This window comes from Sphaerodactylus townsendi, linkage group LG05 (genome assembly GCF_021028975.2).
Source record: "Sphaerodactylus townsendi isolate TG3544 linkage group LG05, MPM_Stown_v2.3, whole genome shotgun sequence".
Taxonomy (NCBI): domain Eukaryota; kingdom Metazoa; phylum Chordata; class Lepidosauria; order Squamata; family Sphaerodactylidae; genus Sphaerodactylus; species Sphaerodactylus townsendi.
Window position 1 is genome coordinate 87,502,652 of NC_059429.1, and position 144,179 is coordinate 87,646,830.

Sequence of the window (144,179 nt, forward strand, 5' to 3'; positions counted from 1 at the left end):
TTCCCTCTCCTGCTGTTTTCTGACCTGTGCTCAGACAAATCGTAATAAGCTAACAGTGCTCTGAATATACTTAAGAATATTTTCTCTTTACTATTAAGGACCTTTTCCATAATCAGAGTTTTGGCATGAAATTCAGTTCAGATCAGATTCACATTACGCATACCGGTAGACTTTTAGTCAATGTCACTTTCTTCCTCATAATCTGCTGAACAATACACAGTGCCCATGAGTGACAGCAACCAATGTGCAAGTTTGCAAAGGTCATTCATTATAAGTCAACAAAACTAGGTTGTTCTTAAACTCAGTAAAAAGGTCAAGAGTGGCCCAGTATCTCATGGTCCCAATGTATGAAGGAGAGTGAATCCATTGGAAAGATGAGTTTTGAGCACCACAGGCCTCCGGGAGAGACTGATCTGAGTGTCTAGTTTGAGATTCTCATAGGAAGTGAAGGGATCCATACCTGGATTTATGTCTTTATTGTAAAGAAAATGTTGGCAGGGTTGGCTACAGCAGTGCCATCATGATGGACGTATGGCTGACTGCAAATCCTGAGGGCGGGGGAGGGAGAGAGAGAACCCAGACGGATTCAAGAACAGCAGCCCTTTCAGGTTTTACGATTTCCCCCACGCGGGAAGCATTTCCTTGCAGGAAAATACCTGCAAGCAGGTGGATTGTCACGTGTGATGATGACTGCAAATGCAGCCCTTTGCAGCTGGGCGCGCTCGACCACCACAGGGCAAAAGACGCGTGTAGGAGAATGTTGTGACCGCGCTTGGCTTTGGGCGTTGCTCCCGGCAGAGGGACCCCCCGGCCGCAGCAGCCCCTTGCGGGGGAGTCCCTGAGCAGCCGGTCCCGCAGCAGGTGGGAGAGCTCCGGGGGACGGCCTGGGGTCCGCTCGCCCGGGAGGGAAGCGGGGCTCGCGGGCCTCCTCCTCGCATGGGACGCGGGCGCGGCTGCGACCCGGCCCGCCCGGAGGGAGCGCCCGCCGGCCTGGCTCCTCCTCGGCTGCCGCTGGTGCGCGGCCGAAGGCGGGGGGGCGGGAGGGGCGGAGCCAGCCCCAGCCCCGCGCCGCCGCCCGCGACTCCCATCCTGCTGCAAGCCGGCGAGCGGGGCGGCAGCGCAACCTGGCCGGGGAGGGCTCGCTGGCCGTCGGGGAGGCGCGGGCAGACGCTGGCGAGGGGGGCGTCGGGGCAGGGCGGAGGCGGGGCAGGAGGGGCCGCAGGTGGAGTCGGGGCGTCGGGAGCAGCCCGAGGCGCGGCGGGTGCTGTGGGCAGGCTCCGGCTGTCCTGCGAGCCGAGGGGGCGCCCCCGGGGGCTCCTGGGGTTGGGCGCGGGCGGCTGGCCGTGGCCGTAGCCGGGGAGCTGCGCCCGGGCCGAGGATGTGGTGGTGGGATGCGCGGGTGACGACGCTCTTCCAGAGGAACCTGCAGCCCACGCTGACCTACTGGAGCGTCTTCTTCAGCTTCGGCCTGTGCATCGCCTTCCTGGGGCCCACCCTGCTGGACCTGCGCTGCCAGACGCAGACCTCCCTCGCGCAGATCACCTGGGTCTTCTTCTCGCAGCAGTTCTGCCTGCTGGTCGGCAGCTGCTTGGGAGGCGTCTTCAAGAGAACGTAAGCCCCCCCTCCTCCTCTCCTCTCCTCCCCACCCCACCCCCGGGCTGGGGGCCGTTTGGGCATCCTGCCTTTTGCAGCCAGGATGCTGCTGCCGCGGGGGCAGCCCGCGCCTTTGCCCACCTTCTCAGAGTGTCAAAGGCTGGCATTCATGCTGGCGGCTCTGCCCACATCTGGCCAGGGAGATCCGTGTCAGGCTCTGATTTCCAGTCCCCTGCTCTGTACCTGCAAGATTGCCACCCCTCAAGTCGGGCGTCCATGGGTTTGCTGCAGTTTCTAACCTTCTTACTTGAGGCTGTTCTGAGCAAGGGTGATCTAAGCACGTTGTAACCAGTTGCCCAGCTCCATGTAGGACAAATTCCCAACCCGTTCTCCAGGGGCTTTGGGGGTGAGGTCCATGAACCAAGTACATTCTTTTTCCGTTTTGGTTTTTTTTTCTTTTGCCAAATTGTGTTAAGGTATTGTTTCACTCCAGGCAAGTGTAGGGTGGCATGGGATGCTATTGTAGATGCTCAGGAAACGTACAGTGTTCACTGTCTCCGTGCTATATTTTTTTTCCTGGAAGGAGAGACCATAGCTTTCATCAGATTCTCAAAGGGATGAATGATCCCTAAAAGTTTAAGAACCACTGATATAGGATCACTTGCTCCAAATTCTGCAGCCAGGAACGGTAATAAAACATGGATCGGACTTTTGAATATTACAGGTTGCAGTCCTATGCACACTTGGGGCCAAATTCTATTGAACTCAAGGTGATTTTGAGTATCCCAAGGAGCAGGCTGTGAAACTGACAAGCTGAACCAGCCCCTGCAAATATATGAAAATTGCATAACAGTTGTGGAAGCCAAGAGAAAACAGGGTTTACAGTGTTGCATAGGAAACACTCAGGTCTGAACAGCTGTTGGGGTGCTGCCCCTTTGAGTGCTGTTCAGAGGTAGTATGCAGATGGTACAAATCGAGTGGGCTCCCTTGGTCGACCAGAGAGGGCTGTGGTAGAATACAAGAGTTGAGGAGGACCCAGAGCTATTTTGCTGAAGTGCAAAGACACCTGCACAGGGAAATATTAATTCATCACCACCGCTTCTTTAGCCCCTTTTTCTTGTCACCTTTCTTACTGCTCCTGCTCCTGTGCAGCTTGAGACTCTCAAAACCTGGCCTCTGAATCAGATCTTGACAAGTGGGAACCCACAAGGACTTGTGGGAGGTATCTCATTTCCCCCTCCCCTCAGATTTGTCCAACTTGCCTATCAGTAGATTGATCATTGCCACCATCACTTTATTTGTTGAAATTGTGTTCTGTTAAGAACACAGCATAAAATCACAGGAGAGGTTTAAAGTTCGATATTCTGAAGCAACCACATACACTGCCCCCCCCCCCAAATTCTTTCATACATCTACAGATATGAATGCAAAGGAGCCTACCCCTTCCACTCAATTTCTCCTGTCTGCTGGCTAGTCGTTTTTTGTTGATGGGCCGGATGGTTGTTTGTCACAAATAACCTTGCCAGCTATTTGATTCTTAATTCTTCATATACTGGGCAATGGAACTAAGCAACACAATAGGTTATTAACAATTCCTTCCTCACAAATATAGAATTGCAGAGCTTTGCTAAATACTTACATATAGAGAGAGTTGTGGGAATCCCTGACTGGGATTAGACCCATGGTGTGAGGGCAAAGAGAGTTAATTCTTTCAGTGTGTAGAGAGAGAAAGAAACAGCTGCTGCCCCTACTACTTACCTACCGAACTAGAGAAAATAAACAGGCACTGGCTTAAAAGCAGCCCTGCACCATGAACCAGTCTGAATCGGGTAAGGCCAAGGGTGCTGATTCATTTTGAAAGGCAGAGGGGGATTTGTTGGGGGATCTCCCATTGTAACATCTAATTAAACCCTCAAATCCTAAGGCTTTTTTCCTGTATCTATTATCCACAGCTAAAGGAAGCATCTGCTGACATTTCATGAGGGTTAAAATTCTTCAGAATGCATATTTAGTAAGAACTAATGGCTTTTTAAATCTGAAACTGTAGTCAATCCTGTGGTAATTCTGACACCTCCAGCTGAATAAATGAAACTGTTTTGTTTTTAAAACTAAGCTTTCTCTACCTATAAATCAACATCTCAAACATATGAATGGGAGAAATGGTAACTGAACAAAAATAAGGTAACCGAAACATCTCTTTTGGGAGAGTATGAGAAGATACAAGGTAGTTGTGGTGATAGGAGGTATGTGCCATATATAGGCCTTGATTTGTCCCACTTCACCTCAAGCAGAAGGCAAGTTCTATGGGCAGAGTCAGATAATTTTGCCCCGCTGGTGTCTAGTAGAATCCCTTCAACAATTCTCCACAGCACTGAATCGGTTTTGCCATCCTAAGCAACTGTACCCAGGATCCTCAGATCCATTCCATAGGGCTGCTTTAAGGAAAGTGTTCTTACGGTTTCACTGAGAAAGTCCAAGACAAATATAGCGAGGGTGTTGTGGGGAATGCCAGGAGGATCCCATTGAATATGTTGCCCCTTTGTAGCAAATCGCATGCCCTCTCCTCTCGTTCCAGGGTTTTGTTAAGCATGGCTGTCAAAGTAGTTGTCATCTGTGGCCAGTAGACTGATGTCCATATCCACGTCAATAGGACCTAAAGATCTGTAGTACATCAAGAAGCTAACAGTAGACTTAACAATTGTTTGTAGGTGTCTTTTTTTAGTTGTTCTGCTCCTGTTTTAACTTTAGAACAATGTTGAGGTTAACATTGTTTTAGTCTGTTTTGTTGTTACAGTCTCCCCAGACTCACCATTATTGCTTTACACCCTTTCCCTGGTTTATCCCTATTTCACATTTGGCTTAATGCTCTCTCCCACCTGCTGCTACTCCTTTATCTTTGCTTTTCCTTTTCCAATTGGACTAAGCCTTATCAGCTGTGACTTGCATCTGGAGAATCTCTCTCCCACCATTCCGGTTGCCTTATCCCTTTCTAATTGTGCCTGCATTTATTCTTCCTCTTGAATTATTGAAGGATGCATCTTCAAAAGCATTCAGAGGGCTCATCTGAATAAGATCAAAGGCCTTCGGTGCTACTTGATTGACCCAAAAATGTTTTGGACAATTTTTTGACACAGAAGTGCTGCAACCCTTATATAACTAACAGAGCTCTTAGTCACTTGAATGACTATTGAAATCAGTGGGGTTGCCTGGGAGGGTAAGGGCTGATTTTTTGCTTTGTGTGATCCTGGCTCTGTTTTAGAACCCATGCAGCCAGATTCTCGGATCTGTTCACTGTGAACTTGGTACCATCTTGGTTATCTAAAGCCGCTTTTTACACGCTGTTAGTTTCAGAAACTGGGCCGTGTAGCAGGATCCTGGAAAGACTTACAGTGGGGCTGCTGCAAATAGAACACAAACTGCATCATCGCCAAGCTCTTGGGCTTCAGGCATCGTGCTGTGGCTTTTTCCAAGTGTTTTTAGAACCCCAGGGTTCTCTTGTAAAGGATCTGTTTTAACAACCTCAGTGTCAGAGCTCAAGCTGTCTTCTTGCACTCCAGAAGGTTGGCAAGCTACATGCACTGCCGCACAATAAGCGCTTTGAAGCTAATGTGGGGTGAAACAGGCACAGCAAATATGCCATTTTCACACTGTGTTCATGGAAGGACAGTGATATCCTTTACAAATCAGCTGTGCTTTCTGACCCCATTGATGAAAACTCATAGTTGGACTCTTACATGATAGAGATCACTTAAAAACAAACACGTTTTATGTGGTGACTTCTCTCCCCCCCCCCTTTCCCCTGAGGTCTTTGGCTGCTGTTGAGAATTCATTTGTATCCTGTTTGTGTTAGGTGCTCTAATTTGGGGGCCTATTGTATAATTATGCGTAAACTGATGTACAAACAGATTGCTTTCAACCGGGCGTGTGTGCAGTGCATGTTCATGGCTGGAGGTATAATTGATTTGGGTTAGCTAACTGCTACTGGTTTTCTGCTTGTTTAGTTTCTTGTATTAAACGTTAGTTATCTAATTTCACAGGTCATTTAGACAATATTTGATCAACTGTCTCTTTGTGCTTTGTAAAATAATTATGTGAAAGCATATTGCTTGGCTCAGGACAAGCTCATAGAATAGTCTCAGCACTGTTAAGTGTAAAGTGTCCTTTCATAGGACATCCTCGCGATTAAAAAGAATGACACTAATTAATGCTTTCAATACAATAGTTACAGGCTACACTGCTGTGGAAATGCTAGCCCTTTTAATTGTTTTCTGTTCACGCAGCAGGCAAAATGGGTAGTACAACCTCCCTGCAAGTCCTGCCTGTCTCTGTTCTGCTATTACTCCTGCGTAATAACATATTAGTTGCTCAGTGGTTTGACCTGGCCATATTTAATAGGGTAATTTGGCCAAAGTGTTTTTTAAATGCCAGGATGCTTCTAGGAAAGATTTTAGATTAGTTGTTCTATAAAGATGCCATTCCATTCTCTGCTGAAGATTATCATCTATAGAGAGATTCTGTGCCAGGACTGTTGCAGTGATGACTGTTTTAGGTGGCATGTACAGTATGGGCCTTGCTGTATCACACTTCACCTCAAGAAAAAGGCGCAGTCTGGTAACTTTGCCCTAGGATAATCCTTTCAGCAATTCTCCACAGCACTGAATCAGTTTTGCTATCCTGAGCAACTATGCTCAGGACCCTACTCAAATCCGCTCCATGGGGCTACTTCAAGCAAAATATTCTTAGGATTTCACTGAGAAAGTCCAATACACATGTGGTGACAGTATTATGGGGAATGCCAGGAGGATCCCATTGGACATGTTGCCTCCTTGTAGCAAATTGCATGCCCTCTCCTCTGGTTCTAGGGCTTTCCTGAGCATGACTGTTACAGTAGTTGATTGGTCATGTGTTTCTTCTAGTTGGGCAGTAGATATAAAAGAGTTTTCCAACACTGACAAACTTACTGTCAGGTCCAGGAGGCCATTAGTAGCTAGATGGTGTTGCTCAGAAGGTGATACGCATACAGTCCACTCCAATACAAATTAATATAATAGTGCTGTAGAGAGACTTAAGGAATTCTATGAGACCTTCTCCATAGATTATAATGACAACAGCTTCAGTTTAGAACTAACATAGCATGCAAGTTTGAGGGTGGTGAGGCCCTCAGTTTACTATTTCCATGCACTGTTTTTTAAAATAAATGAAACTTAACATTCTGGCAAACTTGATAGTTCTTCTAAAGCTTTGTATGCAGAGCAGCTTCTAAAGAGGGCTGTAGTAGCTACCTGATATTTTGAAACTTTGACACAGATCAAAAAGTTAATTCTTTAGGTGCAATCAACTGACCATGGTCACTATTTCCTTTTCTGTAATGTGCTTCCATAATATCGCTAAATGTTTCTGGTCTAATTTCAGAGTGGAGCAGGTTCGCACAGGTATTCTTATGATGCCACTGACTACTTTATGTTCCATTACTTACTTAGATCAGTTCCTAGATGTGTACAGTACTTGAAGAGATGGAATGCCATTTCACTTTTCAGGAGAACAAAATAACCTTTCATTTGTTAGCTGTGTGTAATCCGTCCAGGGATGGAGCAGGCCAGGCACACCAGTGATGGGAAGAATCTGTAAGAAAATGTTTTGCATTCAAATAATCTGTCTGTACGAGGCTAGCAGGAAATTGGATATGTTGAGTTGGTTATTGGAAGAAGATGAAGCTCTTTTGGGGAAAGACGGGGAAGGTCTGGGTTCTATTCCATCTTGGTTTGTCAAGGCCAGAAATGCTCAAGGGGTCTGGATTTCAGCAAGACAAGTGTTGCCGAGAGAGAGGATGCTCGGAGATGAGGGAGAGCTTCCCTCTCTTCCAAACAACAGAAGCTCCCAAAAGCTGTCTCTTCCAACTCCACAGGTGTCTCTAGCTTGGGCAAATGAGAAGACGGAAATAGTCAACGCTGCTTGGTAATAATTGTTGACCAACTGGGGGGATCTCAGAGTTTGAATGCCTGATTCAGAGTTGTTTGCACATAATGGTGAATAGACCCCAAGTTAAATTTGGTCTAATTTTAAACTAAATCATTTCACTTCCTTTTTCTTCTACTTAAAGCACCGTATGCATAGAAGACTGACTGATTTTATTTATGTGCTGACTTGCTGACTTCATTTATAGCCTACCCTTCTCACTGAGACTCAAAACAGATCACACAATTACATAATGCAACAAAAACCCATGTAACAAATAAAAACTGGATTATAAAACTCAAGAACCACCTGTGTAATAAACCCAACAGACAACAAAATAAAAAACGAGTTTTGAGAACATTGTAGTAAGTATAATACAACAATAATACAACAAGCAATGTAATTAAAATTGTCTAAAATTTGTGAAGCCATTAATTTGTGAAGCCAGTAATTAGAACCAGTGATGGGATTCAAATAATTTGACAACAGGTTCCAGTGGTGGGATTCAAATAATTTAACGACTGGTTGTTTACAAGCACCATTTTAACAACCGGTTCTGCTGAAGTGGTGCGAACCAGCTGAATCCCACCACTGGTTTGAACCCACACATTTTACACGGGAATTATTTGGGAGACTTCTTGACCTATTCAGGCAGGGCATTCCACCAGATGGGGCCAACAACAGAGACAACTGCTGACATCTTCAGAAGACAGAAGACAATTATCTGCCCTCTTAGAAGATATAGTTGACTGACTGGGGAGCAGTAGCAGTGCATAGGGCAGTTAAAGCTTATTTATTAACTAGCAGCCAAGCCCAATTTATGGCTTAATAAAATGAACTCTAGCGGGGGCGGGGGGGGAGGAGGCACACTGCCTTTCCTACTTGCCTGCCCTCTCCGCCCTGCTATCGCCTCTGCAGCTGCTTCTCTGCACACACACACACACACACACACACACACACACCCCACATCTTGGTTTGCTGCCACTGATAAGTTACTCAAGGATTAGGGCCTTGCCTTGCCAGGGGTGGGTTTTTTGGAATGGGGGAGGGTGATTTATGGAGTAGGGGGCCGGCAAGGCAGTGTGTGGCCAGCCATTGCCTGGCTGGGTAGGTTTGTTCGGGGACGGGGGAGGGAAGCTGAGTTCAGCGCCCAGGATCAGGGCTGGTAAGTGATGAAATGTGGGGAGGCGAACTTGCAGCCAGTGAGTGGGCAGGACACACTTCATGAGTCCAGCCCACCCGTTGGCTGTGGGTTTGTCGTTGAACGTTCTATTGCTTAGCAGATCATTGTTTAAGATTGATGTGCCACTTTCCTGGCACTACATTAAATGGCTAATAGGGATGCCCAAATACATAAATTATCAAACACTTAACATCAATAAGAGAACTTGCTTAAACTAGTAACAGCTATTAACAGTAATGCATAATCCATTAAAATAATGCAGGAAGTTCCAAAGACTCATTTCAGACATAGTCCCAAACCTTTGTTTGGCACTCCATGAATAAGCCTTGGGCTCACACCAGCTACCTTCTCTTGTGTCCTGCAGTTTCCTCCACCCCTTCCTGTTTTGCAACTCAAGATGGATGATTGGTACATCCAAACTGGGTACACTGTGGCTAGTGTATGCTGTAATTTGCTTGGAACCCAGAATAGGAAACCACGGTATAATCATAGTTTCATTCAGGTTTCTAGACAAATTCTGATTTGCATTCAGCAGAGCACTTCCACCTGAGGAGCATGATTTTCTAATCTTCACCCTCCTGCTACAGTCCCAAACACTCCCTAAAATGCTGGCCGGGGAACTTCTGTTCCCCAGGAGCAGCATTTGGGGGCATTTTGCGCTGCAGTGATTGGGGGAGGCGAGACAGTCTTGCTCCGCAGGCTGAAGTCCTTCCATCCTTGAAAATGTTCTGCTGGATTCATGTCTGTGCAAACAATAATATGCCTAGTTGGAATAAAATGGTGAAGTGTGGACTTTCTGTAGCCTGGAGAAGGAAGGAGGAAATCTTAGTACATTACAGTTAGGAGACGAATGTGCAAGGTGAAGGTTTAATCATGTAGGAAAGAATCACGATTTGGCATTGTGTCTTATTTGAGTTACACTGTTTTCAACCTGTGGCAGCGGTAACATAGCTAACCGCCATTACTATTGTCACTGCCACCAACTACTTCAATAGTATCATTAAGCATTGATGAGGCTTGACATGCTTCCTGGTCCCCACAGCTTGTCACATGAATTTGCTCCTGGGACCAGAAACACAATGGCAAGTACCCTGGGCAGCCACGTATCAAGAACAATTATACCCTGTCTTGCTGCCCCCTCCTTCAAAAAACTTCCCCGTTGAAATGAACAGCAGCAAACACAAGTACCCACAAATTCCCCACCCTGCCCTCTCAAGATCACAGTTTGTGATTTAGGTGCTGTTTGGATAATAATAAAGATTCCTTTTTTTTTTACTGTATCTTTTTTGGTTCATTATGGGTTAAGCAGACAAACTTTTCTTTGAAGACAGAGTCAGATACGTTTCAAAAGGTGGAAAAGTCTCCTCTGTATCTTATGACTTGGAGTGGTGGAAGGATGTGTTAGTGAAGCTAAATACATAGAACATTATCATCAGGCTTGGCAGTATTCTCTTTGTCTGTCTCTGTCTTTCTCTCCAGGCCTCTCTCCTTGGCCCACTCCACAGTATGCTGCTAAAATCATTGCATCACATCTCAAAGTAGAAGGAATTGTCTGTAGCTAATGGTTCAAGCCCACCCCAGTCACTAGACTGAACCACCACATTTGAAGACTGCGAGGCCGTCATGGATTTGTTTTGCCTCATAATGCTGGCCTATTTTTCATATTCAAATTTATGTATAATATGTTTTCTTCCCAGATGTTTGTGCGTGCTGAGGATATTTCCTGCTTTGTTGTCAGTTCTTAATGCTCTGATGGGATTATCTGTATAGGGAGGAGAGTATGCAACAGTGAGATTTTGCTTTTTGTAATCCTTCAGAAAAAAAGATGGCTTATCTGTCTCTTCTTCCCAGGGCTGCTTCTTGTAAATGACCCTGTGCTTTACTGAGGGTTGGACAGACGTTAAAAATGTTAGATTTGCTGCGTTTCCTGGACAAGGTTTCCAAATAGCTCAGCATGCTGGGTGGAGAGTCTTCAGATGTCTCCTGACTGGGCTGTTGTAAATGAAGCTGTCTGTCTCTGCATGGCAGCTCTGCATCACATCTGCAGCTCCGTTCCTTTGGCTTCGCAAGCACAAAGAAGCCTACCATTGCTTTTGGTGCTTTTCCAGGGCTTTTTAAAAAGCACACTTGCACAATATGTTGTTTCTCTGCTGCTCCCTCTTTGCCTTCCACCCTATCTGTTTTTTCTTTGCTTACCTTGGACTTCTCTCAGTTCATACATGAGAACATGCAAAAAGAAGATGTATCAGACCTTATCAAAGTCAATATTGTCTGCTCCAAATGACAGGGTTCTCTAGGGTCTCAGAGCCTCTTATGGATCACCTTCCACTCCATCCTTTTGTTTTCATCTGGAGAAGTTGGGGCTTGAACCTGAGACTTTCTACATGAAAAGCAGATGGTCTACCATTGACCCATCTCCCCTATCCTTTGGATCTGTTGCCTTTCACTGAGTCCAACCATTGATCTTTCAAGGTCAACATTACTTAATCTGACAGGTAGCTGCTCTCCTTGGCTGCAAAATTGGCTATTCTACCACTTAGAGTGGTATGTCTACCATTGGCTGGAGGCCAACTCTATAGAATTGGCTCTCTGAAAAGGTGAAGGCAGGACATCTTTGGAGATCTTCAGGGGGCTTTGCAAAGGCCTGCCTACCTGCCAAGGATTTTTTTTTTGGCCATTCAAATCCCCTGAAAAGGCTGGGGGGGGGGGATTTGGGTGTTGCTATTTATTTTTGGTTTTAACTGAAAATGTTTATAACTTATTGTAAGCCCCATTGAAACATAAAGGTGGGATAAAAATGTTCTAATAATTAAAATAGAGGTCTTTCCTATCACCTGATCCTTTTTAATTGGACTTTGAACCTGGGACTTTTGGCATGCAAAGCTCTCTACCACTGGACCTCTCTTCAAATTAGACTTCCATGAAGAACGTATTCTGACATCAGTGCACAGATAAGGTCCTGTTGGTGTTACCAAGAAGAAGGGTATCTGTGTTGAATATGGAAAAGCTTTGCTCACAATTTGTTAGGATTTGTGCAGTTGTTTGGTTTAATTCTTTCTGGATTCCAAAGCTTGTTTTGTGAAGTTTTTCTAAACATGCAATGTTTGGTTCTTTTCTGTAATATGGGAAATACTAAACAGCTGTCTACAAGGGTTTATCCAGAATGTATGGACCTCACTAAAAAGTAGGACTGTAGGGAGAACCTCATTGGATTGGACAAAAGATCCCTGTAGTGCTGAGTTCAGTTTTCAAGAGGAGCCAGTTGGATGTTTTTGGGAAGTGCACAAAGAGGGCAGGGATGCAACTGTTTTTTGACCCCAGCAATCTGGTGCCAAGGCGACACTGCCCCTGAACATGGTAGTTTCCATTAGCCATCTTGACTGTTGGTATGAAGCCTTCATTTGGGAATCTTTTCCTGCTTTGTATACTGTTAGAGGGAATCTTGTGCTAACTATGGACTTAAGAGGTTTTTGCCCATGATACTATCATGCTTCTGGAGCTAGCTGTATGCAAGTTGAAGCAGAAAGAGAGCTGTTTTTGAAATAAGCCAATGGACATTGTAGGTAATGTAGGAGTAATATGTGCACCACAGATACAGACAATACAAAAAGCACATAGGGCTTTGTCTGAAATAGCTTAGAGACCTGTCCTTCCTAACGGTAACAAATATATGAGGGGGAAACAGTGACGCCCCGTGTTCTGCAGTGGCAACATATGCAGTAAGGCAAACTATAGCTCTTATCCACCACTGCTACACACCTGCTAAGACCTCCTGAACCCAAGGACTAAAGGAGATGTGGTGGCGCCACCATTTTAAAGTAATTCACAAATGTCACAAGTGCCCAATCCTGGTCAGACCCACAGCATGGTGAGCTAAGCTGCTGTTGTTTCCATCTCCCTGCTTCTTCTCAAGTACCAAAATGTCTGCATGGCCTATGGCTATGCTGGCAATGGAAAAGTCAAGGAGAACAAGAGCGCTGCAGGTCTGATCAGGATTGGGCCTGCACGTCATTTTTAAATGGCCTTAACATGGTGGCAGCGTAATTGTGGCAGCCACAAGGATGCTGTCACATCTAGTTTGGCCCTCAGGGAGCTTCCTTTGTTGTGATACTGCTTGGTAGCATGGTACAGCTTGCCCCGGTCCTGAATGGTGCAACCCATCCTTATCCTTCAGCACCACTGACTTTTATTCTTTGCTGTGTGCAGATGCTGCAGGACAAACGTGTGTGGCACTCTCGACTGAGCTAGTTAATGTTCCTGATGCCCTTAGCTAGCACTGGTCTGTTGTAAGCATGGGGTCCAAGGAGTCTACTCAGATGGCACTATCAAGCTGTGCTCTTGGGACACAAGGACAATTGAATTCTAGATACAATCATAGGAAGCAAGCAATCCCCCCCATCCTGCTCATGGCCAGATCCTGGGAATTAATGCAGTTGTACATCCAGCAGGTCATTGTGTTGGCTGCTGGCATTCCATAACAAAGCATTTTCATAATCTCTGATGTAGATTAGAGAAGGGATTTCACTTTTCTGCATGCAACCCCAGTCGTGCTCCTTTTAGTGGCATTGATCTTTATGTTGTTCTGAAGAACTCACAAATCATGATTAATGTTTAATTCCTCAGTGTGTTCTCATACCAAACATGGCTAGAAGGGATGTTAATGCTGCAGCATGTACATAGAGCCCCAGTCTTGGCACAGTTCCCATCTCCTCTGTATCTGTTGCTAGCATCTGCAGCTTTATCCCCTGATGTCTTGTTTCCCCAGAGATGGCAGTTTATTGCTGGCACATGATGAACCTTATCGGATGTTTTTCACTCAGGGCTTCTTTCTTTCTTTCTTTCTTTCTTTCTTTCTTTCTTTCTTTCTTTCTTTCTTTCTTTCTTTCTTTCTTTCTTTCTTTCTTTCTTTCTTTCTTTCTTTCTTTCTTTCTTTCTTTCTTTCTTTCTTTCTTTCTTTCTTTCTTTCTTTCTTTCTTTCTTTCTTTCTTTCTTTGTATTTGTCAGCTTGAAACACCAGTATAAGGCCATGTCAAACCTGACAAAATCCTTTCTCCTGCATAAGCAATACCATGTGACCTTTGTAAATTGCCACATGTGGTAATCATAGACACTCCTGCAAAACTATAAGTACCAGAAGCCCTTTCTGTAAAGGAATTCTTATGTCTGACCTGGTCTTAGTAGGCATTTTGAAAGGCAGACGGAGTCTCCCCCTTCTATTAGATTCCTGATTACATTACTGGTACAGGATCGCTTCCAGCAGACTAGTGACTGGAAGGATTCAGTCTAAACAACCACTTTAGGTTCCATTGATTTCTGTGGGAGGGAGTTAAATGTGTTCCCTGCCAATACCATGATAACAGCACTTGGGAAAGGGTTGTTGAAGTCAGTTCTCTCTGTCTATGAACAGACCAGTTTGCATTGTTTCTGGTCTGATCACTGGCATGCTCATGGCCAAAATAGAAAAAAGTAGCAAATTTGAAGTGGATTCAGTGATTTGCAGAGGAGAACCTACATTTGGATAAATAAATGGGAGTGAAATTCCATAGTAAGCAGATGCTTATGAAATGTTTGCATACCTTTCTGCTTGGGGAGCTTGCTGGATGACAAACCAGTCACACACTTTCAGCCTAGCCCTCTTTACGGGGCAGAGGTGAAGCGAGGGGAAAGTGCGAACGGGGCGCACGGGTACCCTGCACCCCTGCTGCGGGGCCCCACCCCGGAACACCCCCACCACACCTCCCCCGCAGCTCAGCCTGGGCATTGCACACACACCCCGGCCCCATGGGCGCTACACCACTGTCATGGGGTTGTTGTGAGGATAAAGGAGGAGGAGAGGAGAATGATGTAAGTTGCTATGAGTCCCCACTGGGGAGAAAGATGAGATATAAATGAAATAAATAAATCAAAATAAGTTTGTGCCCAGTTGCAGTCTTTCTTACGCAAGTCATTTTGGGTTCAAAGTGAACAATTACGAGGGTGTAAAAATGCTGAAGTCGCTGTTGAGCCAAAATTTAGAATTCTTACCTTTGAATTTTCATGCAAAATTTCAATTTGTAGTTCTCATTGCTTCAAGATTAAGCTTGGGAGTGAGTAAGCAATGCCTGCATGAAACCAGCAGGGAGCCTGTGTGCAGTTCCTGAACTCAGTGCTTCAGCACCCTGCCCAGCTCTCTGGTGGTCCCCTTGGGTAGCAGATGCAAAAGAATTTGCCTGATTGCTCTTAATATCACAGGGGTTAATCTGAAGCTGGTCTTCTTGGAAGTAAGTCCCATTTTAATCACTGGGGTTTACTCCCAGGAAAGTTTTTCTCAAAGGTTGCACCAAATGGTGAGAATGAATTCTTCCCTCTTGTTTGCTAAAGGAGCATTTGTGTGCTGCTTGTTCCCTTCTCTGAGTCTACAGCTGACTGAGAAATAGCTTCTACCAGTCTTTTCCATGCTTTACTGTCTGGTCTGCCTGCCTGCCTGCCTGCCTGCCTGCCTGCCTGCCTGCCTGCCTGCCTGCCTGCCTGCCTGCCTGCCTGCCTGCCTGCCTGCCTGCCTTCCTTCCTTCCTTCCTTCCTTCCTTCCTTCCTTCCTTCCTTCCTTCCTTCCTTCCTTCCTTCCTTCCTTCCTTCCTTCCTTCCTTCCTGAGCAGCTTCCATGCTTAGCTGTGCCAGTTTGAGCTCTACTGTGGGCTGACTCACTCCTTGACCATAATGAAAGCTATTTGGCTCATGGTAGCCCTGGCAGTAAGCAGGATCAGCTAGCACCAGCAGGGTTCACCTCCCTTAGTTTTGTGCTGTCCTGACTTGTAGGCTCATATATCAGGCTGCGTAACAGGGCCTTCCTGGTCCCATCAGCCAGTTGTGTAGAAATGCCAAAAGGCGCGAACTGCTGTGTCAGCTTTTTCAAAAAGTTGTAATAATTGCATGTGAATTGTGGGTGCTGTTTTTCTGCCAGTTATGGAAACAAGAGGCCTTGGCACCTGGGCATGTGCCCTGTGGTAAACTTCCTGGGCCTTGAGGCATCTGAGAGCAGGTGTGAGCTGATGGAACTATTGTTACTGGGGGGAAAGTATCATTTGGGTCTTCCATCTCAGAAATCAAAACATCTTTGGTTGGTCTTCCCAAAGGCTATGGAAAGTGGCTCAACTGTATGGCAAAATCTAGGTCTTCAGTCTATCCAACAGGACTCTCAGGTGGATCATGAGCCCCTATAGAGAGGACTGATTTGTGTCTGGTTTGGTTTTGCTGCATTCTGCAGCAGCTGAGTTTCTAGAGTCTTTGTCAAAGGCAGTGCCATATATAAGTATAGGTAACAATCCGATCAAGATTAGAGCTGAGATGGCTATGTCCAAGAAGCAGGGCAGTTTTTGACCTAGATGTAACTGGGAAAAGGCACTCTGCAAGTCCAGGTCCAGGAGCATGCACAGTCTCTTAACCTATTAATTCTCCATTCAGAAGGGGAAATAAAATCTTCAAAGCACCAGTCTTCCTGATCAACATTTTCCTCTGTCTCGGCTGGTTTCAGCTTCAACTTATTCAGCTATCAGCCACTTGATCAGGAATATAAGGGTCTCACATAGGCATTGAATTACTTGGGGCAAGCAACATATTCCTGAGGTACCACAATGTCTCTTATTCCTATCTACATGCAAGATGATGCACCAAGACATTATGACTGACTGTATCAAATACTGCTGACAGATTCACTACAACCAATAGAGAGGTGTTTCTTCTATCCAATGGAGACCATTCACTAGAGCAACCAATGCTGTCTGAATCCCATATTTGTTTATATTATATTACAATGATTTCATTTTTACCTTACCGTTCTCTCTAATGGGGACTCAAAGCAGTTTACATCATTATCCCCCATTTTATCCTGACAACAACCCAATGAGGCAGGTTAGGTTGAGAGAGTAGCTGACCCAACAAATATCCATGGCAGAGTGGAGATTTGAACTTGGGTCTCCCAGCCCAACACTCTGCCATTATAACTGGCTGGCTTTTATAACCACAAAAGCTAAAACTCCTTAACCCAGTCTGAAGCCAGATTGAAATGTATCATCCAGGAACACAAGAAGTTGCTTTGGCACAGTACATTCAAACACCTTGCCAAGAAATGTAAGATTCTGTACAGGCCTCACTGGATCATCCACAGACAGTGAGGATCATTTTTTCCCAGTAAAGGCTGGTTAACATCCTCCTTTAAAAGCTTTGTGAAAACGTTTGCTTTCAAAGAGCTAATCGTAACCTGTATCAAAGTGGGTTTAATTTTCCCAAGGCAAGATTTAACGATCATGAAGGAGAGGGATGACCAGTGGTAGGATTCAGCAGGTTCGCACCATTTCGGCAGAACCAGTTGTTAAAATGGTGCTTGTAAACAACCAGTTGTTAAGAACATAAGAATATAAGAACAAGCCAGCTGGATCAGACCAGAGTCCATCTAGTCCAGCTCTCTGCTACTCGCAGTGGCCCACCAGGTGCCTTTGGGAGTTCACATGTAGGATGTGAAAGCAATGGCCTTCTGCGGCTGTTGCTCCCGAGCACCTGGACTGTTAAGGCATTTGCAATCTCAGATCAAAGAGGATCAAGATTGGTAGCCATAAATTGACTTCTCCTCCATAAATCTGTCCAAGCCCCCTTTAAAGCTATCCAGGTTAGTGGCCATCACCACCTCCTGTGGCAGCATATTCCAAACACCAATCACACGTTGCGTGAAGAAGTGTTTCCTTTTATTAGTTCTAATTCTTCCCCAGCATTTTCAATGGAATGCCCCTGGTTCTAGTATTGTGAGAGAGAAAAAATTTCTCTCTGTCAACATTTTCTACCCCATGCATAATTTTATAGACTTCAATCATATCCCCCCTCAGACGTCTCCTCTCCAAACTAAAGAGTCCCAAACGCTGCAGCCTTTTCTCATAAGGAAGGTGCTCCAGTCCCTCAATCATCCTCGTTGCCCTTCTCTGCACTTTTTCTATCTCTTCAATATCCTTTTTTTGAGATGTGGTGACCAGAACTGAACACGAATTACTTACTCCAAGTGTGGTCGCCCTGCATTTATATAAAGAACATGACTGTCTTTGGGTTTATTATCAATTCCCTTTCCTGTTTATCCCCAGCATAGTGTTTGCCTTTTTTCACAGGCCTGCCATACATTGAGTTGACATTCCATGGAACTATCAATTAAGACGCTTAAATCCCTTTCCCTGGTCTGTGACCCCATTAGCACTGACCCTGTAAGTGTATGTGAAGTTTGGATTTTTTTGCCCTATGTACATCACTTTTGTTTGCTTTATTCAGGGCTGCATTTGCCATTTTTGTAGCCCACTCCACCCTAATTTATCAAGGTCCGCTTGGGCTCCTCGCAATCCTTTGTGGTTCTCACCACCCTACACTTAATTTGGTATCATCTGCAAACTTGGCCACCACGCTTACCCACCCCTACTTCCAGGTCATTTATGAATAGGTTAAAGAGCACTGAGATCTTTGTCTACGGATCCTTGGGGACACCACTCCCACATCTCTCCATTGTGAGAATTTCCCATTTACACCCACTCTTTGCTTCTGTTTCTCCTTCAGTTTTTTAATCCATAGGAGGACTTCCCCTCTTATTCCCTTCATTGCTGAGTTTTCTCAATAGTCTCTGGTGAGGAACTTTGTCAAAAGCCTTTTAGGAAATCCAAGTGAATGGTGTCTCCACTGGTTCCCCTTATCCACATGCCTATTTACATCCTCAAAGAACTCTAGTAAGTTTGTAAGACAGGTTGCCTCTGCAAAAGCCATGCTGACTCTTTCTCAGCAGGTTTTGCTTTTGTACATGTTTTATAATTTTATCTTTAATGACAGATTCTACTAAATTACACCAGGAACAGATGTCAAACTGACTGGCCTGTAATTTCCAGATTCCCCCTAGATCCTTTCTAAAAAGATTGGTGTGACATTGGCCATCTTCCAGTCTTCAGGGATGGAGCCTGATTTCAAGGATAAGTTGCATATTAGAAGTGAGAACATCAGCAATTTCATGCTTGAGCTCTTTAAGAACTCTTGGGTGAATGCAATCTGGGCCAGGGGATTTGGTAGCATTTAGTTTATCAATGGCTGCCAGAACTTCTTCCTTGTCTACCACTATCTTCGTTAGTTCCTCGGATTCGCCTCCTAAGAAGCTTGGTTCAGGTGCAGGAATTTTCCTCACCTCCTCTTGGGTGAAGACAGATGCAAAGAATTCATTCAGCTTTTCTGCAATCTCCCTGTCATCTTTTAGCACACCCTTTGTTCCTTTGTCATCTAACGGGCCTACCGCTTCCCTTGCTGGCTTCCTGCTTTTGATGTACTTGAAGAACTGTTTGTTGCTGGTTTTGATGTTCACAGCCATGCGTTCCTCATAATCCTTTTTTGCCTCCCTTACAGCTAACTTGCTTCTCTTTTGCCACCATTTGTGTTCTCTCTGGTATTCTTTATCAGTTAAGTTGGACTTCCATTTTCTAAAAGACATCTTTTTTCCCCTAATAATTTCCTCAACGTCCCTTGTTAAATTATTTGAATCCTGCTAATGTAACTTAAATTGGCCTTTACAACTCCAATAGAGTTGTCAGCATCTATTGGGTAAACCAGTCCAAAACTACCAATGCAAGCTTAACGATCCAGCACTACAAGTGAATCTACTATAATCTGTCTCAGAAAAAGAGGTAAATATGGTCAGTTGAGCTGCAGTCGAGAAAATTGTATGCTTCCGCATTAGAATACAGTCCCAAATGAATATGAGAATAATCATACATTTTTACATGCTGCTTTTGTCAAAACCAGTATTTTGTGCATTATTGAACCTGGTCCTTTGATACAAGAACATTTATAGTTCATTGAATGACTATGACTGACTTTCAGGAGGGGTGGGGGATCAGGGCTAGGCAGACAGTGGGGGGGGGAGGGGCTCAGCAAGGAGTGCTGTCTGAGACTGCTGCCTCCTGCCTGCTTTTCGGCGATGTTCAGGCACCTAATGTTCTCTCCCTGTTTGTTCCCCAGGCATCTTTTAAATGCTGCATGATGAGCCATGCACGTCCTGTAGGACTTCTTGAATTATTCCTTCCTTACCCTGGTGTGTTTAAAGATGTAGGGGGTGAGGAGAGAAAGAACATTAGCCGCTTGTGAATGGAGGCAAGGGTGCAAATAAAATTTCTGCACCTGCACACTCAAGGCAAAAATATATGGCCACTATTCGAATATTATTATTCTCCGTGTAGGTTTAATGGGCCACATTTCAGATGCTCAGGCAAATTACCTGGCCTTTTTGTTGAATACAATTTTCAGGCTGTGTAATGGTAGAATGCTGTTTATCAAATGTGTCTAGCTGTTCCTTGGCTGCTGAGTAAAACCTCGGTTCCATCAGTGATATGTGTGTTCCCACTGTAATACTCATGCACCAGCTAGCAATCATAGGAAAGTCCTTTCCTTCAGCCTTGAATTCCAGTCTATCAAATATGAGCAATAAAAATATACCGCACATGATTACTTGTAAGGATTACAAAAAGTTACACACCAGTCTGTGAATGCTGCATTTCTACCATGTACATGTAGAAGTTGTCTGGCTGGGGGAAAACTTTTCTTAAGTGCCTCAATACAACCTAGACTGAAAGTGTCTCCCGTTTTAATGTTTCCGGCAGGTTGCCTTTTAATTTTTATTTCATCTCTTCTGATGTTTGTTCTGCATTTTACTGTTTTAAGCTATTTTTTGCTTATTTGCTTATTTATGCTCTGAAAACTGTTTTAGTATGTTAAGGGGAAGCAGCTTTGTGACAGATGCAAAACGCAGCCAGTCTGAATAGGTGGAATGGGTTACTTCATGACTGGTCAGCTTTCAAGTTCACCTGCTGTGCAAATCCAATTTCTACTCTAATCTTCCTTGCCCCCCACCCCCCACCCCCCAATCCTCCCAAGAAGACTGTACATGTATCAGATATGCATTTAGTGTGTTTCCCACAGTGGACTCCTAAAGCTGAAGTTATGTATGTATAAATCCAAAGGGTACAAAAATGGGCTTGAGTATGGGGAAAATGCCTACTAAAACTCTTGCTGCTGAAGAGAGGGCTGAATATTACTCTCACTGGAAAGAAGGAAGCCTGTCAGTTCCTGGTCTGCCTTTTTGATCTGATTAGCCAAAGCAGGAAAAAACCCAAATGAAATTAATTGGCACCTGTGCTTGAAATTGGATTCAGCTTGGATTCAGCTATGTGCAATCGGAAATGTAAACAGACTTGGCATAGTTCTGCTTGTGCAAGATTTTGCACCACACCTAATGCTTCCCTTCCTATATCTTATAGTGCTCAAAAATGTCAGACACAGTATCTTGGGGAAATGGTGCAGGATGTGATATGAGGGAGATGATGATGCGGTGTTTTTTCACACTTTGCTAGCACAAGGACTGTCATGGTCCTTGGTGAATCCACAGCAGCATCTGGGCCATCTCAGTGCAGACTTTAGATGGCTGGTTGTGTTTGTATTGCAGAGAATGTGCGGCTCTTACCATTTAGTGATCCCAAAGTGTTAAGTGGTTTCAAGGGCAGTTAAATTATTATAAGAGTGATGACTGGGCTTGGCCCAGTGAGAGAAACTGGAACCTAAATGAGTCTGATGGCCACAATCCAACAGAATTAAGCATACTTAAACCCCTATCCTGGATGTAATTGCCTGCAACATGTTCTTGTGTTTATATGTAAAAGCTTTTCATGGGCTGTAGCCATTAGCACACATGCAGGTTAACACTGACAAGAGAAGTGAAGAACAAGAGGCAGTTCTAATGGTTAGAGACCCAGCTAGGACTGGAGGACCAAAGTTCAAATCCCTACTTTGCTTCAAAACTCACTGAGTGACCTTAGCACAGTTACGTGATCTCAATTTAACCTGTTCCCCCTCCAGTGGTGTTGGAAGCATCCTTTTTGGAGCCCTGAGTCCCTTGAAAGAGAGGCTAGTTTTAAAATGAAGTGGACAGTAGCAGTGACCTCTGCCTCTTTTGTTTGGTCCAGGTTGGCTCAGTCCTTGCTCGCCCTTTTTGCATCATCACTTGCGATCTCTGTGGTTTTTGCCATCATCCCCTTCTGCCATAATGTGGTGGTTCTCGCAGTGGTCATGGCCATGGCTGGGCTGGCAATGGGATGCATTGACACTCTCTCCAATATGCAACTGGTGAAGATCTATCAGAAGGACTCTGCTGTCTTCCTGCAGGTGAGACAAAAAAGAACTAGCTAAGACTCTTTTCTTATGTTATTTTTGAGTTCTCTTGACCCCAGCCCCCCAATGTTGTATACCTTTGTGCTTGTTCCAGGTCTAAATTCTCCATTCTCTCTGCAGTTTGAAGTTATTATTTTCACTATATTGTTAAGAGTCATTGTCCTGATTACAGCCAAGGACTTTGCATCCGAGAGAGGTCTGGAGTATTCAGGAACTATTCCTAATCCCACTTTAAAGGTTGCTAAACTGCAAGGGCAGGCTCTGTTGCCCAAGGAAGAAGGGACATTGTAGCACTAGAGAAACGTACACCACATTGTTCTTCAGTTATTTGTTTAGGGAATAATATGTTGACCCCCCCTTCAGCCCCCTCTTCCACGCCAGCCAGCCAGCCAGCCAGCAAGAGAACCCATGCACTTAATGTGAGAGGGCTGAGACCAGATGCAACATGTAAGCCCATCCACTCCCTATGTATAAAAAGTCCCATTCAATTTTTACCATAATGCACCCTAGAATTTCCTTAGTGAGATGCAACCTTACTAGGTCTTCAGTGGATGCATCATCAGAATAGAATGATCGTAGGCTGAAATCAGAAGATCGTTTCTTTCAGTCCCTGTCATGACTCCCCTCCAACCAGTTCCAGTGACTCCAGACTTGGGGGGGTCTTACAGGGGAAGAGTCCCTGAGGGAACTTCGAACCTTACTCAACTGGGAAAGAGGTCCATGGGGACCCTGGGCTTAACATGACAGAGGTACCCACAGATGATGTGCCAGAGGTCACCCAATTGGAACCTGCTTCTAACTCCCGAGATAGCTACCATGCCTCCACTGCACAGGTCTCAAACCTAAGCCATAACACCCAGGACCCCTCCACATACTGCAGGAACAGCAGCAACAGAAGACCCAGGTGAATCAAAGGAGGTGAAGTGCCAGGCTGGCTATGTTCAAACTCATCTCAGAGTCATGCAGTGAGAGTGATACTTCATTGCAGGATTGTGACCAAAGCACAGCACCGTTGCAGGAGCTTGGCACCTGGCAGCATTGAGGCGCAACCTGAGCCCACTTGGGCCCTAAGCCCAGTGGTGTATGCCGAACTTGGAGCCCTCTTCTGTGGAGCACACTTACACAGAGGTTAGATCATGTGGGGGGCAGAAAAGTCCCCTCCCCACACATCTAGAGCTGGCCTGGGCAGCTGGGAGCCAAAACATGTAGGTAACCCTGTTAGAGTGCTGGTATTTAAACCCCACTGAGATTTTCATGGTTGAAGAACTAAAAAAGTGCACGATCTTTTTACTGCAGGGAGTAAAGCCTTTCAGTTGCTGGCAATGGGGCTTGCTTCTGAGTAAACCCTCCTAGGGTCATGATTCACCCGTTGGAAGAGTTGCATAGTTTCTTCAAAGCATAGCCACCGACTACCACCAAGCTTACTCACAAGTGTAATGCATACGGAATCAACCGCTTTTTTTCTAAACTCAAACCTCAGTATTCAGGTTAAATTGCTGTGTATTATTTGGCACTGCAAGCATGATAAATAAGTGGAGAAAACTTGGGTTGCAGCGTTTGAGCGACTCCTGTCTCTCTCAAAAAGGTTCGCCATCACTGCCCTAGCCTATTTTAGGCTCCGGTTGCTGAGCAGGGAAGGCTGCCTGCTGGAATCATCCTGGTCCACTATTAGTGCAAGCCCAGCCGTGGATCTCCAGCTCCGGTCCCGCTGCCCTCCAGTTCCTGCTCCTGGCTGCCCGCTCTTATTGATACTCTTAAGTTTTGTTATCTATACCTGAGGGCACTACTCCAGAGGAGACCTGACTGGGCGTGCCTGCAGAGCACAGGACAGAATTGCCAGCTCATGACTACGGGCCAGATCCAGGCCAACGTTTCTGCCCCAAAGGGGAAATTCACAATGTCCCACAGAGTGTTGGCCCTTTCTCTCCTCCCCCTCTCACTGCAGTCCAAATTGTCTCCACATTCTGTTCGTTGCACCTCCAGGAAAAGGTGCTAGGTGCCATTTCAGGCTGTTGAGATGAGGGAGGCAAAGAAATCATACTCTGTGGGCAGAATTCCTTTCTCCTGCAGAACCATCTAGGCTGGATCCAAGCCCATGTACAGAGTGAAGCTATTCACAAATGCCAACACCTTACGCCGCTTCAGGAAGGTAATGATGCAAGCCTAAAAGTTTAATTGCACTGTCTGTCTGAAGTTATTTGCATTAGGAAGTAATTATGCTCTGAATAAATGAGCTCAGGTAGCTACTTTGTTCTCTTTGACATGTTCGTTATAACAATAAATACCAGGCTTATCACTCAAATAAATCGTAATGGATTAATTGATCCATAGAAATGTGCATATAAATAAAGCAGTGCTTTGCTTTGCTTTCCTTACTTGAAGGTGAGGCATATCTTTTCACAGTAGGCAACATCTTAGATGCTTCTTTACATGGGTGGAGAGGGAAGGAGAAAAGCAAATGCCTCTTATACAGTGCTGCATGGTGCTTGAAATAAAAATAATCTTCTGACTGGTAGCGGTCACTCACTCATTTGTCCAGGATTCTTAACAAAATATGCCAGCAAGCTACGCATGCCAGAGCTCTGGGGGATTCCTCCCCCTTGCAAGAGTTCAGTCACCCGTTTTGGTTCAATAATTTGAGAGTTGGAGAAGGCATGGCTTTTTTTATGCTGGGGGTGTGTGTGTGGAGAGCACTAAGAGGTGAGGAAAATAATCTCCTCTGGCTTATGGGCTCTGGCAAAATAGGGGGAAACAGCTTCTATTCCAGCTGCCTCAGATAGCAAAATATTTTGCTGCTGGGGAGGGAAGAAACTGTGTTTGCTTTTATAACAGAAAACAGTATTTTCTTGACATTTGGATTTAGTTTAACTGGTTAGTTACATATGATTACTAGGGCTGCAACATTTTAACATCTTTCACCAGGTACCTGCATCTTTGTGCACCATAAGGCATCTCTACTCAGCAACCACCCCATTGGATGGTGCTGCATCCATCAGATAGAGAACTCTGGAAAAGACATTCCTTCCCCTACCCTCAGGGCACTACTTGCAGAGAAGGCATGCACCAAATCACAGTTGCCCATCAGTTGAAGTGGGTTATTATAAGACATCAGATGAAACATGAACATCATGCACTAGTTGCTTGAATCTAAGGGGCAAAAACTTTCCTTAACAAAAAGTCCTCCCCAAGATCATACGTAAAAACCTGTTGCAGCATTAACTAAATACTAATTTCTGACCCATATGGGACTCCTATGCCAGCGATAGTTTTGTGTAGAGAAGATCTGTTTCTCCTGTTATTAGGTTGTAATGATAGGAAAAGACTTAATTCTGGAAGGTTATTTGAACAGAACCCAGATACTAGCAAGACTCCTAACTGTTTGTCCTAATTAAACCTAATCTGGCCAGCCTTTGTCAGCAGAGATGCCAGATGCTGGCTGGTGCAAGGAGTAATAATCTGTTTGCTTCTTCTTTTGTACAGGCCCTCCATTTCTTTGTGGGCTTTGGTGCCCTGCTAAGCCCTCTGATAGCTGACCCTTTTCTGTCGGACACCAACTGCATCTTGACAAACATCACAACCAACGGTAGCAGCAACCTCCCTCACATCCGGAAGTCACTGGTTCCACATCATCCTGGAAATTTGTCAAACTTTGACCTGCCAACAAAAGGACTGGTGGTGACACGAGTCTCTTATGCCTTCTGGATAATGGCCTTGATCAATGTAAGTAATGTGATGAGTGACTAATATATAATTCCAGATGAATGTCCTTGAAGGCAAGACTTGGAGGTTTTCATGCTCAGAGATACGTAGGTTCCAGAAAGATATTGTTCCAGGAATAACACCTTAAACCCAATCTGTTGTTTTAAAACCCTTTTTTTTAAGTGTGGCACCAAATTACTCTTGCCTTACTGCGATTGGGCATGAGGAGGAACACCTGTCTCTTCTGACAGGATTATTGAGGAGGAGAACAACGAGATTTTGGAATTGTTGGGCATGGAGAGAACTGCAAGTTGCCTTCCTTGTGAAACTTTCCTGGCACCAGAAGAGCATAAAATCCTCCTCCTCCTCCCACCCCCTCTATCTTCCCTCTTGTTCTCAGCTACAGTTTTTGGGATATATGTCTGCCTTGCAATTAAGCCGTAACCGGCTACAGATGAGCCATTCCGGGCGTTTTCATTCTGTGTTAATACCTATATAAATATTAACTGACAAGGTTTCTCTCTGTCCTTTAAACATCAATGGTGACGCTGGCATAAGCATTTTCCAGCAGTGTATTATACTTGAAATGAAGGATAGTCTTAAAAGGTCTGTAGGCTCTCCTAAAGAAATAGGAATCTTTGCTGAACAACCGTGATGCTCTGATCTGAGTCGTATTTTTTGGCTGGGACATTCATGTGGTATTTGACTTATCACCACCTTCTAAAGCTCTTTCTCATCTCTCTCTCTCAGTTAACTTCTATGTTGCAAGGAAAAAAAGAAAAAGCAGGGTCTGTAATAGAACTCTGGTATTAAATGGGGATATGTGTGTGTGTGTTCCAGATGGCTCAGAATGTGACAGGTCAGCTTGCACAGTCAGCAGAAACATTGAGTAAAGGTTTTCCTGGACTGTACCATTTCAGGTCTGAAAATGTGCCTGGATGTATGACTTCCCATGTGTGCATATTTGTGGTAAGTCATTTTCTGCCAGGAGGGGCCCATGACACTTACAATAAAGAAAAGTTCCAAACAACAAAACACATAAGCCAAAAAAATGCAAACAAATCTGAGCTGGTTTGGAGCTGCCAAGGAGCTGGTCCCAGTGGCAAGCTACAGTCCAAAAGCCCTTTGGTTGGCACCCCAGGTTTGTACCTCTGGTTCCACCCAGGCTAAATTCCTGCAGGTAGAAGAAAGAAAAAGCCTAGCTGGATTTGAACTACACCTACCATGTTGGTAGCAGCCAGCAAGATCTTCCTCGTTTCCTGAGGATCACCAGGCTGTCAGGCTAGGATCTGAGAGACTGCGGGCCCAGTCCCCATTCTGCCACGAAACTTGCCAGAAGACCTTAGGCCAGTCACTGTCTCTCAGTCTAACCTACTTCACAAGTGTAGAATCATAGAGTTGGAAAAGACCACATGGGCTATCAAGTCCAACCCCCTGCCATGCAGGAACACACAATCAAAGCACCCCTGACGTATGATCATCCAGCCTCTGTTTAGAAACCTCCAAAGAAGGAGACTCCACCACTCTCCAAGGCAGTGAATTCCACTGTTGAACCACCCTGACAGTCAGAAAGTTCTTCCTAATGTTTAGGTGGAATCTCTTTTCCTGCACCTTGAATCCATTACCCCATGTCCTAGTTTCTGAGGCAGCAGAAAACAAGGTTGCTCCCTCTTTGACATGACATCCCTTCAAATAATTTAAACATTGCTATCATGTCCCCCCTTAACCTTCGCTTCTCCAGACTGAACACCCCCAGCTCTCTAAGTCTTCATAGGGAATGGATTCCAGACCTTTTACCATTTTGGTTGCCCTCCTCTGGACACATTCCAGCTTGTCAATATCCTTCTTAAATTGTGGTGCCCAGAACTGAACACAATGCAGAATAGAGAGGTGCTATTATGTCCCTTGATCACTATACTCCTATTAATGCATCTCAGAATTGCATTGGCTTTCTTGGCTGCCACATCACACTGCTGACTCATGTTCAGCTTGTGATCTACTAAGACTCCCAGATCCCTTTCACATGTAGTGTTGTCAATCCAGGTGTCCCCATCCTATATCTGTGCATTTCATTTTTTCTGCCTAAGTGTAGTATCTTACATTTATCTCTGTTGAACTTCATTTTGTTAGATTTGGCCCAGCTCTCTAATCTGTCCAGGTCATTTTGAATCCTGCCCATGTCCTCCAGGGTATTAGCTTTGGTATCCTTCCTAATTTGGTATCATCTGCAAATTTGATTGACATGTCTTCTATTTCATCATCCAAGACATTGATAAATGTATTGAATAGCACTGGGCTCAGGACAGAACCCTGTGGCACTCCACTACTCACTTCTCTCCAGGATGAAAAGGAGTCACTGATGAGCCAGTCAACCAATTACAAATCTATCTATCAGTAGCATTGTCTAGTCCACATCTTTCCAGCTTACTTGCAAGAATATCATGGGGCACCTTGTCAAAGGCCTAACTAAAATCAAGGTATACTACGTCCATAGTTTGGCTAGAACTTTGGGTTTATGGTTTGGCTAGAACTTTGAATAACCTAGAGGCTAAAAAACAGAAGATTTGTTCTGGAAAACTAAATGTAATTATACAAGCATGCTAAAGGAAAACATAACATGACTTTTTGACTAATGCTCAGAGGCTATTATGTGCCATAGGAAAGAATGCCACAGCTACAAAGAATCTACAAATGATTTAGCTCATCCTTGGAGAATAAAGTCAAGCCTGTCTTTCAGTGGGCAGATAATGACAACAGCATGTGTTCATTAAAATTGGCGTGTTAAACCAATTACTTGGACATGATGATGTTCGGTAAAAGTTCCTCTCTTATCCATGAAAGGGTCCCTTTGAAGCAGAATAGAAAGAGCTGTTTCCAGACTCTTTTAAAGTTCTAATTGTACCATGAACATATCCAGTTTTCCTGAAAATAAGACCTACCCCGAAAGAAGTCCTAGTATGATTTTTCGGGATGTTTGGAGGCTGCTTGAAATATAAGCCCTACTCCAAAATAAGCCCTAGTTACAGATTCCCCAGCGCAGCTGATCTGGTCATGTGGCCGGGGGGGGGGGGCGCAAAATCAGGTATAACTTAACCACGCCAGGGAGGGAGGTTGAAATGAAAACAACTGTTTAAGAATCTTATTACTTTACTACAGATGTTATCTTGAGTATGTACCATAAAACACAAATTTTTTATCTCCAAGGAATGGTAGAGAATAGGTGAGAAAAATTCCAGTGTCCATTCAGGTACAAGGACAACATGGGCAGACAAATTGTAAGCCTGCTGTGACCCTGAAGAGTGCTTTAATGGAGCCAGCTTGGGAATCATATGAGACTATTAGTGGGAATAATTATAAATAATATTACAGTGGATGACATCTGTTTCTCTTTTTTATAAAGTGGGCCCATCTCAGATAAGTCTTGTAAGTATTTGGATGCCACTGAATTGCAGTTAACAACAGTTGTGAGTGTGCCATAGCTTCTCCAGGGAGAAAGGGCAAAGTTTAATTTCGAGGAGGATTCCTTTGGGTGCTCTCTTCTGACCTCATTAACATTCTCCTTTAGAGCTCTCTACTGCACAATTTTTGCTGCACAATTTTTAGCACTCTCTAGCCTCTGCAAGGCCTTTGAATACTTCTGTGCGTGCTGGAGCGTCTATTTTCAATTGGGCTTTGGAAGTATTAAAGCAGCCTACTTAACAACTCTGCTGTAGTCAAGCAAAACATATGGAGTTGGTGGGAACAGGAGAAATGCTTGTACTTTGCTTAAAGAAGAGGAACACCTCTTTAATAACGAATGAATCTGGTGATGTAGAATAACGATGCAAGCCGCAGTTCTCTAAAGCAGAGTGAAAACAGATGTACCTCCTGGAGCGAGCCGCAGCTTTTGTTGTTGTCGCTGTGGGGCAAACTGCTTCTCCCTGTTCTCGTTCCTTTATTGCTTCATGAACCTCTTTCTGATTCCAGAATGGGTTTTTATCCCTCTCCCTGTGCATCAAGCAGAGCTTAGGCATATGTCATACATATAAATGAGAATATTGATTTAGCACTTTTAAATTCCAAGACTGCAGTGTTTCAGAGGGTAGCCATGATGATCTGTAGTAGGAAATCTAGATTAGAGTCCAGTTTAAGCTCTCTCAGTCTGATACCAAAGGTGTTCCTTAGGTATCTGATGGAGGAAACTCTGACTCTTGAAAGCTTGTACTCTGAAGGTGTTGTTGGTCTACAGGACTAGAATGTAGTTGTAAGAATGCAGTGGAGTCATAAATTAAACTTGAAACATTATTGTAGCCTGCGAGCGTAATGGCAAAGGCCATCCAGTCAGTACCTGGCACAACTAGATGAGACACTGGAGAATTTGGTGATGCCGATTATCACAGAGGCCAGACAATCAATCTTCTGCAAGGCTGATGATGGCTCCTTATTGTGCTGGATTTTGGCCAGAATTGTATACACTTATCCAAACAGAGAATGTGCAGATTTACAGTAAGTTCTCTGTCTGTAAGTCTCTCTAATTTTCATACGGCCCATCCTCCAAGGATCTCAGAGCAGCAGTAGCCATTCTTTTCTCCTCCACTTTGTCTTCACCTGTAGTGGTAGAGCTGGGATGTGGAGATCAAGATCCCCCTTTAGGCCTCAACTTGATCCAAAAAAAGGATCAAAAGAAAATACATTGACAGTGATCATGCTTTCTTTTGTGTATGGAATTAATTAAGCATGTTTTCCAAATGGTAAATGAAAAGTCAAATAGCAGCTTAGTGAGCAAAGTGGATCAGACAGGCTGGAACTGTTGCAGCTTCTAAAAGGGTGCTGGCATAGGGCCAAGCATGATAAAGCACATTCAGCAACTCACTACTGCCGGTGGGGAAGGAGAACGTAAGTGATGTGGACAGCAGGTTCTTGGTGCAACTGCAGGAGCAGTGTATCTGAGCTGCTGGAAATTCAATTGTCACACTCTATACCTCACTAAAGTGAATGTATAACTGAACCAGCTTAAGGAACTGCAGTGATATCCCCTATTTTCTCCTCTGTGCTTTATCTCAGAGATTATCACTCTGGAGACTTTTCAAAATTCAACTATAAGACAGTAGAATTTTATTAAACTCCTCATGGAAACAGAATAAGGGCAGGGAGAAATTTGGGTGAGAAGGAAAGAAGCTGACTTACAAAATATTAAGATGTTCTTTATACTACAGCTCAGAATTTGGCTGTTCAGTAAGATTTCAGTTTGTTACAGATTTCTAAATTATTTTAAATAAAATAGACTTTTTGTTTGTTATACAGCTTTGGCTCAGACTTGCATGCACAGGGTCTTGTGTAAACTCCGGTGCCCAAAATCAAGAAGGAGAGGAGTATTTATCCAAATTTTTCTCTTAAGACTTCCATGAACTATAGCAGTGGTTCTCAACCTGTGTGTCAGGACCCCTTTGGGGGTTGAATGACCCTTTCACAGGGATCGCCTAAGACTCTCTGCATCAGTGTTCTCCATCTGTAAAATGGATAAATGTTAGGGTTGGAGGTCACCACAACATGAGGAACTGTATTAAAGGGTCACAGCATTAGGAAGGTTGAGAACCACTGACCTATTGGATCACTACAGAGCTTTTGAAGTACAGGGATCGCCTAAGACTCTCTGCATCAGTGTTCTCCATCTGTAAAATGGATAAATGTTAGGGTTGGGGGTCACCACAACATGAGGAACTGTATTAAAGGGTCACAGCATTAGGAAGGTTGAGAACCACTGACCTATTGGATCACTACAGAGCTTTTGAAGTACATTCACCTTAGAACTAGGGATGGGAACTCTTCCCTCACACAAAGTTTAACTCCCCGCCCCCCTAGAGATTGGTCCCTCTCTGACACCATCTGCCTCACTCAGCCAGCTCCCTCTGTTCTACACACACAGTTCAGGAGATGAACTAGCTCTGTTTTTAGAGCCTGGGCTAGGAATTCTTCTTTCCCTAGAAGTTTGTTCCTCTCTTTGGCTAGAGTAGGGTCCTTTCCCCAGAAAACTCTTTCCCTGACAATTCCACAGGTCTATAGACAGAGTAAACACATCTGTTTGTGAGACTTCCAACCAACAATCCTTTCAGCATCTGTGACCGAGTTCTAAACTCCACCCACTTTCATCATGTCACTCACATACATAGGCTCTGTGAGGAATTAACCCTTCACTGCAGTGCTGGATTTGGATGAAGAGAGGTCCTAAACTATTCCACTTGTGAGGCCTCCCAGGACAGAATCAATACAGAAATCAGTCAAGTTATCATCTTAAGACAGTATTATTCTGAAAATGAGTGCAAGGAAACTTGCTGAAGAGTTTCTTAGAGACTACAGTGCATTATGACACCATGCGTAAGAAAGACCTATGACAATGTCAAACATATTATTCTCTTGGCTGGAGACCCCTTAGATTTTGAGGCCCTAGGTCCGTGGTGGCGAACCTTTGGCACTCCAGATGTTATGGACTACAATTCCCATCAGCCCCTGCCAGCATTGTCAATCACATGCTGGCAGGGCCGATGGGAATCCGTAGGTAAATCCGATAACAGTCTGGAGCTGCCTCTGACATGAAATAGCATTATACACAGTGAAGTTTTATACACCATTTCCTTAGGTCTGTCACACCCTTCTTTTAGTTTAACTTTGGAGAGATGACTGTAATTTGTATTAATTTACATGTCGATATTTAGGGAGTCAAATGTAACAGTTTTAAACCTTGGTGCCTGTTCCATAAATTCTGATAATGACCAGGCCAGGACCTGTGGCAGCTGGGTCACTTCCTTCAGCAAACTGCTGTAATGCTATCTCTAGCTGAGGGGGCACAATCCAAATAATGCAGTTCCTGAAGCTGAAGAGCTTCAACAGTGTCTGTTGAATAGTTATGAGAATAGTTATGTTGAAGCTGAAGAGCTTCAACAGTGTCTTCTTTGCAATTTTGTTTATCCCTCATCATCTGAAGAGTGTTTTTCAGAACTGGGAAGGAGACTGGGTGCCTTCACCATTATATGGATGATAAATGCTGTTGTTAGCTTTGATATGACTGAGAATTGGGTAAGTGATGGTAGAGACTACATGCTTGGAAGTCAAGGGATGCCTTTGAGAGCACATTTAGAAGGGAGGCTAAAAACAGGCTTTGATCTCAAATGCGCTTGTTTGAAGTTTGAGTGATGTAATGTAGAAGGCAATGAGAGCAACGGCCATTCTGAAAATGTGAATGGCCTCTTCACTTCTAAACAATCTGTTATTTATGAAATGAAAACAACCCAGTGGGCCGTTCTCCTAAGATCAAAGTACATGTAATGCTGGTAGATTATTGATTATATGTATGTATTTTGCATCTTCTTTTACGGAACTTGACAGGATGTATGAAGGTTTCCTGTGTAGTTTCTCATTTAGTAACTTACCATACCCAAGTCTGCTTTACAAAGTAGGGCTTAACGTGCTTATAGGACCATACACTGAGAGATCGTTATGAATTTGTCTTGCTCTGATGTTCAAGTTTATTTGCTGGAAGAGTTACTCAAGTCCCAAGCAGCACCCCAGGGGAAGAGGTAACATTTTAAATGTGATGTATGATTTGGGAAAACCCAGTTCAGAGGCATTACAGCACCAATTTGCTATCACCTTGCCTTTTATGGAAGATTCTACTTTTGTCTCTGGTGCCAAGAGCCAAATTGCCCCAACACCAAATGGATGAGTGGGCTGCCCCCAAGTCTTTGTGGTGAGGAGCTTGAGAATAAGCCCCCACCCCAGTTATCTTTTGTACATTTAAGGAAAGAGTCCTAATTTGTTCAGATTACTGGACTGTGTAGTTTTATGTCCTTTACCTTAGTTTTTGTCAGTCTAGTTGAGTCCAGGAACCTCAAGGGAATAAACCTCTCAATCAGCTTATTCAGAGGTAAGCAATGGCTGACCTATCCCTCTCACAAGAAGGATATATACATTGCCTCTAGTTTTTTTTCTGCAGTGAACTGTGCTATAGTTCCTGAGAATAGTTATGTTAATCTGTGTTAGAACAGCTAGATTCAAGTTCAGTAACACCTTAGAGACCAACAAAATTTGGGGAGTATAAGCTTTTGAGAATCCCTTCTGACAAAATAAGCTTTAACTCTTGGAAGCATATACTCTGAAAATCTTATTGGTCTCTAAGGTGTTACTGGATTCAAATCTAGCTGCTATAGTTTCCTTTTCTGTAAATTGCTTCCTTAAAATCTATGCTTCCTGCCTAATTACTTGTTTATTATAATAACGTTGTTTTAGAAACCAAAATGCCTCCTTAGGGTAAAGGATTCCATGATGAGATGACTCTAGCATATTTGCCTCCCTAGGTTGCTCATACCACACAAGACCCATGACAGTCCTTGGAGCACGACTCCATCTCTTGTTGAGAGGGAAACCTGCAAGGTTGGGGGGCGGGGGGAGGACCGAACAGTAAGCAACCAGGTAGGGTGAATGAGACATTCTGTCTTGTGGGCCAAGGTGGGCCAGGAACCATCTCTTCCAGTTTTATACTGGGGAAACATCAATAGTTGGAACATCTGTGGTAGCAGTCACAACCTAGCTTCAATCCAGTTTGGATGGAAATGTCAAGACCTGGATCTGAGACCAAACAAGACTCTGAAATCATCAGTTCAAAATACTTTATTGGAAAGCATCAGTGGCAGGCAGATGAAAAGCCAGTTCTAAATTGTCTTTTCCCAAACCCTGATATATTAATCCCCAAGGGCTCATCCCGCCCTCCCATCTTCCTGCGCTACCCAACTACAAAGGAAAGCTGTGAAATGGTGAGGCAGAACTCCAAGGCCAAAGGATGGAATAAGCAGCCACCTGGCCTGGGCACCCCTACTTCTTTCAGCTGGGCAGAAAAGAAAGTAACTTTCCATCCGGACTCCTTGCTCCCCCTCCCAATTGCCGACAGGCTCCCCCGATGCCAGACTCCCACCTGACAGGAAGGAGCCTCAACTGGTCTTCCCCACAAATCCTGTCTCCTTAAGGACTTTGCAAAGCTTGGCAGTGGCATGCAAAAAGAAATGAATTGAGTGTGAGGAATGATGAGGGCTGTCACACAGGCAAGAAAAAAGCAGAAACCTTGTCCTCCTCTTCAAGGGAAGGGCAAGGGGTGGGGTTTTTTTGTATTTTTCTTGCCTGTGGGCAAGAACTGAAAGCCCCTTGGGCAGCGTGGAATTTGGATTGCAATCATAGCTTTCAATGGTAGTTGCTAGTTGAAGTCACACACAGAGAGAGAAATTTTGGGAACTTCATAACCGATTAACCTCTATGAGGACTATTGTATGAGTGAGGAAACCATGTGAAGGAATTCATGGTCTGGCTTACATATCTATATCAGGCCACACAATATAAGAGAAAACAACATCTGGGTATGATTAAAATGTATTATTTTCTCTGTACGTGTGTGTGTTAGAAAATAGTCTACCTTTGACCACTGAGGAAGACTCTTGAGGCTGAAATGCATATGGTAGTAGTTTGATATTGACATCAACTACGATTGTTGCATTGTTACAGCATTTTTAAAGCTAGCAGTTGGTATTTCACATTTGAGATGTTTTTCATTTTGCTGTTTGCAAGTATGTGGCAAAATGTTCACATGGTACTTTGTGAGAGTGTGAAAAACACCAACATCTGCATTGTAAGATAGTGAAAGATCACACAGGTATGAGACATATAAAATTGAGTTGGATGTGTAAGCAACTTGTATGAGCACAGGCTCTGTACCTGTGTTGCGACATACACCACACACAGCGTGGGGGAAGAAATGAAGGGGTCCTCTCAAACTCCATTCCAAACTCGATGCACCAGTGTCTTTCTGTGTTCAAAGATGAAAAAAGAGTGACAGATCACAGCACATATGCAGTACCATTATTTTCTGCTGATGATCAGAAGCAGATGACTTGGGGAAAAATTGTAGCCAGTGTTCACCCTTAAATTAGGAGTGCATTTAGAATCCTGCATCCATTGCTTCATGACGGCCTGTAAGCTTGGTCAGACATAACTGGTGTTTCAAAATTTCATTCAGTTCACAGAATGGGGATTTGTTACCTATCCATATGTCAGGGCGAACAAGACACAGCACAAACTTCAATATGGCCAAAAAGGAAAAGTCAGTAATCTCTTCCAGGTGTATGCAACCCACAATATGTGTGATTGCTATTTCATCAGAAGAGGGCCCTGTGCTTATTCAGTATCTGCTACACTGAAGCAACAAATATGTGGTTTCATCCTGTTCAGATGAAATGGTGAACATGCATATGGGGAGGATGACAGGTAGAACACACTCTCAGTACATGCAGTTGGATACCCCCCAATCTATTGTCTGAAGAAGGCTTACTTTCTTAGGTAAAAGGTTGCTTGGAGAACCCACCCATTGACCACAGAGCACCAATAGTCCAAGTCAGAAAATGTTGTAATGTGGGAGAAACCAAGGCCTGCCTACCTAGTGCACTGTTAGCTTTTTAACAAGTGCTACGTCAATGCAAACACTAGACTTCACTTACAATTGTGGGCAGGGCATGTAGCCATGAAACTATTTTAATTTTGCTGTTTGTTTAGGCTTGCTGATGCTGACGAGCCCTATGCCAAGGCCTCTCGTTAAACAGAATACCAGTAGGTTCAGTATGTCATCCTAAAGCAAAGCATGCCAAGTAGTAAGATCCTGTAATAAAACCCCTTGGCCCTGCCTCTGTGTATCTTGGCAGATGAATCAAGGAGCACAAGTCAAATAGGTTCATCAGCACTGTCCAGCTTTTTTCTTCTTCTATTTGTCTGGAAAGGTAAAACAGGAGGGAAAAGACACAGGAAGATGAGGTCTATGCAGTTGGGTCCATCAAAGAACATTTTGAGGCAGGAGGAACACAGAAGGGCCTCATTCAGCATTTGCTCAACTTTTGCAAAGTGCCATTCACCTTTCCACTCCTCTGAGTGGAAGCTTCATTTCCTCATCTGAGGTGTGCATTTGTGGAGAGAAAGAAAAGAAAGCATTCTTTATGTACTCAGTTACACATGTTGCTTTCTTAGGATTTCTGAGAGCCAGGCACTTAGACCTGAGTTTTGATAGCCAGAACAGATTGTGAGGATGCACTTGAGTAAAACCTGGGGCAGTTTTCTTTAGCATATTGGACCAACAGATCTTGCACTAAGCACTATCAAAAACATGCCTTTGCAAAGCAGAGTCGTCCATCTGTGTTTGTTCTGTCCTGTTGCTTTATGAGTGGTTTCTTCCGAATTGCACCAGGCCCTCTGCTGGACAGAACAGCAGCTGCCTCTGCCTCAGCACCTCTGCTCAGGGATAGTCTGTGTTCTGTGACTTTTGCCTACAGCAAGCCAGCATGGTGTATTGGTTAGACTGTGGGACTAGGATCTGGGAAACCCCACTTCAAATCCATGCTTTGCCATGGAAGCTTGCTGGGTGACCTTGGGCCAACCAAACACTCTCAGCCTACCTAATTTAATATGGTTGTTGTGTGAGGACAAAAGGGAGTGTAGAACAATGCACACCGCTGTAAGAAAGGACAACAAAAAATGTGCTACGTGAATAAGTAAATCCTGTGCTCTTTCTTCCTTCTGAGCTGACTGGCCCAAGGTTACCCAGCAATCTTCCATGGCACAGTGGCCCACTTCTAGGCTTGGACATCCAGTGTATATCCTTACTTAAGTTAGCATATTTGGAGCATTGTTTGTACTTATAAAATGTGGTGACTGAGATCCAATCTGGTATAGTGGTTGGGTTAGGATCTGGGAGACCCTGCTGGTGCCATTAAAGATCGCTGGGTGACCTTGGGCCAGTCACAAACTTTCACCCTAATCTACCTCACAGGGTTCTTGTGGAATGGAGGAGAGGAGCCACTTTGGATCCTGGTTAGGGAGAAAGTATAAATGAAGTAAAATAAACTGACTTGTTTTGGAAACTTCAATGCCAAAATGGATCAGGAGGATGGTCTAAGTTGGACTTCCTGTTGATGAACCTTGGCTGGTACTAGAACCTTTACAGCAGGGGTGTCAACTCTTGCCTTCCAGATGTTCATGGGCTATGATTCCCATCAGCCCTTGCTAGCATGCTGACAGGTACTAATGGGAATCCTAGTCCATGAACATCTAGAAGGCCAGAGTTGGACACCCCTACTTTATAGGTAATGTGCCAAATATTAATTCTTACAAGCCTCTTTCTGTTTATCATAGAGTTAGGGCTCAGAAGGTGAACTGAACAGGCTAACAGTATTCAAACTGCCATCACTAAGTTGCAGGCTCTGCACACAGTAGTTCTGAAGGTTATATTTGGGTCACTTTTGGAGAGCAGTTTCAGAGCCCACAGTGCACACGGGCAGCCAGATGCTCAATTGCCTAATGACCCCAAGTATATTGATGCTCTGAGGTTGTGCAGAAAAGATTGGCAAGCTTTAGGACATCTTTCCTGCACAAATTTTCCATTCAGACATTACAGCAGCAGCACAACTGGGAGTTTTTTAAAAAGCCTTTGGATATGCAGGTGTCTGCAGGTGCTATAACATCTGAGGACAGAGTTCAGGCTTACTTTTGGGTTATTTTTAGCAGAAATCGTTAAACAAAAACCTCAGTAAAGATTCTCTCTATCCTGCTTCATTGCTGCTTCTAGCTTTTGAACAGGGCTAACATTTTGACCCAGTTCAACCAAATGCTGGAGTCATTTTAGGATAAATTGGCAGGCTTTGCAAATGAAAGTAATGGTTATGGGGCAGCTGACACACTAGTCTCTTTGTTCCATTAATCCATCCTTGCTTATGCCCCATCCATTCTTGCTTATGCCCCCAAAACAGACTTTTAATAATTATGGGTTTTTGGAGGATGAGAGCTTAAAGAGAGCAATAAATTTGGGTTTTCATACATGAAGCTGCTTTATACTGAGTCAGTAGTTTGTCAAGGTCTGAATTATTCGCTCTGACTGGCCGTGGCTCTCTGGGCTGTCTAGCAGAAATATTTCACATGACCCACTACCTGATTCTTTTAACTGGAGATGCCAGGGATTGAACCTTGGACCATCTGAGTGCCAAGCAGATGCTCTCTCACTGAGCCATCAACCCTTCCCAGATAACTGAATTCTGATTCAATGAAGAATCTTGTGGGTAATTCAGTTATCTTCCTGATTTGTGTCTCAGATGATTTACAATATTCTGTGTGACACTTCAGTGATTTTATCTTGCTTTACCTTCCATAGCTTTTTAGCCTCAGAACAATCTGCAAGGTGGATCACTGTCCCCATTGTATGAAAGGGGAAATGGGGCTGAGACAGTAACTGGCCCGAGGAAAGTGTAGGAGGATGCCATTTTAGGCTATACTGTTAATACTGACTGGGAAAATGTAAATGTGTTATGCTGTTCTCCTTTTTTGTGGCAAACCTGTTGTTCAAGCAAAACCTCCGGAAAGAGCAAAAATATTTTTCATCCATGGGTCCAAGTTGGCTGTTCTTGAGTCTATTGTTCTGGGAACAATGGAGTCCTCTTAAACGAATTCTGCACAGGGTGGGGGTGACAGAGAGGGAGAGAAGGCTCCATAGGTTGAAAAAATACTTTGAGCCAACAGAAGCCAGGAAATGTGGAGTTACGACTCCTGCTAACTCAGGGACAGGAGGGAAAACAAACATGAAGCCACCAGCCGTTAATTATGAATACCTTGGCTTTTGGAACCTATGAGGGATGGGGGAAGGGAGGAGGAAGACAGCTCCAATTAACGTTGCTGAATTCTTTTCATTTACCTCTTCCACTACAAAAAGAGTCATCCCAGTGGACTTTTAAAAGGCAGCCTTACATTTAAAACATGAGATTGAAATGACTGAATTGATTGGGACCATGACAGAACACTAGAGGGTGCTGTTCTCTGTAACTGTGAGCAGCCTTTTAGGGTTGCCAACTCTGTGTTTGGAAATTCTTGGAGATTTGGAGAGAAGCGTGGGGTTTAGGATAGAGAAGAGTATAAACCCGTAGAGTCCACTCTTCAAAACTGTCCTTTTGTTCAGCAGAACTGATCCCTCTAGTCTTGAGATCAGTTGTAATTCTGGGAGATCTCCAGGACCCATTTGGAGGCTAGCTACCCTGCCAATGGGCTGAGGTATTCAATTTCTGATTTCAGCCAGTGCCTGTCCATATGGGAGCCTGTGACCCAACTGCTGTCTTGAAATCTGTGCCCCTTTAGCATGCTGCCTGCAAGCTAATTTTAATCCAGTGTTGCTTACAGTGGTGGTGCTAGACTGCCATCCGCTGGAAAGTAGCTGAATTATGGCAACCCTGTAGGGTTTTCAAGCCAAGAGCCGTTCAGAGGTCATTTGCTGTGGTGTGCCTCTGCGTAGCAACTCTGGTATTTGTTGGCGGTCTCCCATCCAAATACTGACCAAGACTGACCTTGCTTAACTTCCAAGATCCAATGAGATCTGGCTAATCCATGCTATTCAGGTCACGGTGGAAAGCAATTCTACCTACCAATGTATGCAGACCCCAATTTTTACCAACTGAAACCACAGACAGGCGAGGGAAGTAAATAAGTCACACTTGGGTGGTAGGAACTCTGCAGAAGACATCACACAGATTATATTCTAGATCTGAGTTTTTCAGCACAACTTGAGAGCCCAGCATTCTAGAAACATGAGGAAGCAAAGTAGTAGTCCTGTATTAATGCAGCATCTCCTGTCAGTTGCATGTCACAGACCTTTAATGCATAAGTGCTTAATGTATCCATTAAGGGCAGCTGGCCTGCAGAGAGGCCAAGCGGTCAGGGCTATGCAATGGGCGGCCTGGATGGGCACCACAGTGGCAGGCCGGCCCCTGAAGGGTGGGAGCTGGCCTGCCGCCACGGCGCCTGTCTGAGCCGCCCGCCATCAAGCCCCATCCCCCCGCCTGCCATAAGGGGTGCAGGGGGAGCACGGGGAGCCAGGTTGGGGGGGTGGGGTTGAAGGGAGCCGGTCATGCCCAGGCGCCATTTAGGCCCAGTATGCCTCCGGCAGCAGTGAGACGTAGTGATTAGAATATCAAACTGGGATGCTTCTGTTTGAATCCCTACTTTTTTGTGGAAGCTTGCTGAGTGACCTTGGACCAATCCTTCTCACCCAACCTAATATACCTCACTGGGTGGTGGTTCTCAAGTTAAACAGAGCAGGGACAACGATGTTGTAAGCCACATTTGGGTCTCTTTGGGGAGAAAAATGGGTGTAAATATCTGTGCAAACTGCAGTGTTGTTGTCTTTGCTGGTGAAGAATGGCGTTAGCACAGAGAGGTCTTTCTGGATTCAAAAACACAATATGTCTGAGGTAAAGTGATCTATTTCTCCAGTGATTACGCAAAAAAAACAAACTTGACCGGTGCAGTTGGTTTTGCATCCTTGCAGACAAACAGCACCTTCCAGACTTCTCTCTTCTGAATGGAGCATCACAATTGACGATTGTCCTGTTTGCCCAGCTTGCAATCCTTCTTCCTGCTCTGTGCTGGCAGGAATTGACACAAGACAGACGGGCTGTCAGAAACTGCCAAACAGGCAACTGTTTCCGTGGAGGTTTTCCTGGCCTCACAGCACAGCTCCACCTGATGGGTGACTGACCTGCCTTTCCTTGTTGTCTTCTAGCTGCCTGTCCCCTTTGCAGTGTTCCTTTTGCTCTACAAGGAAAGGCTGGTGCCCTGCTGTCAGAGCAGTAGTCCCCCACTGCTGTCAGCTGACGAATTGGCAATGGAAACTCGGGCAGCCGACAAGGATGATTCTTCCACTTCCTCACCTAGAATTCAACCAGAAATAGGTGAGAACTGCCATGCCTACCTAAGCATCTACACGGGAATAAAAATGGAAAGGGTGTTGTTTGAATAATGAACTGCAACTTGATTCACAGACTTTTAAAAAAATAAAGGAGTTGTTCCAGGGTTGTGTGAATTGAGCCTTAAATGCTGGAATGTTCCTTAATCTAGATATGGATAAGCAAGTGCTCAAGGCCATGCAGGAAAGCAGTGACAGAACAAGGAACTAACCACAGGCTTCCTGGGTGCCAGGTGACTACTTCAGGGTCCCCAGTGTGGGCCCACACCTTTTCTGGTGGCTGCCATGTGTTCTAGAAAGTGGACAGGGCTGCAAGGGGGGGTTGTCCAGCAGGTCTTCTGATTGTCCATTAGAGACCTGATTAGCTGCACAGATTTTTTTTAATTGGTTTGGCACCACCACCACAGTGCAGTGCAGTGCAGATATTTGACCTTAAGTCATGCAGTGAAGGTGTGTGTCTGCAAGAAAATATTTTAAATGGTGTGTTCATCTTAAAAGGCATCCTGTTAAATTAAGCTTCTGTCTAAAATGGTGAACAGTTACCGTTTGAATTGTGCATGACCTCACTCCGACATTCTCTGATTGACTATGCCTATTGTGGCAGCCATTTTGTAATTTAAATGTCAGAATTGTGAAGATTCACAATTGAACTCTTGCTGCCTGTCCAGAGCTAAAACAGGGGATTGCTGGGTAAAGAAGGAAGACTGCCTACTGGGAAATGTCTTAAAGAGACAGAGGCTAACTAAAATACCCTCCCTTAGAAGACTTAACAATGAACTAAAACCATGCTAACTATGGGGAAACTGAAGTTTAAAGGGGAAATAACAAAGGCCTCTGTGGGCGCATGACAGTTCCAGACCGATTTCAAGAGAAGTCACTGTTGCATATGTGAAGGGATCCTGGTTCATCAAGAAGGTTCAGCAAGGCTTACTTGCATACTTTTGTTTTCTTTATTCAGGGCATGGTGACCTCTTTGGATGCTGCCAAAGCAAGAACTTCAGAGGAGTTCCTTGTTCTTACTTTGCTGTTCATGTGACTGGAGCCCTTCTCCTCTTCATGACTGATGGGATCATGGTAAGGACAAATGGCCAAGCACTTGTATCAGATTGACAGATGCAGTGCTCTGAGTTTCCAAGAATGGGCTGGTCATGCTTGAGCTGTGCAAAATGGGCTGTGATACACATGAGCCAAGAAATAAACAATCAGAGATTTCAGCAACAGACCTGTTGAATGCTTTTTCTTGCAAGTAATAGGTTGACAGATGTCTTATTTATTTATTTATTTATTTATTTATTTCCGTTTTTAGACCGCCCTCCCCGAGAGGGTTCAGGGCGGTGTCCATCAATGTCAAATATAAATATAACAATAAAACAATCTAATACAATTTAAAATTCACAGAATTTAAACAATTTAAAATTCACAGATGGCGACTTATCCCAACCCCATTCCCGCCAACGGGAGACCTAGGTGGTATGAGGGTCTGATGGTCATCCTGGCTGGCCAAAAGCCTGGCGGAATAGGTCCGTTTTGCAGGCCCTGCAGAAACTCTGTAGGTCCCACAGGGCCCTGGTCTCCTTAGGGAGCCTGTTCCACCAGGTAGGGGCCAGGGCAGTAAAAGCCCTGGCCCTTGTTGAGGCCAGCGGGATCTTTTTTGGGCCAGGGATTTCCAGGAGGCACTCCTCCATAGAACGGAAGGCCCTAGCAGGTAACATTCCTTGGACTCAGTCTCATGAAATTCATGCTAAGATGGAACAGACTGTTCATTGCTTCCTAGTTGTGTTCTTCCCTGTGCACATCAACTCCTTCTGGCCTAAAAGCATGTAGCATTTGCTCTTGTTTAATGGGTTGATAATCTAAGATTACACTTGCTCTCTTTATTTTCAGTGTATCTTTAGATTATATGTCCAAGACCCTTGAGCGATGGATCACCATAGCTCCTTTTAATGCTTTATCCAGTAAGCCTTCCACGGACTTTGCTGAGGGTGTGATATCTTACAGGAGGAATGGGTCTCTCCTATAACATAGCAAAGGCACTGGTCTAGACAATGCAAATCTAACGTTGAGTCTTTGTCTCTCTTGCAGGGCGAGTATTCCGGTTTTGTGTACAGCTATGCTGTGGAGGAACCGCTCTCAGTGGGTCATAAAATGGCGGGATATCTGCCTAGCCTCTTCTGGGGGTTCATCACAATGGGCAGGCTCATCTCCATCCCTGTGTCATACAGAATGAAGCCAGCAACAATGGTTTTCATCAATGTGGTATGGCCAAATCTTTCTCCCATATTTACAAGGCAGCTGAGATAAGGGATTTTTCAAAGCATGCGGATTGCCAGAGCATCTAATATACCCCCTTGGATTTCATGTCTGTAAATCAATGAGCATTGCAGTATGCTGCAGTTCTCAAACAGTAGCAGTTCAAATTAACTTCTGCTCACACAGATGGTTTTCTTGCTCATACACAAAGCTTACTGTGAGGCAGTTTGGGTACTTTGAAGTAATTACTTTGTTCAGCTGCAGTGGGCACTGAGATGCTGAGAGATGCTCCAGCACACAGAAATCATTTATCCAGAAGCAAGGCTCGCCTGGGCCAATTTCTGGATCTGCTTATTGTTTTTTAAAAATTGCTGTTCGTCTTCCCAAACTTTGTGGCTCCATGTTGCTCTCCACCACCCCTTTCCCCTGTTTATGTCACTGCAGGTTGGAGTACTTGTCACCTTCTTCCTGCTCCTGATCTTTTCCTCCAGTGTGGTCTTCTTGTTTGTTGGGACTGCATCCCTGGGCTTGTTCCTCAGCAGCACTTTCCCCAGTGTTCTGGCCTACACTGAAGACATTCTCCAGTACAAAGGTAAACCAGCTTTCTAAGCCTGCTTCCTTCCATCAGGAATAGCACCCAGAATCACAATTAAGGTTGAGAAAGTACTTACAGTTGCCTGCCAAGAGGAGTTGACTCGTTTTGTTTTTGTGTTTCTTATACAGACCCAAATAAGACTAATTTTAGGCAGACCACTGGCCCTATTCATTGAGCTCTGGCCAGCCAACAGCATTCCTTGTTGGTTTTTGGCAGGTGGGGTTCTTTCTATGCTTTAGAAGCAGGACCCTGCAGGTAACACACATTAAGTGTTTAAAGTGTACACAAAACATGATGCATGTGAATACAGTAGACAGGTACATTTGCCAGGAAGCAGGAATTGTCTGTGGCTTCTTGTTAATAGTAAACATTGTGTTTTCTATTATACACCAATTAGCTACCAGATAAACTTTGTGTTACATCAAGATTGGTTACCCAGATAATGTGTGAAATAACTGTAAAGATGAACAAACATCCTATCTATAGTTATGTGGTGAAATTTGAATCTTCCAGTTCACAATGCAACGATCGGCCATTTCATTCTTCCCAAGCTAAAGCAAACTGCCTTGTCCATAAGAAGTCACAATTTGTCTACCTTCACAGTAGGAAATCTGTGCCATTGACTAAAGCACTCCTTGTTAAATGCCTTCTTCTGTTGTTGTCATCATATCTTGTGCAACAGCCTGGACAAAGGAGACTTTGTCTAATGGGAAGGAATCCATATATGTTTTTATTAAAGATTCACTTGTCTCAGAAACAGAACACACAGGCACCTTATAGTAGTTACCTAGTCTTCATTTTATCAGCTTGTTAAAAGTTGAAAGCAGTTATGTGACCGTTTTCATTTTAGGCTGTGCCACCACTGTGTTGGTGACTGGAGCAGGCCTTGGAGAGATGGTTCTACAGTTGCTGGTAGGATCGGTAAGTCCTCTCAAGTGGACGTGTTCCTGATCTATATACCTTCTGCTGCCACTTGGAACTGATTCTCACAACCACCTCAGAATAGAGATCCTGGATGTGTTCTTTAATATAGTTAGTTAGGGCAACAAGGATGATTGAGGGACTGGAGCACCTTCCCTATGAGGAGAGGCTGCAGCGTTTGGGACTCTTTAGTTTGGAGAGGAGACGGCTGAGGGGGGATATGATTGAAGTCTATAAAATTATGCATGGGGTAGAAAATGTTGACAGAGAAAAAATTTTATCTCTTTCTCACAACACTAGAACCAGGGGGCATTCATTGAAAATGCTGGGGGGAAGAATTAGGACTAATAAAAGGAAACACTTCTTCACGCAACGTGTGGTTGGTGTTTGGAATATGCTGCCACAGGAGGTGGTGATGGCTGCTAGCTTTAAAAGGGGCTTGGACAGATTTATGGAGGAGAAGTCGATTTATGGCTACCAATCTTGATCCTCCTTGATCTGAGATTGCAAATGCCTTTACAGACCAGGTGATCGGGAGCAACAGCCGCAGAAGGCCATTGCTTTCACATCCTGCATGTGAGCTCCCAAAGGCATCTGGTGGGCCACTGCGAGTAGCAGAGAGCTGGACTAGATGGACTCTGGTCTGATCCAGCTGGCTTGTTCTTATGTTCTATGTTCTTATCACTTTTAAAATAATGTGAACACTTTTCCCACCAAAAGGAATGTTTTATTTGTAGAAATATTGTTCATTGTTTACAGAGGCTCTAGAAAGCTAGCTTTATTTTTAAAAACAGGTTGTGATGAATGGCTACCAATAATTGGATTTGCAGTGGGAAAAGATTTCATAATCTACTATCTGCAAAGGATTGAATTTGGGAATCTGCTTGCGTAATAGAGTCAATCCGGGGCATTTGGTGGCACTGTAAGCTTTCCCCCTGTCTTGGAGAATAAAGCTGCCTAGTTTTTCCTGACTTGCTTCTTTTCCATAGAAGAACTAAAGAGAATATTTAATCACAACTGATTATAAGAGGATTTAGACATACATTTGAACAGTACACTTGTTGAACTAGCAACCACGAATGCACACCCTCCGCTGGAAGTCAAACCGGAGGAAAAATATGTTTGATGCTTTCCCTGGAGGTCAAACACTGTGGCTCAAACCATTTGCCAGAAGCAAAAGTTGCCCCAGTCAAGCATTGTTTTTCCTCTGGCTTTGAACCTACAAAGGCCAATAGGGTTCTTTAGTGCTAGCAGGGCTTTTCTCTAAACTAGTGTTTTCCTTTGTGACAGATCATTCATGATCAGGGCAATTACAGTTTCCTGGTCTGCGGAACCATCTTTGGAGCATTTGCCTTCACTTTCTACGTCTTCCTTTTATTTTTCCACAGGATGCACCCTCAGCCCCAATCAGGTAAGAATGGCCACCATGTACCCCTGCACTCCAAAAAGAAAGGAAGAGTGGGGCATATGTTAGCTCAGAGCAAGCGGGTAGAGCTTCCCATACAAATGCAAGGAAGTGTTTATTTTACATCTGCTTCCTGTCCTGTCTTCCTGCTTAGACTGGCCCCCAACCCTCTTGCAGGAACACATGGATTTACTTTCTTTTCTATGGCTTTCTCCTCCAACTGTAATGAAACACATTGTAGAAGCGGGAAGTAGGTGTGGAAAAGAACACTTTCAGACAGCTAAATAAATAATCATTTGTTGGCTTTCTTTACTAAAGTTCTGAGAGAGCTCAAATGACCAGGATATTATTTGTCCAAATTTTCAATTAGAAAGAAGGCAAAACCACAGAATAGTTTTGCTCATATACCAGCATTAACACTTTTTAATGTCAACAGTGGGTTTATTCTTAAAAGCGATAAGTATCACTCGTTTGTTCTGAATGCAATATCACATTTTTCCAAAGGTTTTTGCTGGGATTTTCCCCTTGAATAAATCAATCTACAGCACTTGCTTTGTGTTGCCTTGACAAAATTGTCACATGGTTTCTTGTCGCTGCGAGTTTCATGTGTCTGGTTCTACTATGTACATTTCAGGGTTTATTACAATAAATACACAAATAGGGGAGAGATGCATTGCAAGCAGCTTGGATAGGAGGCAGAATGCAATGAACTATAGTTCCCTAGTATTCCCTATGTGAAGGGGTTGGCGATGCAGCTGTACCTACAGTGTGAGGCTTTTTAGCACTAGAGTACTTTGCGAGGTAGATGGCATCTAGCTTTCTAATGTGCTTCTCCATATTCAACGAAGGGAAGGGTTATCATAAATTTTATGAGAAGTTTTCTTTTACAGATATGGATCTGTCACCTGACAAGCCACCACCTGTGGGGGAACCTGAACTTTATCAGAGCTAAAGGAAGCATCACGTCTGTAACTGGACCAAGCACAGTGTCACTATGAATGAAATATTTTCGCTCACCACCTGGTTAAACTACCTGAAATTTTTTACAATGGACTTTTTGGTTCCCACTTGTTCCTAGCAAAGAAGCACACATGGCTACCAGGGAAGGCTCACTGCAGCATAAACCAAGGGACTGAAACTGCAGAATCCAAGAAGGGCTGAATTTTTTGATATGGAAATGTAATTTCTCTGGTAAAGAAGTTTGCAGAGGCAGGTGGTGAACTAGTGTACTGCTGTCACTTTTTACATGCTGTGGGGCACCCTCCTTATATTCACTCTCACTAGGAGGCCTCTCTCTATAAAGCCCTCCTAATTTGGTAACTTGCAAGCTATTTGCTGCAGAGCAATTTTTAAAAATTTCTGAAGCTCTACTGTTGTATCACAATTGTGATATTCAAATTTTGTATACACCCCCCACCACCACCACCCATATGGGATTTTGTTATCTTAGCACAGCTGAAGGGCCCCAAGGTGGTAGAGGTGGTTTAAGTACAGATAGTGAGGGATTAAGCACAGTTGGACCAAAATAGGTTGAGTGCTTAAAATAGGTTGAGTGCTTAAAATTAGCATAATAGCTGTAGCCTACTTTGGTTGAAGGAACTTCTGGGTGGGACTGGGTGAAAGTCCTGATGTGCATGAAGCCAAACATCAAGTCTCTTCCATTTTGTGCAATATAACAAGAGGTGCCTTCCAGGAGCAGAACTTGAAAGGTACTGAACAGCTTAGAGTAAAGGTAGCTGGACAATACTAACGATGTAAATGACTGCTATGAAGAGAAGGTGGTGGGATAGCTTGAAGATGGAACTTGAGCAGAACAAAGCTGATTTTGTTGCAAATGCTGCCCCCTAATATACATATGTATATACAGGGAATGTTAATAAATGTAATTGCTCTTGTTGCATGAACTTGTGGAGTGACTAAGATGGGACCCAGCAACTTCACTGAAGCAGAAAATGTGCCCGACAAGCTGGTCACCCTGCTCATCTCAAAACTGTACATGATACCAAACTTTTGTTGCCATTTGACTTACAGAATGCTATGTTGCATGGGTATGCACCCTCATCTTTGGTTTCTGTGTTACCCATACCTTAAAATACAACCTCCTTGAATACCGAGCGTGTGTGTTCCTGTCTCATAAATGCACTCACACAAAATTATTTCAGAGGGAGGGCAGAGATCTCCTACCTAGGCAAGTAGCTGCCTTAATTACCCACAAATCTGCTGTTTTTGAGGTTCTTTCACAAACACAGGAATAGGAGGAACCTTGCTGAAAACAAGGAATCGGTTGCTAAGTAAAGATGCACACTTACACATCTTAATCAAGAGTTCTTAATTGATTGTGTGATATGTGAACTCTCCACAGGCAGCACATTTTTATACAAAATGTGGCTATCGAACTCAATTCAGTGCGCTTGCAAAAAAGCTATTCTGAAAAAGACATAAAACATGGTTATGTTTTCTTTCCTTTTTATGGTTATGTTCTCTTTCACTTAAAACATGGGCACAACAGAGTGTAATCAACTGATGCACTTAGTGATGTCTTTAGAAAAGACATCTCACAATACAACTGATGCTTTATTATGCAAGCTGTAATTGTGCACCATGAAGGTGCCATGAGAAGACAAGCAATGTAATAGCTGTGGAGTGTTGGGAGAGGGAGGAGATGTTGAGAGTTCTGACTGGAACCTCCCAGAGTTTTTAAGTAGTGATATAAGCTGGTTCAGTTATTTCCCACCCAAGCCATTTTTGCTAAGGTTGAACTAACACACATAAAACTGCCTTTTTTTCCAACTAAAAACAATAAAGTTCCAACGAGCAACCCTATGTGGTTCCTAACTCATTGCTGCTAAATGCTGGACAGATCCAATCATACATCCTCTAGCGTTTCTTCAATATGACACTAGGAGTTGCAGTTACCTACAACAATGTGCTATATGCGTGCACACCTAGATATTGATACTGTCAGTTCGGGTAGCATTGATTCATAGTGAGAGAGGACTGTTGGATTCAACACTCACAGCACGATCAAAAGCTGGCTGAGATAGTCTTTTGTTCACCACACTGCATATGGTCCCACTCAACAAGGGAAACTGTCCACAGTACTGTATGAAGCAACCGTGCAGCTCATCCCTACTAGATCACTGCACATGAGTCTTTCACATTCGTTTCGGCTGTCAGATCATTGAAAGGTAAAAAGGAAACCCATAAAAAGGTACAGGGTTCTGCTCTTTCTAAAGCAAGTTTCTGAAACTGTATCAGGAGGCCACTAAAATATTTTTAGCTTGCAGGACTCTCAGATGATACTTGCATAAAGCAAGAATAGTGCTGGACTATAAACATGCATCACTTTTCCAGTCTTCAAGTACAGTCCCGTCACTGACTATAGGCAGAAGGTGACACTGAACACCTGTTAATTTATTTTGAGAAGATTTTAACTATACAAAGTACTATGTTGTATGGCAACTACTTCTACTGCAGAAGAGAAGCCTAGTTAAGATAAAGAGTTTTGATAAAAATATTTATTTAAAAAAATACAATTGTTTTGCAAGTTTGGTTGCACATCCTTATTGACATAATTTGCTACAAGGTTTAAAGTCAATTGCATTATTATGCAAAGCAAATCCCGCTGTTCTTACCATGTTTAACATTCCCTCCCCCCACTTAAAAAACCTCTTAAAAAAGAAAGATTGATATAACTTTTTTTTGCACAGAAAAACTAAGCAATAGAAAAAGTCACCTGATTTCTCAGGAAAGACCTTCATTATGTTTAGATGTTAAAACAAACACCCAATACATCCCCCTCTGACAGCAAGCCACTCCAGCAAATGTCATTACCATGCAACCCATGTATACTTTAAGACTAACTCTGGACAATTCTTGGTCAAATCTGACACACGCTGGTAAATGAAACTTTCTAAAGAAGCACATTTCTCTGTCTAAACAGCATCACAACATTATGAAGGTCTCCCTAATATGTTACCCAGAGGTGATTACAGTCCAACAGAATTAACAACATTGGCAATACTTAAAACTTTGGCTACTTATACAATTGCATTACATACTAGCCCTGTTCACAAATTACAATGAGCATATATCCAATCTGTGAACAGCATAAACCTGGTATTCCTTATGCATCTGTTGATTAATTTTCCTGTTACAGTCGATATTGGTGTAACTAAACATGTGATTTAAATCCCACATTTATCCAGGTCCTGGTCCCTGGTTTCGTTCGTGAAGCAAATGCACACTGGCTTTCCTTACAAACAGATGAACATGTGTTCACTGTAACATGTGAACAGTGCTACTGGCATTATTTTCACACAATGGCATTAGCATACTGGATATATAAAAGATACAGAATTTAATGGGGGTTTTTTAAGGGAATGAAATTCCAAGAAGCTACTTTTCTCCACCTAACCTCACAACTGTTGTAGCAGTAGGCTAAATACTGTCATACATTAAGAAATCCCAATTAGGCCGACTGCCAAATCCTCAGAAAGTGCACATACCATTTTTGCAAGTATACAAGGAAGCACATGAATTGCATGCATTTTCCCATGATGTTCCAAATTCTCCCCTTGGATATGGCAGACTGCACAAATGCTACAAACCCAAAGCAGCCAAGTACTTGCCCCCAGGTGTAAGATGTAGGATGGAATAAGCTTGACCCTGTTTCCTTTGCAAAGGTGAGTGAAATAGCCCTGAGAAGAGGGGTAGAGAATTACAGCTGCAGGGAGGGGAGGGGGCTGGGGGCCTTCTCTTTCCCTTTTGCCAGTCTGATGGATGAGTGGCTCTTTGCAGTAGAATCAGTCAAAGGGCCCAGCAAAGGCCAGTTCCATTGCTCTTTCCTGCACCAACCAGTTAGTCCATCTCCAGTTACATAGAAGGTGAACAGTCAACTCAAATCAACACTAGGAAAAAGCAGGCACTTCTCCTAGGAAACTTTCCAAGAAAAGGGAGGACCAATGATAAGGATATTAGATTAATATCAAGATGACAATGTATTGTCGAAGGCTTTCATGGCCAGTATCACTGGGGTGTTGTGTGTTATCTGGGCTGTATGGCTGTGTTCTAGCAGAATCCATGCTTTACTACCATCAGATATTCTGAAGATACCAGTCACAGATGCAGGCGAAACGTTAGGAGAAAATGCTACTAGAACACGGCCATACAGCCCGGAAAACACACAACACCCCATCAAGATGACAGTTGCAAACTCACGACTTGCCCCAGCTGTACCAGTCCAATGCCAGAACAGGCAACTGACTGAGTAGAGGGATTTAGGAGGACATATCATTTCTGAACAACAATGATCAAAGAGCTCCATCCACTGAAATCCTGTTAAGTCATATATGTATATTGTGTACAACCTGCTCATTGCTCCCCACCTTCCAAGGGACTTCAACTAAATGGTGCCTGTGTCAGCTAACAGAAGAGTCAGTTGGTCAACGTTCTGGCAGAATCCATTACTAGTATTTTAGGGTAATAACAGGCAATTCACTTGCCCCTTACTTACAGTTTGTTGGTTGCTACCATTCTATGAGAATTTTCCTGCATTGCAATATTTAGATCAAACAATGTTGGTTGTGGTTCTCCCCCTCCCCTACAACCCCCAGAATTCCCTTGCTTAAAAGATGCACGGAATGCTAAACATGAATACAAATATAGCTAACAAAAGCATCAAGTATGCTACTGTATCCATCACAAGCACTGTGGCGTACATAAGGCCATTTGGTAACACTGCAGCAAAAATACAAATGATATTTCAAAATTTCTTTAAAAACGAGACATTCCATATAAGGTTTACAAAGCATTTATATTTTTCTCATCTTCTACCTAATAGATAAAAATCTGTGCAACTGAACAGCAAGACTGAAAGTCAACAACTTTAAAGCACAGTTTCCAAACAGACAAGCAAAAGAAAACCCTCCTGGCTCCGCAGACCTGGTAGCAAACTTGTATATTCGGACCCCACCCCAAGTAACTACACAAACCAAGCAAATTCTGAAACCTCCCATGGGTGAGGACAGCCTGAAGGGAAATGCTTCCAGTTATTAATATGGTGCTCTTTTAGAGTACTGCTCAATAATCACCTGTGAAAAGTCCTAGAAGAACAAATTCCTATTAGTATTTGCTTCTTTGTCAGCATCTCTGAACTTAAACATCTTGGTTACACAGCACTTTGGAATTCACCCATTACAAAGAAATTCAGTCTGACTTGATCTGTCTTACTGACATGTAAAAATTAAATGTTTGCCCAAATTACTATTCATGGGACTTGGAAAAGTAAACAACCTTACTTTGACAGCTAGGTTACCCTTGTCAGAAAGAGGCAGACTAGTTATGTGTTAAACAATAAGCCCAAGTCCATGAACAGAAGAACTTATCAGCAAACAGTTTTAAAATGATGTCTAATGAAGTACAGACAGCATAATGAGACATGGCAGATATATACAAAACATCCTCAAAATGCAAGAACTTTCAAAAGCTGCAAAAAAACAATGAATTCAATTCAGATGCCCAACTATGTTATATGTATCTGTAGAGCATTGCCTTGATAGTTTGTTTTCTTTAGACCACTGATTAGTTTCAGCTTAGATTTAGTGGAACTGAAAGGGGGGGGGGGGGGAGGGAGCATGCACTAGCAAACAACAGCCAAAGACTCATGTTCCATGTGCCAGAATTCAATCCTGATACCGTTATGGAAAGCAGCTTTTGAAACTAGAGGAGAGTTTCAAAAGCAGTCTGAGATGGGTGGATGATCTATTTAAAACAAAAAATAAGCACCATCCTCTCCCCCGGCTACAGATAAGATCGCTGTCTAAGCCTAAGCATCTTTAGATCCATCTGCATGATTCCACTAAAGACAGAGGGCCATTTACACACTCTAGCCACAAGACCCCATCTCAGGCATTCTGGGGAAATGCGATTTGATGAAAAACAAGCTTTACGGAATCTCATTTAAGTGCCATTAAATGGGATGGGATGAAGAGAACCTCACCAAAGAATCACTTGGGCTATAAAGTGCAAACGTTTACACAGCATATCTTCCTGCCACAGTATGTGAAGGTTACTTGGCCAGACTTCTCCAGCAAAGGCACCTCCACAAGCACAAGAACAGTCCATCTTCAGAAATGTGTAACAGCAGTGCCTACCTCTTCAAACTCCTAGAACCTCTTTGGGAAGGGAGTGTTGGAAAAGTAGAAAGGAATTGGCCCACAGAAACCAATACCACTAATGGAAGCTCCAATGAGATCAGAACTGACAGAGAAATGACAAGCACAGTTGGTGGAAAGAATTCTTGTTCTTTTAGAAGAAGCACCAAAGATCAGTTAAAAAGTCCATTGCAGGTTGGATTCGGTAATTGCCTGTGCTTCTCCTTCACACTACTTAAAAGTTAATCATGTGCCAAGCAACCAAAATTTCCGCCTGGACAATTAGGGACTCTTGCTTTGTGGCCATCAGCAGCCAAAAAAAGAATATCCATGCAGTTTAAATGAGGAACCAAAGATAACAACCAAGGGAATGCACCTTGCACACTCAAGTTACTTCACTCCAAGAGACGATGATTTAAGGAAAGAGCCTCTGAAACAGTCAGACATATATACTTAGTCCTGAATGAGTCCAATAGAGGAAAATGACGGCCAAAAGAAAAAGGGAAGAATCAAGAATACAAACATCTTGGTCACAAGACAGTAGGAATCTACATTCTCCCTTTTGAATGACCATGAGAGAACGAGAGAGAGATCTGTGACATCTGTGGCAAGATCAATACCCTTTTTAAAAGGATCAGCATTTTTTTGCCCTTCAGCAGCTGCCATATTACATAAGCTTATTTGGAAATACACCACACTGAAAACAGTTACAACTTCTGAGTATTCACAGAACAGAACTGCAAATCTCTCCTCTCTCTGGTTCCCAGGCCAAAACCTCAAAGAAGCACCAACCTGGAGCAAACCTGCTAGATTTTCCTTGTTTACATGATTTGCCCTAAACACAGAATTTCATTATTTTAATAGTATTTGCCCTGACTCAAACCTAGCAAGGGTAGTACTAATACAATGGTGTCAACAATGACAATTTACTGTCAAGTCTACATTAAAATTCTCTCCCCATTCAGGGACTCTGCTGACACCAACCAAGATATCATATTTTGATACAACAGGTGAACAATATTAACATACAAAAATGAAATAAAATAATAAAACTATAACCCAAACTGATAAATGATTTGGATATCCCACAGATTGTCCAAGCTGAATTATGAGGTAAAGAACAATTAGACACCAATTCATACAAGGACATCAGATTATTATTTTAGCCAGTCAAGCTCAAATTCCCAACTTGATGAGTGACCTCAGGTTACGCACAGATTCTCAGCCTAATTTACCACAGAGTTGGTGTGAGGACAAAATGGAGAATTTTGTAAGCCACTTTGGGTCCTCATTGAGGAGAAAAGCAGAGTCTAAATGAATTAAAATTAAAAAAATACAACCAACCCTATGCACAAGCATAGAACTGACCCCTTAAGTTAAATCAGGAGCTTAACTTAGAACACAGGGAGCCAAGCGCTTCAGAAATACTTTCATATAAAAAAGTGATTGTTGTTTATAAAAGGTAATGTACTGAAAGGAATATGTATACAAGTGAATGAGATCTGTTGATCCCTGGGTTTGATTGAAACACAGACACAGAATAATCTATATTCATAATAGCCTCTAAGAAGCTGCAGCACTGAAACTGAGAGAAAGGGCAGAGATCCAACTTGACAGTCATTTCTGGGGAAAGACTCAGTAGACAGACAGAGCAAATGCATCCCAATTATTCCACAGAACACTCTGCAGCCATAGCAAGCTTTTCTCACCCACCTCTCTTGCTCAGGATATGCAGGATCCCAGAGTACACAGGGCTACAGCATGTATCTTTGCTCCTCAGTCTTTTGCTTGCTATGCAGCTTGTCACAGAAAACCTTCCTAAAGGAAAACACTTTCCACCAAAGAGGGAATTCCAGAGCAACAAACCACTGGTTGCATTTTCATTTTGCAGTACATCTTCATCAAGGAAAGCAAAGAGGCTGGGGTTCAAAGGTACACAGGAGCCACATAGCTCAACCACTCTGTGTGAGATGCCTTTCCGGGATGCAGGGAACTGCCATCCTGAAGAAGGGATACGAGTCTGGCACCTACTCTTCTCTTTGGATCAAGGCTGGATTTAAGGTCAGCCCACAAGAACCTTCCCTTCCCATCCTCTGTCCTCTTAAAGGCAGAGTTTCAAGTTGCAACCATTTCCTATTCTTCTCCCCACCTTTCTACTCCCGGTCACCCATCTGGAGGATAGTGGGACATGATCTTCTCACTGAGAACAGACATTACATACAGAGAAAGAGACATACAGAAAATTACATGTTCTGATTCAGAGAGCAGGACAGAAGCTAGGAAGGATAGCATAGGGCGTTTCCCCACTCAGAAGGATTCCCCCCTATGCCGCGCGCTGCTCTCATCCCTGGCGCGCGCCCGGGCGTCCCCACGTCATCAAAAGGCGCCATTTTCTCCAGCGCCAGGGATGCGCTGTCGCCGCCCCTGTCATGGGGAGTGCAGGGGGACCCTGCGCTACTTGAGGAGAGTAGCGCGGGGCTTAAGGTAAGTGGGGAAAGGTCCATAGATTCCTGACTAGCCCAGGCCTTTTCCGGGCAGGCCAATAAAAGCGGGGGAAAGGCGGGTTACATGAACCCACCCTCGCCCCACCCCTTCGCACAGCTGCAGATGGGAGTTGGGGAAGGAGGTTTCAAGAATCATGTGATGTGCAATTCTCTTGTTTTAACGTGGCTCATGTGCGATTCTTGAAAAACCCAGGTTGGGGGGAAAACACGGAGCGGATCCACATTACGATCAAAATCCTTGGGAAAACCCCCCCCACACACACACACACCCCTGGGTTTTTTACTGGGTTTATCCTGGTTTAATTGGTCCGTGCAGAAAGGGCCCCAGTTGAGCAAAAGCTTGAATCTCTGTAAAATATTTTAAATTGTTTTTTAAAGCAAGCTTTTATCCATTTAAAATACGGTGTCAGCAGACTTCTGAACAGAGGGGGTACCTTGCTCAAAGATTAAAGGGAGAGATCAAAAATCCAAAAGCAATTATTAAAACTGAGTGAAGACCTAAAGAAAAGTACTGAAAATTGGGAAAGAGAAAATGGTTCTGATTTCCTCATCAACGACAAAAGGTTTTAAGAATCCACAGCCCATCAGTTGGAACATCACAAGCTTAAAAAAAATCACATGTATTATCTAAAAATACTATGCAGATGTTTCACATATGGCATAAGAACAATATTTGAATAAATATAACCAAGATTTTCCTCACTGGTGGAAGAAAAGTGAAGCAAAAACCTGTAAAAACAATTTAATTGCTTCTAGTGCTCAAGGAAGAATTTTAAAGTAACATACTTGGTTTAAAATCTGTGACCTGATACACATGTCAAAAGCAGCCAGTCTAGAGAGTTGTGAAAAGATGTCTTTTGCCTTAATGCATACATGAGGACATTACTAAAAAAGAATCTGAAAGATTTCTCCTGAAGAAGCTGAACACAAAATGCATAGGGGTTGCAAAAAATATTAAAGAATTTGTTTCCCTCTGCACCATTTGTTTCCCTGCCTTCGATGTTGCATTTGAGCCAGATGCCAACTCAAGAACGAAAAAAACTTCTTTTCATTTACTACTGACAGCTATTTTTATGGACAGTTACATCAAAAAGCAATTGAAACACTGCACGTTCAATTTAGGCACAACTGGAATGGGCCTTTAAAACCATTAAATAATGGTTGGACAGCTGGAAAAGGAATCAGCAATGTGCCCCTGGCAACGCCTGTGCAGGCCATGTCTGCCTTGGGCTTTCATCCGTAAGCACACATTCTTTTCTTCCAACCAGACTTTTGAATAGGACTGTTTCTGGAAGGAGAGTCTTCTCCTTACCTGAAATTGCATCTGAAAGTGACTGTTACAGTTCTATCTGGACAGGTGGGTTACCCATCAAAAGCTAAAAAGAAAAGCAAAACGATCAAGTTGCTTTTCTGATGTTTATCTTAATTGGTAAACAAATCTACTTGCAGCTACAAGACTTAAGGTGTAATTCAAAAATTATAGCAGCTGTTCCCAGAATTCAAGTGCTGTGTCCAGAACTACAGTGGTTCCCAGAACATCTGCTTCTACTGCCTATGCACACAAGACGCAAGCAAGCTTGCCATTTCTAGTTAAGGAAGAAAGACTTGCCCAGCATTGACTCAGACTAATTTTACATGCCAATTACATGAGTGTCTGAACTGCCACCACAGTTCAGTGAAGTTAAGTGCTGTCTTAAGGCTATTTAAAGCTGCACCTGACAATCAAGAGCTCATGTCAACCTTCCACCCACATCCTTCTCATGTAACAAGAAACTCTCCCAATAACTTCATGTTATTTTTAGTTTTAGGAGTTTTATATGCCCCAGACTGCAGCCCAGATCTCTCTTTGATTCAAAGAGACCTTTGCTAGTCTACTGTTATCAAGAGCCAGAAGAACAAAATCCTCCCCAGTGGGTACCTTACTTGCTGGTGGGGTGGAGGGGAACAAAGCACAAGTGCTCATTTCCCTGATGTCAGGTCCACATACAATATTCTCAAAAAGCCAGGCGATGCTACATAATGCCTGAAAAATTTGGGCTCATTCCTCCATGGCCGCAAAGCACCCACGACAGGGATCTTCAGCTACTAGGATTTATTTAAGGTCAGAGTGGCTCTGCTAAATATCAGAGAGGAGTATTATTGCCTGCCAAGTGCTATCAAATATTTTTAGAATACTAAAGAAATTTGTTCCATGGTCTACGCAAAGATTTACTGTTCCAGCTCACTGAATCATGTATAGTTCTTGGGAGATGACCAAATCTTTTGTTATAGCACACAACACTAGATATTATTTACCTATATGTACCACCCTGAAAAGATTGTCTGATTCTCTCCTATACCACCATAAATGTCTCCATCCCAGGAACTATATTCTTGTAGTATTAATACACATCGTCAATCGTAAAAGCAAGACCATTTAAAACAGACACTATTTCCCAAAACTATCTTGGAATGCCAGCTTCCAAAGAAGATTAAGATTTTCAAATCAAACAGTCAATGACCAGCCAAAGGGAAGGTTTTGTCTGCTGCAAGCAACACAGATTCAACTCCTGATTCGAAAGAAACACTCCCTTTCGCCAAGCCAAAGTCTCACTAAGCCACAGGTGAACAACACATGTAGCCTGGGGGAGCCATGTTGCGCATTCCACCATTCTTTCTTCTGAGGCTGATGGGGGGGAGGTATCCACACAGCAGCATTCCAACCCACTCCGTAGGAACTGCTTAATGCTTTGTTACCACGGGATACAGTTACAAAGTTCCCCTCCCCTGGGGTGAGGGGTCAGCTGTTCTCTGGGAAGCCAGCTGGCACTCTGTTCCACCCATTTCCCCTTTAGCAAGCAGTACTGGGCCATAATGGATCCAAGCGATATGACAGGATGAACCGCTTACCTCCAGTCAAGATCCTTTAGAGCCCATGTAACTGCTTCAGTTGTGTGCACTTCTGCAATAAGCTAAAATAACCAGAGGAGAGTAAAAGATGGCAGAGATAAGACTCCAATTAAGGCGTTTTGACATGAATTCCCTCACCTCTTGAAGGAAACTTTTGCAAAGGCATTTGTTCAGGGAGTAGTAAAAATCAAATCAGCTCAGTGGAACTGAACGCACTCCTTAAAGATGACTGCATCACTTTTGATCGAGACCTTGGATTCCTGCAAGAAGCTTCAAGTTCTTTTTCCTGCATAAACTGGCCTGGTTTCACTATGTCTTCTGCAAATCTGGTGAGAAAGGCCCAGGAGTAGAGGGCCCATCCATTCCTGACACAGTAAACGGTCCATGAGTGTTCAGCACCGATGGAAACTATAAAATACAAACAAGATGTTAAGATAGTAAAAGACTTTGTTTGCTTTGGTATTTATTCTGGTCACTGATGGTTCATTATACCAAGGTCATTATATCATTCAAAGGTATTACACATTTTCTAAGTTCTCATTTTTTCATCTGCGCTGCTGGTGGGCAGAATATGGATCAATTTCACAGTCCTATTTCTGAGGAAGAACAGTCAGAAGGGGATTGTCTTTCGGTTCAACATTCAAGCTATTAAATAATCTTTATCAAAGTACTCCAATACCTCAAAGGTCCTGGAAATTTTTTTAAAAAAAATTACCATATTCTAGCCTCTTCACAGAGCTGCTTTTAACCATATGATTACTGAAGTAAAGGCCAATCCAGATTAATTTGTCTACTTACTTATAACGTTTTCCCTTTCTCTTTTCACTTGAGACCAAATGAATTCTGAAAATCTTTATTTCGCTTCTAACACACACACAAAAGTGTGCGTGTGTATACATATATGCTTCTACAGCTGATTATATACACAAATTAAAGACATATGGTGGGGCAGTGAAACCAGCATCTCTCCCCCATTGCTGAGTCAGTATGAGACAACTTGGCTATGGCAACAGCTATGTCACCCCTGAGCAGCTCCCGGGATCAATCGTTGTCACGCCTGGAGTGGCTCCCAACATCTACTGCCACCATAGCCAGCTTCTAAAGCTCTGCAGCAACTGCTGCCAGATTTTGCCGCAGCAAAGTAAGACAATGCTTTTTAAACATTTCATGTTAATTGAGGGGCAACTGAAACACTTCAGATTTTTCTGCACACCTGGAGGATCCCCCAAGTTTGCAGAAAAAATTGTTCAGCATCTGTGTGGCCCCAATCTGTGGACTTAGATACCCGGAAATGGGGGTCACACATTGCTATTAGATATACAGACACTCATTCCCATTAATATATGATCTCTAAGCATTCTATAATTTTAAAAGCTTGGGATATCTAATACAAAATTACATCACAGTTTAGAGGTATAAGAAAGAGGTGCTAAGGGAAACACTCTAAATTTCAGTGGCAACACAAATGATAGACAAGTTTCTGAGCTGCTCTAGCAATCAGATGTTACTTCGGAGAAAAATATTTTTATAAAATTGCCTACACTTTTCACTTGTCTCTGGTAACCTGGAAGAATATGGCAAAATTTCAGAAAGATACTGAGTAACAGAAGCCAATGCCCACCACACTGAACAAAAACATTGCCTCTGATTTAACATGTCAATATATTGTGAACGAGGAACCTCCAGAACAATCATGCACCAAAACTACAGCAAAGAAGCTACAGAATATTATAATCAAATGTCTCTTTACAAGTAAAACAGGGCAGGTGGATTGTTCCTTGGCTGAGAGTTTGAACGAGGAATATTATCCTTATCCTTAAAGACTTACCTTTAAGGAAAGGCTAAACTACTAGGTAGGTGCTTGTGACTGGCAGGGGTGCAAAAATCCGGGCCCCAGTTGTCACTGGTACCTTAGAGGATTTATGTCAGCAAATAGCTCCAGAACTGCTAAAGAGAGGAGGAGAACCTCACAAGCATGTTTTCCTTACTTTCTTCACTGCAGTCATTCATTAGAGAAAGGGCAAAAAGGTAGACGCTCTGATTACCAGGTTGTGTTGAACTTCAGCCCTTCTCAAAGCAACATACTGCCTGGAAGAAAAGGGGTGGGGAAACTAGGGGAGAACAGGTCACCCTGAGGCATTCTGAGCAGAATTTCTCTTCTCACTATAATTCTCAGTTCTCCACCTCTCGCCTTCCAAGGGGGCTCTTAAAAATGCATCCCTGGCTGCTAATAATTTATACCTTAAACAAATAAACTATTCGTATTTAAGTGAAATATCAGCTTTCACCAAATCCTGATGAAGAGTGAACAGAATTCTTCTTACTGCTCTTTTAGGCACTTACCTGGAAAAGGGTGTTAGCACCTTGCAATCTTGCTGGGCTGAGGGGAGCAACTGGGCTGAGGGTGCTCCAGAAATGGATACTGGACAGCAAGGGGCTTGGGGTCAGCAAAATAGGTGTCTGTGAGACATACAGAACAATGTCACAAAACCAGTTGAGTGTGCAAAACACCTTAAGTTCCCATTAATGTCAATACAATTTAACATGGTTGACCCAGAATACAAATTTTAGTAACGGGACCAGCTACCCATAGTTGCAGGTCACCAGACTCGCAAAACCGTCCCTTCGAATGACTGATTTCATGTGCACAAACTCTAAAGGAAAATGGTAGCTGTGTGGAACAGAGAAAAACAAAGATGACAGACAACCTGGGTTGAATTAGTTCCCAATGTCCACATTCCATCCGTGCCACATTTGAGTAAGAATATTCTAGTCTTAACTCACATGAAAGTATTACAAAGATGAAAACCTGACACTACAAAGAACTGGGAATGGATGCTCAGACTTTTTCCGGGGGCAGTAAGAGGAGTATCTCTATTTCAGACTCCCATCCTCCTCCTATGAAAAAAAGCTTACAATCTTTACACTATTCAGGCAACGTTAAGGAACCATACTGAAGGAAGTGAACAGTATGCAATGGCTGAGTTCAGCATGCTTTAAAAAAGGAAAATGGTGCCCTTGACAGAGACAAGCATAAACCACAATGAGGTGTGGACAACTTTCACGTAACTTCTTCTAACTCAAGTTGGGGAAAAACCACCAATGTATAGAAAGGAGCAGCTACGCACGTTTCTCATTTACTCACAATACATGCTGTAGATTCCCAGGTGTACACCTGGATTGAAATAGACCATTATACAAACATTCAGACATTATTTTTTTTAAACTTTTCTAAAGCAGTTATTAGTATACTCAAGGTCAATACAGACATAATATTCCCAGTTAATTATTATGTCATTATGTCTCTAATCAATTATTATGTCATTATGTCTCTAATCAACTAGAGATAACTGGAGACCTCCTAGGCCCAATTCTGAAATCTTCGTTTAACCTTCATTCAAGAGATGAAAAGGAACTCTCTCCAGAATCTAGCACACTTAACATAATAGTTAGCCAAAATTAGATATAGTAAGGGGAACTTCTACACCAGGGGTCTGCAACCTGCAGCTCTCCAGATGTTCATGGACTACAATTCCCATCAGCCCCTGCCTGCATGGCCAATTGGCCATGAACATCTGGAGAGCCACAGGTTGCAGACAGGTGTCCTATACCTTAGAAGGCAGGGAGTGAGTAGGGAGTGGGGATGCAATCCCCAAATCTGCTTCCAATTATGCAATCATGCTTAAAGAACTGGAAACACTTGTAGTTACCATTAGTGACAACATATCTTTAAAAACTCAATCTTGAAAACCTGGATGTCTTGAAGGATTTTCTCCCTAGAATAGCATACCACAACTCCAGGCATTCTAGACCAGTGATGGTGAACCTTTTCGAGACGGAGTGCCCAAATTGCAACCCAAAACCCACTTATTTATTGCAAAATGCCAACACGGCAATTTAACCTGAATACTGAGGTTTTAGTCCTGCGTCCAACTGCCGCTCTGCTCTCCGCTGCTCCAGTGCCTCCACCCCACCCCACCCCACCCCACTGCCCTCCCCCAGCCTGCTCTAGCCTCCACCAAGTCCCGTGTGCACCGCTCTGCGCCTCTCCAGCACCTCCACCTCCTCTGCCCCCCCTCGGGCATCAGCCACCCAGAGCACAGGCACCAGGCCTGCCAGCTGAATCCTCCCTGCTCGCCGTGGGGCGTTGTGCCCAGCAGCCCAGGCCAGCCTAGATTTGTGTGTGTGTGGGGGTGATTTTCCGCCCCCCCCTCACATGATGAACTCTGTGCGCCTGTGCCCACAGAGAGGGCTCTGAGTGCCACCTCTGGCACTCGTGCCATAGGTTCGCCATCACTGTTCTAGACAGATTTCATCCCTCACCACCACTGGGTACAGACAATACAACCTTTTTAAAGAGAATAAAGAACACTGTACTGTTGACTATGTGTACCTGATCTCATGGAATTTAGGGCACATTTTCTTCCAGCTTCTTCAGTTATTGCACTCTTCCTTCCAAAAAATAGTTAGCATCACCTCTTTTTAGGAAGTCACTGAATCAACATTCATTTTTCTACCAAGCTTTTAGTATTGATTAAAAAGAGAGAGAATGGACGATTACCTGTGAAAAAAGTGCTGGTGTAAGAGAAGCAGTTGGGAGAGAAGGGCTTAGTATCCCCAGTGGACTTGGGTCACTGCCAGTAATGACCAGAGTGGGAGCTATTTCCAGCCCTTTGGGCTTTCTCATTCGGCTATGACAGAACTCTTTCTCCTGCACTGATGAACTCTGTCCTTTGGATTCCAGAGCTCGAATCAGAGAATGTTCTGGCTGCTTGCAAGTCACCGATTCTATCTCTGTATCTATAATCAGATCAGAATTGGAACTTAAAGATGGCAAAGGTGACCTAGGGGGAGCCTGCAGAGATGGAGAACTGGAGGATGAAAGCGATGTAGATGTGATGTTGGCAGTTAAGTTTGACAAGGGTGCTGAAGTCTCAGCTGGAGCTACTTTGGGTGTCACTAAAGACTCCAGGGCTTGGAGAGTTTCATCTGAACTTGAAGGAAGAGGAGAAGCTGCTGATGTGGTAGAAGTCAGTTGAGTAGTAGAAGCAAGGGGAGAGACTGCAGGCTTTTTGGAGGACACAGTCACAAATTTTATGACTGAGGGTGTTGGATCCTGAGTTTTTTTCTCTGCCAGTTTCTCTATGGGGTTCTCCATTTTGATCGGTTTAAAGAGTTTTACACAAGAGGAGGAATTCAGAGAGTTCAACGTAAATGATGAATATAGTCCTGAGTGGATATAATCGTTGCGGCCAGAGGACTTTGCACAGGACTGAGCCTTCTCCTTTCCACAGTTCTCTGTGTCCTTTGTACCATTACTGGCATCTATCAAGCCAGCCTGCAAGTCTGCATCACCCTCAGTCCTGCCAACTGCTAATGGATCCATGTTGAGAATCTCTGGATAAGACACAAATTTGTAAACAAACTTCTGACCATTAACTTTCTTGATGATATTCTGTGGAAACAAAAATTCAAAGGGGGGTGGGGTGGAGAGAGATAGAGAGAGAGATCAGCTAACCTTCCCATTTGCTTCAATAAGGAAATAGTACTTACAATGAGTCAAGTAAACAACAAATGTATTTGTGATCCTCATATTTTATAGCAAGCTTAGTGGAGGTTCCCAGGAATCACTGCATCACAAGATCTTCCATCACTGAGGGTCCAACCAGTTAAAGAAAACTTTATAATTTCTCTCAAGTTTCACCATGTTGAAAATCACATCCATGACCAAAACAGGAAACAATGGGCCCAAAGTTACACAACAATTTAAATTAAATAACACTTCATTATAATGCGCATTGATTTACTCCTGTTTAAGACCACTGAAATCAGTCATCTTAGACTGGACTAACTCCATGTAACTGATAATCTGCTGCCCCCACAGTTTAAGACCTTGATGCTGAAGGCAATGAAACTTAAGGCCAAAATTCCACAAAGCAGGCACGACATTCACATCAATGGGCACACAGTGTTACAGCACCAAGGTTAAGCATTTGAATGAGAAAAAAATTATGCAACATTTTAACACAGAAGAAACGAGCAAGTCACTGAAACACCTTGGAGAACAGCATGAACTGCAGTCATTTCAATGCCTCTGAGGAATAGTTGGTGGCACCAGCTTTTTTCTGTACTTGCAGAAGTGCTGTTCTAAAGCATGACTTGTGTTGTGCAGTTATATAAAACCAAGCCAGACATCATATTAGGTCAACAGAGATGATGATCATCATGCCACTCAGAACCAACTATATTATTTCTAGAACAGTTTTTGTTCATACACCCACACACAAGGATAGTTACAAAACAAGCCATTCTCAAGAGGCCACGTGTATTGCAGCTCCTGGAAAACATTGCACAAGCTATTTCTGACTATTTCTGATTTATAAAGAAATAATGCGGTGTCCTTGTGTGTGTGTGTGTAAAAGAAATGCTTTCATAAATACTCCAAGCCTCTGTGGTATAACAGTTAGAGAAGGGGTATCCAACTCTGGCGCTTCAGATGTTCACAGACTACAATTCCCATCAGCCTCTGCTAGCATGGCCAGGGGCTGATGGGAACTGTAGTCCATGAACATCTGAAGCACCAGTTGGACACCCCTGAGTTAGAGCATCATAGGAGGAGTGGACAAAACAGATTCAACTTCCTTTCAGAAATGGTGCTCACTAGGAGACCTTGTTCTAGACACACACACTGAGCCCAAGCCATCTCACAGGACTGTTGTGCTTATAAAATGAAGGAAGGGAAGAACCATTGGTCATCCTTAACAATTTGGAGGAAGGGTGAGATTTTTAAAAATGTGAGAGCTGTAGTAACGTTCTGGAGGAGGAACACAAATATACTTGGAATAAATGGCCAAGAAGAACAGTAGGGGGCCACAAAGCTTCAAAAGTAAATCAGATCTTTTTAAAATAAAGTCAAATTCACAACACAATGTGCTGCCATTCTTGACTTGCATTATTTTCAGTTGTTATATCTTCCCCAAACATGTATCTGCTTTTGGTGACTTAGCAGATACCTTTCATCAAAAGCCTCTAACAATGTGTTGTACATAATAATTATAAACTTTAATCTCTAAAATGAGTCTAAAGATATTCAAGCCTGGACAAATCACCATGGAAAGTGACTACTCTGATAGGAGGGGGATAAAATGAAAGAACAGGTAAGACACCCACTGTGCCATCCAAAGCAGAGTTACATCCTTCTAAACCCTTTCTAGTTTCAGCTGACTTAGAAAGGTATAAAGTGGTTTAGGATGGCACGGTCAAATGCCTGTAAACTTCATGCTGAATAATAAAGCAGAAACATGTACCATAAATGGTATAGGGAGCAAGAAATTCTTGGCACTGGTTTTATGCCTAATAAAGGTTTTGGATTTGGAAGAAAAAATAACAGTCAATTGACACACATCCACTAAAGCGCTGAAGTACATAAGAACAAGCCAGCTGGATCAGACCAGGGTCCATCTAGTCCAGCACTCTGCTACTCGCAGTGGCCCACCAGGTGCCTTTGGGAGCTCACATGCAGGATGTGAAAGCAATGGCCTTCTGCGGCTGTTGCTCCTGAGCACCTGGTCTGCTAAGGCATTTGCAATCTCAGATCAAGGAGGATCAAGATTGGTAGCCATAGATCGACTTCTCCTCCATAAATCTGTCCAAGCCCTTTTTAAAGCTATCCAGGTTAGTGGCCATCACCACCTCCTGTGGCAGCATATTCCAAACACCAATCACACGTTGCGTGAAAAAATGTTTCCTTTTATTAGTTCTAATTTTTCCCCCAGCATTTGCATGCATTCTTCAGGCAGTAACATTTATATGCATTCTTCAGGCAGTGACATTGACACCTATGCAATTGTGAACAGGAAAAGGAGCAAAGCTCATTAGACACAGGCCAGCGAATAAGAGGCTTAAGGATTCGAGAGCTAAAGACAGTGTTACCTTCACATAATAGTATCTAAGTGCCCGGCTGAGTTTGTCATAGTTCATGCTAGGCTTGTTCTTCCGAATCCCCCAGAGGCGGGCTACCTCTTCTGCCTGCAGAAGTTTGAATTCTCCATCACCAGAGGTCCAGCAGATAATTTCCTTGTTCCGAGGCTCTTGGAGGAGTTGCAAAAGGAACTGCCACAATGTGATTGCACTGTCCATAGCAGTAAGCTGAAATTTAGAATGGAACAGAGAAGATCACTACAGACATCATGAGTAAGTGGTGCGGGGAGGGGAGACACATGGTAGTCTCTCCTGCTTCGAGGTGGGAAACAGGCAGTGCATTCGCAATCATTACTGCTACCAGATTAAAAGCACCTGCAGTTTAGAAGCCTTTATGCCCGTGGTGGTGAACCTTTGGCACTCCAGATGTTATGGACTACAATTCCCATGACCAATTGGCCATGCTGGCAGGGGCTGATGGAAATTGTAGTCCATAACATCTGGAGTGCCAAAGGTTCGCCACCACTGCTTTATGCTCTACCACTCTTTGTTTTTCCACGACGACTATATTTAATCTCATTTAACTTTTGAGAGACTCACATTCATTCACGAAATTTCTGTATAAAACACCCCTACTTCTGACAAGGCTCATAAGAAACTATGTCACTCTAGCAACCACATCTTCTCATCATTGATTAGAACACAAATAGAAAAGGGGGGGGTGGAGAGGTAGACTGAAACCGCTCTAGAAGTGCTACAATTATAAATGTACAAGTAACCACGATTTCAATTTAAGGAGGAAAAATATTACTTGTGCTGAAAAAGTCTCTCTATTCAAGGATTGACATCAATGTTTATCATTCAAATTCTGCTTCTAAATGAAGTCTCTATTACAGGTCATTTCTATTCACAAAGGAGAATGGAAGGAGCCACTGTTAAGGTCATTTCACATATATTCAAAAGTAACCCAGTTTTGCTACCAAGCACACATTCCACACATAGCCTCAGTGAATCCAGGTTTGCCACATTCAGTCCATATGTTAGGGGCACTTAAATCATCTTAGGCTTACATCTAAAACTGTAAATAAAATGGCCTTACACCTTCCTCTGTGCATTCAAATCCGCCTTTGTACTGAACAGTACAGGTGTGAAATTTTTCCATCCATGTCTAAAACTAAATGCTTAAAGGTATTCTTGCCTTGTTCAAAGAAGAGGCAAGTTGCAGCTAGGCTGCCATCCAAATGAACCCAGGAGTTTTGTTCCAGTGTTTATTTTTCAGTGAAATGCTATACCTAATGAACCTTGGAAGAGAGTTGTCTAGTTAGATGTCCAATTCAATAAAATAACAATATTATTAATGGAAGAAATACCCACCTAAGCAGGCAATGTCTCTTATTTTTTCTTTTGTGGAAATTCTCCAAACCAAGGACCAACCACAGGCTTTCTGCCAAATCCAGATTCCTCAAAACATGCACCTGGCTGCCAACACAGGAGCCAAAAGAAGATACAGTAACAGTAGAGGCTGTGGCAACAGGACTTGTCAGCTTTGCCACTTTGACAGATGGATGGAGCCTCAACGCCCCCCCCTCCCCCCCAAAAAAATATTTTGCCTGATGTGGCTGTGGAGAAACTGTATGTATTAGCCAAACCGTAGCCATTTTGAAATAGGCTTGTTACAGAAATGTGGTTCCCAAAATGATCTTGTCTTTTCTGGCCCTTCTCAGCTTGCTCGAGCTGACAGGGAATAGCTTCGTTAGCTAAAAGTCACTCACAGCCCAGCTGCGGGATGTTTTCCTTAACAGCTGAATTCCAACAGACACTTTGTAGTATCTGCACCTGGTAATGATTTTCTCACTAACTGTCTTTTAATTGGCACTGAAATGTGATTGGTTCACTTGTGCCACCTGATTTGGAGTTTGTCTATAGTTGTTCTTTCAATATTCAAACAACTTTTTTTCTTCCATCTACCTCAGATATGACGCTGCTGCTATCTCGGCCAGATAATGTGCTGTAGCAACTTTCTATTTTTTTTCTTTGCTTGCTTCTTTTGAAATTAAGGCTACGCTGTACCAGGGATATTTTTAATATCATTTTAATTTCAGCAATTAGATGGATGCTCCTGGCTTTGCTCCAACTGACTCTATGTGGATATTGCACTTGTCATTTCATTTGTTGAGCCTGAACTGTTACTCAATAAACCTTAAAAGATATTTTACTCATTTTGGCTTGGAGTGTGCGTGTGTTCAAACCAAATCCTGACCCACGTTGGGACGTGGCTAGTCCAGCTGTACCTCCACAGTGGCAAAAGCCATGGCTTCACCAGTTCTAAGTAAAAATGCAATTGCAGCCATTCTAGCACTAATATACCTACACAGGCACCTAGAAAGAGCCTTGTACAAAGAAAGAAACAGAAGTGGCCTACTCAAAAGAGATGTTGTAATGTAGATGGCTCTACAAAAGGATTGGCATGGTAATTTAAATAGGTCCCTCATTTCGTTCTAAGTTCAGGGAGGTTCTTTTTCTTTCAAAAAATGATCTCTATCATTTAATGAAATTTTGCCCAATGAACTAGACATTCAGGGGACTCAGCACACCCCGATATGTAGCATTAGCAGGACACCCATTTTGAACACCACACAGAGAGCCTAACTACACATTGCATGGTCATTGTGCACCCCATCAGGTCAATGCCAGTCAATCAGATGTGTACAAGGCTTTTCATGCTCAGAATTTACTTCCCAGTAGCACAGGGGCCTGGCTCAAATCAACAGGACTCAGGAGGACTCAAGGATAATGCAAGACACATCCTCCCTTTATTCATTTTTGTTGCTTTGGCATAGATTCATTTTAATCTTGACAATACAGTGATAGCAATATCACAACAAACTAGCTATCCAGCACAATTAATAAACCCCTAGCCCACTGACTGGATACTCTGGTCAGCTTCAGGAGGACAATTGAACTGAGATAAAATGGAGGTTATGCTCATTGGAAAGGTTGCTGCTTTAGTCTGGGGTTGTTCTTCCAACAACTGACAGAATCCAGTTGTCTTTGAAGAGCTCAGGAGTCAAATCACCCATTTCTTAGACCTCCCTCCCTCAGAGGAAAAGCAGGATATAATTAACAAATGCCAAAATTGGAAGAGAAGGTTGAGAAAAAGAAATGAAAAGTACATTCCCAAGTTGAACCCCTAGCCATCCAGTAGCATTTTATTTCTTTCTCGTTAACAGTTTCAACTATCTTTAGATGGAAAAGAAGTTCTAATATTTAAAATAAATTTTAAAACTCCTAGTCCATAATAGAAGTTACATTTTAAGCACATTTGAACATTTGCCCTTAACATATGAGAACCAAAGCAAAATCAGAAAGTATCTAGACATGCATCTTTGTTGTAGCTTAGGGAATTATGAGTATATGCTGCGAACTCATAATGGGAGAAAGGGCATGCTGATGTGCAGAGTTGATTACAAAGTGCTCCAATGACTCTCCAGAGATCAAAGTCCTGATGGGAACCACAAGACTTCAGTACTTTTAACAGCTGCTTTCATTTCCCAAGCTCCTAGTGTGCAGGCACACTCCCTTGTTCCCACCCATTTCAGGCCACAAAATGAAGCCCAAATGTTTTCATACAAATATCTTCAGCACTGACAGAAATCATACTTCATGTAACTGGTTTATAATTAAGCTTTCAGAAGCATGCCTGCAAAACCCTTTTAAGAGTACATGTCCTGCAAAGAGCACTTGGTTGAAAGTTTTTTCAGCGGGATAAGAACTGCCTCTTCTGCTGAAAATAAGAAAGCACACATGCTAGCATGCATCCCTGTGCCAGTCTGGAAGCGTCCAAAAATGTGTATTTTTTTCCCATCAGCTCCTACAAACCACAAAAACATCCTGCTATGTCCACCACTCATTGGTGCTCTCTCATCTCTCAGTCAGGACAGTAGCAAAAAGGTTACAAAGCTGGGGAAAATGACCCACCATAAACAAGGAGAGAAATGGGATATTTTAAAGTGATTATAAAGAACAGAGCTGAAGCAACTGAGTTCTACAGCAAACAGGAACAAGTGATGCCAAAGAGGAATAAGAAGGGAAACACAAAAATGAAGATCAGATGCTATCGGAATACACAAGATACAAAGAAAGGAAGGATCAGAAAGGGACAGGAGTGTGACGGGATTAAGTGGAAAGACGAACAGATTTTACAGTCTGAGTCAAGAAAGAAAAATGTCCCTTTCATATGGGCTCTTTAACCCACTTTGGCTTCTGAGGGTAAACAGAATTTTTAATAGATTTAATTACAAAACCAGCATTAAGCAATGAGGAATAACAAGTGTGATCTTGTATTGGCCCAGGCTACACTCCCTAAAGGAGCTCTGGTTTAACAAGGCTCTTCACTCAGCTACCACTTCACACCAGTTCAAATGAGGTTAAACTCCAGTTTGGATTCTCTAAAAGGAGGGCAATAAGCTTAATTCCTGCAGTGTTCATGTGATCAAGTACGGTTATCATCAAGACTAGAGAAGAATCTCCTGTCCCTTTAACATATGTTTTTCTTTCTTTTTTTGCAGTAAAATTATACCTGAATTATGACAACCCCAACACGTTTTCAAGGAAAGAAATATTCAGAGGGGGTTTCCTGCCTCTGTGTTGTAACCCTGGTATTCCTTGGAGGTTGTCATCCAAATACTTACCATAGTCGACCCTGCTTACCTTCTGAGATATTACGAGATCAGGCTAGCCAGATGCTATCCAGGTCAAGGCAACAGATGTTCAATGGAATGTTATTCACGGGGGAAAGTTACTTATCTCCATGCCACGAAAAGCAATTTCCACTCATTAAGCATATATTAAAGGGACAAGATGTTTTTTGGGGTGTTGTGTGGTTTCCGGGCTGTATGGCTGTGTTCTAGTAGCATTTTCTCCTGACATTTCGCCTGCATCTGTGGCTGGCAGCATCCTCTGAAGAGGCCAGCCACAGATGCAGGCAAAACGTCAGGAGAAAATGCTACTAGAACATGGCCAGACAGTTCGGAAACCACACAACACCCCAGTGTAAAAGCCTTCGACAAGACATTTTTTCTCTAAAATTGTTGACAACCATATTCTAAAAGTGTGTGCCCACCACAGAAAACATACTTGTTTTAAGAACCCCCATACACACACAACAAAAGAAAAAAAGAATCAAAGTTAGTAATAGCTCCACAGGATTCTTAATGTTATTCTCATGGAGAAAATGATATTCTCTGGTACCTATAACAAATAAACAGGACAGAATTTGATTGCTGCCCCTCAACGAAGCCTGCCAACAGCGACTGAATAAATGCATGAGAATGCAGCCTCAGGTACTGAAGAACTCTCACAGCAGTTAGTAGGGTTGAAATGTGGGGCAACTGGTAGATAGCAGTAGGCCTTTACAGCAACTTCTTGGACACTTCTGTACATAGTAAAAGGGAAACCTGACACTCAATACTACAGATTGGGAGTTCTACCCCAAGAAGATGCAGAGAAAGGGTAACCACTCCAAGAAATTCTGTCAAGTGTCTTGTTTAACCATAAACAATCCTAATCTCTTTCTGGCAAGTGACAACAGTAAGTACGATGTAAAGAATGAGCCATGTATATTAGCAGTACATTTATAGGCACAATATTAGTAAAATTATTGACAAAATAAAAGTTTGGGCAGAGCAGAAGAGAAAAAAAAACTACTAGAAAAAATGCAGACAGTAGCCTCAAACTGACACCAAAGGAGAACTGCTGTTATTCTGGAATGAACCGGGTCAAAGAAGAAAATAGTGCTTAATTCTAGCCGTCTCTCAGAACCCGGAATTTTTAATACACTCAAACCTAGAATACGAGAACTGATAAGTAACGGCTCCTGAGCGCGCGCAGAGTGCACTTCTGCTAGCCCACGAAGCTCACGTTTTGCGGGGAATTAGAGGCGTGGCAAGGAGGGGGACGGGGGACCCTCTACACGCCAGCAGTCCCGAACTCACCTAGGCGGAGTCTCGCCGTGCCAAACAGTTCCCGTGCAGCGGCAGGTGCTGAGCTCCCTGCCGGGTGTCGGCCTTTCATGACCCGGAACCTCTGCAGAGCCGCGGCGTTCGGGACGCCATCCCTTGGCGGCCAAAACCGAAACAGAGAAGCGCGTCACACTACGCGAGTCGCAGACCAGCCACTTTCTCCGTGACAGAGCGACTCCCCCGGCTCATTTCGGCCGCCGTACCTCACACTTCCGCCCCTTGCCCCAGGAAAAAGAGGACAGAATGGAGCGTGGAAGAACAAGCCAATGGAGATACGCTTAAAAATGAAATAATCCAATGAGAAGCTTCGTCCCACCTCTTGGCCGCAGGGCATTGTGGAGATTGGAGTTTTCAGTAGCAGGGAGGCTGGTAGCTTTTACAGGCCAGAGGCAAACAAAGCGTGTGGTTGTGTGGAATGCGGGTGTCTGGCGAGTCCCCAAAGCGGTTCACGATTTTGTTGCTCCGAGAAGCAACCTGCAGTCTACCTTTTACTCCCGGCAGAGGAAGGCGAGGAATGCCAGGAGACAAGTGGCTTGAGAGAATACATTTTATTCGTCAGAGATTCTAGTGGCAAACAGGAGAGGACTGGACTGACAAAGAAAGTTAACTTTTTTATGAGAAAGGGCTAAGAATACATCACTGTTCAAAACAAAACCATAAATTTCACATACGTCATAACGAAACTTTACACTTCAATATAGCACTTCCAATTAACCATCTAAGAGTTCTCTTCCATTCTGGCCATCTCAACCTTACCTAATATATCAAGTTTAGGGAATGTGGCTAAATCTCAGTGGGAGTCTTCAGGCAGGTTCCCAATTCTTCCTGGCCAACTAGGCTTTTTCTAGAACGCCGTGTGAAGCAGAGGCTTATCAACTTTCAAAGGCACAAAGAACATAGTTTTTTCTATTCATTCATAATCAAGAATATATTATATAAATTACATTAATATAGTTATTCAACTATACATAGAATAGCTATTCTCTAAAACCATTTTAATCCTAATATATATATAACCTATTTAAACAAACTTTTAATACCTTCAGCAAAATTCAGTAAACTCCCTTAAACATTACATCAGACCTTGTTACAAAAAGCTAACACCTTGCACCTGGTATTCTAATTGCCTTTTCTTAGAGAAATTATCTATCAGACAGAGACAAAGGAGTGTACATCAACTTTAATTATCTTGGTATGTCTTCCCTGGCCTATGTCAAAACCAGAAAACTTTGGACAGCCACAAGGGCTTCTGGACAGTATTTTACTTCTGTTACTACAATTTGAGCCTTCTAGTTTATTTTTAATTTACTCTGTTCAGTTAATTTTCCTCCACTTAAGTTAATTGCTTAGGAAGTTGATTTCTCCGCTGATAAATTTATTTAGGAGGTCTTAGTATTCCCTGAGTAAGTGCCTTATTTCAGAAGATAGCGGACTATATTTGACGATCAAAACTAAGGAGCTAAGGCTTGATCCCAAAGGAGGGTTGGTGAGAGTTATTTTTAAAATAAAATGTATCTTTTGGACAAACCTCCCCAGTAAAAGCTGCCCTTTTACAAAATCATAGAGTGGGGAAGAGGAAAATTTAATAAATATTGCAAGAGTTCCTAAAATTCTCATGTGACCAGAAAGGCTGTGATGGAACAGTGAAATTTTAGAAAACTTGTGGAAAAAATATTGTGGTCATGAAGACAAAAACTTGTTTCATGTAATTTAGGAACCCAATACAATGTCTGCACATTGCAAGAACAGGAAAGATGCGTAAAAGATTAGTCAAAGGAGCCCTGTGGGATGTACTAAAAGGAATTACAGGATTGCCCACTGAAAACAATTAGAGGGGCTGGAAGGCCCATTTGAAATAATGGGAACCAGAAATGCTAGTTCACTTACGTGAAATACATAGTTCACACCATTGAAATACATTGCAAGCAAAAAAGGTACCAATGAAAATACAGAATGGATTTCAACTAAAGTCTTTGGGCCCATATAGACTACCCTGAATGACAGTACCCGCAGTGGAGTGACAGCCCCAGGGAACAGAATCTGTGCTCTTGCACTGCAATTATAGGTTACAGACTGAAATGACAGCCCCGGGGAATAGAATCAGTGCTCTGGAACTGGAATGGCAGGTCCCAAACCGGAATACAAGCCACAGACTGACAGGTCACTGACTGAAATGGTCACAGACTTGAATTCTAGCCCCTGGGAATACAATCTGTGCTCTGGGATTGGAATGAGAGTCACACAGTGGAGTGGCAGCTCCGGGAGACAGAATCTGTACTCTGGCACTGCAATGAGTGGTCACACACTGGAATTACACCCTTGTTGAACAGAATCTGCACCCTTGGTGACAGGCTGCACACTGGAATGAAATATTTTGCATTTTAATTAATATTTCTGGAAGGTGTGTACTTATCTGCAAAACTCAGAGCCCTGATTCTGTTCCCTGGGCTGTCACTCTGGTATGGGACCTGTCATTCCAGTAACAGAGCACAGTCTGTTCCCTGTGGCAGTCATGCCAATCTGCGATCTAGCACTCCGGTCCCAAAGCACAGATTCTTGTCCCCCAGTGCTGTTATTCTGGTATGGGACCTGTAATTCCTGTCCCAGAGCACAGATTCTGTTCCCCAGGGCTGTCAGTCTGGTGTGGGAGCTCATTCCATTTCTAGAGCACATATTCTGTTCCCTGGGGCTGTCATTCCAGTTTGCCGCCAGTCATTGCAGTGCCAGTTTCCTGGGGCTGTCACTCCACTGAGGGGACTGTCATTCCAGAGTCAGGGTAGTCTATTTGCACTCGGAAACCTTCATTGAAATTCATTTTGCATTTTCTTTGCTACTTTTTTGCGCTGTAAAGTATTTTAATGGAGCCCATGCAACGGAACTGGCATTCCTGGTTCCGATTATTTCAAATGGGCCTTCCAGCCCCTCCCCTTGTTTCCAATGGGCAATTCTGTTATTCCTTTTAAGAGAAGCAGTAGCATAGCAGTTAAGAACAGGTGTGCTCTAATCTATAGGAATCTGGTTTGATTCCCAGCTCTGCAGCTTGAGGTATGAAATGGTCATGGCTGTCTATGTTATTTTAAAAGAGATAAGTAGGATAGTGATGTATTGTGCTTGACCTACATGACCTGGAACCTGAAAGTGAGAGACATTGTAGAGGGTGGCAGGCACAATTCCCACTGAAAATTTAATCTAGACACAACCAAGTTTCAAAAGAATCGGCACCTTTTCATCCAGGTTCCAACCTCCCCACTGCAGCATGTTTCTAGCGAAGACGTCTAAGCCTGCCCCTTGGGGGGGGGGGCTGCTGTCAGGGGTGCAATTGTTAAGCTAGCAGCACCAAAATTTCAGAGTAGGAGACCCTCCTGATGATACCACCCAGGTTTGGTGAAGTTTGGTTCATGGGGGCCAAAGTTATGGACCCTCAAATGTGCAGACCCCATCTCCTATTAGCTCCCACTGGAATTTTTTTTCAAAAAGGTGCATATACAAGCAGTCCAGGAAAATCCTGTGATTAAGCCAGAAACGAGGACCTCGATCTGTGTTTTGTGGTTTGGCTGTGAGGAGATCTCGAGGGAACCTGGATATTTCAGGTGACTATCCCAGGATTAATCACCAGTGAGGAAATCACCTATGAATGGAGAAATAACTTCACATGCATGTCCCAAGTGAGGCTGTGAAACATGACCCACAGGATAACGTATTTATTGAAAAAGAGATTTCTATTGGTGCAGGAGTACACCATTCATTCCAGATCACACATAATAGTTCCTAAGATTTCTTATGTATGTTCAGAAGTTAACCCCAATGAGATCGATGGGGCTTATTCCCAAGTAAGCATTCATAGGATTTCCTATTCAATTGTAACTGCACATATGGGAATGTGAAATTTTCTCTTGGTGCCAAGCAGTTATGTTTGAAATGTTTCTCTGTGGTTATAGAGACCAACTGGAAAACATGATATGATATAAGCTACACATAAGAAAGTTCTTGGGCTGCCAGCCTAAAAATAAATTGTCTTCCTTACTCTCTACTCCCTGTATAGACCCTGAATGGCATCCTTGCTGTCCCCCAGTTCCTGAAGAGAGATCCTGCATTCATGGAATGAATATGTTCTTACCTTTCCTCCCAGATAGAGGAAGTCTTGTGATTCATCAGAATTGATGAAGAACACTTTGTGCATGCTTAAAACACTTACAGTTAACAGTTTTTAAGGCTAAGTCCTGGTATTGAAATCAAGTTCTAAAGTTCAGCAATGGTGAAATATTTTAAATTAAACATGGCTTCCTCTAGTCCCCCAGGATATTCTATTTGAAGTTTTTGCCCCTTTCCTTGTTAAGTTTCCTTGTAGTTCCATCCTCCCCTTCTTTTTCCTGCCAGTTTTAGACCTTTAGTGCTATATGGAACTAATGTATTTAAAGCTATGAGACCAACCTTTAATCGTCTGGCTCACTACTGTCAATTACTAGCAACAGTTCTTAGGCAGCTAATGGTCTTTTCTGACACTTAATACACATACTTTTTAAAAATTGAAGTTGCCATAAGTTAAACATGGGACCTTCTGCATCAGTAAGCCAAACTCCCCCTAGATCAGTGGTTCTCAGTCCTTGTTCATTCACACATACCTTGGCAACCCAATTGCCTAAAATTGTACCCCCATATTAGCAAACCCATTACACAATTTTTTCATGTCCCCCCAATGATCTGGCACATACCCCTGGACTATGCGTACCATTGCCTTAGATAATTAATCCTATCATAAAGCAATATGATATTTTCTGCTCCTAGTGGACATGTGATAAAGGATTTGTATCGAGGTCACATACTATACACAATCTAGGGGGAACAAATAGCAAGTTCTGTTGGAATTGAGAGGCTAGAAAATGGAAAAGGGTGATGAGAAATTAATGTGTGATGCTGTCTTTAGGTACTGTAAGATAAAGAAGTCAGGCTCTTGATTTACCACCATCCACACCATTCCATCCCACAACTGTTTTTATGCCTGATGCAGTATAACCTGTATCGTGTAAACAGATTTATATTGTATATATTTGTTGTGTGGCAAATCTCATTGCAGGTTGGGTAAGCTTTTGTTCTTTGAGTTGGCAGTTTTCCATCTTTGAAATTAAAATTTTCTGGTGATTACTCCATAGGAGAATATTCCAAGTGCTGGGCTACAGCGAGATAAAGTAAGAAACAGAAGGAAAGGATCAGAACATTAGAAGACCTCTGTTCAATCAGACTGATAATCCATCCAGTTCAGCATCCTGTCTCACACAGTGGCCAACCAGTTACTTTAGACGACCACCAACAGGGCATAGAGACCAAGGCCTTATGTTGCCCACTAGGACTGGTAGTTAGAGGTTTACTGCCCCTGGATGTGAAGGTTCCCTTTAGTTACTATGGCTCATAGCCACTAACAGATCTATGCTCCATGAATGTCTAATCCTCTTTTAAAGCCATCTGTGCCTGTGGCCATCACTAAATTCTCTGCAGCAAATTCCACATTCTAGTCACTTGCCAAGTGAAGGCTTATTTCTTTTTTTTTCTGTCTAGAATCAACTACCCTTCAAGGTCATAGGGTATGCCCGAGTTCCAGCATTTTGGAGAAAGGAGAAATTGCCCCATGCACAATGATGTTATAAACCTCTACCACATCCCCCATTAATCCTGTTTTCTACACTATAAAGTCCCAGACTTTTCAACCTTTCTTCATAGGAAAGGTGCCCCAAGCCCCTAAATATCCTGGTTGCCTTTTTCAGTCACTTTTCCAGCTCTACAAAATCCTTTTAATTACATGAAGACTAGAACTTCAAGCAGTTGAAATGGTTAGAACTTCAGAGTGAGAGATCTGCTTGTTGGTACTATGATTGCATGGTGTAGTGGTTAAGTGCAGGTAGACTCTAATCTGGAGAACCGGGTTTGATTCCCCACCTGAGCAGTGGACTCTTATCTGGTAAACTGGACTTGTTTCCCCGCTCCTACACATGAAGCCTGCTGGGTGACCTTGGGCTAGTCACAGTTCTTTGGAACTCTTTCAGCCCCACCTACCTCACAAAGTATCTGTAGTGGGGAGAGGAAGGCAAAAGAGTTTGTAAGGCCCCTTGAGTCTCCTTATAGGAGAGAAAAGTGGGATATAAATCCAAACTCTTCTTATCAATAGTTATTTTAAACCAGTCTCTTTTCTTCCACTCTTCTTGTTTGTTCTTAAAGGCTATAGTGCTAAATTGTCTCACTGGATTCCACTGTATATATTTCTTAGAAAACAGGCGTAGTCTTTTTTTAATTGGACATTTATTTGCATTGTTCTTTGTTTTAAGCCGTTATTCTAAACTTGAATTTCAGAAACTTAATATGAGATGGGACTGATAAGACAGCATTATACTACTTTTTAAACAATCCCATTTGTTTGCAGTTGTTGTTTTTCTGTAACAAGCTGCACAGTCAAGAAACTTGCACTCAACCATACCTTTTTGGCACCATATTCAGTATTCTTAGTCTGCTCTGACTGCCAGTAGCTCCCCAGATCTTGGGCAGAAGTCTTTCACATCACCTACTACCTGATCCTTTAATCTGGAAAAGCCAGGGACTGAATTAAGGACCTTCTGCAGGCAAAGCAGAAACTCCGTCATTGAGCCACAGTGCTGCCACCTGCCCCCCCCCCCCTCTAATTCACAGGAAGTTAAAAATAAAGGAGTATCTGGGTAAAAGTCACATGAATTGCAACAAACAAACAAACTGAAAACACATGTTCCTTTCAAAAGAATCTTAAGGCTGGCTTGTAGCTCTGCATGCTTTGATGACTGATTCAGTTTGTTTTTCATCCATATGTAAATATCTCTATGCCTGGCTGGGCATGAATCCTGGAATGCTGCACCTGTGAGCATGAGTTATTTTTGTGCTTTAAATAGCTAAATTGTCACAGTATAATTTTCCAAAGGTGGAATCATTCATTTTTTGTTTCTTACACAAACAGAAAGATTTCCAGGAGAGAGAAGTAATGGTGGCAGCAGTTCTTTATAACTTTGAACAGACCCCTGCTTTAAAAACTGTGCAATGGGTGGAGGAGGAGCTGGAGAAAAAAGTAGCATTCTTAAAGCCAGGGCCTTACAGCATGTAAGAGAAGGAGGTAGTGTGAGTCATTCATGCTGGCACATCCTGAAGAAGAAAGTTGCCCGTAGGGGAAGGAGGCTGGAACACTCAAGGCAGGCAAAAACAAGATGCTCAATCACATGCAGCTCTCAGAATTACAGACTTGCAAATAAACATACATAGGATTAGGCTTACATTAAATAAGCTATTGTTCTCTTCTGGTGAGAACTGGATCTGAACACAGGAACAGACACGTATGAAATTACACAAAGATGTAAACTTGCTTCCCAATGCTCCTTTCCTCATAGCTGTAAAGTAGATTTCTGTAAAAATGATACCTTTTATTTTGACTGGGTTAAGATTTCTTTCTTTTATAGCAGCACTATACTCTCATTCATACTAAATGCCTAGCAAAAGAAACACATCATTGTCAAGGTGAAGGTATAGTGAGCCAGGGAGATCTAATGAACAGAGTGAGAGTAAACTTGGACCGTAGCCAGTTAGGTTCAAATCCTCAGCCATGAAACTCACAGGTTAGGCTTTTGTCAGTCATCACCTTTGCCTAATGTCAGTCATACATTTCTGACAAGGTTAAAAGTGGGAAAGGGCATGAAACCTGATATGGTGCTCCGGACATAATGCAATAAAATAAGCCTGCACATTTGCCCATGAAAGCCAGAGCTGAAAGTGCTGATGGGATAACAATGATCAAAATGAGTTTTCATTTGAAAAGAGGAGTAATAAGAAACAGCTAAGAAAACAATGACCAAGCGTACCTGCTGCAAACAAGAAATTTAAAACTGGCTTAAAAAAACACAGGAAAAGGGAAAAGGATGAAGTATGATGAAAAATATCCAGGAAGACAGAATTTTCTGAGTTAACATGGCAGTCAGAAAATAGCTAGAGAGCGCACTTTCCCATTCCCTGGGAGCACAAGCTGAACTGTCCTTTGGGGTGACATAAACCTTAGTTTCTGGGCTAGACCTCTAGAAAGTGCTGCTTCTACATGAGCAGAAACTACTTGTAGGGCTATGTAGAGACCACAAAGAACACAGAGGTTTCCCCTAAGTTGACAAGTGCTTTCTGAGAGGAATTCCTTTTTTTCTGGAATCATTTGTTACTTTTAGAATCAATAACATTTACATCTGTTCATTATTTATAGCCTAGAAAAGAAAAGCAGAAATTGGCTTGAAGCTGTGACCATTTTAGGCAGGAGTCAGAATCATTAGGACTGTATTTTGCCAGTCCTTAAAAAATGACACAGGCTGAAGACTCTTCTGCCTTATAGCAGAATTCTACAAAGTGTTTACATCTTGTACCATGCAACACTCCCTCCAAGAACAGAAGCATAAGTGTCACTGTGGGTGCTTTTCTGTGGCACTGGCAGCCTTTGGGTCATGAACCACAGAATAAGTATTGAAATATTGGCTGTGAGAGCCAAAATGAAATTCACAGTTATCCAAACTTCAACAATTTTTTCAAATACAAATGATTAAACTCAACACAAAAAAACACTGGATACTTTGAAACCCATATCTGGTGGCAAAAGAGTGTCTGATTTTGAATCTTGCATTTGCCAGTTTTTGGCAAACATTTCCTTGGTAGTCCTCCCCTTGTAATTTTCACTTCCAGACTCAATGATTAATTGTATACTTATTGAGAAAAGAATGCTGTAAAATATAGTTCCCATTTGTGTAACTATTCCTGTTGTCCACCATGGCAGGAGCGTTAGAAATGCCTCTACGATCAACAGTCCAAAATTCCAAAAGAAACGTCTCTCTTCCCCCAGCACCTGTTCCAGCATCTTTAATTATCAAATAAGTGTCTGAAATGTAATTACAAATTTTACAAGAGTTCACCAGAACGGGAGACTCTGTTTGGAGATGAGCCCTGATTGTAAGGCATGTTCAGGTTAGAGGTAGGCTTTGGGCTTTCCACAGATTTTGACACAATCAGTGGCTTACTGCCTCCTCTTCCAAAAAAATATTGTCTTCTATACTTACATGTATCTCGCCTGGAATTTTTCTCTTAGCAAGGCAATGAAGGAAGGCTTAATTTTTACCGCAACCCTGATTTGTCTGGCTTGCCAAACTGAATGACACTCTGTGGATCTTCATGTGTTTTGATAAGTGGTCACTGCGAGCAAATTTCTTCTCACAAACTTGGCACTGATAAGGCTTGAGTCCAGAATGGGAGCGCTTGTGGCGAGACAGTTCATCTGAACGAGAAAATCTGTAGAGAGAGAAGTTTACCAATTGACATTGAATGCAGGGTATTTCCACTTCTGCAATTACATTTTCTCTCTCACAGAGACTTTGAAACCACATACTGCAGAAAACAAGCTGTAAACATGGGTCTCTGAATTGTGGGAATTAAGAAATTTAGCCCCAAGGGCTAGTTCACACAATTTGTAAGCTCTGTGGGTGATGGAACACGTGGGCATATATATGTCAAGAGTAATTTATGAACACATAGAAATTAATCTTTACACAATACTCCAATAAAATTCAAAGACCTTGACAAACATTAACAAAATAATATACTGTGATATAGAAAACACAGGCACAAACCTTGTACAGTATTAACATAACTAATCATGATCTCACTACCAAAGCAGTATAGCAAAAACAGCCCCCAACCAGATATTTTCCTTTTTGAATCAAATGGGCCTTTTTGAAACCAACAGGAACCTGCAAGCAGGACAATACAAGGGAATTATTTTGTCTCCCTTTACAATCTTACAATGAACTATAAGCTGACGGGCATCTGTGCAACTTCAGACCATAAGAAATAGTTCATGATTAAGACACTGTATATTATAGATTTAATTAATATTTATTTAAAACTTTTATTAGCTCCCTTTCTACCTTGTGGAACTATTTTATTTCTATTTCTATTTTCATTCATAATCCACCCTTTAATACCGTTTCAGGGCAGGTTACAATAAAAAATGCAACATTAAAATCAAGGCATGTTACATTTTCTTTTAAAATACTTTTTAACTGTGGATGTGGTAACAATTCTCTGTACCACACAGATCTCCACCATCTTGGACATGCTATTTGATTAAGTAGCACCAGAGGGGGGAAGGCTGGCAGATGGTATGCAGCTATTCTTCCAAGGGAGCATCAGGCAGTAAATTATTCCTGTGGTACCCAGGAGTGGAGAAGTGAAGTCACAGAGGCAAGGCCTCAAAGTTGGAAAAGAAGCTGGGCGGGGGAGGGGGGGTCATGACTATTCCCAGTTGGAAATTCCTATGAAGGTCAGGTGCTAGCAGCAGATATCCTAGAGAGAGAGAAAGAGGCCGGTTATGCATGGTGAGGTTCCTGCGACTTCAAAGAGAATTGGCCAGGGAGTCTTTGTTATGGGGCATGCTTGGCATTATTACCCATTATTACTCTGTTTGCAGCAGGGCAGGCATTACCCTTCAGCTGTCTTTTTGCTTGCATCCAGAGGTGGATATTTTGTGGGTTCTCTATTGCCCATGCGTGCTTTAATTTTTAATATAATCTTTAATTTTTATCTTAAATCTTATAAATAGATTGATATATCAATAGAGCAACAGATTGATATATTGACATAAAAAGTCCATTGTTAAAGAAAAGTCTTGAATACAGCATCTGCCTCCTCAGGGAGATTCATCTGTCTCCCTCTATTGGCGTTGTTTGCCAGCAGGTAAAATCTTTTTTGTTTCATCTGGCATACCCCCAATAACGGTTTTTGGCCTCCCTTCTAGAAAACTGTCAACTGTGAGATCTCATTCTGATTAAAATCACAGAAAGCCAGCCAGAAAAGAGATGGTTAGTCTCTAACTAGAGATGAAAGAATTACTTTGATTGCCAGTTAAATGATATTAACCAAGTAGTTATTGCTGTTTAAAAGTGTATATTTTAAAAACTGGAGATGTCTCTTGCAAAAGGGTAAAAATAGTACATTAAAAACACTGGAAATGATCGCCCATATGCTCCTCCATAAAGTTGTAATCAATTTCAATTACACTTACAAATACATTCTGGATGAATTGTGCCAGTTGGTGTAAATATTGGAAACAATTCAAAATTATATTTTCAACACTGTGTGATTTGTCTACATTACAGTATCAAACATTTCAAATGTGTCCTTGAGGATCAAGATATAGCATGAATAAAACTGCTAAGCGTAATCAAATTGCTGGATAACTCGAGAACAAGACAGTTTTGATTTTTTCCCTTTTTTAAACAGTGCAGTGGTTTTTTAAACAAGATTATTATCATTTTCACACACTTACCTCCAGCCACAGTCAGGCCATGTACAGGTGTATGGCTTTTCTCCAGTGTGGCGTCGGAAGTGCGCCTTCAGATGAGAACTTTTGGTGTACATCTTGGTGCAGCCAGGATGTGTGCACTTGTGGACTCGGATAACTGAAGAAGCGATTTTGGGAACCTTGGCTTCCATGTTCCTCGTGCTTCCAATTACTCCTGGCCTCGATGTCACAGGCAAAGGGGCTATTCGTACATACTTCTGGTCTGTGCTTATCACAGGGCTTTGAATGACCTGAGGAAGAATAGTCACACTCTGGCCTTGCATTTTGATGACTAGTTGGGCCATTTTGATACCCGCATTAGGACCCTGAGTTGATGAATTTCCTTCACTTGCTTGAATGGGCTGGATCTGAAGAACAACAGGAATGTTTCCCATTGCTTCAGGGATGTCTGTTCCTGCATCTGCCACTCCAGATGGAACAAAGCTTGAACGGCCTTCATCTAGACCTGGAGCAATTCTAGAGGTACACTGCTTCTCAGGGCTTCTCAAATTGATCTCAGATTTTATCTCAAGCTGTCCTCCTCCTGGCTGTTTCAGCTCATCCTTAAGAACTTCTGTCTTTTCATTCAGGAATTCATCAATCTCCTCCAGTGTAGGGATGAAATCCCTAGAGAGTTCTGTGCAAAAATCAGGTAGTTTGAAATGGGCTTCATAAATGGTGCTCTGGGGTTTTTCGGCTTCCTTCTTTACATTTACATCCGTCTCCAATGAGCAGGGAAGGTCGGAGGGAACTGCTGGATTCGATACTTGTTCTCCATTACAATCCTCCAGCGGGTTCAGCGGTGGCATATCAAGCTTGAATGCATCTGCAGTGCTAGCTAGTTCAACAGAAGCTAAGGTAATCAATGGACCTGAAACAGATACCAGTTTGCTGTCATTTACTGAGACCATTAGTTGGTCTTCTTCCAAATAAATATCTGTTGAGGAATCAGTGGCTGTAAATCATAAAGCCTAGAAAGCTATCGATCCACCTGAAAGAAAAAAAAGCATAAATGAAGTTCCTTAATTCAAGAAAAACAACAACAGTACACGGAACAGAAATAACTAAATCAGATCTCTCTTCTGACAGCGTGTGAACTAAATTTAGCATTTGAACAAATTCTGTTAGCGTGGTGTAGTGGTAAAAGTGTTGGACTCCAAGAAACCCAGGTTCAAATCTATTCTCTGCCATGAAAGCTTGCTGGGTGACATTTGGTCAGCCACACACTCTCACTCTAATGTACCTCACAGATAAAATGGAGGAGAGGATAACAGTGTATTGAGTCCTTATTGGGAGGAAAGGTGGAGAATTAAATAAATAGACCCCCTCCCATCGGGCAAGTGTCTATTAGACTTCAAAGTGGGGGGAGGGGAGGCAAAATGCAGTGCCTTATAGAATAATGTCAGCTTTGGGAAACTGATTTCTTTTAGGGATATGTAGTTAAACTCCTCTCTCCTACTCCACCTCAGTGGATCTCTCACATAATGCATAGTTTGTCCCTGATTCTGCCTATGACAGTTACTGCTCATAGTCCTAGTTCAGTCAGGTAATCAGGAGAGCAGGAAGCATCCTGGGGAAAGGCAGGTACTTTTTCTGCCAAGAACACTGTCTCACCTACAGTAGGAAGCCAGCCATGCAAATTGCACAGGTGTCTAGAATTGTTCCTTGTCATCCATGTGTGAACCACTGGAGAACTCATTTGAAATGCATTGTTTTGTAATTTTGTAATCCAGTTTTATTTCATTTAATAACTTAAAATATTTCTATGTCACCTTTTGATGCAACACAGGGTCCCCAAGGTGGCAAACATTAATATATCTCAAACATTGAAAACAACATTTAAAATATAAATATATAAGGTGGAAACTTGGAGCAAGTCCTGTTACAGAAATATGCAGATGCTGGGGCAAAAATAGAATTTTAGACAAACTTGACATCCATTAAAATATCAGCATTTGACACCCCGGATTTCAAGCTTCCTTTTATAGTGTAGCTTTAATTTCTAACTTACACAGCACACTAGATACATTAACAGTACAATCCTATGCAAAGTAACTGAAAGCATGACTAGTAATTCAAATGAACATTTCCATTGTTCCATTACATACCCATAGGAAAACACAGGGCAAAGGCCTGACATTTTGTGATGCACCTTGCAACACCATTCACAACATTTAGGCTCATTCCGTATGGGCCAAAAACAGCGGTGTGAAAACGGTGTAAAAGGGTTTAAAACAGTGTAAAAGGGTTTATACTGTTTTCACACCATTTTCACACCATTTTTTTTTGGCCCATGCGGAATCAGCCAAAGACTGAATATCTTGCTTTGATAGCTGGGAATATGTAAAACAAGAGAGGAGATTCTGCTGAGCCAGACTCATACTAGTTTCTTGTCCCTTTTGTCAGCAGCTGCTGACATGAAGGCCAGACTATGTTGATGATGGAGAATTCCACATTCCTTGTGGTCTTCAGGTAAGTCTATATAGAATCACCTTTCAATTTATTCCATTTTTCATTGCTAAAATAGTTTTAAATTCTATGCCTATGCCCCCCCTCCCCCAACTTGTGATTCTTAAGATTCCAACTTTTTTCTGGTTTATATAATGAATGTGCTGCCAGTACAGCTATTTTCTGCAGAAATTTGAGGTGGAAAGAAATTATGAACTCAAACTGATTCCCACTTGATTTTTAGTAAGCCAAATACATGGACATGCAAGAGTTTTTCCTGTGTCCAACAGCAACATCTTCTGTACAGTTTAAAGTACAGCATAGAAAATAATGCATGTGTGCATGCATCCTCCATACTTGATGCACACCTGCACATCTATTATATGTGTGAATACATGGACCCCTATATAAGAGGAAACTGCCCACCCACCCCCAGTATGAACTGGATGCAGAAACAGGTTGCACTACAACACTGGGAGAGGAGCTCATGTTCCACCTTCATTAGCAACCACTAACACTATTGCAGGAGGCAAATTAACAGAGCTGCAATCAAGACCTCAATGGCATGACTTCTGATCCACATTTCAGGTTCTATAACCACCAACTACATATATTCTGACCCCTGCAGGCAGTTAAATAAATGTCATGCTTTTGAAACCATTTAATCATCTGTGAATGTTAATGTGAGTTTTACTTAATAAGTCTTATGAACGTCTATAGAGTCCTCTTGCAGAAACCATGCAGAATATCTGTGCCTTCACATGAAGCACTAAGAGACTTGCATCATGACCCAAAAAAGTACCTCCTCAAAAACAGGCATTCAGTGAAGCCTCACATGCAACAAGCAATGGAAAATCATGACGAACAGTTACATGCAAATCAACCCACAAAATAGAAACAGGAAAAACACAGTATTTTCACATATAGTGCATTAAAAGTACTTTGGACCTTTTTAGCAGTGCTCATATGAAGAGTCTGGATTTGAGCCTGCCTGAAAAGACCTGCCTTTCTCTCCTCTAAAGAGTCTGAAAGCGACTTATAACGTTCATCCTTTCCTTTCCCCACAACAGGCACCTTATGGGGCTGAGAGATTTCTGAGAGAACTGTGACTAATCCAAAGTCAGCCAGCAGGCTTTATGTGCAGGAGCAGGGAAATCAAGTTTAACAGATTAGAGTCTGCCACTCATGTGGAGGAGGGGGGAATCAAGCACGGTTCTCCAGATTACACTCCGCCACTCTTAACCACTATACCATGCTGGAAGAAAGCTGTTTGGGAGCCAGATGTATAGATGAGCCAATGTAGATTTCCAGCTGAATTACATGAGCAATGCATAACACATCATGTACACAAATGCCTTAAACCTGCACCAAGCAATCATGATGTAGATGCTTTAAGTCTACAGCAGTAAAATGAATAGCAGCACTCCAAGGTCACTTCTGTCACTCATTTGAGAAGAGCCAATCGAAACGGTAGGGATAACTAAAGATTGCATATGTTCAAAATCTGTGCAATACATAGGCAGTGGGGAATGGGGTTGTGATGGCAAACTCTGCTCATGACATATGGAACAATCCTAAGCAGGTAAGTACTTCCAAACAAGGTAATGCACACAGGACTCTCTCTATAGAATCAGGATCCTGCTTGAATGAATACTGGTGCTATACATAAATGCATTAGGTTGGAGGCAGAGCTTGCTACTGGAATCTTGATTTCCCTTGGCATGCATTTATTGTATGAGAACAGCATCACTTAAGAGCATTTTTAACACTTGCACACACACACACATACACAAGACACATTCTGGTATAAATTGATGTGTATTCATTTTCTTTTGTCCTTGAGCACCCCACGTTTTGAAGAATCTGAGCTCAAAGTCTACCATTCAGCCTTTGAGTGCTTCAGTGCCCAAGTCTGTTGAATATATATTTGTGATTTGCCGTAATTTAGAGAGAATAACTGAATTATGTTAAGGATTTCCAGCATGTTGATGAAGCACTACATATAAAGGTGTTTCAAAGCCCAGCACAAGGTTTGTGAAATGTTATGAGAACACCGAGTGCCAGATGCACCAGGTCAGCTTAGCTACATCATCTCACATAAATCAGGATACATTCATATTGTTTAGCAGATTTATAGTAGCCTTTTCCCAAAGCGAACGATAATCATGTTGGTTACCTAATACTAAAGTTACACTGAGAAGTTAAATTTTGGCAATCTTCCAAAACCCTATCAGACTACTCAGTTCCTCTCCTCAAATTGGTTTCAGTGTTTTAAAACTTTGTGCCCAGGATAAATGAGCCCCGCCCTCCTCCCTGTGTCCTTGACCAATAACAGCAGAGAAATGCGTGTGTGTCACATTTGTATACAATTTCCATTGGTTTGTTGTAGCGAATGAGAAAATGTACTATGCAGATTATTTTCCTGGCCATGAACAACTTTTAAGAGACTGAAATAACCCCCGGCCCACTGGCTAGAAGAGGACGGTGCCCAAGATGATGAACACAAGGGAACAAGATAATAATAGACAGCAGTCTAGGAGGAGACTGGAAGGAGAGGCAAGGGGGTAGGAGAGCAGGGTTTAATAAGAGTACCATGGACTGCTTGTGAGAAAGGCTGCAGACAAGAACAGATCAAGGGGCTGGAGAGCTGGAAGGCGGCTGTCTGAGGCACAAGCACAACTGGCCCACCTTTCTCCATACAAAGATTTGAAGCAGAATCCAGGGACTGCCTCAAACCTCTGGGCGCTTTGCTTGTCGGTACAGTGGGGAAACTCCGTGAGCTTGCTCCAGAGAAAATGTAAGTGCCCAGTGGGCCGGGATAAAGGAAGCGAGAACTGTTGGGTCCAGGGAAGGTGGACTTTACAGGAGAGGCATTCATTCTGTGTATGGGTGGAGTGCGCACCCTGACAGGCCTCCGGGAAAATAAGATGGGGAAGGCGCGCATGTGAGCAACACTCAGGGGCCTTGCTGATGATGCGTGTTCCATTCAGTTTCAGAAGAAGCTCTTTTGGGGATCCTGCGCAAGGGTCACACTCCCATTGGCGCGGGGGGCTCCTGGCCAGTTTCAGGAGCAGGGCATCTGCACAGCAAAAGACCCTCCCCTCTGCCAGATGTTGCAGGGCACGAAGTCGAGGCGCCTGATCTTGGCGTCTTCCTCGTCCGCGGGCAACGCAGGCGCAAAGGAGGCCTTCCCCGGTTTAGGACGGCACGAGGAAATGGCTGAGGGTCTCCCGCGCGCCCAAGCCCCTGATTGCCAGCCAGACTCAGCCTACGACCCCTCCTCTTTTCTTACTCACTCCCCCGCCCCTCCAGATCATGGCAGCCGGAATCCCGCCCCCTTCCGCCACTCAAACCTGCTCGGGTCACGTGCGGCGTGTGTGGCGGGGCGAGCAGCTCGGGTTCCCGGCGGCGTCCCTGGCACGGAGCCCCTCCGCCCGATTGCGAAACCGAAGCGGAGCTCGCTTGGCCGGATTCCTGCGCGTAAACCTCGACTGCGCTTATCAGTGCGGCAGAGGAATCGCGGGCTGCTGAGTTTCCGGACTGCGGATCTCACTTCAAAAGCCTCGCTGGTCGGGGGGGGGGGGGGAGCGAGAAACCGCCCCCTCCCGCCCCCCGAAGCCGCGCTCCCAAGGCCAGGTCAGCCGGAGGAGTCCACGCTGGCCCGTTCCGGCAGCTCTCCACGCGAAACATCAGTGGGTGGGGAACGGAGGCCGACCCTTCGCAGGCTGAGTCGAAAGGCAGCCCTACTGCCGAGTTCTGTGGGGTGCACCTCCAAGTCAGCAGGCGTGGGTTGCGGCTCTCTGACGGCGCGTGGGAAAGAACAGGTGTCCGTCCGCGCGCGCATCGGCTAGGCGGCCAGGTGAACCCAGCTGGACCTTTGCCAGCCAAGAAAGGGGGGGTAACTTTTTGTGGGGACGGAAATCGGGTTAAAAGGCTGGGACGGCGCTGTGCCTCATGCCTGTCCCGGTGACTCTTTCCTTTTGGGCAGGCGTGGGAACAACATGCCTGTCCTGAGAGACCGCCTCGGATTTGGGCACGGGAAGACGCCACCTTCCCTGCTGCTACAACACAGCTCGTGCCACGCTCAGGTCAGCAGCAGCCCGCTTCTTCGGCATCCCAGCCGTGTTCTCGGAGGCACCCATTTGCGCCTCCCCACCTCTCCTCCCTGGTCTGCCCCTTCTTCCCCCTTACCAGCATTGCCCGGCAGCAGCCACAGTCGCGCCCCCGTCTGCCTCGCTCGCTTGGCTCACATGACCCTGGAGAAGGTGCCAAGCAGAGCCCGGGCCCCGCCCACCCGAAGGCTCGGCCCCTTTCCGGCGGTCTCATTGGACGGCTGGTCGCGGGGGCTCGTCTCGTCCTCCGTTGTTCTGGGCTCGGGGCACCTCGTGGCGCTCCTTTGGATGCGCCCGAAGAGGCTCAGTGGCGGGCAGGGCAGGGGGAAGATTAATCCTGGCACCCGTATCGTACACCTTCAGAAGTTAGTCTCGTTAATATCAGTGGGGCTTAAGTGAAGGCAAACGCCACCAAAGCTAATTTGAACCTGCGCTCACTTCCTTGGCTAGTACTTTCGTTGGGAAAAAAAGTGGAGTTTAAGGCGCTAAGAACATAGGATTTCGCTGTAGATCTGCAACATGTCCTTGATTCCCTGTGAAGACCAGAAACCGTGTGAAGACCAGAAACTACGGACTTCTCCGTCCTGCACTCCATCCTGCCCAGATTGTCCCCACTCTCTTTGGTTTTTTTTTTTTTTAAATACTGACTATTTTAGGGTTTGCTCTCTATTCTGATATGTTAGTTTGTTGTCCTAATTAAAAAATGCCTGCTCTTTTGGAATTTTTCGTCTTTTTAGGATTGCAGCCAAGGTACTTCCGGACTATTTCCTTTCCAGGATAAAGATGACAGGAGATTTGTGAATTCATCTTCCATTTCCAGAGCTGTCTTTGTTCTGGAATGTTCTGTTTGGGTCCTAGTGCATTGGGAACAGAACTAGGTGGACTTTAGGAATCAAGTGGAGCATTCTAGAACAAAGACAGCCCAGGAAATATGTGCATCTCCTGACATCTTTATCACAAATCTCCTGACATCTTTATCCTGAAAATGGTATAGTAGGGTGAAAAGAAGAGAATATTATAACATACCCTTTAAGGATAATATTTAGGACTCGTTTATTAATTTTGTTTAATTATTTTGTTTTGGCTTACACAAACAGCTATTTATTTCAATGTCGAAGATATCTGAGCAGTAATAATAATTACAATTTTTAGGTTTAGCATGGAAAGCACATTAGATTTCACAAGGGAATCCTGTTTGACTTCTTGCTATGCCATGCTTTTTTCAGGTGTCACGTCAGCTTATCCAGAACTTAAATTAAATCAAGATTTAGTCCTGAAACCTATCCATTCCCAAGTATCGATTAAATCCAAGCCTTCCCTATCCTAACTGCTCTAACCGCTATAGAACATTGTCTCCTCCATCCTTATCCTCTGTTTCTTCTCCAGACATCTGAGAAGATGAGGCAATATATAAAGATCACCAGGTGGAACTTGCAAGACCCGATACTCTCTTTAAGAGGCGGTCGTTATACTTTTAAATATCAATTTTATTAATTTCAATACATATCCCCAATCAATAAAATTAATTTGAAATAACTTACTGTATAATAGGTTTTTGATTATTCCTACTAATCTTCCCTATCTTCCCAACGAAATGGCAGTTCTAGTCATTTCAAACCCTCCATAAGATTTCCTCCTATTTTTTTTAACAAAAAAGACTAATATATTTGTACAAAATGCCCATATTTCCAGATTTTGATGTTATATGCTCCTCTTTCCTTGGTTGCTAAGCTGACTGAGTCTGAAATCCAGATATCTCTGGTTTGTTCTTTCCGTTTACACAGTACCTATCAGTGTTACTGGTTTACTAAATTGCAGGTAAAGGCCTCTATAAAATACCTTTTAAAAATTAGGAATGTACTATGTATATGTACCATGGTGACCCAGGGCTAATTCCCACAGCGTGTATGCATGGAGTATATGCTTTTAAAAAAGATATGTAGCGGTCTTGTGCATGGGGAGGGTAAGCTCTGGTTTCATACATCTAATTTTGTAACCTGTGGAGGAGCCTTTAGGACCAGGTCCTCATTACGTTTTTGTATGTGTGTTGCTTATCAGTTTTAATGGCATTGGAAACTGGATATTCAATTGAATCACAAAATCCATTTTATATTATTTGACAATCAGTCAGTTCAAATTTGAATATTATTTGCTTTTGCATCCTCTTCCATCATTTTACATGACTTTTAGCTAGTTTGACTGGCCCAAGAAAGCCTGGGAATTGTTTTGCGACAGTTCTAAAAATGAGCTGTAGCAAGTGTTCAGGAAGTCTCAGAACTACATTGCCTTGGATTTCATTTGGTTACAGATAGCAGTTTTTTTCTACATAATTAAAAAGTCTCTTGTTCAATTGCTCCCTCCTCATGAGCTAGCATAGAATAGTGGTTAGAGTGTCCATTTAGGAATGCTGGGCTCCAGGTGGGATCTTGGGAATCTCCTGGAATTTCTTCTTATCTCCTAATTACAGAGGTCAGATCCCCTGGAGAAAGTGGCTGCGTTGGAGAGTGGACTCCATGGCATTGTACCCCACTGAAGTCCTTGTCCTCCCCAGGCTCCATCCCAAAACCTCCAGGAGTTTTCCAACCTGTATCTGGCAATCCTACCCTGCCTCCTCTGCTCATGACCAGGAGGAAACTGACAACCCTATGTTGGGCTCTGATCTGGAAAACCCATGTTCACATCCCCACTCTGCCATGGAAGCTTGCTGGATGACCAGTCACACACTTGCAGTCTAAACCGTCTCACTGAGTTGTTGTGAGATTAATATGGAGGACTGGAGAAAAACGTATGCTATCTTGGGTCCCAACTGTATCAATAAACTCACTAGACCAGGGGTAGGGAACCTTTAACACTCAAAGAGCCATTTGGACCCGTTTTCCACGGGAAAAGAAAACACTTGGAGCTGCAAATAATTTTTGACATTTAAAATAAAGATAACACTATATATATAGGGGTTTTTTTACCTTTTACTCCGCTCATTCTGAGAAGCGCATGGATGCACCCGCCCTGCTGCCTGCAGGGCGGGCAAGGATGGGACTGGCGGCTTGGCTCGTGGAGCCACAGTGCAAGGGCAGAAGAGCCATATGCGGCTCTCGAACTGCAGGTTCCCTACCCCTGCACTAGACAGTCTCAGCCAAGCCACCCTTCTTTTTAGCATAGTCCCCCCACCTATTATTTCCTTAAGGTTAAGAGGTGACATGATAACCATGTTTAGATATTTGAAGGGATGTCATGTTGGTGAGGTAGCAAGCTTGTTTTCTGCAGCTCCAGAGACTAAGGAGCAATGGGTTCAAGGAGAAGGAAAAGAGATTCCACCTAAACATCAGGAAAAAACTTCTTGACAGTAAGGGTTGTTCGACAGTGGAATGCATTACCTTGGAGTGTGGTGGAGTCTCCTACTTCGGAGGTTTTTGAGCAGAGGCTGGATGGCCATCTGTAAAGAGTGCTTTGATTATGTGTTCCTGCATTGCAGGGGGTTGGACTTGATGGCCCTTGTGGTCTCTTCCAACTCTATGATTCTATTTGAGAATAGGATGGGTATCATTAGCATGATTCAGATAATGCTCATTAAAATGTTTTGAAGATTGAAAAATGTGTAGAACTACTAAGCATTGTTGTTACTCAACGTGGACACTTTTTGCCTAGTGTACCAAGCCACTGCCCTGCTTTGTTACCTGGTATTTTGTGCCACGCCCCACCCCCTGCTTCATTCAAGTCTCCCAATTCAATTGCTGTACCAACTGTGGCCTTACATTTCTTGGGAGCTGGAGGCAGCTTGATAGTAACTGTTCCTGCTTTCTCCCAGGAGGATCGAGGTGCTTGCATTAACTTGTTGTGAGGTTAATTAATGTACTTGGAAGGGTAACAAAAAAGTGTCATCATTCACTTCTCTTGCACAGGTTGTCAGCATCCTTGTTCTTCTTTTCATTTACCTGGGGAATTGCCCAGTTTTTGCCACAGCTAAACTGCGTGTTTTAACAGGTAGTGCACCCAACACAGAGAACACTGATGGGCTGTTTGAGTCTGAAACTTTTAATCTGCTTTCAGAGTAATCTTAATAGATAAAAAAGTTCCACTGTTGACATTTGTGAAACTTGACTGGCTTAAGTGTAAACTAAGTACTCTTCTGCTGTGCTACTGATGCTCTGCTTTTAGACTGGACCCCCCCCCCTTGGTTTCTCACTTGCTATTTGAAATTGATGGCTTTTTAAAGCTGCACATATATATAAGTGTAGCCACATTTAGGGTATAAACAACCCTTCATGTTAAGTTAGGTTGAGAAAGAAGCCCAAGGTTACCTCATGAGCTTCATGGCTAAGTGGGTATTCACATCTAAGTCTTCCACATCCTAGTCAGACATTCAACCACTGATCTGTGCTGGCTCCAAAATTTAAATGGAAGGTGTCTGGATTTTGAGAGAAGGCTCCAGCTTCTATGGTAGATTTCTATCAACTCGACATCTGAAGAGTTCTAAACAGGAAACTATGAAATGAACAGAGGTGATTAGATGAGACTCCTAACCTCCAGGTAAGGACTGGATATCTTCTGAGATTACAACTGATCTCCAGATGACACAGATCAGTTCCTCTGGAACTTTGGAGGGTGAATAATATGGCACTATGCTTCACTGAAGTCCTTCCCCAAACTCCACCCCAAAATTTCCCAGGCAGGAGTTGGCAACCCTACAATCAGAATTCCTGAAGTCTATTGTAAGAATGTGTCTTTATAGCACAGATAGGATATTCGTTGTCCTCTCTGTTCTGAGGTGGGATTGAAGTGTCAGGATTCTGACTAGTGCTGTTTTCATTCCTTGTTTTGAGCATAGCTCCTGGGTGTTTAACATATTAGATGACTGAGAAAACTCCCATATTCCAGTGTGGAACTAGAATGTCTCCATATTCTGTGGTAATTAAGACTTCTCTTTCTAATAGAAGTGTTACATTCCTAGAGCCTGTAAGTATTGCCTTTCTCAGGGCCTAACCATTCTCAAAGATTCTTTCCATGTCTTTGTAATCATAGGTTTAAGACTTTGCAGACTTCATCTTCTTACACTCTTTATTCCTAAAGAAAGGCAATTCTTGAGATGCCTCAGCCCAACCAGAATATCCACAAAATAAACTAACTGATTCCTTGGCTGTTCTCAAACACTATATCACATAAATGCTCAAGCCAGCTTGGTTGATAAAGTACAGATCAAAGTGGTAAAAATCCTACCACAGGCTTAGTCCAGAGATATAATTGTGGCATTATTAGACTGGAATTCATGGCCAAATGTCTAGGAGTTTAGCTTTAATATATCTGATAGCTAGTTAAAATTAACGGACTAGAGCGGCTGCAGTAATGTAATATCCCAACCACAGTATAGCAAAAATCAGAAAGTGACAGCGTTCCCCCAGATCTAGAACTTATAGCACCACCTGCTGGAGGGAAAAGGCTTGAAGAAACTATGGCACCAAGATATTTTTAAAGCTGCATTTCCAGAAGGGAAGCCATGTTAATCTGTTCAAGCAATTTGGGAATTCTTGTGGCAGCTTAAAGACTAACTTGTTTTTATTCTGGCATAAGCTAGAATAAGGCATTCCACAAAAGCTTACACACAAAAGTATGTAAAAACTTGTTAAAGGAAATAGGACTATATCATAATAGATTAGAAACACAATGCATTATGCTAACCACTTATGTTTGCTCAGATGACAACTTTTGTTTTAATTTTTTGCAATTCTAGTCATATTATGTTGCTTACTAAATGCATCATCCTACTGATTAGAATGATTTATATTGTGCAATTTGTGTCGAGTCTCCATGAGAAAGGACCAGTGATGGGATTCAAATAATTTAACAACCGGATCCGGTGGTGGGATTCAAATAATTTAACAACTGGTTGTTTACAAGCACCATTTTAACAACCGGTTCTGCCGAAGTGATGCGAACCTGCTGAATCCCACCACTGGAAAAAGGACTATACATTTTGTGTAATTTTTGCATTATTTGAAGTGCCACTTTAAAAGCAAAGTAAGGATGCTGCAGCAACTAAGTATTATAAGGCATTCCTATTTGAACAGCTGTATTTTTTCATTGTTTGGTTCAGTGAGAAAAAAATAGGAGCCCCAACAGGTAAAGAAATTTATGTCACAACCAAGGATATAATTTAAGGATTACACTTGCATGGATACATACCAGTAGGTAAGGTTGGCAGAGTTTTCTTGTTCCCTCCAAGCTCCCTGTGGCCCCCTTCTTCACAAAATGGCATCGCCAAGCTCAGAGAGGATCTGGAGATATTCCAGAATTGCAACTGATCTTCAGACCACAGAAATCAGTTTATCTGGAGATAATGACTGCTTTGGAGGGTGAATTTTTAATGGTTTTTATAGATTCCCTGACTTACTGATTTATTCAACTTCATAAATTCTTCAGGAATAATACCTATAGCTTGGAGAAAATCAATTGTTATTCCTATTTACAAAGGTTCCAAGTCTGCTGTCAATTAAAGGAAAGCTTTATGCATTATATCCACTCGAGCTTTAATTAGATTGGTTTGAATCTCTATCATTAATAAATCCAGAGCATTAAATCCAGGGCAAGAAAGGCAGATCAACTATTGATAATTGATATATCCTATACTTCCTTGCACATAAATATTTTAAAGGCCATGATGGTGTTATACATGGGCATCTTTCTTTCAAGCTGTTTTTGACAAGAAAATGTATGGTCTAAATTCTAAAGATATAATATAGATCACTGACTTTTATTTTTGCTCTGGTTACATAATAATAGAACAATGCAAATATGTTGTAATCAGTTTGGTCATCTTTGTTCAAATATGCCTGTCAAACTGTCTCTCACTGACTAATGATATATTCCTGTCAAACTGTCTCACAGGCTCAGGGTGGCATACAACATCCATCAAATGACCAATCTTAAAACATTCTTATCTATATCTGATTAAGTCTGATAAGGGATAACAATTTACAATGTTACTACTCCCCTTAAAAACCACATTCATACAGATATTATGGGAGGAAAATGGAAGGAGAAGAGGAGGGAAAGGAAGGCCAGCTAGATTGGATACTGTTGCTGTCCTCAACCATAGGCCTGGTGGAACAGTTCTGCCTTACAGGCCCTGTGAAACTGAACCAAATCTAGCAGGGCCCAGGTTTCACTTGACAGAGCATTCCCTCAAGCTGGAGTCAGAATCAAGAAGGCTCTGGTCCTGGTTGAGAACAGCTGGACAGCCTTCAGGCCAAGGACCTACCAGTGAGTGGTGGGGAATGTATCGGGAGAGGCAGTCCTGAATATGTGAAGGCCCCAGACCATCTAGGGCTTTGAAGGTCAGTACCCAAACCTTGAACCTAAAGAGTATTTTGAAGAAATGACCTTTATAGTTTCATATTCAAGAAGAGGTATCACAGATAGTCAGTGTGTATTTCCATTCAGTTGGTAACTTTTCTGTATTTCTGTAATCACAGCCCTTGTTTGCAAATACTACCGTCAGTATTAATACCTTGGTGAGATATTAAGGAACTCAGCGCTATCGATGGAAATATACTGACTACAATGTGATTTTAATGACTGTAATGAGTTTTAAATTATTGTGAGTTTTAATGCGCGTTTGTGAATTGTTAAACTGCAACAGCTGAAGTGATGGAAACCGCCCCTAGCCTATGCGGGGAGGGGCATATATATAAATAATGATTCTGCTTCTTTATTCAATTTTAAAATCTGATTTCCAAAATGTAAAATAGAAGTCTATTTTATACTCCTCTAAGGAACACAATTATGGACCACTTTAGCAATAGAAACTCTGGGTGGTAGGGTTGCCAACTGTGGCTTGGGAAATATCTGTGGAGGTGGGGAGCCTAGGAAGGTTGTAATCCCAGGAGTTCTCCCGCCCCCACCTAGAGGATGGCAGCCCTGGTGAGAGATGGCAAAGCTTGGCAGCAGTTCCTTTTGATGTAACATTTAATAATCTGGTGACACAAGTTATAGCACGTTTGCTTTCAAATGTTCCTACTCAAATCCATTTTTGTATAGAAATACCTAACTGGTAAACTACAACTAAGATTTGTAATGAATCCAGCCCTTGGTTCCCAACTACTAATAATGTAAAATCTGCTAACCTGCCATTTTAAACATTTTCTGCATTGAACTAAGATTTATTATATTATTATTTTAGGGCTCTATTGTTTTACAGTCCTATTATTTTAGAGTTCCCCACAACAGCAGGAGGTCACTGGGTGAAGAGAAGCACTCTGATTTCATTAGGAAGAACCTACTATCAGCATTTAGTTGGGAAAAGTGGGTCATGGAGGAATGTGCTTGTATTCCCTTCAAATGCAAAATTTGTGCAAAATGACTAGTAGGACACAGACCGCAAATTCACACAGTATAATTTTTCTATATTACCAGTCTCAATGTTATTTAAGTAAGATTTTTTTCCTTGCATCTAATATTGCAACACATGGATTATTAATCGATGTTTGTTTAAATCATAAGATCCAACCCTTTGTAATACTGAATAATCTCTTTTCTGAAAAGGCAACTGCTTAGCTTCTGTGGCAATGTAAGCTTAGAGCAATCGTCTAACATTTTTATACTTTCTTTTTGAATAATGCCCCTTTTAATGCTTTTTTTGGGGGGGAGCATCCTCTTTTAGAAGTGAAAAGAAAGCGAAAAACGAAATCACAGTGCACTGAACCAATATTCATGTAAATGCCTACATGGTGTTGTAAACTGGATAGTTGGCTTCGTAAATTATTCATTTCTCCAGTTCAGGACAAAAAAACTTGACACCCAAACCAAACCTGTAGAAATTTCTCACTGCATCATTAAGAGAAAAGAGATAATTTTCAATTTTTATTCATCTCTTAATAGACTTTAATATTCCTTGCACAATAAAATGTACAAAATATTTACTTCCCTAAATAAATAAAAACAATTGTAGACAACAGTTCGCCTTTAAAGAATAAAAACAGCAGAGAAATCTATTTTGTCTAGAACAAATAACTCTAAAGGAATCTCTTACAGAGAAGTAAAGGCACTGTCCAATATCTGGCCCAAAGTTCAGTAAGTTCCCTTTAAATAAAGCTGTGTGGGAAGAGGAGGGTCGAATGGAGGAACATGAAATATGTGAGCTAACAAAACTTTCATTAAAAGTGAAGAGAGCCTGTCGTGGTATCCATTGTAACCTAGCTCAGTAGCCATCCATTATGTCCAGTGTCTGATTCTTCACTGGCTCATCTGTAGTGCAAACAAACAAACCACTGGGGCAGAGCAGGCTGCGTGTTGGGTAATGAGTACTTGTGGATACTGCTGAACACCTGGCATTGCAGTAATGAGCAGATTTAAAGAGGCACTGTTATGGTCATTCTTTTTGCAGCTTCAATTTAATTTTTAAAAAATCAGACAAGTGACTCAATTAAATTTAAGCTTCAACTAATTCTTTTCCAACTGTACAATGAATGCACTTCCATTGTTCATAAGGAAACAGGGAAGTGCAAAGCTTAATACTTCAAAAGTTACATATAGCATGCCCCTATCCACAGTACCTCCCTGTGAAATGCTTTTAGAGATTGTCTCTCCAGTTTTAGGCTGCCTGGATAAGACGGCTTTTAAATTTTTGGCTAATGATCTATGCACATTCTGCTCAGCCACTCTGGATGGCCTCAGCAAGCCGAGTTTCTTCCAGTGTAATTAACATCTCATCTTGTCTACATGCTAACATGTACATTTGAATAATTAGATCCCACCTGCACTACATAACTGTCAAAAATTGAGGCTCGATTTATTCTGGTATTCATGGCAATGTTCAAACACTCCTGCTGTCCTTATTTGCCAGATAGGAAAAAGTGTTTCGCTTCAAAGGGAAGGAATGTGACAGCCACAGAAAGTGTATCTTGCACACACTTATAACCTGAGACTGATTGACATTGCTATTACTCCATAGCATGGGCGCCTCCTTGGAGTACTAACCACAGGTTCTCAACCTGCGTATCAGGATCCCCTTTGAGGGTCACACAATAGCTGTGGGATGGGTAAGTCGCAAATGCTGGGAATGATCGATTGCTGTTGCAAGATTGGGGGGAAAAGTTCTCCATCGTTTCTCCCAACCCCCCAAATAGGAAGTCAGGTCCTTGTGTTAAGTGAGAATGTAGGGCTGACATTTACACTTACAAGGAATTTTAAATAGTACAGCTCTCTCCCATAGATTTTTATATGCAGTTATAGGATGCATGCACATAACCCCAACACACAAAAAACAGATGTTTGACCTAGGATTGCTGGGAGTAGAAGAGTTCAAACTTGGTCCACCCAAGTTCAAGAAGCTTCAGAAAACACTGGCCTAATAAATAAGTCTTTCCTTTTTTGAAAAGAAGCCTTCACAAGAAGCAAATGAGATATGAATTACTGAAGACACTGTATCATGGCCCTTTTTACATGTCAACCTAGTTGCTGGAGATGAAGGTTGACAGAAAAATCTCTTTCATGAAAATATATCACTACCAGTAAATTCTCCCTGCCCAATCAAGGTGCTTAAGTTATGCTACTAAACAACAGTGGAAAGCTCCTAAAGCTGTGCAGAAGAAAGCACGGAGATTTATAGCCAAGCCATCCTTGGTTCCATTCAAATGCAACATGGAGCTGGAAATGCTTTTAGATGGAGCAGGCTAAAGCCCCAGGTATTCAAGGAGCTTGGCTCTCTCCAAGCATAATATACCGCCACCACCCATGATATCACATCTAGCTGCCAGAAACTAGCTGCACTTGTTTCATGCACAGGATTTTCTTCCTCTAACAGGAATTGATTAGAGCCATGACACAGCAGGAGGCTGGAGGTTTGGTGGCAGAGTGCCTTAGGCTTGTGGGAGAGTTGAATGCTAAGTTTACATGCAATTGTGGGAAACAGAAGAGATGTGTAGAGCTGCTCCATTCATGCCTTGGCTGATGTCTACACCTGTTAAATGCAGCACTTCCAAGAGAATCAACAGGAGCAAGGACGTAGGTAAGAGGGGGTTCTTGGGTTCAACCCCATTACATGTCCAAAGCTCCGCCCACCCGTTTGTGGGTTTTTTGTATTTTTTAAATGTTTTTCCGGTTTTTGGCCTGCAGGGGCTGCAGTTTTTAGGCTAGTTGCACCAAAATTTCAGAGATTTATTGGGAGACTCTCCTTATGATACCACTCAGTTTTGGTGAGGTTTGGTTCATGGAGGCCCAAAGTTATGGACTCCCAAAGGGGGTGCCTCCATCCCCATTGTTTCCAATGGGAGCTAATAGTAGATGGGGTTACCCTTTTGAGGGTCCATAACTTTGGAACCCCTGAACCAAACTTCACTAAACCTAGGTGGTATCATCACAATAGTCTCCCGCTGATACCACCCAGGTTTGGTGAATTTTGGTTCAGGGGGTCCAAAGCTATGGACCCCCAAAGTGGGTGCCCCATCCCCATTGTTTCCAATGGGAGCTAACAGTAGATGGGGATCCATAGCTTTGGGCCAAACTTCACCAAACCTGTGTGGTATCAGAAGGAGAGTCTCCTGAAAGATCCCCTAAAAGTTTGGTGCTGCTAGCTTAATAATTGCACCCCTGACAGCAGGCACCCTCCAAATTTCCCCAGATTCTCCTTTTAAATCCATCCCCTTTGGCATGGATTTAAAAAGAGAATCTGAGGTCCCCAGTTTAAACATTGAAAGTGATGCTGTTTCAGGGTGGGGAATAATCCACCCCAAAACAGCATCACTTTCAATGTTGTTTTAACTGGGGACCCCAGATTCTCCCTTTAAAGTACATTTAAAAGGAGAATCTGGGCTCCCTAGTTTAAACACCATTGAAAATGATGCTGTTTTGGGGTGGATTCCACATCACAGCAGCCGCCCATTGGGGAGTGGGGCAGGCAAAACTCAGATTTTGCACCTGGCTCCGTTTTCCTTAGCTCCATTTTCCCTGCCCGGGGGGGAGGGCAGAAGGGACTGCCGGCTGCTGGCTGGGAGCCCAACCATTGAGGTAGGGTGAGTGGGCAGGGCAAGGAGTCTGTCATCCTTGGCCTCATAGAGCTTTTAAAAGCACTGAGGCTGGGAGCAGGGCTTGGAGAGGCATGGCCCCCCAAACCCCCCTAACAAATCTATACCTACGTCACTGAACAGGAATGTAGAATCCCATGCCATTCCAAGAGACTGCAGCACGCAAGCTTTTGAAAAATGTACATAAGAATTCATTTCAATGCTATCACTTCCTTCACACTCCTAGACAAATTACCGTGGATTATCCATATACTAGAATGGTCTAGTAAAATACTTTAATCCAATGCTTTCTTGTAGCTTCTAGGAATGAAGACTACTCTTCCATATCAGAAACTGGGTTACTTCTCCCTCTGAAACTTTAATGATAAACACAACCAGAGGCTGTGGATTGTGGAAGTGTTAAAAACCTGTTGTCAGAAATCAAAAAAAATAAGTAGTGGAACATTTCTCCTTTTGCAGGCTTTAGTGATCTTCCTATGTGGTCTCCAAAAAAAGTTTTCTTAAGCTCCAATTGACTGGTGATCTTAAAACGTACCTTGGGACTTTTCCTCATGCATGTTATTTCTGCTTCTATACTTCCTTCTGAATAAGGGTATTTTCTGTATGGTATGATCCCCTTGGTTTGGCTGTTATGCTGTTTGCCTTTAATTCACTACTGTCTATTCAGCACCAAGATAATCGGTCAGGATTGCAGAACACTGTATATTTTATGCCACAAAGGGGCTGGATTGAATAGTCTTCACCCTCCCCCCTTCAGCTCTAAGGAGTCACATAGATAATGACTTGAAGACTCAAAGCATGAAGGAATTTATCATTACAACTAGAGAACAATATAATTTGTGGAGTCAAATGAAGAATTCTTGCCCTAGGGAAAATGGACTGAATTCAGTTTCCTGGTAGTCTTCCAGTTTTCTAATTTTAAGCTCCCTGATTTTTAAAAAATTGGTATTGGATATACAATGTCTGTACTGCACCATAGAAACAGCTGCTCTGAACTGAAGCTGAATGAATAGCTGCTAGCTATAATATGGCTCATTAAAAACTGCTTTGTAACAAAAAGATTTTCAAAAGCACAGTACACTGCAACATTTGCCTGGCAAGGGGAGCAACTCTGGTCTCTCTGGGTGGCAGAAATGCTGGATGACATGTTGGAAAACACAACTTGGAGCCTGCCCTTGTTGCATACAGAAATACAAGGGTTGTTTTTTTCCATCAATCCCTTTAGCACAGACAAACTGGCCACATTGCTCCTCTGGCAGGAAAGAAGGCATGCAAGTATTTGTACCCTGCTGGTACACTAAGGATTCTTTTCAGTGCCTTACAGTGGAAGGCTCTGTCATTTGTTTGTGCCAGTTAGTCACTTAAAGCCAAGTCTACAGAGGGGCATGTACTACAGCTTGTATTTACATAAGCCTTTCTGTTTGAGCTCACTGCAAGCTCTGTTTCCAGCATCTATGGGGGAAAGAGTATCAGATCAGGACCAGGCTTTTCATTTCCATCATGCCACTACATAATTCTTGCCAGCTCAACCACAGCATCCTCTGCTAAACAAGCCTCCTCCTGCACAGCTCTACCCAGTTTATTCATACCTCCATGATCTTCGCTTGCACTACATCTTGGAACGGATAACGGGTATGTGGGGCATTCCTTTATCCCTTCAAAAAGGGCAAGTGTGCCAACTCAGCCTCATTCCCCTGTGTTTTCCTAGTTCATATGAAGACAGGAAAAAGAATGATACATAGGGTACAGCTTAGACCCAAAATGAAAATAGACTAACAATAAGAAGGACATGCCAATAAGGAGGGAGGCTAACTATTCCAATCCATCCCTTGTGGCTTTTGCAGAGTGTCACTACTGAAAAGGTGGCCTTTTTTGTTTGCAAACCTGCAAGCCCCTTTGGCAGGCTTTTGAACAGAAGCACTTTGATGAATGCATCCAGGAGAAACAGATAACACTGTACCAGGCTCCCTTTCACTTGATACCCTGAGATCAGCCCACATTCTCCTTTCCTTCAAAACTTTTGCATGTGTCTTATTGCAACACAGCCGGGATGAGAGAAGGAAGGCAATATGTGCCTAGTTGACTGTTCTACATTATCCATTACAATGTGCACAATTTTTTCATAGTCTCTTTCTCCCCACCCTTCCTATACTGAATACTTGGCCATATCACTCTTGTCAAAGACAACTTTGGTTGCAAAATAAATAGCCACTAGTCCAAAGCCGGCAGCAGATGCCATATAAGCAGTGACTGACTGTGTGAACTGAACAATCGAACCCAGAAGGAGGGATGGGATGACCTGAGAGAGGAGGAAGGCACTGTCTAAGATGGCAAGGTCTGAACAGATGCCTCGACTTGCAGTTACAGCTTCTGATTCTCCCACCATCATCCTGAGTGAGACCTCGCAAGGTGAGCTGACGCAAAGAGCAGAGCCAGCCATAGGAGGAGAGAAGAGGCTTCCACCATGTCCATTCTGGTATGTCAGTTTTTGGCCAGAAAGGTGACTTTTGAGGAAGCTGGCCTTCTTGTCCAGTTGACCTGTATCTTCTTCTTTACTCTTGTACCTAGGCAAAAAGATCTGAAAGGAAAGAGGATGGTAAGATGCTGTATCTGAACAGTGAAGTCATTTTTAAAAGGTGCTGGAAGGAACAAGACATGTTGGACAACAAAGCTGTTCCACCAGCAAATACGGACTTGGCTTCAGTTCCAAGTAAATAAGGACCAGGAAGTCAGAGTTAGTTTTAGTCTGAGACTGGGCTTCCCCTGAGGTGCATGTATAGAGCAATGTTTTGTAGATGGATGCACTTCTGCTGTAAACAGATAGGGCTTTCTGTCTTTTGACACCATGTGTTTCTATTGGTCAAGGACAGCACTCTCACATGAAAGAACTAGTATCAGTTGTGTGTGTGGAAGGGGTGTATCTTACTGGGAGTTGGCTTAAAAGAAAGCTAGACTGCTGTAGTGGTCCGTATGTCAAACTAGGATGCAGGTTTGAATCCCTGCTCTGCCATGGATGCTTGTTGGGTGACCTAGGATGAGTCACTCTTTCATACAGGTTTGCAAGGATAACATGGAGGAATGGATATAAAATGTGTTGTCTTCTCACTGAGGAAAAAAGAGAGTATAAATATTTTAATACATTAATTAAAAAAAATTTAAGCTCTGGCCTCAGGTCAGGCAGCATATCTATATGTTAGAAAGATAAAGTGTGGCTTGCTTTCTACTGTAGTTGACATTGGTGTGAATGAAGTCTTAAGAATGTGTTTGCTCTTATCCAATTCTTCTTACAACTCAGCTGAATACGCACACAGTGGCTTAATACAAAATGCTCGCTGTGATGCTGAGGCACACCAAAGGCCTACCTGTCCCTAGTAGTGGTCACCCAGAGGCCCTTAGAAAGTTCACAGGAGAGGAAGAAGGGAACATAGAGGCATTTGCCATTTGTCTCTTACCTCACCTCAGTGCCTCTACTCAGAGTGGACCCGTGGTACAAGTAATCAGTTTGGATAGAGCAGACCTATATTCAGCAAATTTCCATAGAATCAATCAATCTTCATTTTAATCCACAAGGTAGGGAATTTGGGCATGTTTTTAAATACCATACAAGTCGAGACCTCAGCTTAATATACAAAAACTTTTAGAATACCCAATTTTGTCTGGAGACCCTCACCATATTTTTGTAGTTATGATGTCTATATGAATCATATGTCAGATGGAGTACTGCATGGCCTTTGTTGGTCATTGTCATTAGATGATATCTGCCCCTGTAGTTCTCATGCTCTGACAAGCTGAAACCACTTTTGGTTTTCTCATTACCAAATTCTCTCCTCCCCCCCCCCAATAAATTGCGACTTACACAACCACGAAAGCCAAAATTTTGCAAACATTATGGAAGCTGAATGCATCATTCAAGTTCCTATTTGTGCCCTTCTCACTGGAAGAACTGCAAAACTCACAGCTGAAATTGATGAACAGAGTTTACGTATCATCACAGGGAAAAGCATTGGAAGGCAGAAATTCTGGCACAGAAAACATAAAAATAGAAATGGAATAGCCCACTTTGGCCTGAGCCCATCAGGGATTGGAAATTAAGCAGGGTCAGCCACAGTCAGTAACTAGATAGAAGAGACCACCAAGAAGAATGAGACTGATATTCAGACGAAGACAATAGTACACCATCTCTGCTGATTTTATGCCTTGAACACCCCATGGCCAGAATCAACACGAGTTGGTTGCAACTAGATGGCATATTCTTCTCTCTCCCTAGCTGCAGACAGTTATATGGTCCTAGGGGTCAGCTGTTCCTTTCTCAGCTAGCTATAACTGGTCTTGTGTTTCATATTCCAAAACCATATGAGCTTAGAACCATGAATCTATTAAGGTCCAGAGTTTCATGACAGATGACATTTAAATTCCTCTTACAAATGCTGCTGCTTTTCTTTTAATGAGACAGGAAGATGAACCGCTTCCCATTTAGTACCAGCAGAAAGCTATACTGTTGTCAAAAGTTACATTAAAAACTCATCCCTCTGGGTACAGTTTTATAAGCGGTTTCATAGCAGCACCATTTCAAGCTACCATTTTGTAGAAACTGGGACTAGCTGAATTAGCAAGTCAGCAATTCACATTCCAGTTCTCCAGATGCCTGCATGTTAGAGGATAATCAGAACTGGTCACATGCAGGAAGAATGGTGGTAAGAACTGCAGGCAGTTAAACTGACCTGTGACCCTCTCAGATCATATCTCCACACAGCTGCAAACTCATGTGGTCCATGAGTTCATAACCTACCTTATCAGGTTGCTGCAAGGAAATTGAGAAATTATGAGAACTACCCAGAATAGTCCAAAATGCTGCTTAAATGCCATGTGCTATTAATATCATGGGAACTGACTGTGCATTCAAACTGTGTAACCCGCCATTCCCCCTCCTCATATTCTCTCCAATCTAAAACTGATCTTCCATAATGCTAGGGGAAATATAAAGGCACCACACTTTATTTTCTTTCTCTTATGGAGCTACCAGGAACTCAAACTCCTCTTCGTCAAGCATGCTTTCCCAATTAAATTAGCAGCCCCAATAGCTTTGAACAAAAAAGAAAAGAAAAAACATAGGAGAACCAATTACAATCTCAAGTGGTCATCGGTAGTTTAAGAGCAGGACATCATATGCCAACAGCACAAATACTTCATGCAATATACAGATATTTTTCCTCATGCTGACCCCATCTGTACCCATCTGTACAGAACACTGAATTGGCTCCTATGAAGCAACAGTGCAAGAGTGCTCACGGGGCAGTTCTTCCCATTCTTCCCACCCCCACCACCAGTAAGTCTGCAAAGAACTTATGCTGGAGTTTGTGGGACCCTGGTGAATTTAAAAAAATTGTATGGCCCAGGGGTCTGCATTAAGGAGGGAGAACCAGGTAGGAACCTCTCTTGATCCATTAGCAGTCTTAGCACTAGTGGAAATGCCACTGAAAGACACAGAAGGGAAGGAGGATTTCCCCCAGGATCCAAGGTACTGTCATTATCACCTTAAAACCCAACAATATGTGATATGGTTGGAAAGACAGTCCCTGTTCATCTTCATCTCATTTCCCCTCCTCCAGTTACTTCCAGCACTTCTCTCTTGCTTGGGTTAGAGACAAAAATACTGCAAATGATGAACATAGTACAAGGAGCTCAGGTCCCCTTTTGATCCTTTTTAAACAATGAAAATTAGACTCCTACCCCCAACTTTGATGTGAGTGGCACAGACTCATAAAACACATAAACATGGTCACTTCCACTGTGTCTACCTTGGCCCTCAAAGAATAGTTTGCATTGTTTCGAGGGCAGTCCAGTTATAAGCTGAAAGTCTTACCTGACAAAGCTGAAGACCTACTGGATTCAATACAGTCTATTTATTGTCAGACCTTCTAAATATTTCTTAGTTCAGTGGAGGGATTTTTTCTATCGCATTAACTTGAGCTCCTCTTGGATCTCATTACCATCTTTATCAGGCATATATTTCAATTATTGAGAAACAAAGATTGGTTTGTGTTAAAGTTTCATTTGTCCGATGGGCTTTTGGAACACAGTAACCTGTGTGACCTTGAAACGTGCAGAATGAGAGATAGTTAAACAAGTTTTGAGAACTGATAAAAGAAGTGGGAAACACTCTGAAATAATGCTGTGCAGATTTTGAGCAATGAAATAACTGTAGTCTACTGTATTTACAAGAAATGATAATCATCCCCCAACTCCCACTGCTAGATCCATTTAAAATACAGGGGGAGGCTTTTTGAAAAGAAATGAATCAATTCACAAGAATTAATTCATGGAAAGGGTAAAGCTGAAGGAATTTTGACCCCGTTAGTCATTTTGAGTACCACCTCACTGCACTATCAGCCTTGAAAGTATAGCCCTTTCCTCCTGTTCCCTATTCAACTACGGATGGTTGAAGAATTCATCCAAAGGGTGGAAGTTCTCATGCTCAGATGCTTGTATCATAGCACAATTAAAGGGCATGCGTGAAATGCAACCGACTTACACGGCTTGCTCATGTGAAGCTTCAGACAGGGTTAGTCTTGCAGGCTCTCACAACACTGGATTGGCAGCTGTTATGGAGTAACTGTTTGTTGATTCAGTTCAGAAGAAGGGAGAAGCAAACAAATCAGAACACAAGAAGGAGACACAAAAAGGACTGACAAAAGGCAGAGAGCAAAAAAGGTTTTAGAAACAGTAAAATGCCCATGAGGGAGATGGCTACAAGGAGATGTATATTTAAGCAGTGGCACAACTAAGGGAAGAGGAGAGGGGCCAAGGCCATGAACAGGTAGTGACAGATTAATTATCCTTGTTGAATTATGTCCCCCCCCCCCCCCCACTGGGAACACTTGCACACGCTTTCAACATGGCAGGTGAAAAGCCATATGTGAGATTGCTGTAAGGCTTAGGGGCCAGAATATATGTTATGCCATAGCAGGGGTAGCTGAAGTCATTTTGCCACTCTACATGCCCTCTTCCTGTGCTAGGTCCCAGGCTAGGTCCAAGGTGAACCCCACAGGCAGTGGCCTCAGAATTTAGCAGCAGGAACAGGGTGTGAATATGTGTGTCGGCAGGAAGGGGGCTGCTTCTACCACCAATTAGCCTATCGTGGAGTTGCGGGCCTGGAACTAAAGATGTGCAATTTGGGATTAAAAAAAGAAAGCATGCCAAGGGGCTAGACTAGATTGAAGCTGTGGCCCTAGAGAAGGAGGAAGTTAATTCTGCCCCTTGGTGCACTTCTGGAGTGTACTTCCCTTGATCGCTTTATCCCAGGGCAAAAGGAAGAAGTCAGTATCTGTACTGTGCCTGTTTCCTTCATCCTCATAAAGAGCCCTAAGAGGTCTGCACACCTTCAGCCATTCCAGGTTGCTTCCTTGGAATTGCCTTGAGAATGCAAGTCAGAAAAATGAAGCAGAAAGCAGCCCCCAACCCTGTCCCAGAAAGGCAAAATGATTAAACAAACAATATCTTGAGTTCTCTGGTTTACCACATTGTGAACTTTCCTCTGCAACTTTATTTCTAGGTTGCCGCTCTGCCAAAAGTTCTCAACAGATCACTGAGAGATCAATGTCACTTGATATAGGCCAGGGTCTATAAAAGCTTATATTGCCCTTATAAGTTAAAATGATCAGTTGTTTCAAACCCTCTGAGCAAAAAGCAATTTCTGTTCAACAAACTGGACTCTGCTTTGCCCATTTTGCCTGAACCATCCCCTTTAAGAAGCCTTCTACTAATGTGAGATACACACACACACGCACACGCTACCTTACCTGTTTTTCATGATGATAAAGCGATGCCAGTGTGTAAGGCAAAATCTGCAGCACTGAGAAGGGGAAGCCTGTTAGAGCGGCAGAAACAGTGACAATAACAACATTCTGTGAGAAGCACATGATGAAGGCAGTCAGTGGGAAAAAGGCCACACTGGCGAGGTAGACCATTCGTGTCCCAAACTGTTTCACCATCCGATCCATGATTGTTGAGAAGAAGATAGAGATGACACACTGGAGAAAGAGGCCCAAGCTACCCATCCGAATACCTGAGAAGAGATGCAGGTACACTGGATGAGATGGGAAGGTAGGCTACCCAAGATAGCCTGGTCAACCTGCTTTGGCCACAGGTTCCGTTTTCAGATCTTTAAATTATAACTCTCTCCATTGCAGCATGGAAGGCTGCTTCTTTGACTTTTCAATGCAGAACCAAAAATTGTTATCCATGGCCTATGTATCCCTTAATAGTCTGTGTTAATTATTGTACATGAGATATCAAAATATGAACTCAAGAAGTTAACTGTAGCCAAGAGGTTAACCTGTGAACAGCCCTAGTTTGTGGGCCTGGAGCCCCTAAGACTTGACCACAAATTCCACGGAAGCATTAAAACTGGTGGTTAGACTTCAGCTGATAAGAGTTTCTCATCCACAACATTCTTTAAGACCTCCACAGAGTCTGGACTTTCCCTCATCACCAAAGGGAATGATATACAAGCCATGGCAACATATCACTGCAATCACTGAATGCCATTGTTGGTATTCAACAGAGCCTCTAGTGCAGGCAGGACTTGTAGGCACCACACGGCTATATATGTTTATTTTGAATGTAATTTAATATAATTAAATCAGGGTCACATCAACCTCAAGATGAATTATATTGGAACCAAAAAGAGCAGCCAAAAGACTGCTGGAGGCATTCCATAAATCCTACCACTAAAACACCTTTTAAAACTAAGAAAGAAAAGATTAAATCTTGATTCCATTTTCAAAGCCCTTACAAAAGAAAGGATTTATACTTGTGGAATGGCACATGCCAACCACAGGACATGCACCAGGATGATCTTGTAGTAACCAAGCCATCTGCGAAGTTCTTGAGAAGATTTCTGCTCATAAACCATAAAGGAAACCATCATCCCTGATTTATTACTGAATCAAAGGCATTGAATGTTTAAAGAAATAGTAAATCAATGCTAAGAAAGGAAAATTGCTTTTACTTCCTCTCCAACATAACATATGAAATGCAGCCTACACATCTTCCAAGCATGCATATCTTGGGTCAGACAGCATTTTACACATAACATTGGGGCAAAACAGCAGATCAAGGTAATGTCTGAAGGTGTACTCATATTTATTCAGCAGAATTTATTCAGCATCAAGGTTCACCACAAGGCAATTATATGCTAGAGAACTGGCATACTTCATTAAATATAATTATGAGACACCATGTTCAGCTGTCCCACCCCCCATCACAGAAATAGTTTTGGGGAGCAGAATGAGAAAAATTTCTTTCTAGAGACTCAGTGACAGACATCGTCTGCAGTAGTGATGGATTATTAGTTTGGTCTTACTTTGTAGGATTCAGATCATATATTTTGTGTAAACATGAACAATAAACTACACTCCCAAGCTTTCACAAGTGGAGAATCTAGGGTCCTAACAAGAGAAAGTGGGTTGTAGGTCTTTATCATAATACACAGAGAAACCATGTTGAGGAAATGAAACACTAAGGTATTAACTGCCAAAGATTTTTTTGCTCTTAAAGACACAGTATTTAATTATGCTGTCATGCAATTTGTATGTGAACAGTAACCAAGTTCTTCATAGAAAATAAATTCTCTTGTATATGTTTCCTAGGTTACTTTATAAATTTGTTTATTATACAATCCTGCTAAATTCAACTTTGATTCTAATGAGGTTCAAATATGGTTATTAAATGGAACAAATATGCAGTGATACTCAAATTTGCTTTATTACTCAAATAAATAGGACAAATGCCTTTAGTTAGTAAGCATAAGAATGAGCCTGCTGAAGCAGACCTTGCTCTGTGTGTGTGTGTGTGTGTGTGTGTGTGTGTGTGTGTGTAATCTTTAATTTGAATGCTTAGTGAATTTAAACAAACATCATTCCTTACTAGTACAGTGTAAAGCAACGAGGTTCAAGCCTATTCAACAAGCACATTAAAAAAGAAGATGTTAAACTTGGATTTCCTAAACTTAGCACTAACAGCAGCAAAAGATCACACAGACACTAACTGGCCTCATTCCACCATCCATTCCTCCACTTCCTTCTCCTTTGCAAAGAATTCCAAGGTCAGAAAGAACAGACAGTTTGCAACCAAACATAAAGAATAACTTTCTCCCAGTTGGCTTTGCTTGCATCATTATCAGTGTCGCTAGCTGAACTGTTTAGTACAGATATCAGTTTCAGAAGCATAAGCAACAAGCTTCTCTTTCTCCCTTCCCCATCAATTTACCTTCATCGTAGTTTCGTCTGGCTTCTGTGCCTGGCTCAGCTCTGGGAACTCCCTGGTACAGCCCTTCCCCAACAAAGTCCGTGTAAAACAGCATGAATGTCATGAGGGCCATCCAGCTGCACAGCTCAGCCACAAAAAGCTGCTGGATCACCTTGGGGATATGGCAGCACAGTCCATGCAGGCGTGGAACCAAGGCACAAAGATTCTTAAATGACTGGACCAAATGTCGAACCCTCAGAAAGCTCTTTGGAGCCCAGCAAGAGCAGCAGCTAAGGGGAAGGGGCATGGAGGAATCCTTCATAGCAGGGCTTGACAGAACTTCAGCCTGGGTTACCACCTCCTCGGTCACAAAGGCAGTAGCCACAACACAGCTGAGAAAGATGATGGTGAGGAGGCTGAAGAGGCATTCTTCTTGTCCGCCCAAGTAAGGAGCTAGGAAGCTACTGTCCCAGTTGATTGCTGGCAGTAGGTATCCAATGCAGCCACCGAGGCTGATCATGAAGGAATACATGGAGAAGGCCTGCCGACAGCTGTCTGGATCATGGAAGAGATCGGAGAGAAGAGCCTCCAGGGGGGTGAAGCAGACTTGACCACAGAAGTCAAGCAGGCCAATGCCCATGATAAGAAAGGCTATCTCCAGAGAGCGGGTGTTCAAAGTAAGAAGGCTAGCCAGGTGATGAGCATGAGGGATGATCAGAAGGCTCAGCAAAACTCCCAGACACAGGACCCAGATGAAAGGCCGTCGCCGCCCATAGCTACTGCGCCAGTGGTCGCTGGCAGAGCCAATGAGAGACACAAATAGTAGACCTAGAACAGGCCCAATTCCTAGAATTGAGAGGACAAAACATATTATTTGACAGGGAGGGATTTAACAGACAGTGGCTGTCACACAACCAAGTACACCCAAACTCAGTATCCAGTACCAGACTGACAAATCACAGGCTTCAAAGATCATATGAAGGGCTTCACCAAGGAAAAAATTAAAAAAATTCTAAGCATTGCTTTATATGGTTCTTATGCCATTCTAGGTTTCAGCTAATTGATTAGATTGTTTTATTGACTGATTACAAGCAATTTTTATTTCACTATGAACGTTTGTCCGAGGCACATATTTGTAGGGAAATGGCATTTTCACTAGCTGTGTGTACAACACAGTGATTCAGTTCTGGCTCCAATGGAGTCTAGAGCTTCCAAATTATTATATATAAAGCCCCACTTTGCAGGAGATTATAGACATTTTATTGAATGTTAACAGAGGTCTATGCAACTTTGGCAGCATAGGGATTTACTTCTCTCTCTCACACATACCTAAATGTGAGACAAATTGCTAACGGTATGCATAAAGTGAATATTGTATATTTCAAAACACATCAAAGCACTACAGTTTACTCCATCACACCTGACCTAGCATAGAGAATAGACATTATACACACAAATGAAAACAAAGCCAACCATGAAAGCAACCTACCCAGAACCATGGTCATGAACTTCTCCTCCACTCCAACTTCCAACAGGAGTGGTGGCACATAGGTGACGCCTGCAGCTAGACAGACTTCCAGGCCAAAAGTCAGTGAGTTGACCAGCAGTAGTTGGGCTTTACGGTTCTGAAACAGCATGCTGATCCACGCTTTCTGAGCCATACTGCTCTTGCACCTCAGCATCAGAAAACTGTGCCCTGCCAATAACATTCTCCTCAAGATGAGCCAAAGTAAGATATCATAGTCCTGTGTCTTCTTCTGAGGCTCAATGGCAAGTGCTTGGTGGCCATTTTTAAGCCAGTACTGAGCCACCGCTGTTGTGCTAGTCAAACCAATACATAGTCTGGGCTCAGAATAGGAAGAGGAATATTCCAGAACCTTTCTTGTGCTTCACATTCTACATAAGAAAAAGAGAAAAGTTAAACACAACACATGTCAACAGTAAATTTTGTCAAGTCTACACATTTAGACTATGAGAAAAGCAGACAGCCAACTCCTTAATATAAATCTTTCCCACCATCCACTGTTCACTCAAGAACAGGTATCAGATTAAATAGTTCCTTTTGTCCGGGGCCTAGCTTCCACCTGCAGTATATCTTACTGCCTACATCAACACAGGAGTTTAAATGACTTTGCAACAGGTTCAGCTGCATGGTTTCTCTCAAAGATCCCTGGATCTGTAGATCACAAGAATTTTCTGCTAGAGCTCTCTCTAGTTCTAGGAGCTTCACAAAATGAAATTTTTCAGGGGTCTTTGATTAGGTGCCATAACAGTAAGGCTAGCTCCACACGATTAGATATTGTCCTATAGCAATAATTTGCAACTGGATTTCTCTATGTGGAGAACACCACCCAGCAGGTAAATGATTACTACAGCACAATGGTAGTACAGTGCCCAATTATGCATGAATGCAGTCATAAACTTGCTAGGACCTGGGCTATATTATTTGATGCCCAAATTCCAGTCACCAAGTTAATCATTTACTTGCTCTTATATATGTGCTTCATTACTAAAACACTGTTCTGTCATAAATATTACCAAAGAAAATGAGCAAATAAGAACATTTTTGTGCTCACACTTTGTGAGGAGAAAGGTGGCCTAATTTTTTTTAATGGAATAAATGCAAAGGGGGAGGTTTCAAACATATGCTAAACCACACCGGGGCTCAGTTACAATCCAGCTCGTTAGTCACAGGTTAAGAAGAAGAAGAGTTGGATTTATATCCCCCCTTTCTCTCCTGCAGGAGACTCAAAGGGGCTTACAATCTCCTTGCCCTTCCCCCCTCACAACAAACACCCTGTGAGGTAGGTGGGGCTGAGAGAGCTCCGAGAAGCTTTGACTAGCCCAAGGTCACCCAGCTGGCGTGTGTGAGAGTGTACAGGCTAATCTGAATTCCCCAGATAAGCCTCCACAGCTCAGGTGGCAGAGCGGGGAATCAAACCCGGTTCCTCCAGATTAGATACACGAGCTCTTAACCTCCTACACCACTGCTGCTCCTTAAGAAACACAACAACAATATCCAGTAGGTGGCACAATTGTCTCCAAGACAATGTCCTCCCTGTTACTAGGGTGCTGAAAGTCTATTCCATCATAATCCATTACTTTAATAGCCAGTTTATCTCTAAATGACTGAGCTTTTCTTGCTGCAGCTTTGAGGTCATAGCCTGAGGCCCCACAAAGCACTCTCTCTTAATGTGGAAGCTCACAAAATATTGATTTTCTACTACTAGCATATTCACACCTCTTTGTGAAAAGGCATCTTTCCAGGCCAAAATTCATTTTGCTTTGCACTGTATCAAAAACCGCCTTCCCTTCAAACTTAGACACTGTTGTCCTGTCAATTCTTTTACCAACACAGAAAGACAGAGTATTTACAGCAGTTCGACAATTACAAAATCCTCTGCAGTTGGGATTAAAAGGCTTTATAGCCACCTAGAAAGTGATTCATATATACTAGAGAATATGAAGGTCTAGATAGTTGGTTTGAAGAGGAAAAACTGATTTTTTTTCTGTGTCACATAAATGGTTGCAATCCAACTACAACCACATTTTATAATACCAATATATTTGAGGATCACAGGTGTTCCCCTTAACGTGCCAAATAATGCATTCCATTAATAAAGAGCTCCAAAATTTAGGGTTTGTTCTTCAGATTCCTTATTGGGCTCTCTTGGCTACATAAAGGGGAACAGATATCTTGAAACAAGCACACCTTAAACATAAGTCTATGCTACTATTCCCCTATCCAGTGAAATGAACATATATTGGTTTATATTATCCAAGTGAGAACAATTCCCTTTAAGGAACACTTTAAAGAATATTCAATATCCCACCAGAACTTTTCAATGAAGTGTGGCCATGGATTTTCAAAGTCCCCAAACCTGCTCTTGTCCAAGTATTAACATTTTTTTCTAAAAATCAAAACAAACTCCAAAATACAGACACTGTTTTGTTTATTTATTTTTGGGAAACTACTAACTGGATTCACCCTGGGAAAATTTGTTGCAGTTTAAAAGTGTTAAATATTCACACCTGCACAACATGCAGTCACAAAGTTGGCAAGTCTACTGACAAGGAATTATCCTTGAGAAATGGCTCTGATAGATAACTATACCAAGATTCTTTCCCACCTCAGCCAAGATGATGACAGAATGATCACTTTAAAAAGTCCATGTTTTCCAAGAACCCAAAGCAAACTATTGATTGATGTTGCGGCTGTCCAGATAATTCATGTGGCCCACACCTCTCAAACATCCTGAGAACATTCAGAGGAAAACCCAGAAGAGGCCAATTCTCATGAACTCTGACTCAAACCTCAGGGGCCTCTTTAGCCTTCTCTAGGTGAACAATTTCTCCCAAGTGATGCAATTATGGCCATTAAGGGAGGAGCCTCTTCTTCGCTCAGAGTTGAGAAGTTCATGGGGCCTTCTCATCATTCTACGCATAACTGATACAGGCAGACATTTTCATGCCTCATCTCTTCCGTCCCCCAACAACTCATTTGCCCATCACCCATCTTCATAGCTGAAGCCTGTCTACCAAGCAACAAAATTATTTTACTTCTGGCATATTCAGGAAAAAAGCAGACCATGGCAAATGGGAAAAAGCCACAAGGACACACCAATAGAAAATTAATGCACCCCACTTGGGTTACAGAGGCCAAACTGAAGCTGTTTCACTTCTCACAAGAAGATTCCATAAACTCCCATCCAGTCAATTGTCTTCCACAAGTCTTATGCACTTTAACAGATTAAATAATGGAAGAAGGGGAGGGGCTGGCAAGTGTGGAGATGAAAGCAGCAGCACACAAAACAGACTGGGAAAAGTTTTGTAGGTGTACAGCCAGGTGTATTTATAGCCTAAGATGCACTTCTCACATCTGCTTCCTAACAATTCTGTATAGAAGTTAACTTGACAAATGTAAAAGCAGCTCTGCTTAGGTTAACTAAAGCACCTGCCATATGCAATATTTCTTCCTATGCCCAGGATACACAGGAGCAGCAATACAAATCCTTGCCACTCCCCCACATTCAAAATGTATATTAGCACTGTATCCAGGATGACTGGGTGGACCACTGCTGCAAAATTACTAGTTTCATAGAAATTATGGAGTTTCTCAGCTTTCAGTGGGGTAGCCAATTTGCAGCAGCAAACACACATGAGTTTTGAGGCCTCTTAAATATTAAGCACTGTACTGAAGCATAAGCAAATACGCCAAACAAAACCTCAGTAGAGTATATACAGTAGAAGGGGAAGGAAAGTTACAAAAAGTGGGGTTAACATCATAAACTGATAAACTGTAATTGGTGATGAACATAATGCTATCATAGTGTTCCATGCAAATCAATAATGCGTGATTCAGCCAAGGACCAAAAGTGCACAATAGCAAGGGGATTTCATGTAATACTGGTTCTATTAATTTGTCTTATCTATTTCTGCAGAATACAGAAGAAATTGGATGACTTGTTTGGACTCAAGAGTTGCTACCCCTCCACATGGAAAGGGAAGAGATTACAATCTGCACATATTAACTCAATCAGAATCTATGAAATCTTTTAAAAAATGCAGTTTGGCCAAGCAGCTGACAGAATAACTAGACAGGCAGTTTTAAAACTCATCAATGTGAACTCTATTTGGGATATATACACATAACACTTTCCCTGAAGCCTTGAAACTCAAGTTAGAGCACTTCAGCCATTTCAGAAGTACCATCCCAGATGAACTCACACACCTTTCAGATTTTGAAAGAAGCAGAGACTACTTTGGAGAGAACTGATCTACATAGTACCACACTACTACTACTACTACTACTACTACTACTACTACAACTACTACTACTACTTTAGAGAGAACCTGCCATAGTGTGTGCAGTAGTACTAGTCAAAGGGCAGGAATCCCTGGAGTCCCAATGAGCTTTTACTACAAATATACTGTAGATGAGTTTTCTTGACACGCTGAAAAAAGGAGACCTGTTTGTAGAACAGACCTCAGATCCATACAAATCCTCTTCCTTACTGTAATTTACAAAACATATTCCCAAGTGGATCTGTAGCCTCTCTACTTCCACCAGCAGTGAGTCACAGAACAACCACAGCTTTTAACTGAAATGACATTTCTCTCAAAATATTTGCTATCCTCTTCAAGGAGGAACATTTGTCAGACTGACATCAGCAGAATTCTTCTGGGATGGAAATAGAAGGCAACAGACAGCTTAACAGTAAGATAGGCTGCTCCAACCTCACCAAAACTCTGAAAAGTTATTACTCATCCCCCGTATCAGGAACCAACTCACCTTGTTTCCCAAAGCAATTGGTCAAAAGTGAGTGAGCAAACTCCAGGAACATTGGACTCATCCGCACAGACAAAGCTTCTTTAACAAAGTGAGCCTGACCCGACACAAGAGAGCGCACCCATTGTAAGGGAGTGTATTCCTTTGCAAGGAGGAGGCGGGCCCAAGTTAACTTACACTCAGCACACCTATTCTCTTTGGTTTGGGAGCCCGCCCTACTGCTTTTTCCTTTTTTAGTGATGTCAATAGCAAAAAAATAGTCACTCTGTAAAACTCTTGTATTTTGATGGAGAGTACAATAAAATATCAGAGTTCTCTTTACAGTGAGCTTCATGCTCATTTTTCTGAAATATCACTGCTCCACAAAATAGAATGGAGGGCTCCAGTTACAAGCCTCTCTCAGCCTATGGTGACAGCATTGCAAATAGAAGTACAGCAGGTAAAGCCCTTCAAGAGAAGGAAAGTTCCCTATGCTGATCACATGGTTGTTAAGGCTGTAGAAGCCCTTCTTGAGAACAAAGACGCACAGTTGACAATCCTGCCATGAAAACAGTCACACAAGTTAGTGTTCATCAGATTTCAGGTCAGAGTAATTTATATTAAAGTGGTACCTAGATGACATGCCACAACAGGGGATTTTATTCCAGGAGCAAATATGAAGATAGGGTTGTTTTAGACATGCCCTTCCTGTGGCAGTTCTAGATAATCTGGGTGTAAACTGAAAAGAACACAGTAGCTAAGACAAATGTTATGTACGTGCAGATTGGGAGCACACCAACTTCACATACATTGTCCAATTCACAGTAGACAGCAACAAGAACAGCATACTCCCAATACATGTGGTTGTTGGGCTCCCAGTTTACAAGGACATAACACCTGAAGACAGCTGTTACCAGGATACTGTACACATTAAAATGAGCGAGGTGTAAGCTGTTCCAAGTTACTTCTCAACAATCTGGAGGAAGTATGGCTTAGGGCAAGAAGAAGGGAAACCTATCTATTTTTAAAACAATAATATGTCCTCTATTTTGCTGGTGCCAGTTTGGCTACAAATAACAGTCTCCACTGCAAGCAGGCTTATATTATAAATCACAACAGGTTTTGCTGGCAGACCAGATTCACTAGGCACACTGCCACATCAGATGGTAGAGGAAGAAGTCCAACCAAGGAGGGATATTTGCAACCCATCATGGTAAAAATAATGCAACAGACAAGATACTCCAAGAAGTCAATCTTGGTTTGTATTTTGCACATGTTCACATGTCACTTCAGGCTTTTATAATTCCACAAGGAAATGTCAAATTCTATACTCAAAATTAAGCAAGAGGAACAGTAAGAGAGGAGAGCTGAAGAGCTGCCAAAGCAAAAGGAGGGACAAATCACATTTCCTTGAGCATCTTTTCCATTAGATCTAACCCCTAATTATGGCTGATTTTTCACAGTCAAAATGCCCCGTGGTAGATCCAGGAGCATACCTGTTGTGGTGCTTTTTGCCCTGCTTTTGATTCTTCACTGTTCCCCGGTTCTTCCTGGGATTCGAGGCAGGACCAGGGCGTTATGCCCCAACTGTTTCTGCACGAGTCTGGTGCTTCTCCATTTGCACCGCAAGCTCTTCCACAATGTCTTCCACGCATGTGCAGACAACCTCCATTTCCCGTGTTCTGATTGGCTGAATCTTCCCCTGTTCCCCCTACTCACTTTCAATATTTTAGTTTTACTCTGAACACAAAACAGGCGCTGAGAATTGGCACCCTCCCCCCCCCATTCTAAAATCCTTGCGTGTGTGAGGAAATGGCTGGTCTCCACCCACCCTGCTGTCTAAACTCTAAATCTAACATCCTTGTGTGTGTGAGAGAATCACCACCCTCCCATTCGCAGCGTATGCACACAACACTTTTCTGTTTTAAAACCAAGGTTTCTCCCTCTGTGTGGTTTTTTCCACTGCAAGGGGGGGGGAGGGATTTAAATCTATCCATATCTATCCATGCAAATTAGAAAACTAGCACAGCAGAAAGAAATATGTATCCAATCTTTTTCTTTGTTATGCTGGGTTTTTTTATTTGCAGGAGTTTTTAACATGGGGAGGGCATTCCAAAATGTGGTCCTCTATAATCCTCCAGTTGCAATTTGAAAAGGTATATATTCCATTCTGCGGTCCAGATGTCTTGCATGTGTGAGCCAGGTTCACTGAACCTCTATACCAGTGATGGCGAACCTTTTCGAGACCGAGTGCCCAAATTGCAACTCAAAACCCACTTATTTATCGCAAAGTGCCAACACAGCAATTTAACTTGAATACTGAGGTTTTAGTTTAGAAAAAATGGTTGGCTCCGAGGTGTGCATTACTCAGGAATAAGCTTAGTGGTAGTCAGTGGCTTTGCTTTGAAGCAACCGTGCAACTCTTCCAATGGGTGAATCACGACTCTAGGAGGGTTTACTCAGAAGCAAGCCTCATTGCCAGCAACCGAGCTTACTCCCAGGTAAAGGATCGCGCTTTAGTTCTTCGCATGAAAATCAGTGGGGTTTAACAGGGTTACCTACAGTTTCCCCAAAACTAGGTCTTAGGTTTATATAATCTAGGTCTTAGGTTTAATAATCGAGCCCAGCAGCCCAGGCCAGCCTAGATGTGTGTGGGCCACTTTGTTTGCGCATGCCCAGAGAGAGGGCTCTGAGTACCACCTCTGGCACCTGTGCCACAGGTTCGCCACCACTGCTCTATACTCAAAATTCTGTACAGGGCCAACATGTATTTACTGATGAACAATCCCCCTCCCGCACACTACCCATCCTAGCCAAAGGTGTCTATGAACAAACATGGAGGTGTATTCATTCAACTTTCCATGTAATTTAAAGCTTAACAGAAAGTGTGCCTAAACTGTAAGATCTTTGTACTCTTCCTGACAAAATATGCATTTCAGGCTATGAAATATGAAATTGCCTACCATGAATGTAATACAGCGACTACAGTCTACAATTATCTGGCACAGAATCAAGAGACAGTACTGCTGTAGCCTTTCCCCAAAGGGAAACAGACTGAAAATTAATACTGCACGGGCCCTACCAGCTGAACCAAGATGAGCAGCTTTTCTAAGAAACAACAGAACAACTCACCAAACTTCCTTAACTGGAAGCCAGGTAAGAGGGCAGGGCTTCAACATGATTTAAAGGAAAAGAATCAAACAAAGAGAAAGTTTGAAGCAGCTCTGGAGGAGGGGAGCAGTTTTGTCGATGGCTGACCCCAAATACATCTGAATATTTAGCATTCCTGCTGCTTCAGTGCAACTCTCCTTCTCCTATTCCACTCTGCCCTTACAAAAACGAAAAGGAATAATCATCCAGGATATTGTGAACTTAAATACAGCGGCTAAACACAAAGAAAACAGAAGATGCAGAATAAGCACCAAACCAGGAAAAGTTTTAAAATTAAAAATTTGCCCCAAATAATTTTCTACTCCAGCATTCAGTAACTGGAAGGAATTCTAAACAACTCTTGGGAAGATAAAACTGCTGAAAAACCAGAAAGCCTTCCAACAGAGTTACCTCTGATCTACTGACGTTTACTCCAATCTTATTTGTGCTACTATACAGCCATACAGTTAACATCCATAATGAATATGATGCCCATCTTGGTTTCACCATGCAATTCCAACTCTCAGCAAATGGAGGATTGCCAATGGATAGAGCTTGATGCATGCATGCAGTAATTCAACAGCTGCAACTGCTCCATGGGGCTGAGCAGCTGGAGAACTTGTTCTCTGTTGTGGAGCACTGCTCCATCCATTGCACTGTCTACTGACTTCTTTTCCCATACATGTCATGTACCATGGGTACTTTGAAATCGTGTACCATGGGTACTGTGAAAATAGCTTGAGAAACTGCAATTGAACTGTCTGGATAACTCCAGGAGTTGGACCACAAACCATTGTTGTCCATGCCCGCCAAGGTACAATCCAATTACTCTGGCATTGGACGGAATCAACAGAAAACCATGCACGTTGCATGAGAGTATACGCAGCAAACTGAGATGGTGTGGTGTAATAGCTAAAGCGTCAGACTAGAATAATGGAAAACCAGATTCAAACCCTTACTACAAAGCTCACCAAGTGATCAGCCAGCACTGACGTGAGAAGAAAACGAAGAAGCAGAGAACAAAAATATGACAAACAGAAAGACAGCTGCACAAAGGGGCAAATTGACTAGAACTATACAAAGAGGCTGTTTCACATGTGCAATGGCAACACAGAAAAGGGCTCCTCTGAGCCACAGAGATATCACTGGATCTAACAGTGAACTAGCTGGCCTCTGTGTGGATGATAGAAACTGTAAAACCACCCACAGAGAAAGTAAGGATCTTCAGATGTTTGGGGTACTCCCAAGGAATGAGGTATTTCTGCTCAAGCCCTTGAATAATGAAAATATGACTTTAATTTCAACTTTCGTGGATCATGGGTGGAACTGTATGACTTGGCACCCATCTGGTTTTTACTAAAAATAATTAAGGAATCTTTAAAATTAGAAATCAAATCCAGATCTCTTCTCCCCATGAAACCAAAGTGTGCAGAGGGAAGGAAGTGCTGGAATCAAAGAGGTGGCTTGACATGGATGACAAAGAAGATCAGACAGAAAAAAATCCCAACACAGGATACCTCTTCCTCTATCTCACCTCATTATCCCTTACCTTAGAGCTCTGTAGTAGCTAGTCAATTACCTTAGGTCCACATGCCCCATCTGTCTATATAGCATCCTCTTTAAAAATTAGCATATTTCTTAATATTATTAATACAAGAACTTACAAATACTGTAATAGGTGACAGGAACAATCTTGAGAGATGTTCCACACACAGAGAGAAATGTTGTTTCTAAGATAGTCTGCAGGGATACTGCTAAAACCTATGAAAGTATTCTTTTTTCCTCCTTTTGAAGTATTTTTAATGCATGCGTAAGTGTACATGATTGACAGTGCCATCCTAAGAAGAGTCATACCAGCATGATGTAGTGGTTAGGAGCAGGGTGGAGCGAGAGGGAAATGTGCCCGGGCACGCGCGCCCTGTGCCCCTACCGAGGCACCACCTGTCCCCACCCCAGAACGCCCCCGCCACAGCCACGCCTCCGTTGTGACTCCGCCCGGGGCATCATGCCCCCCTGCCCCACCCCGTTGGCACTACACCACTGGTTAGGAGGGGTGGACTCTAATCTGAAGAACCGGGTCTGATTCTCCACTCCTCCACATGAGTGGCAGACTCTTATCTGGTGAACTGGATTTGTTTCCCTGCTTCTACACATGAAGCCTGCTAGGGGCCTTGTTCTCTAAGAACACTCTCAGCCCTACCTCTCAAGATATCTGTTGTGGGGAGAGAAATGAAAAGAATGTATAAGCCACTTTGAGACTCCATACAAGAGAGAAAGGCAGAGTATAAATCCAACCTCCTCCTCCTCTTCTAAATCCACTGAAATCAACGGGCTTAGAAGGGTGTAACGCTGCCCTTAAATCAACTATTTGACAAAATCATATGAGTTGTTCAGATCAACTATTTATTTATTTAGACAATGTGTATGTAGTCAACTCATGACAAAACAAAGCTAACTAAAAAAATAAAAGCAAATCAATATGAATAAATCAAGCCAATAAAAAAATGCAGGACATTAATGCAGAGCCCTTCGGGGATGGGACGGTATACCAAATTGAATAATAGTAATAGTAATAGTAATAGTAATAGTAATAATAATAATAATAATAATAATAATAATAATAATAATAATAATAATAATAATAATAATAATAATAATAATACCAAAAACACTAGGGCAGCACTTAAAACATCTTCGAATTGACAAAATTAACATCTGTCAAATTCAGAAGGCAGCCCTGCTGGGATCCGCACGAATACTACGCCGATACATTACAACTTCCTAGGACTCTGGGTGAGGCTCGAATTGTAATGAAGGCCAACAACCAGCTAAAGATCTGGCAGCTGTGAAATCTACAACAACAACAACAACAACAACACAGCAGTTTAAAATAAGACTGATCAAACAATCCTCAAGCCAGCCGCAGACCAGAAAACAGCTTTAAAAGATTAAAACCCTTAGCCAAAGGCTTGAGCAAGCATGTGGATTTGCCTGGCTCCATGAACCCACAAGAAGACCCAGGTACTTAAAATTCTTTCTTTCTTTCCCTTTCTAGTCATTGAGTTTATTAATTAATTTATTAATTTATTTACATTTATAACCCACCCTCCCCTGAAGGGCTCAGGGCAGCTTACAACCCAACATCATAACACTAACAATCACAATCTCAAAAAAACAACAACAACAATAAGACAATATAGCAACTCAACAAAACAGATTTAACAGTTGCAGCCAACTTACAGCAAAACCCTGTAGGGCTTTCAAGACAAGTGAAGTTCAGAGGTCGTTTGCCATTGCCTGACTTTGCACAGCAACTCTAGACTTCCTTGTTGGTCTCACAACAATCCAGACACTAACCACAGGTGACTTTGCTTAGCTTCTGAGATTTGATGAGATGGGGCCAGCCTTGTTCTGCTAAATCTGTCCTCTAAATCTGTCACCTGCAGACAGATGGAAATTTCCTATTTATTCCAATGTCCTTCCTTTGCAGTATTTATTCCCTACTACACCTTCACTCTTCATTTTCAGCCCCCACACCCTCCCTATCTACTGTGTGTACACACAATTGACCAGAATCTGGATCACAAGCATAGATGTTGGTTTGGAGTTTTTTGTTTGTTTTTTTAAGTCTAATGTTCACAAAGACTAGGAGTCAAATAGTAGTGATTCCACTTGAATGTGAAATGCACTGTGGAGAACAGGCTCTGGCATTCTTGCTTCAGAAGGAATGGAAAAGTCGCCTGACCTCTGCTGACCCCACAGAAGTATGCGTCTATTACAGGGCAAGGGTGGAAGAACGGCTAGAAATGAAATAAATCTCACTGAATTAGCTCAGGTTCTAGGTAGGGCTACTATACTATTGATCCTTCAGTGGAAAGTGAGACTAGTAACATGCTTCTGGAAATCTTTTATTATTTGAACAGTATGGCTGAAATGTTACCTTGACCTAGGAAAGTTGTCAAGTATAAACAGCCCGCATTCTGAAATTCAACACACTTGCCTGTTGAAGATTTACAAATCAGTGTGCAATTCCTGTATGGAACAAGCAATTTTTGAATGAATGTTCTAGCTAGTGTGGTTAACAGTGCCAGACTTGAATCTGGTGAATTGAATTTGTTTTCCCTCTCCTACAGATGGCTGACCTGGGGCTAATCACTGTTCTCTGAGAAGTCTCTCAGCCCCACCTACCTCACAGGGTATCTGCTGTTGGGAGGAGAAGGGAATGCAGTTGTAAGTGAGGCTCCTTAAAGGATGAGAAAAACGGGGTACAAAAATTAACTGTTCTTCTTTTCTAGTTCCAGCATTTTATCCTGTCCATAATGAAAGCAGACAGAGTTAGACAGACATAGAGTTAACAATCTTAAAATGGGATCTAGATCTCCAGGGTACTCCCTTCCACAAATTCTACCCTCCCCAACCACAACCCCAAATTTCCAAGAATTTCCCAAGCTTGAGTTGTCAATCCTAGACCCTCACAAACACACACAAATATCTGACTTCCTGGAAAGGTGTAATTTATAGCCCTGAGTTCAATTATGATTTTCAGCAGCCAACCAGAAAGAGAAAGAAGAAGAAATGTAATCAAATTAATTTGAAATAGAATTCTCAAAGATGTATTTAGCAGTTATAGACCAAGCACCTGGAAAGGGTGTCTGATAGTATAATGATGGTGGATACAAGCAAAGTCCTCTAACATAACAGAAGGAACAATTTTAAATTACAGTAGGGGGAAAGGTAAAGATGACAGACTCCATTATCTAAAACTGTTGCCATAAAGAATTATAAGCAGCCTCATATACAAGTTTATGCCAGCAAAGGAAATGTGGGAGCTGGAGAGCCATTTTGGGGTGCTGGGTAGGATATATGTTTGCTGGATGCCTGGATCAAATTCCTTCTCCATCACAAAGCTAATTGGGTGGTCTTGAACAACCTTTCCACTTTCAACTAAATCTGTGCCCATTTTGCCACCCTGAGTTCCATGGAGAAAAGAATGGGAGGAAGGATACAAGTATGATCAAATACACTTTTTTAACAGAAAAATAACACAGATGATACATGTAAATGGGAGTGCAGTGAAAGCACACACCCTCCCCAATCATGTCTGTCTGAGGTTGAGGCAAAATTGCACATAATCTGTCATACATCCAATCTGACATATGCTGAAAGCCAGCCATAGTCTTGACAGGCAGCACTGAGATATCATGAGTAGAGCATCAGATTGGGGATGTGGAGCACCAGGCTCAAATATTCTACTGAGCCATGAAATTCACTGTGTGGGTTACAGTGGTGGAACCTAACCCTGAGCCTAATGCACCTCAAACGGTTGCTGTGAATAAAAAACAGGAGGAAGAAGAGGAGGGTAGAAACATGTAATGCCAGCCTGAGTTACTTAGAGAAAGGGTTGGACGAAAGTGGCATAGGTACACTGGTGAATGACCACCTTCCAGGCACATAGGGCAGGTAGGTTCTAAAGCATATTTGCCAGTACACTGCCACCCAGCTCTGCAGCTCAGAACAACCCTTCCTGCCTATTCAGCTGCATCACATAAGACTAGCAAGGCAAGTTTGCAGACATACAAACGTTGAGACAGGCTAGCGCTTAGGCTTGACCTATGCTCTGACAGCTCCAGCATCTGGTCTGCGTCACCCTCTCCCAGTCTCCTTGCTTGCCTCCACCCTCCTCCTCTCATCTCCAGGTTTATTATTAACAGAAGAATAAAAATGTAAATTGAATAAGTGGGAAAAACATAAAGTAGCCCCAAACAGGTGCCCCCCTTTAGCTTCCAGGCCATGGTAGTGGGCACGGATTAAACCCCAAATCACATGATCAGGGCGCTTGTATTTATGTGTCAGTGTGTAAAAACCCACCCTGCTGAGCGGCCTTTTCTCCGCCTGAGGCTGGAGGCTTCTGCTGAGCGTCTTGTCCAGCAAACACACAAAAGGGATTAGCCAAGAGCCTCTCAGCCCTGCAGAGTAATCCATCAAATTATCCCCTTGTTGGCATTGCTGTCCTCTGCAGAGGGAAAAAGAAAGCCTCTCAAGGCTTTTGAAGAAGCTGAAATTACACTTGAGCCTGAAACAACCCCACCCCACCCCCCCAGCCCAAGAGCCACAATGGGATGGTTGTAAACTGAATGCTGAGAGATTGGAGGGGAAAAGAAGGGGGAGACAAGCAAGAAGAAAGAGGACAGACAGACACTGTTCAGAGGGGCAGTGGGCTCCGCTACGTGTCAAAATCCAACAGGTGGCCCAGCACCCCTCCCTCTGTTCTTTTCTGTATCCAGTAACAGAAACAACAGCGCTGAAAAGGGGCTAACAATGCACACTGCCCCTCCCCATCCCTTCCCATCTAAGGAAGGAGTCTGCAGTTTGAGAAACCAGGTTTTGTATTACAGAGCAATGCCCAAGGCATTTTCTGCCCCTTCTAGCTCTGCCAAGTTCAGGGCCTTTGTATCTCTCAGAAATTGAAGTTATCAATGCTGATTTATGAGCTAGGCTGAGCTTGGTTGCATTTGACCATCAGGAAATGCTCATACTTCAAGGGTAAGAATCCCTGCCTCCGGCCATCTTTGGAGATGCCTCTCTAGTATTACAACTAATGTTTTAAAAAAGATCTTCTTAATTGCTTCTCTCCCCACCCCGCCTACTAGTTCAAACACTGCCCATCACACACACACACACACACGCGCACACACACACAGGCCTTTTGTATATTCATATATTTTTATCAAACTTCCAATTCTGTTGATTATATTGGCTTTTTCTGTGTAATCCACCTTGAGTTCAGTGAGAAAAGTAGACTACAAATAATGTAAATGAAATATATATTTATAATTCACCGCTCTCACTGGGCTCGTGGACTACATAGAGAAAACCGATATAATCGACAGATGGGGAATTCAGTAGGGATGGGACAATGCAATAGAATTATATTTGTAGAACCAACCAGATATCTTAAAATGGAATTGAATCAAAGCATGAATATTAAACATATTAAATGATACAAAATTACATAGCAGGTTCCTACTTACAGTTGACTATAGACAATAGTGTGGACAACAATCCCTAATTGTTTATCCCATAGGTGTCAAACTCACGGCCCTCCAGATGTCATGGACTACAGTTCCCATCATCCCCTGCCAGCATCTGGAGGGCCGCGAGTTTGACACCTGTGGTTTATCCAATTAACTTTGTGAATCATTTTGTATAGCGCAACTCAATCGAATGAATGGAAGAACTGTGTATAAAATGCTGTTTTAAAGTCTGCCACCTTGTGGACCCTATTTTGGTGGAAAGTCAGACATGTTTTAAATAAACAGATAAATTCAGAGCAGCAGAGCTGATGCACAATCTGTCAAGCCCAGTTGGCTCACTTTATTTCAATGGGGATCTGGGCAGGAAAAGCAGCCTGGCCTTTATACTGTGCCTTTCTGTCAAAATGCTTACTTTCAGGTCAAAAGAGTTTCCACTCTCCTTGAAAAATCTGGACCCAATTGCAAGATCTAAGTTCTTCAGACTATTTTGTCATAACTTTATATTGCAGAGGACTTCTTCTGAAAGGAGGGTGGGGACAGCCTTCTTTTCACCCAATGCCTTAGTAAGTGTCGTGATGAGTTACACATCTGATACATGCCAAGAAATTATCAATCCACATCATCTGCAGAGGGATGCTACTATGAAGTCAATTCCGCACACCCATCTCATTTTAATCCAATATTGATCCTGGGCTTCTGAGCTTTTTAAACTCATCTATCACCTCCCTGGATTCTCACCCTGCAGCTGTGCCATCACATGAGCATGGACACCGTTTTGCAACAAAGTGTTTATCAGCAATTATCCTGCATTTGTCTGGAAAAAACCCACCAAGCAGTATAACCTTCTCTTCTAAATCACATCATTACTTAACAGCACCAGCTAACTATTGGACACAAGGGGGGGGGGTGTCAATCAAACAATATTTGAATAAGGGGCTTCACTTATATGTGTCAGCCTTCAGTATGGATGAAAAGCCCCAACAGCAACACTGGCCACTCCATGCAATCAAGAACTACCAGTCAAGCAACCTATTCAAAAGTTCAGACATTTGCAGAAAGTTCAGACAAATGCAGAATTTGAAAATGAGCAATTCCTTGCTATTTAGATGAATTCCTAGAGGCTTTCAAGTTCTATTGCCATTCATCTTTCATACTATAGGGGAGTTTTGGTCCTTCTATTTGGAATCATCAATTCCTGCTCTCCCCTGCCCTAGTATCTAATTTGCTACGAAGCTGGAAGTCTGCTTTGCTGCCACATTTCACAATTGGGAACATTCAGAAACTGAAGGGCACACAATCTGAAGCATTTGAGGCTCTGCCTCCCTTTCGTCCCCATCTCTAGACAGACATGGATATTTAGTCAACTTAACATCACTCCATGGTGTCAAGAATTTGAAAAATGCAGTAAGTTCTAGGAAGGTCAGACTGAAGGCAGAAGCATCACAGGCTCTTTTCCCACTTAGGACCAAGCTTGGTCATGCTGTCAAAGGCAATCACTGACATTTGTCATTTTGTTGTCTAAATGCAGAGCTAAACCTCAAGGCCAGACATATAATGGGAAAGAGTTTCAAGGAAATTGTTACAGTCTGAATCAAGCTGCCTGGCTAAAAATCCAAGTAAGGCTTCTATAAAGGAAAGGCCTTCCTCTTGTTGGATTTGGGAAGCAGGAATTTATTAAACAAATGTGATCAAGAGCACAAAATGTATCTTTCTTCTACTTGTGCCAAGATGCTATTGAATGGGAAAAAAACACAGAAAATGTCAGCATAATGGCTACCAAGCTTGTCACTTTCTCCAGAACTCACACGATTTGAATTCTTGACTTTTATAGAAATAAGCGGCGGGGAAGGGGAAAGTGGAAATAAGTTTCAGCAGCAATCTTAGAACCAGTCAACCAGGATGTGAATTTATCCAAGATCAAATAGAAGGAAACTATATGCATTTACTGCTGAGTGTCTATGGATTTCTATGTGGAAAACCATCATTTGAATGTTCAGGTCAATCATTTGGGAAGTGCCAAAAAGCTGAATTTGCTTCTTCTCACTGCACACAAGCCCAGTTGCCTGCATGAATGCTACCAGTCAGGCAGGGTGCTTGGGTCTTTGAAAATGATGCCTAGACAGAACATCATCATTGAGAGAACCACAAACAGCCCTTTGATCTATTCAGTACTAGCATTAACTGGAGGGGGGGGGGAATTTAATGAAATGCTTTCAGTTTGGATACCAACAAAGATGCCTCAATGCTAACAGAGCAAGGTTGGGAGAAGAACCACTCCATTAAAAGATTGGCCAGAAGCAGTTTGGCAGAGATGATGACAGAGGGCTTGGAGTTTTATGATCCTTTTCTGATTGAAGTTAGAAGCCTTGACCTTAATACAATGGAGGATCTTGGCTTTCAATCCCAGACACACCTATGCTTTAATAGGGCGCATTTGTAATCGCATGGTAGCTAATACTCTTCCCCTCATGGCTGTTTTCTGGGCTACAATTCCAGCTATTTCTATCCCTGCCAGAGAAGTTTAAAGCCAACATCTCTCTCCAGGTACATTTTGACCTTTGCTGGAAGATCTTTTCTTTGCTGCCTGGGCAGGGTGGGGGAAAAAGAAGGCATTGCTTGGAAACTGAGAACCTTCTGAGGAAGAAGGAAAAACCTGAGACGTGTATTTGTTCAGTTTCAGTTAGATCACTTTAAAAGGAACAGGAGAAAGGCAGGTTAATTGCCAAATGATCACATTTTTTCTCTTTAGGAAAATGGCAAATTTTCATAAACCCACAATTAATTAATTAGTTAGTTAGTTAGTTTATTTATTTATTTCATGTCTTAGTTTTCTATACCGCCCTATCCCCAAAGGGCTCTGGTCAGTGTACAACATAACACTCTATCACAATAATAAACAAGGGAGCAAAACCATTCACATATACATAATTACAAATTACATAGGCTCCATCAATTTAAAAATAATTACTAAAATCCTATTAAAACAGCGGTTAATACAATAAAAGGTGTCCAGTAAAACCCATATTTAAACCCACCCCAAAAGAGGGGAATGATGGGTCCCATCAATATGAGGGGTACCCAGATGTAAAAGGAGCAGAGCAAAAAGCAGAAAGGGGGCACTACACTCAACGGCTGGTCTCTCCAAAGGCTCCAAAGGAAGCTAAATGCTATTTCTGCCATCATGATTCAATGCTATCATGATTCAATTGCAGATCTTTCATCAGGTGAAACAGCTCCTCTCTCTGCTTAACTTTTGTGGCACAAGGTAGAACTGAAAATGCACTGTCAGTATCTTAGACCCTCCTCATGCACTCATAGGTAGAGTCACTCAGTCTAACTACACCGATAACAGTGATTTTAGACTAGAATAACGCTGTGTGGCAGTTTTGTACTTAATAATGGGACTGGAAAAAAGTCTAGGAAACATGGAAGAGTACAGGACATGGTTTTAAAATGCCAAAGGGCAGCAATTGAGCAGAAAATGGCTAGCCAGCGTGTTAGATCAATCTCATGGATTTGCACAGGTATGACTTTTGGCAAGAAATTTCTTTTCTTTGGGTCATGTATGAATTGTGTATGAATTGCAAGAACAGCAACCAGCTCAGCCCCATCATAGAGTTAGGGTGATCACCAATTTCACAGATGCCAAATGATCAGAGCCCATCATGAGGAGGGTCCTCAAGGGACACTGAGGGGTTGTATTTGACAGTAGAAAAGATCTTTGTGTTAGCTGATCTTGCTTGCCCTCCAACACAAGTGTTCCTGTATTAACACAAAGCATGGCTGACAGGAACAAACAGGTTATGAGCATGAAATCTGCTTGCAGTCATGCATTCTCTCTCGCTGTTCTGTGCCACATGGACTGGATGGAGATTAGGAAGAGTTTTTTAGGCAGACTGTGGCAAATGGAGGGCACTCCTATTCTCACTGGCCTCTTGCATTTAATTTCTTCAGATGTTTGCCTACCTCTGGCTATGTTTACCAAATCAAAGTTCATAGGGAACACAGGTGAAGCAGAAAAGTAACTGTGTAACTGATTATCCAGATTTATAGTTGTGTTTCGCACCCTTTAGGATACACCTGCCCACAAAGTAATTAAAAGGAATACACCCAAACTTTATTATAAACAAAGCATCAAATGCTTCTCGATGAAGTTCACATTATATGAGTCTTTTCTTTGGATTGCATTATCTATACATTTGTCAGTACCTAAAAGGATGCAGGAAGATTTAGAACACAGAGTATAATTTAAATATAGTTTTCCAATCATCTAGAGTTTCCTTGCAGGAAATTAATATAATCATCAATGATTGGTTCAGAAGTGACCAGTGAAGACATGTGTGCATAGTGCAGTGAGATTTACTCTTGAGTAAGGATGCCAAGACTGTATTTATAACCGCTCTGTTTGCAAGCTAATAGAGGGCATTCAGGATTAATGTAGTAAAATAGTACTTCACATACTGTATATACTCGTGTCTAAGTCGACCCATCCAAATCCAAATATACTCGTGTCTAAGTCTCCCATCCAAATACTTGCCAGTGTTGGTCCTGCTTAGCTTCGGAGATTGACAAGATCAGGCTAGCTTGAGCTATCCAGGTCAGGGCAGCAAGATTTAAATGAAGTAATTAAAAAATACAGGACCTAGGAGATGGGTAATAGTCACCCATCACTCTATTTTCCCAGTAGAAATCCCCACAACCATCTAAGTTGCTATGGGACCTAATGAGGAAAGGGGAGAAGACAGGTGTCTATAGATTCCTTATCTTACTAACAGCAGGTCAGAGAGGTCAGTTTCTATTAGGACAATGGTCAAGGGACAATGGGTTGACTTCCTCCTCTTTTCTTATGGTGGTCCTGACCCCAAAACACCCCCACTTTGAGAATTGTTTTTCATTTTTTGAAAAATCATATCCAGTCATGGCTCTTCCATTTAATGCTCAGCTTCACCTTTTCTTGAAAAAAAGATGTGAATCAAGAAGAATCTGAGTAAAAGCAGTAACACAGATCTACCTCCCCTTTGTTCTGAAATAGTGAGGACTGAAGGGTAAAAACCAAAGACTTCATGAAGCAGGGAGGCAGAGGCTGAAGACTCAAATAGCACAATACAAGTATTCAAGGAGGAATACAGCTTGGGCAAGATAGAAAAGCATCCAAGGAAAGTTGCATATTGAAAATTTAAGATGAACACTCACACCTTTTTTTTTGGCCTTTCTTAGAATGTTGGGTGGCTCTTCTTTCCTTGCACTGAAACTACTACTGTTTTGTCTACATTGAGGACTGTGTTTTGCTTTTTAAAAAGGTGTTCCCATATCATACAGCTGTTGGACCTCAGAGGAATTCCAATAGTTGTTGGAAATCTTTGAATGCATGTCTATATTGCAAACATCATGTATTGTATCCTTTGATTGATGTAAGCCATGATGGGAAGCCAATTTCAGCAGATATATGGGGTTATAATGATACTAAAAATAAAAATGTTTAAAGTCAGCACTGTGACAGGTTGCAGGTTTTTCTCCCTAACTGATATTTATGACTTACATGAAGATTCTAGTTCTCTTTGTCTATTGTGAGTTCAGAATCAGTCAGTGGTACTTATTCCAAATTCATTTTTGCCACAAGAATATCAGGAGTCCAGAGTCTCCAGACTTTTGTAAAATTGTAGTCCTTTAAGAATGTAGGTATGAAGGGAGGGGTACAAATTATATACTACAGCTTAGACATTTCAAAATATTCATCATGTCATATTGGGATCTGGCTATCTGGGTTCAATCTCCCCACCCACCCCAGTTCAAAAAGAGTTCAAGCCCCTTTTCTGCCAAAGAAACTCTTTGGGATAAGCTTAGACAAATCATTTCTTCTCAACCTAATTTTACAAAATTGTTGAGAATGATGTTGTGAGCTGCTGTTATTTATTACTATCTTCATCTAGTCTGCCTTTCTCACTGAGACTCAAAGTGGATTACACAGCATAAGTCAATACAATCAATAGAAATATTGGTCTTTATTGGAGAGAAATGTGGGACGGAAGTTCTAAAATAAATATAAATCATGCAAGTTTTCAATAATAAGTGACTGAACACTGAGAAATCAAGAGACTGATGTGCCCGTGCAAAGCACTCCAGAAGAGGCTTATGAGCAGAATCTTATGGGAACCAGCACAAAAGGATGCCAAGACTTGGGAAGAAAACTCTAGCCCATCTTCTTTAGTAATGTAATGTCAGTAGAATAGGGGGGCAATGATGGCTTTTGAGAGGGAGGGACAATAACATTGTTCATAGAAATCAAAAGATGAGAAAGGGCCTGCTGCATCCCATCTTCCCCTCAGGGGATACAGCTAGTCTATGTTGCTTTGTCCAGTCTTGCTGGGCTCTGTTTAATCATCCATGCCTATCACTTTTATGGTTCATAGAGCCATTTGCTCCCTGAGCCCCCCCTCCCGGGGAGGGCGGTATACTCTAAGTGGGTTTCATCTCATCAAATAAATAAATATACAGTGCTTATATTTGATTCAGGAGGAAAGAGCTCCTCCCTCTTAGTCATCTCTGTCTGCAAGCCTTGTGTGTTCTCTGCATACCAGGTGCAGCCATTGCCCCTCCACCCTGCAGTGCTTAGGCAGAGAATTTCAAAACTGAAAGCCCAGCTGACTCCCACTCCACTATTAGCTGGCAAGGCCTCCTCAAGGCAATATGCTGGCATCTTTGTGGACGAGTCAGCATTTCCCTGCCAGAAAACAGACAACTGAACTACAACACACAAATAAACAACAACACTGCTTGGAAATAACTTCTGAGGCAATCTTGGGCAATCTGAGGCAATCTTGGGCATTCCAGCATATCAAAAGAAAACTGCTGTCATAGAAAGGAAGTTCATATTTACCTCAACTAAAGAAACCAGCTTTCCTCATGTTGGCTGCCAAATAGTCCACATACGTATGTAGAACTCAGCCTTTGTGGCTGAGTTAGTTCTTAGCATGTCAAATACAGAAATCAGCGTCACAGCACTCAAGAGTTGTTGTTGACCTTCAATCGGGTTGCCATTTGGAATTCCAGATTTTGAAGTAAAAACTTCACTTTTTTTTTTAAGGAAAAAATGTTGACATTCAGAGGGTGCAAGTTCAACAGTATGCGTAATACAAAGATGGATGATTTTGCCACAGTGCAGAAATGGAAGAGCCCCCTTGTATTTTGATGACAGTTCAAACACAGAAGGCTAGTGAACTTTTGGCCCTTTTAAGATTCCATCGAGAGAAACTACAGGGCAGTACTGTGGCACTCTTTACTACAAGCTCAATTTAGCAGGGACTTAGTTAATACATTTGTAGTTCAGCTTTCTTCCAAAGAGAATTCAAGGTGAGTTATGATAATTTTTAAAACATACCAGAAAGGCAAAAAAAAACCCCTTACACATTGCACAGATTTAAAACAATTTCTGACATGTTTTTATGTCACTGAATCATACTAAGGAAATCGACACAGCCCTTCACTCAGAACTCTTTTATGACTCATGCAGCATGATTCTGTTCACCCTATGGTTTATTCAAGTCAGGCCCAGAGCAGGTGATTTTGACTGTAAACAGCTGCAACAGATTTTTTTTCCAGAAAGGGAAGGTCAATGCCCTGTCTCATTGAAGAACCAGTTTCTCAATCTTTAACTTTTTTTCTGAGAATTTATTTCGAACAACTTGTTTTATAACAGCACTTCAATCATATCATTTCTCTAAAAACTGCCCACCACAGGCTGTACAAAAAGTAAGAACCTATGAACAACTATACAGATCAATCAAGAACAAGTCAGTTTCCAAAAATAAAGCAATATTTTTAAAAGCATGGATGAACACACTGAATGGAAGCAAAAAAATGGGGCCAAATTAACCTCTTCCTTGGGAGGGCATTCCACAATAATGCTCCTAGTGGTTGCCAAACTTGTATCCCACCCCAAATATAAAACCTCATAACTAGGGGTGTCTTTTATGACAGCTAGAACATGGGCTTTCAAGAGATTGTTTTGCACTGTCTGCAGATCTGGCACCTGCTTGTTTTAGAACATATTCTATACTCTCCCTTGCCATTATTAAGCCAAACAAATGTGCTGCTTAGGAGTTTGTTTCTCTGTTTGTTTTCGCAGGAATTCTGCTTCCTGTCCGCTGGCAAGATGTTAAAATGTGAAATAATTTTTGAGACTTCAACAAAGGCAGACATATTTGAATTGCCAAAAGGGTGCCACGAGTTCAAAGGACCTCCTAGGAGAGAAAATAGAAAAGGATTCATTTCTTCAGTTCCATGAGAGAATTTTACCAGGCCTTGAGTTCACTGAAAATGAGTCAAGACCCACAGCCCATCAAAGTTCAGGCATCCTTCCCAGTCTGGCTGGAAATACCATACAGCTCCTTACAGAAGTATACTTACAATGCTCACTGTAATGAGTCTGAGCTATATCACAGCCACTCCATTTAGTTTTTCCTTATTCCAGTTTAAATGCCAACACTTACAAAGCAACTTTTCCACTTCCTTTAATATATACTCTCCCAAGGTCATGGATTTTTCCACCAATAATGCACACATGCTCCTTTCTGTGATGCCTAGACAATGGCCTTGCAAGGCATATCCTATTCCACTTCCAAATCAGCTTAGAAATAGTCATAAGTGACATTAATACCCTGGTAAAACAGCCTGGCACAAATGAATGTTTATTTTGCCCTATGAGATCTAATCATTATGCCAGTCCAGCAAGGAAGAAGGGAGAAAAAATGCTCTTGTACAGAAATCACAGGAATGAATCTCTGATTAAAGATTTGGGGCTCCTACAGGGAGTGGCATTCATGGCAAACTTTCACAAGTACCTAGAACTGTTCTTCAGGTTTACACCCCTCTGGTTCTCAGCTAACCTTTCAGGCTGGTTGCAGGCTGGATTCAACTACAATGAACAACTCTCAAAAAATACTGAATTCTGTACCTTCAGATCTTAGTGGCATTGAAAGAAGATGCCATCCAGAAAGGTAAAAGAAGTCTTCTAGTCATTTTGGTAATCTCTTCAACTTGCAAAGTAGCTTATGATAGTAATTCTGGGTTTACTCTTTGCCTAACGGTATAGGTCAAAAGCCAGGCATAGTATAAGGCTGTATGATCAACCTGAAAACAATCCCTGTAATATAGCAGAAAAGAGGACTAGCTTCCATTCACGTGTATATATAGGGATTTTGGAAAAACATAAACCATACAAGTGAAGGTTCTGCCACTCTTATAATTCTGAAATAACCTGTTATGCTGTTTGGGTCCTGTGAATGGTTTGATTTCTGTTTGCAATCAAATACACATCCTAGCTAAAAATTTTGGGTACACACTGTAGACCAAGGCCCCTTCCGCACATGCAGAATAATGCACTTTCAATTCACTTCCAATGCACTTTGCAGCTGTGCAGAATAGCAAAACCTACTTTAAAACACAGTGTGAAGTAAGTGAAGTAAAAGTGGCTTATTCTGCATAGGAAGGGGCAGAATAGAAACAGCCATGTGTCAAAACACATCAAGTTGCCATGAGAAGCAGGCCTTGCTTAGAGAATCTAAGGCTAATGCAGCAACCAAAAAAGTTCCAATAGTATGTCCATTGTGTAAATAACTTAGTGGTACAAACTTTGAGATTTCATTCTGGGTGCAATATAAGGTTGCCAACTCTCATTTGGGAAATTCCTTGAGATTTAGGGGTGGTGCCTGGGGAGGGCAGAGCTTGGGGAGGGGAGGGAGCTCAGCAGAGATGTGGTAGCAGAGTCACAGCACCGACCTACCACTTTTCTGCAAAGAGGGCTGGTCCTCTTTAGTCTTGAGGTCAGGGTTGTAGGCTGGAGAAGAGCATGCAGCCTGGGGGATGTGAAACTGGTGCAGGAGGTGGGATCTTACAGATGGTGAGTTGACCTTATTGAGGGAACAAGGACAGTGGCCATGCCATGAGGAGTGGGCTACAGGAATGGTTGCTGGAGCCATAGCACTTGAGAAGCAAGCATCTCCAGATGCGCTGAAGAGGACAAAAGAGTTACTTATAAGATGCTCATTCTAAACCAATCCCCTGTGATAACAACCATGTTTGTTCAATTAAAAAACAAGTCACCTGCTCATTCGAGACAGTTTCTGTTAAGTGGTGGTGAAGAAGGAGGAGGAGGAGGCGAGGAGGAGTAGGAGTTTGGATTTATATCCCCCCTTTCTCTCAAAGGGGCTTACAATCTCCTTGCCCTTCCCCCCTCACAACAAATACCCTGTGAGGTACGTGAGGCTGAGAGAACTCCGAAAAGCTGTGACTAGCCCAAGGTCACCCAGCTGGCGTGTGTGGAGTGTACAGGCCAATCTGAATTCCCCAGATAAGCTTCCACAGCTCAGGTGGCAGAGCTGGGAATCAAACCCGGTTCCTCCAGATTAGATACACGAGCTCTTAACCTCCTACGCCACTGCTGCTCCTCCAAAGGTCTTCAAGGTTCTGATGAAGATGTTCTTTGTCATAGTATAGTTACCTCTATCCCTCTAAACACATATATGCATGCACACACACACTCACACTGGGGAAAAGTACTTGTGTAAGATATTGGGGTGGGGTGAGACAGACTATAGAAGTTAGAAATCAAGACCAAAACTTATGTTTTGATGAGAAATCCGAATCCCAACACATGTATGCTCAGAATGGGGCTGTCCACCCAGGCCTGGTGCCTCCTATACAAACTACTTGGATAACGTGGAACCTTGTCAGCATTTGTCATTTGTCTAGGACAAAACCAGACCTGCTTTAAGGGACAGGCCATACCCTTCAAATCACTTAGAAGAAGAAGAAGAGTTTGGATTTATATCCCCCCTTTCTCTCCTGCAGGAGACTCAAAGGGGCTTACAATCTCCTTGCCCTTCCCCCCTCACGAGCAAACACCTTAGAAGTAGATGGGGCAGAAGTAGAGGCTCCTAGAAGCTGTGACTGGCCCAAGGTCACCCAGCTGGCATGTCAGGGAGTGCAGAGGCTAAATGAATTCCCCCAAGATGGCACTCTGGCTCTGGCAGCTTGTAGAGCTTGGGAATCAAATGGTTTCCTCCAGATTAGATACATGAGCTCTTAACCTCCTACGTCACTGCTGCTCCTTACTTACATACAGATGGTTGCACTGCATGCTGACCCAAAATTCCAGAAGTTCCTACAACCTCAACAAGATTGGAGACTCCTGCTCTAGTAATAAAGTCAACTTGGGCAAACAAGAAAAAAAGAGACCACAGAACAGAGTTCCCCAATGTGGCTCCCATCAACTGAACATTTCAGAAAGTGGGTACAGCCATTGTAAGATAGGGTTTGTTACTGACTATGCTCATTCAAATGAAAAGGCTTTCCATGTCTGCAACCACTGCCACAGCTGCTGGAGGATCAGGAGGACTGGTAAACCAGTGGCTTCTGGTTACACAACTCCTTCAGGCTCTCCTTTTTATTCCCCTTCCCCTTTCTCTCTCCACCTCCCCCCTTTCCTACATTTCTTTTTATTCTTTACACACACATATATATATCAGAAAAGGAAAGACCACAAAGAAATGTGCTGTGCTGTAAAACAGCACAGGCTTAGTATACCTGAGGTGCCTAGTTCTGGTTGGGGTTTATATATGCCTCCCTTTATCGTAGGGAGGGAGGGATTTTATTTGATCGGGACACTGGACGCCAACCAACTAATTTATATCTTGAATTTTAACTTAATTTTAATCTGGGCAATATCCTGATAAATGTACTAGGAGGATTTCCTATTGCTGCTTTTTTTATATGTTATTTTTAATTGTTGTTGTAACTGTATTACCGACATGTTGTGCACTTGAGGCTACTCAGGGGATAGAATTATAAAAATCTAATAAAATAATAATAATAATAATAAAATAAATAATAATAAGTTGTGAGGGCCTATCAGTTTAGCCAGAATTCTAAGCACCACTACAGTCATATATGAACAATGGGAGGCAAGGTGACTCTCTTGCTCCCATCCAGCTTAATGGAAGCACTGGCTCCAGAGACAGCATGGGGACCAAGTAACTTATGATATTAAGCCCAGACACTGCCCATTTCTGGCCTCCATGCTACTATAGTGCCAACATATCTGAGTTGCCTTTGTGTGGGTTTAGTTGCTAACCCAGGAGTCTGTAACCTGTGGCTCTCCAGATGTTCATGGACTACAATTCCCATCAGCCCCTGCCAGCATGGCCAATTGTAGTCCATGAACATCTGGAGAGCCACAGGTTGCAGACCCCTGTGCTAACCTAACCAGTTTGACAACTGAGGCCTAAAACTGGTGTGTAAATCACCCCTAGCCACAAGATATGGCCATGTTGACAGGCAGAATACTAACCTTTTCCTATCCTATCAGAGGCTGCTCCAGTGGGAATTACTCTGCACAAATTGTCACAGAATCCAAACCAAAGTCATCTGGCTAGCTCTGGAGAATCTCACCAAATCACACAAAAAGATGCTGATGTGGCATCCCTGAGTTCCCTTTTATTGTAGCAATTGGCATATGTTTATCTCTTGGAATGCATTTGGAATGAAGTTTAGTCATCACTGAAATTGTTGAGGTTTCCAAGAATTTAATATCAGTATCTGTGAGTATTTAAGAGTGAGGATACATGCAAAACAGCAGCAGAGAAAGGAATGTTATGAGGGAGCTTGAATACAACATCATCACACTGACTGCACAGCTGGACATATTTGAAAGCCTTGAATTTACTCCTTACTCAAATTTAAAGAAGTACTGGCGAATTCCTATTGACCAAGGCCAGATGACTTTGCAAACTTGTAGTTCTGCAGTCAAGTTACAGTTGACTTATGGTGACCCCGTAGTGTTTTCAAGGCAAGAGTCATTTGGAGGTGGCTTGCCATTGCCTGCCTCTGCATCACAATCCCGCTATTCCGTGGAGATCTCCCTTTCAAATACTAGCCAGAATCAACCCTGCTCAGTTTTGAGCTCTGACAAGATCAGGCTAGCCTGGGCTATCCAGGCCAAGCATTTTGCCAAAATAGGTCATGCTTTCTGTGGCGGGATGTACTTAATTCCCCTTCATCTAGTCATCTTTTCCATCAAGCATTCAGTGTCTGTCCCCCTTTCCACAAATACTTGTTACCAAGCATGCCAACCACATGGTCATATGTAGCCTCACACCAAACTAGCCAAATCAATCCAACTCTGCTTCATCTACCCAGGCAGAGCTCTCCATTTTACTGTTATGCAGCCCACCAGTAAATTGTGAGAAGCTTTAAGAGCTTGTATCATTTGGGGAAAAGACTCCTTTTTTTTCCACAGAAAAAAGGGAGTGAGCAAGGTCTCTCTCCAAAGGAAGAAAGACCAGTTAAAAACATTTGTTTGTATTATATAGGACAGCCAATAACTGGTCTTTATCAAATATGTATTGTATTTAGAGCAACTGACAAGTTTCAGCAGAGTCAGAATTAACAGTAGAATCCTTATCTAGATTAGTGTATTCATCAGCATCACATCAAAGGAAAAGAGTTTTTCGGGGGGATCCCGAATGTTCCTTCGGTCCTTTCCAATCTTTGGCCCCTGAGTCAACAGTCAAGGCGCGACTCTACCCGCAACGCCTCCCGGCTGCAACGAAGCTCCCTGAATCACAACCCGCTCCACGTTAGGGTAGCCAGGAAATGGGGAGCAGCAAAGCGAGGAGGGCTCTTGCGCAGGTTGGGCAGCAGAGCGGCTTGCCGCCAGTCAACCAAAATAAACACCGGTGATTAACCGGGTGACTCACACCTGCCCCCTTTCCGGAGACGACAACCCAAGGAACAGTGTCCAAAAGAGAGACGCCGGGCGGGCGGGCGAGGTGAGAGAGGAGATCCCACCGGGAGCTGCCATGCAAAGTAACTTTTTGGGTCCCTGCCGGGCAGGCGCTCCGTGTTGTGTGTGTATTTATATATTAGCAGAGTAGAACAGAAGAGACAGATTCTCAGTTGCTTTTTGTATATGAGTTTACTAATTATAAAGGGAGGGTTACATGGAGATAAAATAACAGATCCTCTTTCCTGTTACACATCTACATTACTGCACGTTTGGTTACATCTGGGTACCTGTCTGCTGTCTCATGCTCGTGTCTGTCTCCTTTCTGATGTCGTCTCCACTCAAACAAAGAAACAGAGTTCACTTTATAACTTAAGATGTTCCTGCTCACCAGCGTGTAAGCAAAGGCTATCTGACTGACCAACAGCTAACCAATAGATCGGGTCATCAACAGCGACTTCTGCAACTTGTTTACATACAAACAGTTCCCCCTTTTAGAACTGAGTTGTGACTGACGCTTGCAACATCCCAACACTCCGACGGCCGGGTCCAAACGCGGCCCCCCTCCGCCGAGCCCGTTCCCTGGAAGCGGAGCAGGCAGCCCTCAGAGGAGGCGCGGGATGCCCGCCTGCTCCTGTCCCTTCCCACCCAGTCCCAGGGGACCGCATGGGACCGG

At 42.7% G+C, this 144,179-nt stretch overlaps 4 protein-coding genes across 10 annotated transcripts in view; 1 reads left to right on the plus strand and 3 right to left on the minus strand.

The window, feature by feature from the left end:
* Window positions 1-742: 742 nt before the first annotated feature.
* Window positions 743-48,705, plus strand: MFSD4A (major facilitator superfamily domain containing 4A). Of its 2 annotated transcripts, XM_048497298.1 has the most exons (11): window positions 743-861; window positions 1,462-1,611; window positions 21,733-21,931; window positions 25,418-25,657; window positions 41,238-41,406; window positions 42,379-42,494; window positions 43,503-43,676; window positions 44,115-44,262; window positions 45,116-45,186; window positions 46,477-46,597; window positions 47,482-48,705. In XM_048497298.1, exons 3-11 carry the CDS (start codon window positions 21,836-21,838, stop codon window positions 47,541-47,543), a joined length of 1,197 nt encoding a protein of 398 aa, XP_048353255.1. In that variant the 5' UTR covers window positions 743-861; window positions 1,462-1,611; window positions 21,733-21,835; the 3' UTR covers window positions 47,544-48,705. The 2 variants fall into 2 exon arrangements, with proteins under 2 accessions (XP_048353255.1, XP_048353254.1); XM_048497297.1 differs by lacking the exon at window positions 743-861 and having other exon boundaries at window positions 1,200-1,611.
* Window positions 48,706-50,094: 1,389 nt separating this feature from the next.
* On the minus strand, window positions 50,095-73,271 carry ELK4 (ETS transcription factor ELK4). Of its 3 annotated transcripts, XR_007244591.1 has the most exons (6): window positions 73,052-73,271; window positions 67,071-67,286; window positions 63,700-64,593; window positions 61,482-61,598; window positions 59,277-59,546; window positions 57,601-57,625 (listed from the first exon to the last, which is right to left on the minus strand). XR_007244591.1 is itself a non-coding variant. In XM_048497397.1 (5 exons), the coding sequence occupies exons 2-5, from the start codon at window positions 67,275-67,277 to the stop codon at window positions 59,448-59,450; spliced, it is 1,317 nt and encodes a 438-aa protein (XP_048353354.1). In that variant the 5' UTR covers window positions 67,278-67,286; window positions 73,052-73,271; the 3' UTR covers window positions 50,095-59,447. The 3 variants fall into 3 exon arrangements, 2 of the variants coding, with proteins under 2 accessions (XP_048353354.1, XP_048353355.1); XM_048497397.1 differs by having other exon boundaries at window positions 50,095-59,546; XM_048497398.1 differs by lacking the exon at window positions 73,052-73,271 and adding an exon at window positions 68,433-68,609 and having other exon boundaries at window positions 50,095-59,546.
* A 6,802-nt stretch (window positions 73,272-80,073) lies between these two features.
* Window positions 80,074-91,162, minus strand: LOC125432814 (Krueppel-like factor 15). Of its 2 annotated transcripts, none has more exons than XM_048496794.1 (3): window positions 91,089-91,162; window positions 84,435-85,440; window positions 80,074-82,399 (listed from the first exon to the last, which is right to left on the minus strand). In XM_048496794.1, exons 2-3 carry the CDS (start codon window positions 85,358-85,360, stop codon window positions 82,219-82,221), a joined length of 1,107 nt encoding a protein of 368 aa, XP_048352751.1. In that variant the 5' UTR covers window positions 85,361-85,440; window positions 91,089-91,162; the 3' UTR covers window positions 80,074-82,218. The 2 variants fall into 2 exon arrangements, with proteins under 2 accessions (XP_048352751.1, XP_048352752.1); XM_048496795.1 differs by lacking the exon at window positions 80,074-82,399 and adding an exon at window positions 83,335-83,452.
* Window positions 91,163-102,879: 11,717 nt separating this feature from the next.
* The window catches only part of SLC45A3 (solute carrier family 45 member 3), a 41,615-nt gene continuing 315 nt past the window's right edge, over window positions 102,880-144,179 (minus strand). For 2 of the 3 annotated variants that reach the window (XM_048496790.1, XM_048496791.1), the window contains exons 2-5: window positions 114,761-115,167; window positions 113,293-114,117; window positions 110,823-111,088; window positions 102,880-105,601 (exon numbers count right to left, since the gene is read on the minus strand). In XM_048496790.1, the coding sequence (XP_048352747.1) occupies window positions 105,170-105,601; window positions 110,823-111,088; window positions 113,293-114,117; window positions 114,761-114,980 (1,743 nt within the window). In that variant the 5' untranslated portion in view covers window positions 114,981-115,167 and the 3' untranslated portion in view covers window positions 102,880-105,169. Of the gene's footprint in view, window positions 105,602-110,822; window positions 111,089-113,292; window positions 114,118-114,760; window positions 115,168-119,563; window positions 119,696-144,179 lie in introns of those variants that run through there. The other variant, XM_048496792.1, reaches the window with a different exon arrangement.

Coding starts and splice junctions, on each gene's coding strand:
- ELK4 (XM_048497397.1), bottom strand. CDS start 67,277: ATGGACAGTGCAATCACATTGTGGCAGTTCCTTTTGCAACTCCTCCAA. Junction 64,594..67,070: donor TTAGATACTATTATGTGAAG/GTAACACTGTCT, acceptor TTGTTTCCACAG/AATATCATCAAGAAAGTTAA. Junction 61,599..63,699: donor CACCAGCACTTTTTTCACAG/GTAATCGTCCAT, acceptor TATGTCTCACAG/ACACCTATTTTGCTGACCCC.
- MFSD4A (XM_048497297.1), top strand. CDS start 1,379: ATGTGGTGGTGGGATGCGCGGGTGACGACGCTCTTCCAGAGGAACCTG. Junction 44,263..45,115: donor AGACATTCTCCAGTACAAAG/GTAAACCAGCTT, acceptor TTTTCATTTTAG/GCTGTGCCACCACTGTGTTG. Junction 45,187..46,476: donor TACAGTTGCTGGTAGGATCG/GTAAGTCCTCTC, acceptor CCTTTGTGACAG/ATCATTCATGATCAGGGCAA.
- LOC125432814 (XM_048496794.1), bottom strand. CDS start 85,360: ATGGTCTCAGTAAATGACAGCAAACTGGTATCTGTTTCAGGTCCATTG. Junction 82,400..84,434: donor TGGCCTGACTGTGGCTGGAG/GTAAGTGTGTGA, acceptor CTCTCTCTACAG/ATTTTCTCGTTCAGATGAAC.